Here is a 144179-nt window from a genome sequence, read left to right as displayed (position 1 = left end):
CCATCTCCTGAAGTAATGAAGCATTACTATAAGGTCATTGAGTTTCTGAAAACTAGAATTTCGCCGAAAAATGTTGATTGGCAACGTATAGATAGAAAGCCACAGGAAGGAAAGGAATAGGTTCATGTGTATCATGAAAGGTTGTTGAAAGCGTTCAAGCAATTCAGTGTAGTAGAAACGACTGAGAAAGAGAGCTTAAATCATTTGGTATTCAGATTTGTTGAGGGGTTGAATTCAGAAGTAAGCCAAATAACTAAGAACCTTTTTATTTGCTGGCAACCAAAACCAATTGATGAGGTATTGCAATATGATAAATATTGTAGTGATGAAATTGAGTTGAAACAGAATAAGCTGAAAGTAAAAGCCATGGTGATGCAAATTAAAGCTGCACAAACAGGATTGCAGGGAAATTTTCAACAGCTACCACAGGGAAATGGTTTGTTTCCAAGCCAAGGTCGAGGCAGAGGTGGAGGTGGTATGATGCTTCCAGTGGTTAATAAAAGTGTGGCTCTAAGCACAGTTGTGATGCAAGATGAGCAGCAAAGACGAAAGGTGTTATCTTGTCACATTTGATGATTAATTGGACATTGGAAAAGACAGTGCCCAATGTTAAATCAGGGAGGAATGGTGCAACAGACAAATGGACAAATGGTGTCAATTCATTTCAGAGCATGAGAGGACTTAGAATGGGAGGTCAAAATCAAAACCTTTAGAACATTGTGAATAATATGCAAGGTTTTCAGCCTTTGCAGCAAATGCAACAGATGCAAAATGTTCAACCTCAGGTACAACAGGTACAAATGCCACAAATACAACAGATGCAGCCACAGGTGCAGATGGTGCCTGTACAGCAAATACACATACCGAGGCAGGTTCAGATGATACAGAGCCCCATGGAGCAGCAACAAGTAATGCTTTTGCAAGTGGTTACGGATCAGAATAAGAGAAAAAGTGTAAAACCAGCAGAACAATTTCCTTCACACAGTGAGGATGAAATAAAAGCTGAATGGCCGTTGGATAGTTCAGATGAGAAGGAGTGTATGATGGCTGCATCATTAGATGTGGATCAGAGGGGTCCTTATGTGAAGGGTGAAGTACATGGTCATGAGGTTACTTTTCTGGTTGACACAGGAGCGACTTGCTCGAAAGTGAGGACAGTAGAGGTTCCAGACATACCAGTTTCAGAAAGAACAGTGCAGATAGTAGGAGTTGCAAATACAAATCTGGTTAATACTCTTACAGAACCAGTTCTTGTAAACATTGGAAGTTTTAGAGATTACTGTAGCTTTGTGGTTTGTGATTCCAGTCCAGTATCATTGTTGGGAAGAGACTTGCTGTGCAAATTAAATTGTTCGATTTGGTGTTCAGGGAAGAGAATTCAAATTGAGACAAACAGTGATGACGAAAGAGATGTGCTGGTTGATAAGGAGAAAAAGACAAACTCATGGGAATTTTCTTTGCTGAACATCGATGAACAGACAGATGAAAATAAACAGGCAAATGATGATTACGAGCCAGTAGACTTAATTCTTTTTTTCCCAGTTTTCGAAAAAAAAAAGATCAGCCGATTGATTTTCAGGAAAAGTTCAATCAAAAGTCTGGGATTTTTCAGGTAAAGACATTGGTTTGATAAAAGGGTTCAAGGTGGCAGTGAAAGAAAATGTAGTGTTTCCACAGACAGCACAATATCCGATGACAAACAAAATAATTGAAGGGATAAGACCTTTGATAGAACAATTCTTGGAACAGGAAGTTTTGAAAGAAGTGATGAGCAGTCTGTGTAACTCACCAAAATGGGTTTGAGAACGCCGAATGGGAAGATTCGTCTTGTTCAGGATTCGAGGAAAATAAATGACATCATGGTGAAATGTTGGCCAGTTGTGCCAAATCCAGCAGTGATAATGTTTCTGATTCCATGTGATGCAGAATGGTTCACAGTAATAGATTTGTGTCAAGCTTTCTTTTCAGTACCTCTACATGAGGACAGCAGGTATCTCTTTTGTTTCAAATTTCTGACCAGAGTTTATTGCTGGTGTAGAATTCCTCAGAGTTTTTCAGAATCACCATCGATTTTTAATCAGATTTTGAAGAAGAACCTGAAGTCATTGGTAATGCCATACCAATCGTCATTAGTCCAGTACATCGATGATTTGTTGATTGCAGCAAAGACAAAGGAAGGTTGTAGAGAGGATACGATTGCATTGCTGAAATTCCTAGGAGATAATGGTCACAAGGTGCCTCCTGCTAAGTTACAGTATTGTAGCAAGAGGTGAAATATTTGGGACATCTGATTGAGAAAGGGTCAAGGAGTATTTCAAGGGAAAGAGTAGCGGCAATAATGAAAATGAAAATACTGAGTTCACAGAAAGAGTTGAGGATGTTTCTAGGAATGGTAGGATATTGTCGTCAATGGATTCCAAATTTCTCAGCTATTTCAAAGCCACTGCAAAGACTAACACATAAGGATGTTTCAGATCCCATAATGATAGGTGAGGAATGCATGAGAGCATTTACTGAGATGAGAGAGATTTTGTGTCAAGCACCAGCCTTAGGTATGTCTGATTACACAAAACATTTTCTATTGTTTTGTCATGAGAGAGATGGATGTTCTTTGTCTGTCCTGACATAAACACATGGTGGTGTCATATGTCCAGTAGCATATTTTTCAGTTACTTTGGATAATGTGGCAGCAGCTTTACCGGGTTGCTTGCGAGCAGTTGCAGCCATTGAGCAGAGTATAACTGAAAGTAAAAATATTGTGATGGGTTATCGTCTGACAGTGATGGTACCTCATTCAATAGAAATTCTGTTGACCAGGTCAAAGACACAATACTTGACAAATGCAAGGTTAACAAGATACGAGATGGTGATTTTGGGAGCACCAAACGTGACAATAAAAAGGTGCATAGTGCTTAACCCGGCAACATTATTACCAAATGAAGGGGAAGATCTAACTAGAATAGACAGTGTTGAACATGATTGTTTGGAGGTGACAGAATTATGTACAAAACCAAGAGATAACATCAAATATACTTGTCTGGAAGACAATGATCAAATCCTTTTTGTCGATGGCTCCTGCTTAAGAGATAATAGAGGTGTCTTAAGATCAGAATATGCAGTGTGTACAGTCACTGATATTCTGGAAGCTTTGCGGCTTAAAGGAGTAATTTTGGCGCAAGTCGCAGAATTGGTGGCTCTTACTAGAGCATGCCTATTATCAGATCAGAAGAAAGTGACAATCTACACTGGTAGTCAATATGGATTTGGTATTGCACACGATTTTGGGCAAATCCGGTCACAAAGAGGTTTCCTGACTTCTTCAGGATCACCTGTGAGGAATGGGGAAAGAATCCATTATTTGTTACAAGCTGTACAAAAGCCTGAGAAAATTGCCGTGGTTAAATGCAGCGAACTCCAGAGAGGACAGGATTATGTAACATTGGGAAATGCTTATGCAGACCAGGTTTCAAAATTCTGTGCTCTGAATAGAATTTCATTCAAGGGAAATTGGGAATTATTGTCTGAAAATTATGAGATTTATGCAAATTTTACTATGTAGATAGTCGAAACATTAGATGAGTTAAAAGCAATTCAGAATAATGTGCCAGAAGAGGAACGTAGAGACTGGATAAGACATAGTTGCATTCAAAGAGAGGATTAAATCTGGGTAAAAGTAGAGGGGAAAGTAGTCTTGCCAAACAGTTTACTGACACAAATGGCTAGATACTATCATGATCAAATGCACATAGGGAGAGATGCAATGATCAGGAGTTTTAAACAGTTTTGGTACAACCCAAAATTCAGACAAGTGGTGGACCTAGTTTGCCATAGGTGTGTAATTTTCCAGCAAATGAATGTTGGCAAAGGAATAATTGTCAACATGGGACATATAGGTATGTCAGGAGGTCCATTCAGTAGAATGCAAATGGATTTCATTGAAATGCCTGCATGTGCTGTTTTGAAATACATGTGTGCATTTTCAGTCACTCATTTGAGGCATATCCAACAAGGAGAAAGTATAGTCTTACACTAGCTAAATTGCTTTTGAGAGAACTAATTCCATGTTTTGGTTTCCCGGTTTCGATTGAATCAGATAGGGGAACTCATTTCAATAATGAGGTGATAAAATTGCTTTTTTCTGTATTAAACATTCAGCAGATACTACATTGCAGTTATCGCCAAGAAGCTTCAGGTCTTGTGGAGCAAATGAAAGGAACATTAAAATCACGATTGGCAAAAGTATGCACATCAACAAATTTAAAATGGCCAGATGCTTTTCCATTAGTGCCAATGTCTATGAGAAGCACTCCAGATAAGAAAACTGGGTTGTCCCCACATGAGATTTTGATGGGAAGAGCAATGAGATTGCCAGCAATTCGTGCAAATGCACTTGTGAATATTACAGATGATATGGTGCTAGATTATTGCAAAAGCCTGGCTGATGTGGTTCGGTCTTTCTCCCATCAGGTGGAAGCTGAAATAGTACAACAATCACAAGGTCAAGGCCACAGTCTGAGAGTCGGTGATTTGGTGCTTATATGGAAGCACATACATAAGTCTAGCCTGGAGCCACGTTGAAAGAGACCTTATCAGAGTGTACTCACCACGACGACAGCTGTGAAGTGTGCTGGTTTGCCATATTGGGTGCAAGCAAGCCATACAAGAAAAGTGCATTATCCTTTAGAAAGAGAAGAAGAACTGTTGAAATTACCAACAGTTGAAAACATTGGGAACAAAGAGAACGAAAGTGAGCAGAATGTTGAAAATGACAGAGATGTGCCTACTAAAAGACGAGAAAGAGCAAACCAAGGAGGAAGTTGAACTGTCTGTAAGAGGAGTAGAAGAGTCAGTCCAAGAAGAGGAGGAGAAGCCTGATTTTGATCCAAATAGGGTGTCCTCGATTGAGAGTGAATCACAAGAGTCACCTGAAGAAAGATCTGCTCAGAGGAAGGTATCCTCAGAGGCAGGCATTTTGACATACCAAACTGAATAAAAGACAGACCCCATTGGGAAAGGAATTCAGAATTGTCCCGCCCAAGTGAATTATACTCTTCTTGAACCAGTGGCGGGAAAGTCAGAAGAGAAAGGTCCAAAGGAAAGACTCTATATTGAGAAGATTGTTAACAAGGAAGTCACTGAAAGGAGATAATTGGCCAGAGAAAAGTTCAAAAAGTGGGAGTGTTTATGTGATTCCACTGATACAGAAGGAAAAAGAATTGAATGAAGGAATACGTTCTAGTGGAGAAGAAGGTGAAAGTGGCAGATGGCCGAAAAGAAAAAGAGTTGCAAACAGAAGATCTGAAGGGCCAGAATGGGCATATTTAAATACAAATGAATATCAAGAAGAATTTTTGAACTACTGTTTTGACAGGGACATTGAAAATTTTACTTTGGTACATGAAGATTGCAAAGAAAAGAGTTGGGAAAATAAAAGTTGTACCATTGCACTGAAGAAAATGCTATAATATTTACTGTAATGAACAAATAAATAACTTGATATTACAAGCTGCTATACTGAAATTGACAAAGAGACTGTCCAGAGTGAATTAATGAAAAAAAAATAGGAGGGATTGTTTGTTTTGAATTTTTGATTTTAAATGTTGAGAAAATGTTTGCTTTTTTAGTTTTTTAGAATATAGAAAACATGAGTAATTCATATAACCAAAACAGTAGGATTAGTTGTTGTAAAGTGTTAGATATTGGATTGGTGGTGGTGAGTGTGTTAATATGTTTACTGTTGTTCGTAGGAGTGATTGTTTATAAAATAGATAGAGCCAACCAGGCTACAAGGATGGATAACTCCTTGGATATTACTGATACATCACTAACAAAGATACATTTAGAATATATGTCAAATACTTACATGAAGAGAAAGAGCTTTCTTTTAATGTTTTCTATCACTTGTTGCATGAGTATATTGAGGTGATGGATGCAAAGGATTGTTATGTGTGCACGCAGATTCCGACTTCAGTGGAAGAAGGAACTACGTATCACAGAATCCCTCTTACTTATGCTATAAATTGCAGTCTTTTGCTAACGCGTTTCTATAATCAAGGATATATTCAACATTTCTATTCAAACTATGATATGGTATTGTCATTTGTGCCTGTCATAGGTTATTTGAATAGAATAGCCAAAGAAAGTAACATAGTAATTATGAGAGATTTCTTTGAGCCTACTTTAACTTTTGGAACACCATTCGCACACCGGAACAACCTAACGTGTTTACTAACTCCTGTAGCAAATACATTTTTGGCTAACACAGAAGATAGAAGAAGGGAAGTAAAGATAAAAATAGTAAGGGAATTATAAGTAGAAAGCCTGGAATATATTATGCTAATACTGACATTACTAAACAAGGGAAACTAACTATAAATGCTGAACCTGTAGGTAAACTTTGTATATACAGACCTTGGAGCAAGAATGAGAGATTGTTCATAGGAAAGAGTGAGTGTAGACATGTCTTTATGTTTAAGAGTAAGTGGGATTTTATGATGAATAGACAGGATCCTCCAGTTCCCGGGATTTATTACATTGGTGGAAGAAATGAATGCTACCATCTTCCCAGAGGATGGTATGGAACATGTTATTTGGGAATAGTCTTTCCAAAAGTCTATCAATTGGAAGACTTGAATAAGATTCCTGAGACGATGACATTTCAAATGAGACACAAGCGAGAATCAATTTCTAGCATTGTGGGTGACATTTATTGGGCTATAATTCCTTCAGTGGGAGTGGTCTCAAATTTGATTAAAAAACAGAAGTTGTCTATGATAGTGGATAACATGTTGACAAGTTATTCTGGGGCTATCATTCTTCTAGATACTGAGCTGGCTGCTACGAGAGCTATGGCACTTCAGAATCGACTTGCATTAGACATTCTTTTAGCGAAAGAGGGCGGAGTTTGTAAATTACTTGGTTCTAATCACTGTTGTTCATTCATACATGACAACTCAGGTAAAGTTAAAGAACTAATAGAGAGGATTTAAAAGAACTAACAGAAACTACAGTTTGGGAGAAAGCTGGAAAAGGGATTAAAGCTGTGGGAAATTGGATTAGCAATTTGGGAAGAAATATCAGGCTGATAATAGAAAAATGGGTGTCCCTAATTGTGGTTTGTTTAATCGGAATTTGGGGAATATATAAAATGATAAAATGTTTTAGGAGAAGAAAATTGGAAGAGAATAGAAGACATTTTGAAATTCAAATGAATACATTTTACAGAGCAAATAAAGGAGAAAGAAAAATAATACGAGAATAAATTAAACAAAGTTTTAAAATTGGTAATAATGAATTATTTTATTATAGATTGATGTGATGACATAAATCAGAGGAGGGACTGTGAGAGTGAGAATTTTCTAATATGATTATTAATGATTTTAACGAACTAAACATATGATGCATTAACGTGTAAATCGAGTGGCCTTTGAAAATGATCACCATAATTAATTTTTCTGTTCCTAATTTAATTTTAATTTTAATTCTAATTAAATGATGTGTTATTTTCCATGATTCAATGCTTACATAAATAAAATGTATTTGGAGTTTAAGTAGATTTGTCCACAGCTACCGCTAGTGGGTTGCTGCATTATGTCTTACAAGGTCATGTTCTAACCGAACATTGCATATGTTGAATGTTCTATTGTTTGAGAATGTTACTAATACTTGGTTTTTCCTTGAGGATGAAAGTGAAGTCAAAACTGTAAAAGTTTCTTCCTGAGAAGAAGGGTTTGGGAGACGATGAAACAATGGAGCTACAGACAAGACGGAAAAGGAAGAGATATCTCTGAGGAAAATGTTCTAATTAATGTAGAATTGTCGTATTTTAGGTTATCAGTTTAGTTGTTGATTGGCTAAAGAGTAACCACCCCATAAACTGACCAATCATAAGCTTTTTAAAGTTTAGTCTAACAACCTAGGTAGGATTCTTTAGAGACACAGAGATTGAAGACAAGGGTCAGACGAGATTTAGAGCAGGAGGCTGATTAGTGTTCCTGCAGCAGTGTGGGTTTAACTGTTGTTAGGCCCAAATCTTCTGAAGACATATCTGATGGTGTCCCCTGGCTGAAACAGACTGCTTGTTGCTACTACTATTGCTCTGGGTAATGTATGCCTTTGTAATGTTCTATGTTTCTTTTTTGCTTTCAGGTACCAACTGCAACTTATGATTTGAATGCTGCATATTAATATTCTTTTTATCAACCCGAGTTAAAGACTTTTTCTAAATTTGTGTTACTAAATCCTTTTCACATGAAGCCCAACATGTTGATGCTAATTTGTGATTAGTGAGGGAATTAACTTGAAATGCTCATGACTTATATTGATATCTTTTGAGTGTTGTACTAATGTATACTGGTATTATTGATGAATGTGATTCTCTTGGAAATAATTTGTTTGGTTTTATTAATTAAATAGAGATACGTTTTAATCAACCGTTATTAATCCCTTATGCTTATCATTCGTGTTTGAGAGTTATTTTCGTGACATTAGCTTTTTTAATCTAGGGAAATACATTTTATAACTCTTCTTAATAAACTGGCGTGGTTATTGACTGAGGTTTAATATTGTTGATTGTGGTTGATATTCACGTTCCTCATTGATGACATTCCCCTCAAACCTATGTCGTTTTGATCCATCGTCCTCTAGAGAAGACTCCACTATCCTGTGTCAGCTATGGCTAGGATTCCGTGGCGCACTAGCACCATCCATTTGGTCAGTGCCAGAATGCCCAATGGGCCCTGGTAAAAGATAAATACGCACAATCTCTTGGTTCCTCTATTGTAGAAAAAATCTCTGAATATTTATACTTTTACTAGGAACAAGGAAAATGTTCTGTTTCAGTTTTAAAATATAGCTTGAGAAAGGCTTGCCCTTTTCAGAGCAGTGGGTGTGGACTTGGGAGAATGCAATCAGTTATTGCTTTGGAGGAGTCTTGTAAAACATATTAAGGCGATGTTAAGAGAAACAGCTGGTGTACCAGATAAATACAAATGTTATTGTAATTTTAAAATGTAAACCAAGTAAAAGAAGTGACACAGAAGGCTTTGACCATCCTGACTCACCAAGTGGTGCCTCTCCAGTCTTTGACCCTTCAAAGATATGCTAAAAGTGCCTATATAGCCAAACCGAAAACTTTAAACTTAAAACATTTTCTGCCAAAAAGTGCTCTAAGAAAAAAGAGGAAACCGGGATCTAACACTCGCCGATCCACGAAGGTGTATCACTGGTCAGCCTGACTTCACAGCAGCTCCTGCTACATTCTTCTCTGCAGCAGAAAATCCTGTTTAGTGGCTTCTTGCGGAAGGGGTGTTTGGTCTTGTGGAACCAGTGTCCTTTACATCTTGTAGCATCATCTCACTGGAGATTTTTCCCTTCCAAAAAAGATACCAATGCCGAACATAGATATCTTCACTGCCACATCATGTAGTGGCTCGCCAACGATAATGCCTCCTCCTTGGATACTGCTGGTTGCCTTGCCCCACTGAACTTTATCTTCTCAGACATTGTTCTTCAACGTTTTGTCTGAAAGTAACAGGAGACCGGACCCAATCCACTCCATGAATCAGAGCCGCACTCCATCACTGTCAGTCATAACTTTCAACTTTGCCCCGGGATCACACCACTAGATGTTTCCTGTTGGCACTTTAAACATTTTGATGCTATTTTACACATTAATCTTTAAATATTTATAGGTACAGTTTTACAGATTGTATTTGTGTCATTTTGGTGTCACATAATTTATTAAAATTATCTCTGTTTTTCTAAATTAGTGTGGGGTTTTTCTTTTCTTTTCTTTTTCACTTTATAACTGTTTAAGTGCTTTACAGATTGCCTTTCATTTAAACTTGACTGCTTTTTTGCCAAGGTACCAGAGGGTTAAGCACAGATTAATTTAGTGACTTTTTGCGGATCACACTAAGGATTGTGGCTGTTGCTTAAGTAGTGTTTCAACCCCTCTACAATCAACAACCCAAATTTCACATGTGCAGGGACATAAATCAAGATTCTTTCTATAGTATGTTTGAACTGATCAGAGTGGAAATGCTGATTTCCACATTTTAATACCCAAACGTTTGAAATCCCTCTTATTTCCCCATCCCTTGAATTACCAGGACTACTGGAAATGGAAATCCATGAAGGAGAAATACAGGAATTATGTTGAAGTACTTGTAATCAAGGCACAAGTCTACCTGAGCTGTAAGACACTGGTGGCAGATCCATCTATGGACCTGCGAATAAGCCAAGGTAAGAACACAGTACACTGTCACAAACCCGCAAGGTTGTAGAGTGATTGCAATCTGCTCAAATAAATAGAAGAATTTGTGACTTGTGGGCCCAGTAGTGCCTGAGGCGAATGAGTGATAGTGCTGAATCTGAGCCAGTGATTGCCGGTGGGGCCCACTGGCACTCATTTCTGGGGACCAGCACCCATTTTTCCATTTCAAAGATTTATCATGAGCAAGAGAGAAAAAAGCACAAGAAGGGGAAAGGAGGAGGAAGAGAACAATGAGAAACTGGTCACAAAAGGAAAAAAACTGGAACCTACAAGAGTGAAATAAAGGAATGGAGTGCCTGGTAGTAGTTTAAAGAGGCGTGAGATGGAATAAATCCTATGCAACCTTGGCATTAATCACACCAGCATTTAATATTGTTGGCTTCTGGCCTCTCAGCAGAGGTTTGGGCACTGGCAATAATTATTACAAGCTAAGCACTTATGATAGTTAATAGATGCTTAGAGAACAGAAGTTATGTACATGTGGTTAGGAGATGAAGATGCTCTCTGAATAAATATAAAACATAAGGGTAATTTGGGAAAGCCCAGCATTTAATTTCCTAATTGACTCCCTGGCATCTTTATAGACATAGGCATAGACATGACTGCTCTGATAATAGCAGTGGGTAAATAGTTTTATTTCCTACATATGTCTAGGATTAGGCTGTTGCTGTATTTCCATATTCTATCAATGTTATGAAGATATAACATAGGGTAATAACAAGTTTCATCTCCCAGTTTTTCAGGGATATATGAAGCAAAGGGAATCAGATATTTTTATATTTCTGATGAAAAGAATTGTGAGAGTATGTTTATTTTCATTAAAACACGAGTTACCCAGCAGAAGCAGCAGATTGTGCTGAAAATGATGATTTGTTTAGCAGGTAAGACAATTCATTATAAACTGTGCCATCAAGGTTTTATTTTTATTATGGGAATAGGGAACCCAATAAAATGATCTGGCCTCACTTAATAGCAAAGAGTCTGAATGATGCCCTTCTCAGATCCTGATTGCTAGATAGTTTATCAAGGATTAATGGATACAATATTGTGATGTTAAGTTATGCTCTTAGATGAAGTGAATTGTGGCTTGCTCCACTCTCATTTTCACTCCTCACAGAATTAATACTCCAGGCTTCAGATCATGTGGACCGTGGAAGTCAGAAACTTTGATCACCTTTTGAGTGTAGCTTTTGTTAATGCAATCTTTATTTGTAACAGGCCTCAACAGTCATGTTCTGGACCTACATGGTCATTGTTCACCAAACTCTTAACTATCCTGATGGGTCTGTTATACATAACTCTGAATAAATAAGTAAATGAAGACCTTGTAGATGATGTGGAAGCATATCGTCAGCTATCATGCTTGTGAGCATAGTTACATAATTTGTTTGGCAAGAGTATTGATGACTGCATCAATAGTAGATGAAAGCTGATGCTGCACTGTTCAAACCACACGTCAAATCAATTCCCTATACAAGAGTTAAGGGTATCCTGAATGTATTTTCTTTTACCGCTAAAAGACTTTCCAACTCTTTATGTTGCAACACAGAAAGAAGATTGCACTGCTGTTCTGCAAACAAAAGAATTGCAAGGGATGCTGTTGGCTTGTGATTCTTTCTATTTTGTTAAGGCGATAGTTCTTAGATAAGGTGTCCAAGTCACAGCCAGGTGCATTATTTGGATCTGTTCTAAAACGCAAAGAGCAGTCTGAAACATGTAGAGTCACAGATTCCTTTGGAAGGTCAGAATGAATTTAAAGATACGCTGCATGTCCTTGGAGTTTGCCATCACTTGGGATTGAGACAAATAAACTAAACTGAATGTAACACTTTATAAATTTATAGCTTGCAATGTTTCTCAAAGTAGAAATACATGGTTCAAGATTTTGGTACCTACAGAAGAGAAGGATCTTTCTCTTTGTATTGTTATTCTGATTCAGAGAAGGTTCAGAGTGCTTGATCTAAGTACTCAGGCTGACTTGCAAAAAAGCCAGAACTTTCAATGTTATTTTACATCCATCAATCAGTCCTTGGTCAATAGTCTAAGGGTCTGTGCCATTCTGCAAATCATTGGTCTGCTGATCAATTTGAAATAGATTTAAATTTAAACCACAGACTGTACTTCATAGGACCAATATACGCAATGAGTGAATTTTATACTTAGGGTGGGATTTAGAGGATATAAGATAAGTCGTACCCTTGTCTTTGTCAAAATATTATATTATTGAAGGAGTTTATTCTGTCAGGGTGAAGGAGTTCATTGCTCCGTCACACAGACAAAGTCCCTGTTAGACCTGGCAGCCTTTGGGTGGTCTCCTCCTAAACCTTTTGCCTGTTTGGTTCACATCTTTGCTAATGTCTTTTTGTTGGCCTTAGGCCTCTGAGCACTTTATCACTGCTGACCATGGCTAAGGTACATATGCTTTCTCCCCTAAACATGGTTTGATTGAGACACCCACAATTGTCATATTTAATTTACTTATAAGTCCCTAGTAAAGTGCAGTACATGTACCCAGGGACTGTAAATTCAATGCTGCTAGTTGGACTGCAGCACTGCTTGTGCCACCCAGCCACCCACTCAAGTAGACTTCAAACATGTCTCAGAGCCTGCATGTGCAGTGACACTGCCATGTGACTTAGCATTTGAAAACTCTTGCCAAGCCTTTAACCCCCCATTTAATACAAATAGGTCACTCCTAAGGTAGGCCCTAAGTAGCCCATAGGGCAAGTGCTATGTAACTAATTGACAGGACATATACTCTTAAGTTTCCTATGGCCTAGTAGTGAAATTTGTTTTTCACTTCTGTGAGGCGGAAGTCTCTCATACGTCAACATTGGTGATTCCTTAACACATTTGATGGAATAATAAATCCTCTTTAATGGTAAAGGCGGATTTATTGTTGCAATTTTGTACATGCCACTTTCAGAAACGTAAGGCCGGGACCATAACCCACGCTGTTTTTTTAGAACAACAGTAAACACTTTCCCCTGCAGACGAGCTAGATGTCATTTCGAATTGTCACTTACTGAATTACAGCATGTAATAGCAGATGTAACAATCAACAGATAAATTAAATAAATCAGCTCACCTGTTGAAAGAATAAGACAAACTTTCTGTGAGAATCATGAAGCTTCATGCATGGATCTATATTTAAACAGGAATAAAATAACTGTTAATGAAGAATTAATCTCCTTTATGGAGACATCTTGGAGTGCAGAGAGAGGATGTCGTTCCTGGATTGGGTTGGCACTGCTTTTTCTTTTTTTCCACACCCAGGATCAGGAGGCACTATCCTCCCACACACATTGAACAATGGAAGTACGGGTGTAATTTGGCTAGTGTTGGAGTACATTGCCATCTTGTACATATATATAAGGCACACAGCCAACATCAAGTCCATCAAATCATTGTTCATATCTTTATTCCTTTATTAGACCACAATTGTGCGTATCCTTGTTCTTGAAATCTTCAATTTCCAGTCAATTAGTATTCAGTCACTACCGGAGTTCGCCAACATCCATGCCAAAACGTGTTTCGTCAGGGGTGTACCCCCTGACTCCCTCAGGGCTGTAATCATACATATGTTTTGAATTATCCGTACAGTCCATATAAAACACAAAGTCAATCAGAAAATAGTAATTTTGTACATCCCTCATGCAAAGAGTAGGAAATAAACATTTTAGCAATTCATGCCAATCTTCCTAAAAAATAAGTGAAGTCTGTGTATTCCAAAAGTGCTAATTTAACACTCTATTAATAACAATACGTGTATAAAGATCATCATGCAATTACAATAAAGAGAACTGAAGTAGCAAACAGGCATTTTTAAATAGATAACTCAGTGCTTACTCTGTACTTACAAAAAGTTCACCATCTTTATATATCCAGAACCGATTTTACACCTAAATATTGCCTTATTGGTCTTTTAAAACGCAATTTGGTCCCCCAATGTGCAAGCATACAGAAGTATAAATTATAATAAGTGTTTACGGAATATTTAAAATGAGAAAATGAAAGAAGAAAGGAGAACCCTCCACCTCACAAAAAATACCTGCTGGATCTATATTTCTATCTCTCTTGGGTTTCTTATGCATCTCAATTGATGACTCCTAAAATGAAATCAGTGTAATTAAATAACACCATATACCTCTAAACACTAAGAAATGAGGGGTCAAGTGTGTAAAATATTAATAGCCCATCTTGATTCCACTTTTAGAGAGTAGCCATTTTCCGGCTTTTAGGCCTGTGTGCCTGCAGCCTGTCTCCAATACACATCTAGGCTGGCTGGCAACTGGACTTTGTGCATTCCTTTCAGACAGTCACACACAGAGGGAGCTTAGATGTGACTAATGAGCCATCAATTTCCTGATGGCACATCCTGAGGCAGGGCCAGTGGGAGGAGCTGACACTTATACCTGAATAGACAGTGTCCAGCTTCAACACAAAGGGCTGCATGACCACCTGTAGTAAGCCCGGAGCCAGGACAACAAAGGTCTTCTGTTCACTTCAAAGACGATTCTTTGAAGTCACCCACACTTCAAAGGCACAACTTGGTATAAATACATGAAGTCTGACCCTACCAAATCAGCACACTAATGGACCTATGAAGAATGCTGCCAGGAACTAGAAATGCTGTGCTGCTACAAGGGCTGCCACTCTGGACTGTTGCTCTGGAAAAACTGCTTTTCTGCTATGCGGCCCTGCTGCCCACTGCTCTCTTCCCTGCTTAGGAAGGACTAGACCCATCTCACTTGAACCCAGATTGACTCCATGGGTTTGCCGATTTGCCACCTGTTCTTGTGAAGTCTCTAGGACACAAAAGACTTCAACACATCATCAACTACAGCACCTGAACTTTGCTTGCTGCAAGTTTAGCCTGCTAAGGGGTGCGAGTCCAGTCCTGGGCTCTTGGAAGTGGGTATTAAGTGCTGCAATGGCCAGACCATGTGCATCAACGTTGTTGTGCTGATCAGAACCGATGCATCACCTGCTGCAAGATCAAAATGTACGCATCACCCATGTTGCAGGGACCGGACCGGCGCATCACACTCAGGAACTGTCATATCACCTCTGGAACCACCACTTCGAAACCAATGCATTCATGCCAATGCACAGAGAAGATTGGTGCATCACCCCTCCAGTATGGATTAATCTGGTGCATCGCATTTGGAACCACCGCACTCGGACCTCGTGCCTCGCTCAATTGAACCAATGCATTGCCGCAGTTGCATGGAGAAATCCTGTGGAACACCCCAACTGTGTTGGGACCATCAACGCATCTCATGCTTCAACAAGGATTATGGCACCTTTGCTTAGCAAACACTGGGTGGGTCCTGTAGCTGGCCTGTGCTCTGTCACGGGTTGCCTGAACTCTTGACTTTGTCGCAGTCCAGTGTGACTAGATATCCCAATATGTACTTATCGCTTCTAAGCACCATTTTTGCATTTATTCCTTTAAAAAACTCATATCTCGACTTCTACTGATTGGCTTTTTGTCATTTTGGTCTGTTTTTCTAACTTGGTGTGGAGTCTTTTTGTGGTGTTTTCAGTGTGTTGCATAAATACTTGACAGATTGCCTTTTAAGGTAAGCCTGTCTGCTCTGAACCAAGCTACCAGAGGGTGAGCACAGGTTAATTTATGGCATTTATCTGACTTACCCTGCCTAGGATTGCAGTTGGACAGGGTGCATACTTCTGCCACCCAGAAACCCAATTTGTAACTGTTCCCTTCGCCACATTTAGAAATGACCATCAAGCCAGAGGTCAGTTTTAAAGCACCGCCAGGAATCTCTCATGTGGAGGTTCCTGTCAATACTTATTTAAAGTTTGATTCCCATAGTGGGATTTTATTTTTAATAAAGAAATGTCTTCATCCCCCACCCACCATGGGAGTTCTGAGTTTGCCTTTCTTGCCAAAATAATGAGACAATGAAATAATATCTACCAAAGGACCTCATTGTTCTGAAAATGGCCAAAATTGCTAACACAATTTGATTACCTAAATGTAACCTAGGTGCATACATAACCGTATGCGTGAGGGCATAATAATGCTAAGGTTAGTTAAATTAATAGCTGTGGTATTTTGCCCTGATGAACGGGTATACCCCATTTTTAAGTTTTTCTAAATATGTTTAGAGTGATTGGGCGTGGCAAGTCCAAGGCAGAGACCCTTCATGATCAACCTGGTGATCAACTGCAAGTTTACAAGGGCATTTGCACTGAATTCCATTTTGTTTCTTCATCCGAAAACAAGTTATCCTATGGAGAAAAATATTTTCCAATAAAGAAATACAAATAAAAGTCATCAATTGAATTGCATTAATGAATTACATTTTTGCATTAAGTAAATACTCACTTTATTTCAATGAGAGTAAAAAACGTCAGAAATTGGACCACCTAAAGAAATCTGTGACTGTCACATATTTTAAAAACGATTTCTGTAATTCTTTGCAAATACGAAGAAAGTAGAAAATGTGGTCCAGAAGTAGGAATAACACAGGGAGTGCAAATTCATATGCTTCTGTGCACGTGTTTTGTCAACATGTCCAGCATGTGAGTTTTAAATAGGTGGAAAACACCTATGAATATTTATTGGATTTGTTTTCAAATCTGTTTACATACAGAGACACAACTCTGTCACATTACCAATAAAAAATGCACTGACTTATAAGCTCCAACTAATTCCCTAAAATTATCTTATTTTTTAGTAATGAATTTAGGGGGCCTCATTTACAAGAAACTGACGAATCATGACTGATGTGTCAGATTTCTTGCACCTGCCACACATCCCCTAATGACACCATGAATGCAATGTACTTACAATACAGCGTTCCATGGTGCTTGTTTTCACAGATGCGTCAGAAATTCTGATGTATCTATTGGCGTTAAAGTGACACATTGCTGGAGTTGCGCTGTTAAACTTACTCAACTCCAGCAATGAAAGGAGAGTCCCATTGGAAAACGCCCTGTGTCACTTTTTTGCCTGGTCTGAGCAGGCAGTAAAATTTTGTCGCAGTGTAGTCATAGAGTGACGCAGTGAAAAGATGTAAATTTCACTGCATCAGTTCTACATGACTTTTTCTGTGGGAATGCTTACCCTGCATACATTAAACTTGCTGCAGGTATAATGTAATGCAGGGCTTTACAAACTGACACACTGGGCCCTATGCGTCCGTTTGTAAATGTGGAGCTGTGTAGAGCACTGATTGCACCACTGCTGCATCAACAACAAAACGTTATGCAGCGGCAGCACTACGTGCTTGTAAATGAGGCCCTTAGGATGCTAACTTCAAAAATAAATAAACTCACTATCACCTATGAAAACATTAAAGATGAAGGTGTACAGCAGAGTGATGTAGCTCCCACAATCTGCAGAAGATACATATCTGGAATGCCCATAGTCAAGGGCAATAGTTGCCACCCACCCCGACTAGAGCATGAGAAACTTGTTTGACATGACCTTTAACAGTATCCCCCCAGCTCAACCACAGTTTTCAAATGCTTACTTTAGTATACTATAGGTACAGAAATAATACCAATGGAAGGAATGACTGTACGAGCTGCAGTAGACTGTTGATTATGAATTAATGAAATGTGTGATTACCACAGCTGTCTTGGTGCCGCACAGCAACTAGGGGGACACCTGGTTAAGCTTTTGTTTAACTGTAGGGCTGAAGGCAAATTGAGAATGGCAAATATAGACGACAGGTTGTTTCAAGGAGTAGGGTGGATAGGGCAAGCAACTCAGTGTTTGTTACCATGTGTAGCTTGGCTGAAAGAATAAAAAAAAAAAAAACACTATAACACAGCCAGCACTGGCCACGTCATAGCGTTTTTTTTCTATTTACTGTCAGGAAGGCAGGCAGGCGGTAAGTATTTCTGAGGAAGGGCATGCACCACAGAGGATGTAGATGCCTCCTGATCCACTGTGCTGCCAGTGATAAAAAAAAGATACATGAGGCATAATAGTGTTTTTTTGTTTTACTTTTAGCCATGCTGTACGACAGCAAAGCTGCTGTGCACCATGACCAAAATATTTAGCTTGCATAGGAGAGACCTTCTGGCTTTGCTACTACAAGTTTTATGTATTACTAAAAGCAATACCTTCTCCCCACATTCAGTAGAATTCAGAATCAACAATTTTACTCCTTTTGAGGTGGCATTTATCCGCTTATTACACACCAACAGTCTGTATAACTTTCTAACCAACTGCTACTCCGCCCCCAGCTCAGACACATCACATTCCCCATGGCTGGACGTCGATTCTCAGTTGAGCCAGCAATTTTAACGTCGAGTCTCGATTTAGAAAGCTCAGTGCCACATTTCTCCATGTTCTTCAGAACGGCCATAACCTTCCTTCCCAAGCTTCTGCTCCATCACCAGAGCTCCCTTCCATAGTGCCTTTATATTCTCCTTCAGTGCTATTTCGGATGGCTTGATGTTTCCACTTTTGTTTGAAGTCGTCATGAAAAGGAACGAAAGAGTGAGGCGGCCATTGCTACCTCTTAGTCAATTCAGTTTAATAAGGGAGTGATGTGCAGTCTCTGTCTCCCTTCTGTTAGTGGGACATGGAGCTTAAATAATCCCTTCTTTTCCTTCCACCTGTCAGCAACGTTATAGCGAGCAACACCAAAACCTGATGGGAAAAAATGCAAAACTTAACCGCAGTCACTATAAATTGTATTCCAGTTCATAACTGCTTTGCTCATTGTGTTACTACACAGTCACTAACCATATTGGAATCAGCCTTAGTAATGCTCCAATAGGAACAGTACGTCCTGACCTATTATGCCACGTTGCCTCTCAATGGGAACACAAACAACTACTGAAGAGTTTGCTTTGCTTGTTCTCATCAGTGAGATGCAGCTTTGAGTTCCAAAGTACAATTAGCAAATTAACCACATTTGGTTGCACCACTCACGCTATAGGCATCTCACAGAAAATAAGTGATGGTTGAATGCTTGAATTAATCTGGCAGTTACTTCGGGCTGCATATACACTATGTGGTACAGGGGACATGTAAATCAGTCATACTACTGCTCCGATAAGAACAGAACTGGCCAAACGGCGAATCTATGTCCACAGAGAATGGGAACACAGCAACCCAAACCAGTTTCAGCCTTTTTGGGCCTCGTCGGTATGGTGTAACATGAATCTTACGCACAGCGAGCACAGAATCTGAGTCAGGTGTACCTCTGTCACTGAGCAAATTAAGAATTGGGTAAAATGTATACCTAATCTTAGTAACTGGTACTCAGTTTGAGCTGCATTCCAAACCATATTTTAGTTCACATTGGGTGTAGGCAAGACTAGCCGCTGACCTTAAGTAAGCTCTTTCCAAGAGTAAGAATGGCTAGCACATTGGAACACATTTCACTGCTGCAAATCTGTAAAAAAACAGAAAACAAATCTGGTAAAACCAGAAAACAGACAAATATTCACATATCTGCACTCAATTTAAAATTAAATCACATTTATAGCACCCATACTTTATTTGTTTTAAAATCTAGCTCTCACTCTGTCCCTAGGTTGGACCCAGTCTCCTCAAAACCATATACAAAACCTCCATATTGGACGCAGTTCTCCAGCCGCGGCCTCCCGTTTGGAACATAATGTCACAAATAGCCCCCTTGAGTTCTAGTCATACGATAGGTGTGAACTATGTCCAGTGCTGTTGGTGAACCTACAAGCCCTTGACAAAACATCACAGATGGTAAAACTTAATGTGGCATACCAGAAATGGGTGGGTGAGCTTGTGTCAGCGCAAAATGATGGCCCACCCCTGCAAAATATAGTGAGGGACCCACAAGTCTACTGTGCATCAAAAATATTAATTCACCACGGCCTGAATCTGGACCTCCTGAAAGGTTGCCCCCAGTCCCTCCAATGGACTGGAACAAAACCTACTTATACCGATAATCAGTAAAGCTATAAGTGCCCATTTTATCTCTAAATGCAAGAAAAATGTTTAAAAACATGTGTTAGCTTTAGTTCAATTTCATAATTGATGCTATCTTCACTGTCTTTTGTTTATTTGCCACAAAATAGGAGTGGGCGATAAATTCTGCTCCACTGGCGAGTTGAAGGAATTTTAGCCACTTCATTTTCCACACGTTATTCAGAGTTCTGGCCAAATTCCACTAACCGCAGTGTGGTGGAGTTTTTTCTTGTTCACAGCTCACCAACGATAAGTTGGCAAGCACAAGTGAGAGTTGGCATCCCCTAGCATGATTTTCAGTTGCTATGAGGGCACCCGGCAAACATTTCTTACCGTGAATGGTCGCGGGTGCCTGCAACTGTTCATGATGAAAAAGTTTCTACTCGAGTAGAAAATCTACTTGAGCGGCAGCAAGTACAACTTGAGCAGCAGTGCCCTCTGTCATGCCATGTGGTGCAGTTGGTGCTGATTTTGAAAGGCAGAACAAGCTCCCAGAACCAGAAATCAACACAAGCAGTGTCATGTGCCGATTTCCGCCCTTTCACTGAACTTCACAGAACCTTGCAGCTGCACTGAATGTTGTAACTTCATGCTGTTCACCAGAGTGAAACTCAGCAACTTCCGCTCACCCCTACCACAAACTCCGACTGGCCAAGGAAGGAAGCTTGGGACTTTATTGTGGCATGAAATCCAGTCAGGTGGGATTTGACAGCCTCACTCCTTGTACCTTGAGGAATCTTGCAACCAGCTGAATGCTACAGAGCCTTGGAACTCAAATATTCCCGAATGCCTTCAAGCAAAGTATCAGAAAGTGAGTGCAATTTCATTTGCACCAGCTTGACATGGATGTTTTGGCAAAGTGAAGGCACTCCTATAAATATTTTATGGCTCTTAGGCTAGGGGAAGGGCCATTTTTAATCATATATCTAGCTGGGTGGTGTAGGCCTTTTGAAACAATAACATGAAGGGATTGTAGTGCATAACAGGAATCCTTCCAACACACCATCAGCAGCTGCTTTTCCTTGTTAAAAAGTGTGGAGAGTACTCCTAAGTTCAGAATGGAATAGATCAGTCATCAGTACGGGCCGGCAGGCCATCATCAACACCCTTAATTTAGACAACACTGTTATGAACATTCAACTGGTCAAGTTTAAGGACTTAGAGGTCAACAAAATAAGTAGGTAGAATGTGTCTCGTGGTTAGGCATTAGCCACAAGTTTCAGCGTATCAGCTTCTTAATGCATGGAGGCCAGCCCTGACCAGTAAAAAGACAAGAGTATTTTTGAGGTTCTTTTTGATGATGAGTATTCCATAATGGGATGCATAATGGAGAATGGTGGCTCTGGCACAAAGGAAGGTTAGAGGGCAGCGTCAAGGAGTGGAATGCACTGAATAAATCTAACATACCATATGAAAAGTAATGTGTAAAGAGCACTGATGTTTTTAGGTATTTATTGCTTTAAGGTATATTGAGCTTAATTATGGATTCGTTTTTAAAGGAAATAACCGGTTATTGTAAACTATTCTTATTGAAGCAAGTCTATTGCTCCCATGCACTTTGCATTTTGCACACCCCTGTTTTACTGAGGTAGCTTTTTAATGTAGCCTTGTTTTCCTTTTTAGCATAATGTAATTCTTTTGATCATTGAGTTGTTATACTAGGTGGTCCAACCACACTTGTTTTGCTGTAAAAGTAAATCATGCAATTAGCTATACAGCATTGCTAATAAGCTGAATTTAATGGAGTCTTTTTATATGAAAAATTAATGCACTGTTTATGCTGTTTTATTTTGTAATGGTTTTATGTAACCGACCAATAAATATATACATATATGTCTTTAGTGCTTTTTATCTTTTCAGTTCTAGACTTAGGGGGTCATTCTGACCTCGGCGGTCGGTGATAAAGCGGCGGCCAACCCGCCAACAGGCTGGCGGTTCAAAAAATGGAATTCTGACCCTGGCGGGAACCGCCAACAGAGCCCGCCACTTTAACACTCCGACTGCCACGGCAGGACAGACAAACAACTCGGCGGTCACCGCCAACAGGCAGGCGGCAGACAAAGTACCGCCCACCCTATCACAACTCACCAATCCGCCACCTTTTCCGGGGCGGGAGCCCCGCCGATAAAAACACGGCGGAAACAGACTACGAACGGGAAAACGCTCACCTCTATGCACTCCACGAGGACAGAGAACAGCATGGAGCCCGAATTACACATCCTACCCGCTCTCGTCTACCTGCTCATCTACCACGAGTACGAACTCCGGCGCAGACGACAACGGTGAGTACCGCACCTACGACACAGGGGAGGGGGGGAGGAGGAAGGGTTACGGGCACACACATACGCATCACACCCACCCCCCAACTATCTACACACCAATGCAGAGCACCAAGTCAAAGTGACCCCACCCATACCCCCCGGAATAACGAAAAGATATGATTAAAGTGAGAAACAACATTTATGTAAAAATTAGGTTCATTGAAGATATGGTAAAATAGGAAAATGAAGCAAAAAATGTCATATGTAAACATTGCGTGACCGAGAAACAGAGGCAGAAAGTCCCGCACAGTCACAGAAATTGCAAATGTCCGTGGGCCAAAGTGTATCAACACATGGGCAAAGCCCACACAGGAGACCTGAGTCCGTTGGAGAGAACACTGCAGAGGCATCAGATGACAAAACTACAGGCACCTCAGGGGGAAGGGAAGGGGGGGCACCACAGCCACATGAGTCCACGACACCAGATCCAAGAAGGGGCCACCATGCCCACTGTTCAATCCTGGGGAGTGCAAAGCCACAGTCTCTCAAGTCTCTACAGTGGGTGGCTTGCCCACTGTCATATCCTGGGGAGTGCAAAGCCACAGTCTCTCAAGTCTCTACAGTGGGTGGCTTGCCCACTGTACCATCCTGGGGAGTGCAAAGCCACAGTCCATCAAGTGGATAACAGTCTCCACAGGCAATGGGGGAGGCCGGGTGGCCCGAGTGCAGCGTGAACATTAGCACGACACAGAACCGGCACAGTCATTGGGCCAGCGGTGCTTGAGATGGCGGGGCCCAGCGGAGCGGTGCTTGACAGGAAGGGCCCAGCGGAGCGGTGCTTGAGACGGCGGGGCCCAGAGGAGCGGTGCTTGACAGGAAGGGCGGAGCGGTGCTTGAGACGGCGGGGCCCAGAGGAGCGGTGCTTGACAGGAAGGGCCCAGCGGAGCGGTGCTTGAGACGGCGGGGCCCAGCGGAGTGGTGCTTGACAGGAAGGGCCCAGCGGAGCGGTGCTTGAGACGGCGGGGCCCAGCGGAGCGGTGCTTGACAGGAAGGGCCCAGCGGAGCGGTGCTTGAGACGGCGGGGCCCAGCGGAGCGGTGCTTGACAGGAAGGGCCCAGCGGAGCGGGGCCTGTCTTGGCGGGGCCCTCTTCAGCGGTGCCTTCCTGCACGGCGGGGCCTTCCTCAGCGGTGCCTTTCTGGACGGCGGGGCCCTCTTCAGCGGTGCCTTCCTGCATGGCGGGGCCCTCCTCAGCGGTGCCTTTCTGGACGGCGGGGCCCTCTTCAGCGGTGCCTTCCTGCACGGCGGGGCCCTCTTCAGCGGTGCCTTTCTGGACGGCGGGGCCCTCTTCAGCGGTGCCTTTCTGGACGGCGGGGCCCTCTTCAGCGGTGCCTTCCTGCACGGCGGGGCCCTCTTCAGCGGTGCCTTTCTGGACGGCGGGGCCCTCTTCAGCGGTGCCTTCCTGCACGGCGGGGCCCTCTTCAGCGGTGCCTTTCTGGGCGGCGGGGCCCTCTTCAGCGGTGCCTTTCTGGACGGCGGGGCCCTCTTCAGCGGTGCCTTCCTGCACGGCGGGGCCCTCCTCAGCGGTGCCTTTCTGGACGGCGGGGCCCTCTTCAGCGGTGCCTTCCTGCACGGCGGAGCCCTCTTCAGCGGTGCCTTCCTGCACGGCGGGGCCCTCTTCAGCGGTGCCTTTCTGGACGGCGGGGCCCTCTTCAGCGGTGCCTTCCTGCACGGCGGGGCCCTCTTCAGCGGTGCCTTTCTGGACGGTGGGCCCTCTTCAGCGGTGCCTTCCTGCACGGCGGGGCCCTCTTCAGCGGTGCCTTTCTGGACGGCGGGGCACTCTACAGCTGTGCCTTCCTGCACGGCGGGGCCCTCTTCAGCTGTGCCTTTCTGGACGGCGGGGCCCTCTTCAGCGGTGCCTTTCTGGACGGCGGGGCCCTCTTCAGCGGTGCCTTCCTGCACGGCGGGGCCCTCTTCAGCGGTGCCTTTCTGGACGGCGGGGCCCTGTTCAGCGGTGCCTTTCTGGACGGCGGGGCCCTCTTCAGCGGTGCCTTCCTGCACGGCGGGGCCCTCTTCAGCGGTGATTGTCCTGTAATTCCAGGGAGTCAGACCTGGGCAGGACTCCCTGCTCAGTCGCCCTCCGACCGTGCAGTTGCTGGACCCTTCGGTGACGGTGTCGTGGGCCCTTGGGTGTCCTCCCTCACACCCGGGATGGGGCTTGTGGGGCCCTCCTGGTCCGCGCTCCTGCTGCCTGACTTCTCCGCCCTGCTGCCCTTGCCCTCCTTCGCTGTGGCTCTCGGGGCCTTGCCTCCCCTGGATGTTGTGGCAGGTGAAGTGTCCGAACCTCGGTCCTTGGGGGCAGCCGTGGCACTCCTCCTGCGGCGGGCCCTCACTTTCCGGGTCCTCTTTCCAGGGGGGGGCTGGCTGTCCCCTTGCTGCTGACCGATGTCTCACTGCTGGCAAAGGGGGGACTCCAAAATCCATGGACTACGCTGACATGTGAACCCGGGCTGGTGGTGGCTGAGGTGCTCTTGGGACTCTTAGCAGATGGAGGGGGTGGGTCAGGTGAGGGAAAGAGGTCAAGATTGGAGAGGTAAAACTTTTTAGGACCAAGGTAAACGGTAGGTGCAGTGGTTATGGGAGTGGAGGAAGAGGAGGTGGTTGTAGGAGAGTCAGGTGTGCTGTCCTTGGGTGAAGGTGCATGGTCTGCAGGCTGTCGTGAGGTGGTTGGCTGTTGGGTGGGTGGCTGCCTGCGTTTGTGTGTCTTGGAAGAGGGGGTGACAGACACAGTGGGAGAGGACACAGGGGACGTGTAAATGGCAGTGGGGGTGGTGACTGCAAGTGTGCGGACTGTACTGGAGGGTGTGCTGGTGGTGGAAGTACTGGGTGTTGGTGGTGTGCATGCAGGCGTGAGTGTAGACGTCACAGGGAGGGAGGAGGGAGACGAGGAGGTGGGGGACACAGAGGTGGTAGTGGCTGTTGGCATGTCTGCATCTGGGTGTTGCTTGGGTGAATGTTTGTGTGATCTGTGGTGCTTATGTCTGGAAGAGCTGCCCTTGGGTGTTGAGGTGTGTGCAGGCTGGTCTGATGGTGTGGATGGGATAGGCAGAGGAACAGGAGACAGAGACAGGCTGGAGGCAGTTAGAAGAGGGAGGCTGGAAACAGGGACAATGGCTGCCGTCAGTGCTGAGGCCAGAGAATTGAACGATCGTTGATGGGCAGACTGACCCGAATGAATGCCCTCCAGGTATGCATTGCTACGATGCACCTCCCTCTCTACCCCCTGGATGGCATTCTAAAGGGTAGTCTGCCCAACAATGATGGTCCTCAGGAGGTCAATGACCTCCTCACTGAGGGCAGCTGGGGTAACAGGGGCAGGGGCTGAGGTGCCTGGGGCGAAGGAGATGCCTGCCTTCTTGGGCGAGCGGGCACGGAGCGTAGGCTGAGGGGCTGGTGGGAGGGCGGAGCTGGTGCGCTGGGTGGCGGCTGTACCTGTAGAGGCGGGGGGCACGGATGTTGCCGCCACCGCTAGGGAGCTCCCATCCGAGGACGTGTCGGTGTCGCTGGTTTCACCACGGCTCCCCGTTGTGAAGCTCCCCTCGCCCTCCGTATCACTGGTGGCCTCAGTGTCTGTGCCATGGCCCACCGGATCCTTGTGAGTCGCAGCTCCCTCGTGCTCCGGTGCCAAGTCTCCTCCGCCTGATGATGCTGAAGCACACATGCACAAGAAGATAAAGAAAAAGGGTGGGGGGAGACATAATAAAAGGTTGAGTACATGCATTGTCAACACCGTTGGCGGAGAGGACAGACACAGGAGCCTCATGCACTAAGCCGCGCAATCGGGGTACACTACTGAGTACTTGTGACTGGGCCAACAGGTCTAGGGACAACAAACGCGCACATGGGTGATGCAGGACCATGGCTAGCTGTACCTGTCACCGTACAGAGGTGGGGGGTGGGGGCACAGGGACATGGCTAAAGGAGAGGAATACAATACAGAAAGCGCCCTGGCCTAATGTCACCCACAGCCCTCCTCCCCCACCCAGGCACCTCCACTGCGCGTTAAGATAGCTGAATGTGCTGGTACTCACCCCCTTGTGTCTGCTGTGATGTCGTCACGTGCCCATCCAAATCGGGGTAGGCCACCGCCAGGATCCGGGACATCAGGGGGGTCAGGGTACGACTGGCACCCCTCCTAGGTTGGGAGGCCATCCCCAGCAGTGACTCGGCGGTCTTCCTGGTCCCGCGGCGGATGTCCTCCCACCTCTTGCGGCAGTGGGTGCCCCGTCTGTTGTGGACCCCCAGGGTTCGGACTTCCTTGGCGATGGCACGCCAAATGTCGATCTTCTGATGGGCGCTGACCTATTTGACATGTACAGGGTGGAAATTGAAATATCATCAATTTTCCGCATGATAGATGCGATTGGCCCCCCCTCCCCAACCTTGCCATGTGGCACATGCTCTCATCTGTCGTGCCTTGCACTCGTCATTGTCCCCCCACCCCACCATCTTACATCCACCATACACAACCCAGGCATAGCCCATTCAACGTGCACACAGTGTACTTACCTCTTGGTCTGGAGGACCGTAGAGTCACGCATACTGGGGCAGGACCCCATCCGCAAGTTTCTCCAACTCTTCTGTAGTGAAGGCAGGGGCCCTTTCCCCAGTCGCAGCAGCCATTGTATCTCCCAGACCGAGGTCACAGCAGCACTTGCAGTATAGGTCCTCTCCTGTGGATGATCAGGTCTCGAGTGATTAACCAGATAGAAAATGGCGGTCACGCCCGCGGCGGCGCGTACCGCCGCGGTGCGTTCCGTGACCGCCGGCGCAGCTAGTCATTGGCTCGTGAAACCCATAGGGCTCGATGTTAACCAATGCGGCTTTGCGCCGCGGTCTTCGACCGCTTACCGCCACGGTGTGTCACACCAGCGCATTGACCTCACATCCCACTGTCACACTTCTCAGGTCAGGCAGCCGCCATAACAAGGGACCACAGGGCTTAATTACTACTGCGTCACACAGGCCTAGGCCTTGCATTGCCACTCATACAACCCATTCAATGCATTGAGAATCGTGTACTGTGCAAGCTGTAGTTACGTACCTGTGGGTTGCTTGACTCTGTGCTCCATGTTGTCCTTCCTAGGCACCGTCCGCTGGGACTTACGAGGAGAAGGATGAATCCTCCCGTGTACCGACCGCTGGTGGACCTGTCGACAATGGAGGAACGTCATATTATACTTCGCTACCGACTTGACCGAGCCATCATACATGAACTGTGTGCCCAGCTGGAGCCAGCACTGATGTCCCCCATCCGCCAACCCACAGGAATTCCCCCTCTGGTGCAGGTTCTGTCAGTCCTCCATTTTTTGGCAAGTGGGTCTTTTCAGACAACAGTGGCCATGTCATCAGGGATGTCTCAGCCTATGTTTTCTAAGATTTTGTCCAGAGTGTTGTCTGCCCTGACGAAATACATGCGGAGCTACATTATTTTCCCTGAGGAGGGTGATTTGGCCACTGTGAAGGCTGACTTCTATGCCCTTGCACATATCCCCAACATCATTGGTGCCATTGATGGGACCCATGTGGCCTTAGTACCCCCAAAAGACGATGAGCAGGTGTACAGAAACAGGAAAAGTTACCATTCGATGAATGTCCAGGTGGTCTGTTTGGCTGACCAGTACATCTCCCATGTAAATGCCATGTTCCCTGGGTCAGTGCATGACGCGTATGTCATGCGAAATAGCAGCATCCCCTATGTGATGGAACAGCTACAGAGACACCGTGTGTGGCTAATAGGTGACTCTGGTTACCCCAACCTGCCTTGGCTACTGACCCCAGTGAGGAATCCCCGGACTAGGGCAGAGGAACGGTACAATGAGGCCCATGGGCGATCTAGGAGGATCATAGAAAGGACCTTCGGCCTCCTGAAGGCCAGGTTTAGGTGCCTGCATATGACAGGGGGATCCCTAATGTACTCACCCAAGAAGGTGTGCCAGATCATCGTGGCCTGCTGTATGCTTCACAATCTTGCATTGCGACGCCAGGTGCCTTTTCTGCAGGAGGATGGTCCAGATGGTGGTGTTGTAGCAGCTGTGGAGCCTGTGGAGCGTGAAGAGGAGGAAGACGACGGGGACAACACGGACAACAGGGACACGGTCATACAACAGTATTTTCAGTAGCACCCAGGTAAGAAGCCCCCACGGCATTTTACATTTACTTCTGGCCTCCTGCATCTCTACTTTCTGTGTTTCCCCCCAGTTCCTTTCAACTGAATTGTGACTTTCCCTTGGCTTTTCAGAGCTGTATGACCCACTGCGTGACTTCTGGTTTGTTCGGCCATGGAGTAAAGCAAATTGACATTGGTATGTTGTCATCACAATGTAACTGTACATTTTTGAACCGTTATGTGTAATACATTTGTTAAGAATACAAGCAGACTCCTGAGTGTTTCAAGTGCAATGAGTGATTTATTTAAAGTGCTACATATAGGTCCATGATAGTAAAACGGTGATGGGTGGGGGTGGAGTGATGTCCATGGCAGAGTCCAGTTCTCGGTCGCACAGGTGCATTGTCCATATGCCTGTGGAAGGATGGAGCAGGGGCAGTTCAAGGTTGGACAGGGTGACGATGTGGGACAGTGGAATGACATCCGGGGGGATCTTAGGCTGGCGGGGGTCTTGGCATCCTACTCTGTCTTCCTTTGTGATCTCAGGCTCCTCTTGCGGGGTGGTTGATCTTCAGCAGGAGGTGGGGTTCTGGTGGCCCGTCGTTGTGTGGGGGCCTCCTGTCCACTAGCGCCGGCGGAGGTGGTAGGCTGTTCCTGGTCCGGGCTGGTGACAGGGGCCCTTTGGGGTGCCATATGGTCCCGCAATGTGGTGACTATTAGGTTCAGGGCCTGGACGATGTTCCTGAGCTCCTCTCTGTACCCCATGTACCGTTCCTCCTGCTGTGCCTGGATCTCCTGGAACCTGGCCATTACCGTTGCCATCGTCTCCTGGGAGCGGTGGTATGCTCCCATGATGGTGGTGAGGGCCTCTTGGAGAGTCGGTTCCCTGGGCCTGTCCTCCCCCCCCTGTCGCACTGCAGCCCTCCCAGTTGCCCTGTTTCCCCGGGCCTCTGTCCCCTGGACGGTGTGCCCACTACCACTGCCCCCAGGTCCCTGTTGTTGTTGGGGTGGTGGGTCAGCCTGGGTGCCCTGTAGTGGCGGACACACCGCTGATTGACCTGTCCTGGAGACAGAGCCATGGGCCCGCTGGGTGGGAGCGGTGCTGATATTCCCAGAGGGGGTTAGGTCTGCTGTGGGCTGTGTCTGTGTGTGGGGAACCGACTGTCCAGAGGTCCCCGATGGTCCGGGCTGGTCATCAGGTTCCAGGTCGACAGAGCTGCTGTCCTCACTGCGGGCCTGTTCTGGGGGTGGCATGGACATATCTGGACCCTCCTGGCCGGTGTGTTGGCGTTCGGGCCCTGCAGGGGTGAAAGAGTATGGTTATTGCTTCTGTGTGTTCCATGGTGTGCAATTTGTGGGTGCCCTTGTCCTCCAGTGCTGGCATTCCCTTGTGGCAGGAGTTGTGAGGGTGGTTTGTGGGGGGGATGGGTATGTGCAGTGGTCATGCATAGGTGATGGGTGTCCATGGTTTGTGTTGGCATTCAGGGTTTGGTTTTGGGTTGGGTGGGTTGTGCTGGTGAGACATTGGCAGGGAGGCTGTGTGCTGGGGGGTTGGGGGTGAGGGTGGGGGTGTGGGTTGGCATGCTGGTGGTTGGGGGGGGGAGTAGTTGAGACTAGACTTACCAGAGTCCATTCCTCCGCCTACTCCAGCGAGGCCCTGCAGGATGCAGGATGTTAAGGACCTCTTGCTCCCATGCTGTGAATTCGGGAGGGGTGGGTGGTGGTCTGCCGCCAGTCCTCTGCACAGCGATGTTGTGTCTGGAGACCATCGACCGGACCTTCCCCCGTAGGTCGTTCCAGCGCTTTCTGATGTCTTCACGGTTTCAGGGATGCTGTCCCACAGCGTTGACCCTGTCAACAATCCTCTGCCATAGCTCCGCCTTCCTGGCTATTGTGGTGTGTTGCACCTGTGTGCCGAAGAGCTGGGGCTCTACCCTTATGATTTCCTCCACCATGACCCGGAGTTCTTGGTCCGAAAACCTGGGGTGTCTTTGGGGTGCCATGGGGTGGTGTGGATGAGGTGTAAGGTGGTGTTTGCGGTGATGTGAGTGGTGGTGTGTGGTGATGTGTGCGTAGATGTGGTGTGGTTGATGATCTTGGGTTCCTGTGTGTGTTGGGGTTTTCGATTGCTGTGCTCGCTCGCTCTCTCTCTCTCGCCTTCTCTCTGATTTCCAACTAGTGGGGGTTTGTGGGTGATGTGGGTGTGTGTTTTATAGTTGCTTGGATGTGTGGGGGTGGTGTTTGTATGTGTATCAGGTGTGTGTATTTCAAATTGTCCAATGTGGCTGGGTTTTTGAGCTGGGTGTGTATTTTGACTGCGGCGGTGTGTACCGCCAATGGAATACCGCGGTTGAATGACCGCCGCGTGGATTTGTGGGTCGTAATGGCATGGGCGTGTTTGTGTTGGCGTGGCGATGGAGGTTTGGTCATCTCCAGTTTATCGCTGCCTGCTGATGAGGCGGCCTTCCGTGGATGTCGGGTTTTTGGCGGCTTGGCAGTTGTTGGTCAGAATGACCGTGGCGGGTTACCGCGGCCGCGGCGGTAGAATGGCGGTCTTCTGACCGGCGGTAAGAGCCTTTTACCGCTGAGGTCAGAATGACCCCCTTAGTCACAGTGGTTTGTGTGTTTAATATTGAGGTACAACAATAACTGGCTTTGTTCAGTAAAAATAGTGCAGGTGAGCATAAAATGTCAGGTTAATTCTTAATGCTATTACTTGGTTGTCATCACATTTTAGACTGTGATTTTTATCTTTTTTCATAACATCTGAAATTAACAGAGAGCCTCAATATAAAACAGATGCATCTTCAGTTGAATGCGTTATGGAAAAGAAGTGTCACCGAGAGCTCCTGCTCTGCAGCTACTCATGTGGCGCACATCTGCAGCATGTTTGCAATACACTTGCTTATTGTGTTAGTGGCTGCCAGGTTCAATTATATTTTTTTCTCATGTGAACTCTTCCTTTATACTCATGATCTTTAAATTGCTTCTGTATGTTCTTACGATTTGAATCAATAACATCTTTAGAATGTATTTTGTCTGAAGCTGCGAGAAAGTGAAGTAAAGTTCACCGCATCCTTTTCTGCCAAATTTATTCAAGCACCTATTGAAGCATTGAATGAACACGGATTTGTAAAAGCATCATTTATAACACAAACAATGAAAGAAGATGGAACGACATAATCTTAGCATTAATACAGAAACATATAATTGTCAATTGTGAAAGTATGATTCCCCAAGAAGTATTCATATGCAAAATATGTATTGTTTTCGGAAAAGTCAGGTCATGAATACATCGTAATAAAACATATAAAAGGCAGAGCATTTAGCATTGACAGATTATTTTTGTAATTTACTAGCTTGGTATCTTAATGCGCTTTTCAACAAGGCATGACACTAGATTGCAAACTTGGAAATCATTTTAATGAATTCTGCGTATATACTCATCTTTTAAATAAAATCTGAGGTTATGACTATGTTCTTTTGAAGCCGGATAAAGGTACTACAAAATGCACCGGTCGTCCAATCTCATTATTTTACTATATTGTATGGCTAAATAAACATTAAGGGCCATATTTATACTTTTTGACGCAAAACTGCGCTAATGCAGTTTTGCATCAAAAAAATTAGCGACGGCTAACGCCATTCTGAAGCGCCATGCGGGCGCCGTATTTATTCAATGACGTTAGCCGGCGTTAGCCGCCGGTGCTGCCTGGTGTGCGTGAAAAAAAACGACGTACACCAGGCAGCGCCGGCGTAGGGGGATATGGAGCTTGGGCGCCAAAAAATGGGGCAAGTCAGGCTGAGGCAAATTTTTCGCCTCAACCCGATTTGCGCCATTTTTTTCGACTCCCAACCCCCATTGAAATGACTCCTGTCTTAGCAAAGACAGGAGTCATGCCCCCTTGCCCAATGGCCAAGCCCAGGGGACTTATGTCCCCTGGGCATGGTCATTGGGCATAGTGGCATGTAGGGGGGCACAAATCAGGCCCCCCTATGCCACAAAAAAACTTTTTAAAAAAACTTACCTGAACTTACCTAAATGTCCCTGGGATGGGTCCCTCCAGCCTTGGGTGTCCTCCTGGGGTGGGCAAGGGTGGCAGGGGGTGTCCCTGGGGGCTTGGGAGGGCACCTCTGGGCTCCTTCCGAGCCCACAGGTCCCTTAACGCCTGCCCTGACCAGGCGCTAAAAAACGGTGCAAAAGCGGCTGGACGTCATTTTTTTTGACCCGCCCACTCCCGGGAGTGAATTTTGCCCGGGAGTGTAAATACGGTGCACATGCCTCGGAGTAAATTTTTTAGACGGGAATGCCTACCTTGCATATCATTAATGCAAAGTAGGTGTCCACGCTAAAAAATGACGCAAACTCCATGGACTTTGGCGCTAGACGCGTCTAACGCCAAAGTATAAATATGGAATTAGTTTTTTGACGCAATTCCGGCGCAAACAGAGTATAAATATGCCCCTAAATGACTGGCATATCAAATAGAAGATTTGGCCCATGGATCAGCTGAAAATAACATGTTTGCTTTGGTCAACACATGGTAGGATTATGAAGGGTATTTCGAGTTTCGTGGTGTATTTTGTCCACTAAACTGATGGATTCTGAAGGTTATTTAGAGGTTAGTTGTATATACTCTCCATCAAACCAAAGGTTTGCCCTTTCTATTTTGTGTCAGCTTAGACACACCACCCTACTGGGGTGGATATCCTGGTATAATGTTCTTCCTGTTCTGAAATACCTAGTAAAACTGGGGGCCCCCAACAACTATTTAGATATAAATGTCCCCCACATTCTGGGATCTCTCCGGATGTCAGAGCCATTAATGTTGTTTTAAAAAACAAACTCGAGCTTTAAGAATATGTTTTTGAAAAACAAAAATGTTTGCTGATTAGCAGCATGAAAAATGATGACTGCTCAGCAAACGTTCAGTGCATTCAGAGGAGCCACTGTGGCTCTTCTGAAGGCACCGAGATCTACACTAGACAGATGGGAACATTTAAATGTGGTAAATGGAAATTAGGCTTGTGTGAAATTTTCTTGACACCGGTGTAATCTGACACAATATCAGGTAATTAGCATTCCAGCTGTGACAGATAATGACAGCTATTGTGCAGGTACGCTATGTCACCTAAATTAGATTTTGTTCATGTAAAAAACCTATTGCAGAAACACTGGAACTGAGACAGAATGCCTTCCTGATATCTAGTGGCTGTCGATGTACCCAATCAAATGGCCCAGGTAACTTTTTCAAGCATGAGTTGATTTTTTATATTTATTTATTTATTTATTTATTTTTGTGTTTATCGAAACAGAATGACATATAAAATGAGGTTGCTCTACAGACAATATCAACTTCCTCTTGTTCTGGAAACTCCTCCTATTTCTTTGTTAAGCCCCTGGCCGTTTTATATTTGGTTTCTGGAGAAAAAGCTTTACTGACACTTTGTATGCTATCTCCGCTGCATCATTCACTCTTGCAATCTCTGCATTTTTCTGTGGAAAATCAAGTAAATTCAGTCCAACGCCTTGCAAAATATTTGATGTTTGATGGAGGGCAGACAAGACCATTTTTCCTTTTGTATGTTTTTTCCTCAGAGGATACAGGGCAGGTCCATTTGGAGATTAAGGGATAGTTCAAAAGTGTAATGGCAATGGGTCTTTTGGGATGAGGTGCTGGAGATATATTTTCATCTTATTACTTCTTACATTTTTCTTGCTAGTTTACTGATGTAGTATGGGTCTGTGGATGGGCCTATGCACATTTTGGTATATATGTGTGCAATCCTTTACCTGCAAATCTACTTGGGTTTGTTGGTGAGTTGATGGGGCTTCTACCAGGGCAAGTAACCATAGTCTCCCTGCTTTCCATGCCTTCTCCTTCCCTGCTCTGTTCTAATCTACCAGTTTCTGTGCCACATAGGTGGTCATCATGTCTTTGTTCTCCATGCCTACTGCCTTGTTAAGCCATGTTCTCATTCACTATTTTGTGAATACAGAGTGTGATTGGGCAGCCATTATATCTTTGTTCACCCGCCTTCTTCTTTCTACTTGCAATATGCTCAGACCAGTGTGTGTGCCTCATAGGTGACCATCTTGTCTCGGTTCTCTTTGCCTTCTGCCTTGCCAGTCCATCTGCTCATTAATCGTGTTGTGAACCCATTGTTTGTGTATGTTTGTCTGAGCATAATACTAATTTATTAACCTCTTAGCTGCTGGGCCTTTCCCCCCCCCCCAGTCCTGAGCCCTTTTTTGGTTATTTGGGGTAGTTCGTGCTTAGGCCTTCATAACTTTTTGTCCACATAAGCTATCCACGCCAAATTTGCGTCCTTTTTTCCAACATCCTAGGGATTCAAATGGTACCCAGAGTTTGTGGTTTCCCCTGGAGGAGACCAAGAAATGAGCCAAAATACAGTGAAAATTTCGTTTTTTTTAAAAAAAAATGAAAAAGGGCTGCTGAAGAAGGCTTGTGTTTTTTTCCCTGAAAATGGCATCAACAAAGAGTTTCTAGTGCTAAAATCACCATCTTCCCACCTTTCAGGAACGGGCAGACTTGAATCAGAAAACCACATTTTTCAACACAATTTTGGCATTTTACTGGGACATTCCCCATTTTTACTATTTTTGGTGCTTTCAACCTCCTTCCAGTTAGTGACAGGAATGGGTGTGAAACCAATGCTGGATCCCGGAAAGCTAAACATTTCTGAAAAGTAGATACAATTCTGAATTCAGCAAGGGGTCATTTGTGTAGATCCTACAAGGTTTTCCTACAGAAAATAACAGCTGAAATAAAACAATATTGAAAGTGAGCTGAAAAAAAAACAGTCATTTTTCTCCCCGTTTTACTCTGTAACTTTTTCCTGCAATGTCAGATTTTTTAAAGCAATACACCGTTACGTGTGCTGGACTCTTCCGGTTGCGAGGATATATAGGGCTTGTAGGTTCATCAAGATCCCTAGGTACCGAGAGCCAATAAATGAGGTGCACCTTGCAATGGGTTTTCATTCTATACCGGGTATACAGCAATTCATTTGCTGAAATATAAAGAGTGGAAAATAGGTATCAAGAAAACCTTTGTATTTCCAAAATGGGCATAAGATAAGGTGTTGAGAAGCAGTGGTTATTTGCACATCTCTGAATTCCGTGGTGCCCATACTAGCATGTGAATTACAGGACATTTCTCAAATAAACGTCTTTTTTACACACTGTCTTACATTTGGAAGGAAAAAATGTAGAGAAGGACAAGGGGCAATAACACTTGTTTTGCTATTCTGTGTTCCCTCAAGTCTCCCGATAAAAATGGTACCTCACTTGCGTGGGTAGGCCTAATGCTCGCGACAGGAAATGCAACAAGGACACATCACATTTTTACATTGAAATCTGACGTGTTTTTTGCAAAGTGCTTAGCTGTAGATTTTGGCCTCTAGCTCAGCCGTCACCTAGGGAAACCTATCAAACCTTGGCATTTTTGAAAACTAGACACCTAGGGGAATCCAAGATGGGGTGACTTGTGGGGCTCTGACCAGGTTCTGTTACCCAGAATCCTTTGTAAATCTCAAAATTTGGCTAAAAAAACACATTTCCCTCTCATTTCGGTGACAGAAAGTTCTGGAATCTGAGAGGAGCCACAAATTTCCTTCCACCCAGCGTTCCCCCAAGTCTCCCGATAAAATTGATACCTCACTTGTGTGGGTAGGCCTAGCGCCCACGACAGGAAATGCCCCAAAACACAATGTGGACACATCTTTTTTTTTGACAGAAAACTGAGGTGTTTTTTGCAGAGTGCCTACCTGTCAATTTTGGCCTCTAGCTCAGCCGGCACCTAGCAAAACCTACCAAACCTGTGCATTTTTCAAAACTAGACACCTAGGGGAATCCAAGATGGGGTGACTTGTGGGGCTCTGACCAGGTTCTGTTACCCAGAATCCTTTGCAAACCTCAAAATTTGGCTAAAATAAACACATTTTCCTCACATTTCGGTGACAGAAAGTTCTGAAATCTGAGAGGAACCACAAATTTCCTTCCACCCAGCGTTCCCCCAAGTCTCCCGATAAAATTGATACCTCACTTGTGTGGGTAGGCCTAGCGCCCGCAACAGGAAATGCCCCAAAACACAATGTGTACACATCCCATTTTTTTACAGAAAACAGAGGTGTTTTTTTGCAGAGTGCCTACCTGTAGATTTTGGCCTCTAGCTCAGCCGGCACCTAGGGAAACCTACCATACCTGTGCATTTTTCAAAAGTAGAGACCTAGGGGAATCCAAGATGGGGTGACTTGTGGGGCTCTGAACAGGTTCTGTTACCCAGAATCCTTTGCAAACCTCAAAATTTGGCTAAAAAAACACATTTTCATCACATTTCGGTGACAGAAAGTTCTGGAATCTGAGAGGAGCCACAAATTTCCTTCCACCCAGCGTTCCCCCAAGTCTCCCGATAAAATCGATACCTCACTTGTGTGGGTAGGCCTAGGGCCCGCAACAGGAAATGCCCCAAAACACAACGTGGACACATCCCATTTTTTGACAGAAAACAGAGGTGTTTTTTTGCAGAGTGCCTACCTGTAGATTTTGGCCTCTAGCTCAGCCGGCACCTAGGGAAACCTACCATACCTGTGCATTTTTCAAAAGTAGAGACCTAGGGGAATCCAAGATGGGGTGACTTGTGGGGCTCTGACCAGGTTCTGTTACCCAGAATCCTTTGCAAACCTCAAAATTTGGCTAAAAAAACAAATTTTCATCACATTTCGGTGACAGAAAGTTCTGGAATCTGAGAGGAGCCACAAATTTCCTTCCACCCAGCGTTCCCCCAAGTCTCACGATAAAATTGATACCTCACTTGTGTGGGTAGGCCTAGCGCCCGCAACAGGAAATGCCCCAAAACACAACGTGGACACATCCCATTTTTTGACACAAAACAGAGGTGTTTTTTGCAGAGTGCCTTCCTGTCAATTTTGGCCTCTAGCTCAGCCGGCACCTAGCGAAACCTACCAAACCTGTGCATTTTTTAAAACTAGAGACCTAGGGGAATCCAAGATGGGGTGACTTGTGGGATCTGACAAGGCTCTGTTACCCAGAATCCTTTGCAAACCTCAATATTTGGCTAATAAAACACATTTTCCTCACATTTCGGTGACAGAAAGTTCTGGAATCTGAGAGGAGCCACTAATTTCCTTTCAACCAGCGTTCCCCCAAGTCTCCCGATAAAAATGGTACCTCACTTGTGTGGGTAGGGCTGGTGCCCGCGACAGGAATAGATCACACAACGGTCAATGTTGGTTCTTACATGAGGCAGCTGTTGATCCTGGGGTGATCCATTCCTGACGCAGGCACTAAGTGTAGGCACTCAAGTGGGGTAGTGTTTTTATCAGGACAAGTGAGGAATCACTGGGTGATAGGAATTTTGTGGATCCCAGCATATTCCTGTAGTTTGTGTGACAGAAATGCGAGAAAAATAGAGTTTTTATTCAACATTTCAGCTTTGCAGGGTATTCTGGGTAAGAAAACTTTGGGGAATCCACACAAGTCACACCTCTGTGGACTCCCCTGAATGTCTAGTTTCCAGAAATGTTTGGGTTTAGTGTGTTTCTCTATATGGCCGCCGAAACCCAGGACCAAAAACACAGGTGCCTGCCGTACAAAACCAGTTTGTTTTGTGATAGATAATTTTGATGTCTCCACGATACGATTTGGGCTGTGGAATTTGGGGCTGAACTCAATTGGGGAGCTCCCAAGAGAGCACTCTCTCTCTCTGCTTGCCGCCGCATTCACCTGCTCTCTGGGTTGGGCTAACCCACTATTACCCTGTTGCACAGACTGTGTTTGCAAAGGGACAGCAGGACTGTTTCATCACCTCCCTCATAATTTACTGGAAGAGGAGTTATCGTATGGGACTCCTCCGACTGAAAAATCACTCCCAGAGTCTGCGCCATTGTCCTATCCCTCAGATGCTGTCTCAGTATCTGATGTCTCAGTCTCTGATCCTATGTCAGAGCTGTCCTCTATAACCAGAGTGACGGCAGCAGTCATCCATCTAGATGCCATCTCTGCTATTGGCTAAACTGTTGCTCTAAAACACTAGCCTACGTAGACGGTCACAAAATCGATGGTGTGTGTGAGATACGTGCAACAGTAGAGGCCACCTTACCTGCGCTTCTTCCCTCAATCAGCACGTTCTTTCAGACACTCAAAAAACACCTTGTCACATACCATTCATCACAGCCTTTAGCACCTCCTGCGCCCAGTCCAACAATCATTATTGGTGCGCCCACTCCCTCCTCCTCGGATTCCCTCATTACCACCCAGCAAAAGTGCCCTTCATCTCTCCACAGCCGCCCTCCACCCCGCACATACATTTCATTTGTATTATAGCGCAGGTAATGGCTGACTTTACTAATGTACTCAGCTATTTACATAAAATACAGATTTGCTCTTTGCAGTAGGCAAATAAACCTTCTGCGCTTCGTTCTGGCACTAAAACTGCCACTAGACAAAAGTCGGACCCTTTTGTAGCAGAAACATAATCACAATACTTACTTGACTTTTTTATTGCTGCCTAAAAGCTACAGTTGAAATGCGTCAGTTGAAGTATGTGCATTGCTTTGAAGACGCAAGCTGCAACTGCAAGACAACTGGTGGCACATATATATATATATATATATATATATATATACATATATATATATATATATATATATATATATATATATATATATATATATATATAAATATATATATATAGATCACTTTTATATGTGGGTCTGGTTTTCCTGGGGGCCGATCGCAGCCCCCAGGGAAACCACACATGTATTGACAAAAGTGATTTATATATATATATATATATATATATATATATATATATATTTATATATATATATATATATTTGCCACCAGTTGTCTTGCAGTTGCAGCTTGCGTCTTCAAAGCAATATATATATATATAGATCTATCTGTAGATATATCCATGTAGATAGATATATCTACATAGATATATCTATCTATATATATATATATATTTTTTTTTTTGTAGTTGTATGGTTTCCTTGGGGGCCAAAATGGCCCTCAGGGAAACCCTACAACAACTAAAAAAGATATTACCCTCACAGGGGGTCGCCCTGCCCACGGGCAACCCCCTGTCCATTTATTTTTATTTGTTTTAAAAAAAATAAAATTTAACCCCTGGGAGGGGGCGCTATCGCGAGCGATCGCGCCCCCCCAGGGGACACCTACGTTTTTTAAAAAAAATATATGCCCCCGGGGGGGGTGGGGCGGCCCGTTTTCCGAGGGGGCCGACCCCCCCAAGTGAAATCCCTGGTGTCTAGTGGTGTTTCCTAGCCCCCGATCGCAGCTGTACTGTGATCGGGGGCCAGGAAACACTTTCAGGAAGGCCTCGTAAAAAAGGGGAGAGTCTCCCCTTTCTTACGAGGCCTTCCCGAATGTGGGGAAGGCCGTTTGGGGCTGTTTTCCCCATTGGAGCAGGAAGCGGCCGCAAGGCCGCCTCCTGTTCCGATCGGGAAATAAACAAAGGGGTGGGTGGGGGGCGGGGGGAGACACGGAAAAGCTTCTGTGTCTCCCGGGGTATAAAAAAATAAATAATAATCCTCGGGTGCGACGCACCCGAGGATTTATTAACCCCCTCCCTGGTGTCGGCCACTGGTCGTGACCCGCACCAGGGAGGTAGTGCGGGCGTCTGCAAGTTGATTTTATATCCCTTTGAAAAGCCTAATGATGGGGACAATACTTGTTTTGTGGCCCTTTGGGAGCCCACAGACATTGTTCTCAATTTTTCCTTTTTTTATATATTTCATATTACTTTATTGGGTTTTTGGGCTGGTTGTAGTAATCCATGTTTTCCATAAGAGTGAATGTAATTTATTTGTGCCAGCCTTCCTCAGACTCCCAAATAGGTCGGGTGGGTCCTGATTTGACACAATGTTTTGTTTCCCATTAGTTTGTAGATTTTTTTTCCTCATTTTCTGCCACATGGATTGGGCTGCCTGGGCCATGATTTAATGATTTTTGCCAGCCTCCCACAGTGCCTAGTAGGGATCCCATGGGCCCTGATGCACTGTCAACTGTAAAGGCAGCTCAGACAATACAAGAAAAATCCGATGTGGACAATAGATTACAATTGATTATTCCTTGCAGTAGCCAACATTTTTAGATCCGAAAGTGATAGAAAAATATTGGAATTTATTTTGAATGATAATGAACTATGATACATCAATTTGGATAAATATTGAATTGTTTACACATGTAAAAGAAATTTGAGAAACACGTCAATAAAACAAGGCATAAGAAAATCTAGAGGTGCAAAGACCAGAATAGTCATATTCTTGGACCATTGTGTTAAAAGTGCTCCATTGTGAAAGGTCCAATTATTTGTCATTCAAGAACTGAAATGAAGCGTATCCAGAAACAAGTTCAAATTTTTGAGGTGATTAAACCTCTGAACAGACATAGAAATTGCACAGATAAATATTTTTAAAGAGAACGAATCAAAAACTGTCTGCTGTCTGCCAATTATATCACTCAATTTGTATGTGCACAATTCTTGATTCACCTATTTTTGCTTATTTGGAATCCATCCTATTTACACTGTGCCACAGCCTCACCAGTTCCTTCTCTGTGGATCCTACTCCATTGCCCCCAGCAGTCAAAATTCATTCCAACTCTAGTCAACAACATTGAACTATACATTCTAAAATTTGCCAGCTTTTCCAATTGGAGATCTCAATTTCCATTTTGACAATCTTCTTAGTGCAGATACTATTGCCATTAAATAATCTCTCTACAGTCTAAAAGTGTCTCACATTGTCTCGTATCCCATACATTAAGTAGATCACCTATTAGAATCCATTATTACTAACATATAAACCATTAAGGTGTTCAATCCTATTCCTTTTGTGTGGACTATTACACCACAATGGTCTCTGTCCTCCATGAATCTAAGTACAATAAATCGGGCAGTTTGCGCAAGCCAGTTTCCAGTAAATGCATCAAAATCAAGGACACTGATTTAACTAGTGCTCTTTAAGGGCCACATGTACAAAGATCAGGTTTTGCGAGTCGCAATTTGCGAGTCACAAAATCTGATGTACAACAGTGTCAATGACACGGTTTGCAATTCGCAATGGGGTCGCTAATTATATACTTCATGAATATTCATGAGGTATGTCACAATTTGCGACCCCATTGGGAATGGTGGTACTCACAGGGATGGTGGCCTGCTGGGGTCAGCAGACCACCATGTGTGTGATTGCTTTTAAATAAAGCAGTATTTTTTTTTTTTTTTTTTTTAAATGCAGCCCTTTTTCCGAAATGAATTTCGAAAACAAAAATGAAGTTTTCTTTTCATTTTTTCAGAGCAGGCAGTGGTCCATGGGACCACTTCCTGCTCTGAAAAAATGTTTTTGCATTGCTAACTGCGATTGTTTTGTGACCACATTCGCGGTCACAAAACAATCATACATTGGACTGCGACTTGCAATTAGGAAGGGAACGCCCCTTCCTAATTGCAACTCACAAACCCTTATTGCGATTAATAGATTACTGAATCGCAAAAATGGGTCTGTACATACCAAAAAGCTTTTTTGGTCGCAAACGCCCAGATTCTGCAAATAGGATCGTTTGCGACGAGAAAAAGGTTACGTACATGTGGCTCTTGGTCATATAACTCAAAACTTGTGACATAGCATCTGCTATAAAGCATTTAAATCACTCAACATATCACCCTTCTGCCCTAAGGTATTCAGGAGAGCTATGCAAAGCAAAAGGATAATGCAAATTGCTAGAACTATTGTAGCAGACATCTTATAATGGGAATTGCAAAAGAATTTCCAGAGCATCCCTGGAGCAGTATTGACACTTGCTTCCAGTCTCTTGTACTTTCTATTACACTAAAAAATCGATGCACCTGCCACCTCTATTTGCACCATCGTTGCCATTGCTAAACCTTTCTCCAACCTGACGTTTTTAGCAATACGTTTTTTCTATCCTGCCCTCGCAGAACCTCTGTTCAAGCCTCTTCTTTTTTCTTGAATATAATATCCACTATACATGCTGCCTTCCACCCAACTTTCTTTAGACTCCCCTTATCCAGAAACCTTTAGCTGATCCAACCATCTTCAGTATTTTCTGCCCCATTTCTTTGCTGCCCCTTTCTTCTAAAATCCTGGAAAAAACATTAACAAGCTAACTATCCGAAAACGAACTCCTGGATCAAAAGCAGAATGGATTTCTGCCAGTTCACAGCATTGAAACAGCTCTGTTATCCATCACTTTTGACCTAGGAATGCTTCATGATGAAAGCAGCGCTGCTGTCCTGGTCCTTCTTGATTTGTCAGAAGCATTCAATATGTTCTGTCAATCCATATCGTTATCTAATTTCTTCAATATTGGCATCTGTAGATTCACACTCAAGTGCCTTTGCTCCTTTCTAACTGCTACATATCAGAAAGTGTAACATCTTCCCTTATATTCTGTAACCAGTACCTAATTTGTGGGGCCCAACAGGGTTCTTCCCTTAGCCCCGCTTTACTCAACATTTACCTAACCCTCTGATTTCATTAGTGTGATCACTGGATCTTGACATCATGTCATATGCAGAAGACTTTCAAAAAATACTTTCCTAAATTGCTCTCATTTAAGTCACATCATCTAATCCAAAGTTCATCCTTTTAGCCATAGAAATGTAATAATAATTAATATTTTTAGTGGTGCTGCTATGTGTCCTCAGATCTAGCACACCCCAGTAGAAACTGTCAGGATGCCATATCTCATTTGGGATTCAGGCTAGCACCGTACCCTTCATGGGAATATCCTCCAGCTATGCAAACATTTTATGACAAAATTTGAACCATTAAGAAATAGGATACTGCAATATAAAAATAGCACAGAAAAATGTAAAATAACACATTAGATCATACTAGAGGTTAGAACAGACGTGGTGAAAGACACAGAAGCACCAACCCCGAACTCCAACCTAAAGTTTTCCACAAAAGTATGAAGAGTAGCCCATGTGGCTGCATTGCAGATCTCCTCCATACAAACCCTATTAAACACAGCTCAAGGCTCTAGTGGATCTCCGCTGAATCCTACACTCCAGCACCTGTCCGTGACACACAGAAGCCAACTGAATTGCCTGTTTGATCCACCGACTCAGCTTGGAGTTCGAGGGCTTCAGATCATTCCCCACGGGCCAAAGGTCACAAACTGACTGTCTACTTTCCTGAAACTCTCTGTCCATGGCAGGTAAATCAACAATGTCCTCTTAACATCCAAGAGGTGTAACAAAGCCTCTTCATCAAATGCAGGCTAAGGGGAAAAAAAGGGAGGACCACCTCCACTGACCTGTGGATAAAGGAAGAGACCTCAGGGAGGAAAGGAGGGTGAGCTCTCAAAATCACCTAATCCTCCAGAATTCTCAAAAAAGGGTTCAGATCATGAAATGGCACCCAGTTCACCAATCCTCCTAGCTGAAGAAATTGCCACCAAGAAGACAATTTTGAGGGTCAAGACTAGAGGTTCAGGTCTTTTAACACCAAAGGTAAGTCCCATGAAGGGGCTGTTGCTGTAGGCCTTGGTCTTTTCAATGATCAGGATCTTAACAGTCGAAATACCAGCTGCTCAAAATGAACAATCCGAAGAACAGTAAAGGCCAGAAGCACCACCCACTGTGATCTCAGAGTCATAAAGGTCAGAACTAAATCAAATCCATCAGACAAGAAGTCCAGAACCTTCACAGAATCTACTTTGTCTGGGTCAAGACCTTGTCCAACACACCATGTAAGAAAGTGTGCCCAATGAGGTAGAAGGCTGGCAAGACTGTTGAATCAAGTTCACCACCACTGAAGAACAGCCCATGGTCATCAGAACTACCCTCTCAATAACCAGACATGGAGGTGCAGAGTTTGAATAACTGTGACCAGGAGACCAGGACTCATCAGGGGGCACAGGTGACATGGAATCTCCCAATGTGGCTGAATAATCAACTCCAATAAAAGGGGCAACCAAGAGCACCAATGGCATGTTAGAACGACTAGAAGGGCCAGAGTCTTGTTCTGCCATTTTTGAAACACCCTGGGAATTATTGAGATTGGGGGAAATGCATAAGGCAGCTCCTTTGGCCAGGAGAAAAACATTGCACCCAATTTCCATGCCTCCCTGCAAGGAATAATTGTGCAAAAATGTGGCAGTTTGGCATTGGCTTTCGAGGCAAACAGGTCTATTTGTGGAGTCCCTAACCGCTTCTGCAGTAGACAAAACACCTCCATTGTCAAAGACAATGTGCTCATGGATGGGAATACCTGATTGAGTTTGTCTGCCACCCCGTTCTCCTTTCAGGTAAGTAGATTACAGTCAGAGATTTGAGTTCTATCTCTGCCTAACTGCAAATATCTGGACTAAGGCGATTGAGGGACAGAAACCTGTAACCCCCTGGTGATTCACATACCCCATGACCACATTGTTGTCCATCCGGACCTGCACATGATGACCCGTCACCTGAGGCTAAAAAGCCAGGAGACCCAACAGAACGCCCTTCAACTCTCTGTAATTGAAGGAACAAACCATCTCCCTTGTGCTGACAGGTCCCCCAGGGTGGCATCCAGAAACTCCAAAACAGGATGTGATGTGGGTCGACTTCCTCTTTATGCATTGGGAGGGAGAAGGGGAAGTCGGCCGTGTTGGAGGGATGGGAAACTAGTGTGCTACCTTTATTCACTTTGGAGTTTCTGTCCGGAAGCTCATGCTACTGGGGCAAGGAAGACAGACAAAGAGGTAATGTTAGTTTGGGAAATGCAGTGATTTACCCACGTCACGTTGAGGCACACATCTTGTTATGAAACCAGTAATTCTATATTCTCTTTAAAGTGTCATTGTGAGTTCATGTATACTGGAAAACCTACTCATAAAATCAAGGTTCAGAATTTCAGAGCACAAAAATAGTATCCACCATAATCTAAAAACATCCAGTGTAGCCATGCACTTGCATGAATTCAAACACAAAGTAAGAACGTAAGTCACTTAGGGTTTCACATTTTGGAAGCTGTTATACCCAATGTAGAGATTGACACAATTAAGATGTTGTTACACAGGGAAACTCATTGGATCAAACTGTTGAATACTTTACAACCTTTCATTTCAACAGGCAAGTTTCCTACGGTTTTCAACAGTATTATTTTCACAAATGGCTGTATGATTGATTATTCACTTAAAACATTTTTGATTATTGTTATTATGTAGCTTAATGTATTCATGTGGGATTCTCCTTGTATTTCTCTCTGTCTTTTCCTTTACCATTCTCTTTGACTGCTGCTGTAAAAAAGTACAGTTGTATTCCACAACACATTGACTTTGTCACCATTTATTAAAAGTGTTATCTTGGTTTTCGTTTTATAGGTTATAGTTTTTTTTTTATTGAAGTGTGCTGATTTTACAGAGGGTACTGTAGGTTTCTGTAGGTTTTTTTCTTTCTTAATAGGTTCCGTAGACACTTGGTTGTAAAGTGTTCGACTGAGTTGACAGATTTAGCAACCACATGGGTTTATGTCATTCATGGGGCGGAATATTCTCTGGGGTTGCTTTCATGGTTTACTTGTTTTGGATTCATTTATTTTAACACAGGTAACAATGGTGGTTAGGTTTAAGAATGTTATGTTTATTTGATAGTTTTTTAAATTCATGTTTAAAAGATTCTGCAAGAGGAGTAGCTAGCTTATAGGTTAACACTAGCGAGTAGCGCCTTGGACCTGAGAGTCAGTAAACTGCTGCTTAGGAAGAAGGGACACCAACACTGTCTTCACACTGAGGGGAGGCGACAACGTCCTTTGTAGAGTTGGCCACTGATCCATTGTCCTCGGCGACTCCTCAGTTCACCTCACACTGGTGGCCTCAGCACCTTCAGCCCCTCTGCCTCAATCCACATCCTGGGGCTGGGGTGAGAAGGGCCAAAAAGAAATGCTGCATACTGCACTGTCACTCCTCAAACAACCAGGGGCATCCTGCACTGCTACTCTGCATATGACACAACCCTCACACCTTTCCAGCATACTGAGAGACAGCCACCTACCCAGACCTAAACAAACACAACCTCCCCTTGACAACTCAGACCTACTCCAGCTTCAAATTCTGCTACACCCTCCTCCGATCTGCCCGCTACCCCCTCCTCCTATCCTCCAGTAGGGTTCTGCCAAATTCCCACCATCATCTCTGACCTCATTAAAACTCACACACACCATCACAGTGCACGCTCATCCCCTCGTAACTTGATACAAATCTCAACCACACTCCCGGATCAACCAAGTCAGAAAGACAACAGCTTCTCCCTGAACTGCATGCAGCACAATTGTTGATCCACAGTCAATCATTGTCTTGAGCTATCAGACTTGATCCTGACCCATAATCTTGACATCCTGATACTCAAAGGAACGTGGCTCAATGCCTCATCTAAACATGCTCTTGACCTTCTTATTCTTCCCAACTACTCAATTTTGTGGCACGACCTGATGGAGGTCTTCCACTCATTCACTGTAACTCTCTGAGATGCCGAACCATCACAACAACTCACTTTCAGTCTTTCGAAAAGTTTGTTGGTGTAACTGTCCATATCCACAACCTCCAACCTCAAACTGAATTAAATTTACCATTCATTGGCTCAAAGCAACACCTTCATCGAGGAAGGCCTAGATTTCTTCACCTCTCAACTTATCAGCTCTGACAACAATATCTTCCTTGGTGACTTCAGCATCCTCTGGGGAGACATCGGCATGGGCAATCGTTATGTGGATACTTTTACTTCCTTTTCATTGCCAACGATCTCCAACAACACTGCCATAAACCAAAATATCACAAAGGCACCATTGTGGATCTGATATTCACCAATTTCCCCTACTTGACGACATGTGACCCCATTCCAGTTGACTGGTCTGATCACATGCAGATCCTGTTCTCTCTAACCAGCTATTACAACAAAACCTATGGACAACCAAAGAAAGAGAACGTATGGTTTAGAGACATATCCAACCTTGAGACAGAAGCCTTGGCCAACATGGCCTTTCCCATCTTAATTGTGATCACATCTCATCTTGACATCAACGAGGCCACCGACAAGTTCAACACCTGAGTGGAATTCCTTATAGATATATCTGCACCACAGAAGTGCAAACTATCCAGACCAAACCCCACAAGACCCTGGTTCTCTAAAGAGCTTTATGAAGAACAAAAGCTCATCAGAAAATATGAGACAGGATGGAGAAAAGCACTATCCTTCCAGAATATGACTAAGCTCCGCAAAGTGAGAAAACAATTCAAAGACCAAATCCTCTGAGCCAAATCCTCCCATATCAGAGCTCTCATGAATTCTGCAAAGAACAGACCAAAGCTATAACTTCGGTGTCTTAGCCATCAGTGGCCCGTTGCAATGCCTTAAAAGATTTCTTTTATAAAAAAGTTAGCATCAACAACTCTCTTGAAATGGTTGAGTTTCTACTATGCAATGCAATGCAAGCATGGTCATCTTTCTCTCCAATCACTGAGCAGGACCTACTACGAACTATCCCTAAAACCATCATCAGGATGCTATTCCAGGATCTATTAGAAAATCTCTTGCCACACATCTACTCCTCATATGGACCACCTTGGTCAATTCCTCTCTCAATCAGGACCTCTTCCCTGAATGACTAAAAATGGTCCAAATCACTCCGCTCTTAAAAAAATATCTCTTGATCCAGAGAACCTGAACAACTACCACCCAATCTTCACACTCCCATTTTTAGGCAAAGCCTCCAAAAGCTGTGTTTTGTCCCAACTAGCCTCACACATCCAATCAAACACCCTCCTAAACACTCATCAATCAGGTTTCCGCCAGGGTCACAGTACTGAAACTGTGATCCTCTAAATAGTCGATAATTCCCTTAGAATAATCTACTCCTGCCTCCTGAATTTATCTACCGCATTCGACACTGTCAACCATCATGACCTTCTTTGTATTCTTGAACTATGCATTGGATGTAGAGTAACAGTCCTCAACTGGTTTTCCTCTTACCTATCCAAACGTTCCCAAATTGTGAAAATGGGCAACTCATTCTAGAGACGAGTCAGCGTATACCAAGGTGTACCCAAAGGTTCGATAGCCTCACCAACCCTCTTCAACCTCTACCGAGAACCACTATGTGTGATTTTCTGAAACTATAAGGTTCTCTTCCACTTCTACACAGACGATACCCAAATATACGTGAAAATGTCATCCCAAGAGGACTATGCCCTGCTTTCAAATACACTCTGAAAGATTCAAAGCTCGATGTCCAACCACCATTTAAAACTCAACCTAACTAAAACGGAATTACTTTTGATCTCACCTCAGAAAGAAAAAACACCTGTGCATGAATAGATGACCAACTTTCCCACCTTTGTACGCTGCCCCACCATGTCACAAGTGCCAGATCACTCTGCATCACCTTGGACAATCGTCTTAATCTTCACAACCACAGAACAGCCGTGGCCAACAGCTCTCAACACCAACTTAGGCAGCTTTGGGGCATCAAACAAATGATTCCAGAACAGGACCTAAAACAGTGGTGCAGTCTCTCTTTCTCTCTAGACTAGACTGTAGAATTGCCCTTCTCTCAGGCATCCCCAGAGTTCACCTGGGCCCACTGCAAACAACACTCCATGCTGCAGCAAGCTTCATCTTAGATCTCAAGAAATTTGACCACATTTCTCCTGCCCTGCAAACCCTCCAATGGCTCCCCATTGAAGAACTGTCCCAATTCAAAATCACTTGCATCAGCCACAGAGAGCTGCACTCCTCCTCACCCTTCAATCTAAATGAGAAACTGAAAAGCTCCAGAGCAAGTAGGCATTCTTGAAACGCCCACACCCTGATCCTGGACTCCCCCACATTCAGGGGAGAACAATACATGAATCAATCCTTTCCTGGCAGGGCCACTAGAATCTGGAATACTCTGCCTCCCTCACTATGTCTAACCACCTGCCTAGTAACATTCAAAAAGGTCCTCAAGCTCCTCCTATTTGACAGACATCTTGGTTATTTTACCCTCGACCAGACTTATTTACTTTCTCCAATGTCCCCTGATCTGCATTTGTTTAATGGCTCATGTCCTCTGCTATTGTTGTAACTGTCTCTTGTGGCAACTCCTGTATACATACACTGATGTAAATGTCTCAGTTTGACTACTGTTTATGTAATCTGCTGTAACTCTGTATTGTGTGTGTTGTATTCTGATGCCTTCGGGCCACGTCAGCACTATATACAGTTGCAAACATTAAAAAAATAAAAATAAACATAAGATAACCCTTCGCGTTTTGTGACGGAAACATACAAAAACGGGCTTACACATGGTGTTAGTAATATGGTGTTGGTCCAATAGCATTGTGTTCGAATTTTGAGATCAAGATACGACCTTTCATAATATAAATTTATTTATTGGTTCACACTTTTAATTATGTCACGCTATTTATGAGATAACTTTGAATGGTTGGAGCTCTTGGATTTTTCATCCCTCTTGGTGACAGTTCACTCACTAGGAGCAGTTGCTTGCACATGACTTTCACAACCAGTTACATTATTTTATTTCACCATCTTCATTTACCTCACATGTGGTTTCTTGTGTTTATGAGCAGGCTGAATTGGATGTGTTTCACTTGTTTCTTAAGTGAAGGTTTATTTTAGTTTCACCTTCATCAATGGATGAATACACCTGTTATTCTGATCTTGTTTAGTTTGACTGCATACCAGTGTTTTTTTTTTTTTGCATGATGTTATAGAGTACATGCGTGTAGCATGTTTATTTAGGGATTATGAGGTCCATTATATTTTGGAACCCTTTTTAATGTTCGGATAGAAGATCTACGGAATCATCTGTGTTAGCCTCATTTTAGGAGAGATAGTATTATTCTATTCCAACTGCAAATTAGTTTTCATTTGTAATTTGTAAAAAATATTTTTATTGACATTTTGGCATATAACAACTGTGTGTCACAGGTGCATACAAAACATGTAAAAAAAGTTCCCACCCATTCCCCCCTCTTCATCCCACCCTTCACTTTACCACATCATTAGATTGGTTGATATTTAGGGTGCCAACAAAAGAGTCAGACATCAAGCTCTGCTATAACTCCACAGTATCCTAGAAACATGCTCTTGTACAATAGGCAGTTCAGATCACTGGGCTCCAACATACCAAGACAGACCACCCTGCAGCAGGAGTGCTCTAGTTGTTCAGTGCCTCAACAACCTGGTTTCTGCCCACCATTTTTCAACCATGGGGGCCTAGTATCAGGGAGCTCCAGCAAATCAGCAAGCATAACAGCCCATGCTTGAAAGTCATCTGCCAGTTTTGTATCCCTCCTACATCGTTCCATGTGGCTCTCCTCAGCCACTCCCCATTCAGCCACATCTTTCACTCATATACGCTGGTAGGGGGGGACAGGACTGGCCAGTGAATTACGATTCACCAAGACCAACCCCAACACCAGGAACTTCCGACTCAATGTTTTTTTTTGGAACTGGAATTAAGCCAAATAAACATTGTTTAATGTCCCTAGGCACCGTCCATCCTGTCACCAAATGTAAGCGATCTTCTTTTGTCTGCCAGAAAATATCCAAAACCCAAGGGGGAATATTTACAAGAAAGAGGCACATCAGTCCCGATGGGATCACTTTTCTTGTGTCCCACTGCGCCCCCTAATGACACCATGTTAGCGCCATATTTACAATAAGGTGCACCATGGCATCCGTTATCATAACAGCGTCAACATTTATGGTGCTGCTGTGGCGCTTTGCTTCACTAGCGCCCAAAGGTTTGGCGTTAGTGCAGCAAAGCACAGGGAGGCCCATAGGCCAAAACAGGAGTATCACTTTAACACCTGCCTTGGGAGGCATTAAAAATGACAAAAAAAATGGTGCAGTGAAAACTTGTAAATTTAATTGTGCCATTTTTTAAGGCCTCCCTGCGTGGGAACGCCCCCTTGCACACATTAAGTCTGGCTCAGGCATAATGTGGTGCAAGGGGTTACAAAGTGCCGCAATGCATGCATTGCACCACTTTGTAAATATGGCAAAGGGGAATGGTCTACTTAGCACCACCTTAGCAAAAGAAAATGGTGCTAAGGCAACGCTAAAAAGTGCTAAGGATTTTTAAATCTGCCTCTAGATTCTCAGATCATATGTAGGAAATCTGCAACTTCCACTAGAAATCTAGGACAGGCAAAAGTATGTCCTTGGTAAATTATATGCAGAGTAACTGGGTTTAAGTATACCTGATGTGTAACATTGTATTGAATGAGCTTGAATCTTGCATTGGCAGTGGATTTTTGTACAGCTGAATGCACTCCCTCCCACCCCTTATCAGTTCTTTGGTCACCCAGTATGTTTTGCCACTTCTCTTGCACACAAAATGGGCTATTTGGAATGTCCTCGCTGAACTCCCGGTATAGGAAGGAGAATAAACATCTGCCTCCTGCCAAATATAGCATAGTGACCAAAGTACTAGACTCTAGTGGGACCTCAGGAAAAGAGGGCCATATACCCCAAGCAGTGGCAGCCATTTTTGTGAACTGCAAGAAATACCCCTTACACAGATGAAACTCTCTACTGCCTCTTGTAGTGTGATAAATTTGTAATTTGGGTACAGAAGCCAAAATGTGTTACAACCACCCATCCACTATTTATCCATCACCATCAATCGCACTATTTGGAGGAAGGACTTCAGGGACCAAATCAGTAGGTCTGGGGCATATGGTGCACGCCTGATCACTCTACGACTGCCCACTCCCATGCCCTACACACTTGACCAATCACATAAGGAACAGAAGTCAGTACTCTCCCCCTAGCGTCAAGAGTTCAGGAAGGAGGATTGCGCCAAGTAAAATGCAAAGGAGACGCTTCTCCTAATTCTCCTCTTAGTCAAACCAGTGCACTGAATTTTGTAACTGGGCTGCCAAATAATAGAGTTCCAAATCTGGCAGTTCTAATTCTCCACAATTCCAGGGTCGCTTTAGTGCGGCCAGTCTTACCCATTCCTGCCGAAGCCCAGAGCAATTTAACTAGGAGTCTGTCAATCTCCAGAAAAAACTGTCTAGGGATATCAAAGAGTGCACATTGGAACACGTACAGACATTATGACAACACCACGATCTTGAAAAGTGCCACCATGCCCATTAATGACAGGTGTAGAATATTCCAGAATTGAACTGATAGCCATAGGTCATCCAGGATACACACTATATTCAGAGTTACAAAACTCTCTGCATGCCTAGCTAATCTAATACCAAGATATCGTGTACTGGCGATCTTCCACTAATGGGGCCCGTTTCGGGAGCCTACTGAGCAGTGTCTAACCAAGCAGTCCAACTGGGAACAGCTTAGACTTAGCCAGGTTAACACAAAGCCCCGACATCTCCCCCAAACTCCTCCAGCAAACCTAATAATATAGAGACAGAGGACTGTGATTGATAAAAGTAGATTGATTGAAACAACGCATCATCTGCATATAGTGAGACCACACATAGGGTGCCACTGACAGGCACGTCCCAACCTCGCGTCACCGAACGTAGCCTGCATGCCAATGCCTCTATCTCCAGCCTGAACCATAATGGGGATAATGGGCAACCCTGTCTAGTCTTGCACTGAATGCGAAATTGGACAGACACCATCCTACCAAACTGCACCCTAGCTACAGGTTCATGATAAAGCAGCTGTACTCATTTAATGAACACCTCTTCTATTCCGAGTTTGCATAAGACCTGCCATAGGTATTCCCACCCAAGCAAATCAAATGCTAGCTCTGTGTCAAGCAGTGCCTAAGCACATGGTTCCTCCCATATATCCAGCATATGCTGAACGAGGAACAGCCTATGCAAATTACACTGGGTGTTCCTTCGAGGGATGACACCGCATTGGTCTTCATGGTAATTAACCTAGCTGCCAGGAGTTTGCTGAGAATCTTTGCATCAACGCCGATCATGGATAATGGACGTAAGAGGAAACCTCTTTGCCTGGCTTAGGAACTAAAACTATGACTAACAACTCTCATTGAATCCAGAAGTTTCCCCCTTTTGCAGGTCCTCCGGTTATACTGACAGTAAACATTCAGGCCCTCATTTCGACCTTGGCGGTCATTTTTAAAGACCGCTGAGGGACCGCCATGCTGAAGACAGCCAGTGCATGCGGTTTTCCGCGCAGCGTATTATGACTGCTGGCAGCCCTCTGTCCTTTTTCGGACGGAGAGCCACCAGCAGCCATACTGGCGGTCGGCGGGGAAGTGGAGGCTGCCCCATCATCAGAGCACCGCCCACCGAATCACGTCCCATGATTCAGTGTGTCGGTGTTCTGGTGACAGGGTGCTGGTGGCGGAGCAGCCCCCAGGGATCCCGTCCCCCCCGGACAAGGTAAGTTGATCGTCCGTTAGGGGAGGGGGATGTGTTGTGTGTTGTGTGCATGCCTGGGGGTGTGAGTATGTAGAGGTGTGTGAGTGCATGTATGCATATGGGGGGGGGTGTTGTGTGTATGGGAAATGTGTGCTGGTCGGTCTGTGTGCAGGTCTGTTTGTATGTGTGTGGGTATGTGTTGTTGTAGTGTATGTGTGAGTCTAGGGGTGTGTGTATGTGCATGTTGGGGGTGGGGCTGGGGAGGGGGGGGTGTATGTGCATGATGGGGTGGGGATGGGGGTCCTGCCACCTTTGAGGGGCGGCAGGGTGGTGGGTTGTGTGGGGGAGGACTCGGGGGTGAGGAAGGGGGGTGGGGAGACCCCTATCAGTACCAGGGAAGGAATTCCCTGGCACTGATAGTGCCTACCGCCATGGATTTCGTGGTGGTTCCAAACCACCCAAAATCCATGGCGGTATGCAGGGTCCTGATACCGCGGGCAGTCTGGTGACAGCCGCGGGGCTGGAGACCGAAGTCTCCAGCCCAGCGGTCGTCACCACCCTGGCGGTTGGAGTGGAGAAGTGGCAGATGACCATGGCGGTAACCTCCATGGTCATAATTCCATTTTCTTTCCGCCGGCCTTCTTGGCGGTATTGCCGCCACTTCTCCCCTGTCCGCCAGGGTTGTAATGAGAGCCTCAATGTTTTGGTAAAATGCGGATGGTAGGCCATCTCCCCATGGAGCTTTGATGTATGAAAAGTACAGATCGGAGCCACAATTTCTTCCTTACTGATACTGTGGAGAGTGCTACTGAGATTCTAAGGGTCAGACAATAAGACTTCATAAAGGTGCAGGGTTAATTTCACAAACTCTGCATATATGACAGGAAATTTGCACTGGACATGAGGTCATTCAATAAGTCAATGAATTTTGTTATGGTTCTGTATAGTGAAGCCTTTATTTTATCATTTTGACCAAACACTAAAAAGGGCAGACACATGTTTTGCTATGTAGTCACTTCATCATGGTCACTTATATTGTTACTCATGAAATAAGGAACATAACTGGTTGTGAAAGTAAATGGATACAGTCAAATGAAACAAGAAGAAAGAAGAGAATGAAAAATATAAAAAATGATCCAATTAATCAATTTCGAAATTGATCAGATTTCATCAGAGTTAACTCACTATCTAAGACCATGTTTCTGCTCAAACCAGGTACCTGAAAAAAATATACACATGGAGTACACAAGTGAAGAAACAGAACCATAGAATTGACTTAGAATAAAATGAACTAATCCAGAAAAGAGAGAAGAGGAACTACGAATCCGTGACCGGTATGAGATAGTGTGAAAAGGGGACACCCAGAAGAAGTAAATACAACAACCCAGCATTTGTTACAGAAAGGAAAAATCAGAATACTAAAAAGTTGAATTTCCCCTTGATAAATTTGAAATTGAACAATGTGACAGTGCTCAATTAGTCAAAGAGTCATGAACCTTCAATGGTGAACCCAAAGAATTAGAGGGGCATCATTGTTAAAGAAAAGTACTGAGAGTAGCAATATCAGACTAATCAATCAAACGGCATGCAACGCACAATGGACAGAGAAGACGCAGTTGCACATACACCTTTTGTAAATGGGTTGCGAAGACCTCAACTATTCCCTGCTGCTTTGTCACAATCCAACCCAGGAAGTCTTTACCCCCACCACCTGCTTCTCTCAGGTTTCATTACTGATCAATCTAGCCAACCTCCTCCTGTCACCCTCTACAAAAATGCCCTTATTGTCTATAGTGTGTAGGAACTTTTCCATCCTATCAGATGTGTCTAAAAGCTCCCTCTTTGTATCCCTCCATTCACCCACCTTTTGTGGGGATCTCTCAGTCTCCTCCTCCAACTTCTTCTGTTTTTTCTCATGCACATCTAGTATGTGCATAAGTTGCATGTTCACTCCGTAGGTGACCTTCATACATTCCCCCCTCAGAACCACCTCCAGGGCATCCCATTCAGTTGTACAAGTATTAGCACTCTCCTTCATTTGTACTTTTATGATTGCAGGCCATATGTTGCCTTGTGTAAAGATTACCCTCAGTGCAATAGACCTAAGATGTTTATGGTAACATGCCAATGATAAAAGCTAGAAGCCTTATTGGTTGACTGTGAAATGTTTTGTCAGATTCCTTTAGGTTTGATCAGTTGATAATGAAAAGTTAGGACAAAGCAAAAAGGCCTCACTTACATATTTAGAAAAGCATGTGTTAAAAGCAGTAGTCTTTTAAGTGCAGATTGCTATTACCCTGTGCTAATGCTTGTAGATAGGGCTTTTGTTGTATGGAATCTTACAGATTACTTTAGTAGGCAAGGGTTTTGGTGTTGGTGATTCACCTCAACAAGTAATGGGAATAGACAAGTTGCATTGTGGTAATCCTTTTTAAGCTCTATTAGTAAGGTTTTTGTATTGGTTTAACAATTGTATTTAACACATACTTGTAATTGTATTACTGTATACCTTATGGTTGCCATTTGAGAAGGTGTATAAACCAACACAGTCAGTCTGAGTTGATAAGGTGGCAAGCTGATAAAGGTTATAGGCCTGATTATTATAATGAAAAGTTATTATAAAGGCAATAGCTCTGATATATTGTGAAAAACATAGGTTAAAACAAAACGGCATCTAAGGGTAGATGTGAATATTCTGAATTAAAGCATGTAGACAGGTATTTAGGGCCAGATGTATCAAACCATGTTTCATTCGCAAACGGTGCGAATCGCAGAATTTGGCGGTTTGCGAATGCAAAAACTTGGTCTGCGATGCATGAAAGGCATTCGCAGGCCAAAAACAAGGAATCGCAAAAATTGCGATTTTTTTGAGAAGCGACATGGTTTTGCGTGTCGCATCTTGCTTCTCGCACTATGTGACATGAAATACCGAATCGCAATTAGCATCTCGCAAAACCATGTCGCAATTCGATGCATCAAAAATTAGCTAATTACGAATTTTCCCAGAATGACCTTTTGCACATGCAAATTACCATGGAGTGAAACCAGGTGGTAGCATGGTGCAACCCATATAAAGAGGCCCAGAATGCCTCAGACTCTTTTCCACAATGGCTGCACTCTACGTCATGGCAAGAAGAATGAGGATCTTGGCAGGCTTGAGTAGAGGGAGGAGGAGACAGGAGCGAATTTTCAGAATGCGCATTACCCTTTTTGACCAGACTGAGGAGGAGATATATAATAAGTACAGGTTGAACTCAGCCATGATACTTGACCTGATAGCTGAGCTACAACCCATACTGCAGCGCACAACACATAGGACAAATAGCATACCCACCCATGTGCAGGTATTATGCTCTCTCCACCTACTTGCCTCAGGGAGCTATCAAGGGGTCACGGCAGCAGCTGGAGGAGTTTCACAGAGTGCCCTCTCTAGATTTTTCAATGCATTTATCAACGCCATGCTTAGTAGGATTCACCAGTACATCAGATTCCCCCACACCCACAGGAAATACAGCAGACAAAAATTGTTTTCTCACAGATAGCATAGTTCCCCCACGTCCTAGGTGCCATAGATGGGACACATGTTGCAATCTGTCCACCATCAGCCACAGAGTATGTGTACCGCAATCGTAAATACCAACATTCCATTAATATACAGGTGATATGCAATGCCTCCTACATCATAACTGATCTCGTGGCCAGGTACCCAGGGAGCACACATGATTCGTACATCTTTCGCCACAGCGGGATTCACACAAGACTGCTAGCTGGCGAGTTTGGTGAAGGATATCTACTAGGTATTGTCCCTCCGTACACTGGTGCATTGATGGCATTGTGACGTCAGATGGCTCACTTACTCATTATACCCTCTGTTCCTTCCAGGAGACAGTGCCTACGCAGTGCGCACCTACATGATGACGCCCTACCTCAATCCTACAACGCCAGCAGAACGGAGATACAATTCAGCACACAGGGCAACCCGCAATGTGGTGGAGCGCACCTTTGGCCTGCTGAAGAGTCGCTTCCGGTGCATCCACAAAAGTGGAGGGGCACTACAGTACAGCCCGGACACGACCTGTAGAATAGTGGCCACATGTGCGATCCTGCACAATATAGCTACCACCAAGGGCATACCTGTGGAAAGATCTGATCCAGAATCAGATGAGGATGATGATCCCATACTCCCCCACATCCAGTAGACAGGACCAGTGGAGCAGAGGGCAGGCAAAGGTGTGCTGACATCACGCACAACCATTTCAGATGTAAGTAATAACAACACAACTTCACTGACATGTGTTCTGGTAGTTAGTACCTTTATTACCTTAACGTCAGGTCAACATAAGTGTCACTAGCAAAAAAAAATGATTATACGACGGAACACCGAATTAAAAACAACTACTAACCTTAACAACGAGGTCGGAACACCGACCTCGTCCTTACTACAAATGATTTTACCACGAATGCCTTAACAACAATATTTCGTTGTAAAGGCATTCCTGATAAAACCATTACTAATAGGCACCATTCACCCTACATCCCTCACCCCACCCCCCCAACCCCACCCCAAAACCTAAAACCCCCAGACCCCCCACCCCCTTCCCCAAAACCAAAAACGCCCCACCCCCCCAACCCCACCCCAAAACCTAAAACCCCCTGGCCCCCCACCCCTCCCCAAAACCAAAAATGCCCCACCCCCCCAACCCCACCCCAAAACCTAAAACCCCCTGACCCCCCACCCCCTCCCCAAAACCAAAAACGCCTGATCCCCCAACCCCACCCCAAAACCTAAAACCCCCTGACACCCCACCCCCTCCCAAAAACCAAAAATGACCATCCCCCCAACCCCACCCCAAAACCTAAAACCCCCTGACCCCCCATCCCCTCCCCAAAACCAAAAACGCCCCATCCCCCCAAACCCACCCCAAAACCTAAAACCCCCTGACCCCCCACCCCCTCCCCAAAACCAAAAATGCCCCATCCCCCCAACCCCACCCCAAAACCTAAAACCCCCTGACCCCCCACCCCCTCCCCAAAACCTAAATCCACTACTTACCTTAGTCAACCCCTTGTCACCTGCGTCGGCCTCCTTCGCCAACTCCCTTCTTTGTACCTTAACCACGGATGTTCGTTGTTCAGAAAAACGTAGTTAAGGCACAAAAAAACGAAGTCGTGGTTAAAGAAAGCGTTGTTTCGCTTTCGTTAACCACGACTTTCGTCATAAAAAAGTCGTAAAAAAGGATGTTTCCCCAAAAAAGTAAACACATGTGTCATAAAATAACCATTAACAGTGTCTCACTATTGTATCATAGTTCACTGTAAAACAAAATATGCAGACAGTCTCCTGTGGCCATCAAAGTCACTTTTTACAGCCATGCAAGCCACTAGAGTGCGCAGCGGTCTCGCCGGCACCTCTGGTATCTGCCTCAGTGGCAGTGCTGTGCCTGGCACTGCGACACCTAGGATCTGTCGTGGGCACTGCAGGGCTGCTGAGGCTAGATGAGTCCTCAGTCTCCCCTAGTCCAAGTTCACTGGGTGTAGCAGAGCGGATACCCAGCATAGTGTCCAGAGCATTCGTTATCTGGACCAGTCCCTGGGCTACATCCCGACTGCTGTGCGCTGCCTCCACCGGTGCGGCCACAGCACGCCGCGATATGAGGGCCGTAGATGTTGCAAGGCGATTGACAGATCTACAGAATCCACTAAACATCCCCATAAATCGCCTCTCATGCCTGTGGTGGCTGACCCTCTCATGCCTTATCTCTGTGCAGAGTTCCTTCACTGCATTGGTCAGCTCCCTGGTGTTCTCAGCAGCTGTGATCTGTCCCTCATGCAGCTTGGAAATTTTGAATTAATGCACTCCAACTGCCGATGCAGCCCCCCCCCCCATGTCGGCATTGTGTGCCTGCATCTGCCTATGTATTGCCCTGATCTTCTTATTTTGCAGGCACTGCAGTTTAAGCATAGAGGATTCCAGGCCACCGAAGAATAATGGGCCCTCTCCTGCTTCCACATGCTGTGTGCCTGCATACTGAGGCCTCCTGCGGGGTGTTGAATGATGCTGGGGCAGGGACTCCTGCATTACGGTGGATCTGCCGCCTGGGGATGGTGTGGCCTTCATGACGCATGTCATCTGAGTCCTGGCTCAATTCTGGGAGAGGTACAGCCCTTGCTCTGATAGGCGCAATATTTACTGACTCACTGGTTTTGGAGTCTGATGGAGGCTGTGGTTCAGCATCCACCACAACTGCACATGCTGATGCTGCTGGGCCTGGGCCATCTGCAATGACAATGTGTAGCATGTCATTTATGTATGTATCACCAACGGTTACACAATGGTGATAAATGTACAGTTACATCACATCACTATGTAGTGGGTGTTGTGTTCTTCTGGGTGTCGCTCTACTTAATTACATTCTATGTGCTACTTTCAGCTTTGGGTTGTGGACTACCACTCCCATAAGGCACTGTTGTGCCGCTTCTAAGATGTGGAATGGACTACTTATCACAATGCTTTGCACTAATTGCTAATTACTGAGGGGCTTTTGTACATACACATATGGGGTTACATTTCAATATTGCACTTACCTTTACTGGTGCTTGGTGTGCCGGATGTGTCTATGTCAGTGACCCCACTGACAGCTTCTGGGAGGAGTATCGACTCCACCAGGTCTTTCGTGGGGGTGGAGGGTGTCTGGGTGGATGGTCCGCCTCCTGTGCTCCTTGCCTCCTGTAGTCTTCTGGCCACCCTCTCCTTGGCAGGGGAACGCAGGTCGTACCACCTCTTTCCAATCTCCTCCACTGAACGCTGCGCAACCCCGACAGCGCAGATTTTGGTTTGTATGTCCGCCCAGAGTTTGCGCTTCTCACTCTCTGGGACCTGGAGTGTGCTCTTCCCGAACAGCCGGTCATGGCTCCTCACCACCTCCTCAGTGAGCACCTCCAGTTACTGCTCACTGAACTTCAGTTTTCTCTTCCTCTCTCCCTTCTCCTTTCCATTTGCAGAGTTGTCCATGCTGATGTGAAGTCCTGCCTTGCTCACAGACTTGCTCCCTGTGGCTGGGCTGTGTCGCTCTCACTGCTCCTTTGGGTGTGGCACCTCCAACTGCCTGGGATGACTCACTCCATGCTTGTGATGTCATCAGGCCCTGCCAGGTGTGCGTTCTCGCAATTTGCGATTTTCGAATACCGAATCGCCTATTTTTTGTAATTCGGTATTTGGGCCTCGCAAATTGCATTAGCGAATTTTAAGAAATCGCTAATTCCGAATCGCAATTATGTTACATTGCATGTTGCGACTCAGAAATAGCGATTTCTTAAAAATCGCTATTTGCGATTCGCACAGGGGTTTGTTCATACATCTGGCCCTTAGTTAGGTGAGATGTCACAGACTATCTTTGTAGGGAATCATTGGGTATATGTTACTGCCTCTGACAAATCCTAGAGGGAGATGATTCACACTGTATACATTTGTGCTAAAATATATTTTAGCTTTCTGCCAGGATTTTATAATAATAATATAATTATATAATATATACATTAATTGTAATAATAATACAATTATATAATATATACATAATTATCAATGTATCTATCATATAATTATATTATTATTATTACAATTTTCTGGCAGAAAGCTAACATATATTTTAGCACAAATGTTTACAGTGTGAATCATCTCCCTCTAGGACATGCGTGTGCCTCAGTGAATGGGCTGATTACCCAGTCTTTTACTTTAGAACAGTTACTTTTTATGGGTCCCCATTCATTTCTTTGCTTCTTCTCTTTTTATTTTAATGTTTCTTAAGAGGCAATACAGCTCTCCAGACAGCACTAATGGATCATTTGTTTGAGGTTTATTTTATTTGCAGTGTGCCACATCCCACGAGGACACTTTTACTTAACCAGGAGACCATAATAGAATTTTGTTGTTCATAGAGTATAATTGTTTTAGCATTCAAAGATGGCCAACACATTGGTTCTAAATGTGGTGGCCAAGAGTGACCTTTAAAACTGTGATAGACTAGTCAGCATACCTTGGCAAAATTCACATCTGCTTCCATGTTTAATTTTGTTACTGCAAGCATTTACCTGTTGTGTTTATACAGCAACATGTTTTCTTTTTTCTGCTTGTATTCTTTAATATATCTTTCATAAATTGTTGAATTTCTAGTTTTATTGTGGTTGTGTGTCAGTGGATAAGTTCAAGAATGAGTCAGTGGATGATGAAGGAATTCATAAGTGCAGAGAAGAGTGACAGGGTGCACATAGACCACTTATTGAGTGCTTAAACCCAACATCATGACAGAAACAGCACTTAAATTCAGAAACCAGAACTATTGGCATTGCCAGTGTTTGTTTATGTTGTAATGGTTCTTTGAGCAGTAAAAGTCAATAAATGATGATGTGCCACAAAGTGGAGGAGATGATGTTCCCTAAGCCATGGTAATGGTCTATGACAAAAGTGTCTAACAGAGTGACTTGCCTTAATGTTTACACCTTTCAAGATTTTTACCAGGCAAGTCATCAAGGAAAATTGAACCATGAATCCAGCCACCCCATTCTTGCACTTGTTGTAAGCCAATATGTAGAAGGTGAAAGAAACATTTACCAATGTTAATTAAGAAGCAGCTGTTTTGGCCAACACATTAATCATTCTGATGGATACAAATACCAAGCTGAAACAAGCAGCAATGGGTACTAAAAAGTACATTGATGCCACTATCCTGGATGCTCAGAACAAACATGGTCTAAATACTTTAATTCCTTTTTTAGCATTGGATGTCTCCATTTATTAGAAACAGATTGTCAGGTGAACAGTTCAATAGGAAGATTAAAAAATAAATCTATGTGTAGCACAACACAAAACATCAAATACATATCTTGTATGAATAATATTTGCTGTGTCAAGAAATGTAATAAACAAACATGGACCAGTATTCAATGACAAAGAACACAAATCCAACCTTAGAGTCAACTACAGCATTGACTTTTCTAAGCAAAATGGCCACTAAAGGCCTCATTTCAACCCTGGCAGTCTGAAAACCTCCAGGGCTGTGGTGGTGGTCTCACCACCGACAGGACGGCGGTGAAGTCTGACACCTTACGAATGTGGCGGTTTGGCAGATGCCAAAACCCCAAATCCCTGCTGGTACCGCCAGGGCGTTAGGACAGCCAGGCCGGAGGACAGCACCTCCGGGCCAGCTGTCCACTGAGGACCACCGGTGGTTTCAGGAGTCACCTGTCCACCAGGGTTTCTGTGGGGGTAGCACTTCCACAAAAACCCTGCTTGAAACTCCCCCCCATTCCAAGACAGCACCCCCCCTCCTCCCATCCCCATTCCAAGACAGCACTCCCATCCCCAACCCCCCTTCCAAGACAGCACTCCCTCCCCACGTACCCGTACACGCACACACACAAACCCACATGCACCCAGCATACATGCATTCACCAACACGCATACCTACACACATTCACCAACATGCATTCATACATGCATTCACCAACATGCATACCTACACACATTCACTCGCACCAGACATGCATTCATACAAACATGCCAACACGCACTCACTTTAACAATCACACAGGCATACAAAATTACATTCACACATGCATTCCTAATTTCATCTACTTATCCACTGACTTTAAACCTTTCTTCAGTCATGAAATGTATTGTGCTGTAATATATTTCCTCCATCAGGATCTCTCATACTTGACACCTTACTTGTGGTGTATCAATGCACAACTATTACAGAAAGAAGGTAAGCAAATTGACAAATCACCCATGCCCACCCCTTTCAATTCCCATGAGATAACATGGTGCTGGAAAGCATGCTCAATAGTAGGCTAAGATTAGACAGAGTCGGAAGAACTTAGATTCTGAAGTAACCTCCTACTGACTTATTCCCAGGTGGATTTAATAATAATAATACATACAGACATACATACATAAATACATACATGCATACTGCGAACGCGAACTAGCCAAAGGTTGCACTTGAGTTTGTCCAAGGCAGGAGTGCCATCCAAGTCCAGATTTGTCTTACTAGCTCCCATCTAAGGATTTCACATCAACTGCAATGCAGACTGACTAGTTGCCCAGCAAAATTACCCCACTTCACCCTTGGACCGAGAAGCACACACAAAGGCACCCCCATCAATCGCACCACAACTGGAGCATCCTTTGAGCATCTTTTGCCAGCATCCCTCAGCATCAGGACCACTCCTTTGTTGTCTATGGTGGTTGTCCTCTAAACTGTAGATTTTGCTTTGAAAATGCTCTGGTGGTCAGGTATCTGTCCAAAGTGTTCAGTCTGGCCCCTAGACCTCTGAATTGACCTGCCAGAATTGGTTGAGCAACCCATGCCGGAGTGTCCGAACTAACTGTTTCAAACTTTACAAAAGTTTTTGTTGAGGAATGCTTGTTTGCGGTTGCATTTAAAAGTGTTAATATTGTCTCAAATCTGTATCTCCGGTAGCTTCTGGTGGATTTGTTCTTCAAAGACTCTAAAAATTCATAAAATGTAATCTATTTTTATATAATTATGTCTTCTTTCTTTCATGTGTGGTGGCTTTCTTATTTTGTTGCTTGGTGCTGTTAAATGTTTTACACATAGTTAATTTGCTAAGCCTTACTGCTCACAACCACAGCTGGTAAACAAACCTGACTTGACCCTAGACAGTATTTGTGAGTGTACTGCATAAGACCCCACAGCCATATGATATAGTACACCCAAATCCTCACAAATGCATTTCACAAATTACATGCAGAGGTTTACTCCTCTGCATGTTCTTTCTTATTCTGTGGGGAAATGTCTCCCCCTGACTGTGGAGTCTCCACACATGTACGAGTATGTTTTAATAGTGAATGTGAGAGGAATAGGAGGAAGTGGCACGCAAATGTGGAATTCCTACAAATAAAGAGTGGAGTAAGAAGGGGTTAATGGAGAGTTGGGAAGGGTTATAGGAAGAGAGATGCATCCACCCATGAAGAAGTAAGCCTGCAGTTACGCACAAACTGCACTTTTCTAAAGGACCCAAAGCAGTTGTAAATGAACTCCAGCTCAAAATTGGATTAAGTCAAGCACCACACATGGCCCCTTATATGTACTAAAAGACACTCCCATAGAATATAATGGAGGTAGAAAATTAAACCATAACCCCATATGAACTAATATTAAAATAAATTGATTTGTTTTACATTTTTAAAAATATAAATAATTTTATTGCATAGTTAAAGATATATAGATAATTAAGATCAATATTATTTAGAAACCAGTTAAAACAGTTATTGTAAGACGTTAAAATATCTAATCTTTGATACTAATAAAAATGTATATACATTATACTAGTAATTTGTAATGAATTAAAAAGGTATACTATAAGTGGAATTTTGTACTTATAATAAATCTAATTTTAAATGATATATATATATATACATATATATAATGTAATTCATCTAATACATTTAATTATTATTATTTTTTTTAAATTAACATAACTGTGCTGTATAATATTTTACACATATTTAAAATGAATATACGTTTATATCAATATTAACTATTTCTAAATATTTTATTTACCTTCTCTTAATGTAACATTAAATTTAACTTCAGTATTTTTTTTAAAACAAATATTAAACTTATGTTAAAAAAATCTTAAATTAGACTATTAGTATCTCTTAGTACATAATAAAATATTATATAATTTACACCTCAGGAAGGACATTTTTTTTTACATTTAGAAACAAATTGTAATGTAATTATTTCAATAATCAATTACTTAACTGCATTCAACGTAAAAGTGCAGTAGGATGAAAAAAAAGTGTAAAAAAATACTTCATGAGCTGACACTTTTAACAAGACACCATAAACGTGTTTAAAAAAGAACCGACTGTAAAGTTATACCGACAGAGAGAAATGTAGTACATTAATAATTTCTGAAGTCCAATTTACTTTACTTTTCATACAACATAATTACTTGAACTTATTCAGCGTCATCATATTGGATAACTATATGCACATTATAATAAATCCCATGCTTCATTAAACCATCCTATCCCATCATTAGCCTTGATGCCCTACTAAACCTTAAAAATTATATTCATCCTTCCCTACCTTCATACATTTTCTAGGGTGAGCAGCACATTCCACTTTGATAGCAGAGTTTGTGAAGTTTTGCCCACTCTGCGTTCCACTTGGAGCACAGAATTCAGCAAAAAACCCACCCACCGCCATGTGGTGGAGTTTACTGCCCAGCACCCACCAATATCCACTCAGTACCCTTCTCCTGCTTCCCCCATTTCTGCCTCTACTGCCCACCGTGCTCAGTGAGCTCGGGTGGGGCTGGAAGGTCAAGTGGACTGTATGTCTCCTCTATATGACTCAGAGGGTGGCAAGGCTTCTGGAACCCACTAGTGCACTGCACCGGTGAAGTATGAGCGAAACACTAACATAAGTGTGCGGGGCGGAGCTCCAGCAGGGTGCACTTGTACCCAGTGCGAGAGGTCTGGTATGGGCAGCCACACCGCCGTAGGATCTGACACTAAGTAAATCACAGTAAACATAGTAAGCACAGGGACACTGCATCACCCCAGGCGCACAGTGAGTGTCATCTTCCTCTCTTAATAGTGTGAATGGAAATAAGCCACGTGGTTGGAGCATCAGCTCTGTGAATGAACTGCTGCAGAGATGGCTGTGAAAAATTCTGAGCACTTGGTTTTGCTTGCAGCTGCTCGCTGTGGGGCTGCCTCGACACACTGCTGAGGTGCTGTTCTGCTAGCGGGCCCTGGAGTTAGTTGATAGAGCATGGCCAAAAGTCAGGAGCTTTCGCGGATGACTAGGCACTGGTGTGGCTTGGCTGCTGTTGTTTGTTGTTCCTACTGTCAGAATAATCCTTTTTTCCCCTTCGGCTATGACTGTTTTTTACTTTTTACACTGCCTGCAGTCACAGGCAAAGTAATGTCTGAGAGTGCCGCCTGAATTGCTAGTGGTTTACGTTGCACTGCACATTGTAAAAGCACATGATTATGGGATCTAAGAAGCAATGGAGTCCCGGGGGTTACCAGCACCGGGTCCATGTGCCCCATGCTATAAACAAGCAACTTGTTGCTCCTTCAATCCCTTCATATAAAAACCCACTTTTGTGATCACGTTTGGCTTGAAGTCAAATGCTTAGCAGTGACAGGCTTGGCACCTTTCCTCTCTTTCAACAGTTCTTCAGTTGTATCAGCAAAAGTGTACACAGAAATGGCACAACGCAGCCATACTGATCACTGTCTGACACTCTAATGCACCAATGTAAAAGTAGAGATATTAACATGCTAGTTTAGGAATTCCCCTGTAATATTTGCCTATCACAACACACTTACTGAACTAAGTAGCATGGATAGTGGAACACCATAGCTGATTCTTTCACGCCTTCTGATTGAAACAGATCGCACCACTGCCTCATTTTTATAAAAACATGGATAAAGTGATAACCTCGTCCTCTGGCCCCAGGCCATCACCCGCAAATTAAAGTGGCACCGGCGTTACTTAGACAGCACTAACCAATATGCTTCTAATTCTTGGGAGAGTTCTGTGTTGCACCTTTGGAACTAAAATTGATTTGGGTTGAGAGACACTGAGAACACCTCGGTGCTTCTTTGTCGGCATTGGCGACGTTACAGGGAGAAAACTGGTTCTTCAGTTGCCAGCTACCGATTGGTGTAATGGTGTAAAAGATCGAAAGCAAGTTGCAATTAGACTGCAGCTGAAGCGATGGCCAGAGTGTGCATTCTGAATGGCTGATTACTTTATGTGCGATTTGCTCGCAGGGACGGGCCTGGAAGCAGCTTGCTGTATCTATCGGTTGTGGATTTTTTGCCTGGCTACCAGGCCTGCACTTGCTGAGCACTACTCTGGTTGCAAGAGGCTGAGAGGTGGGTGGAGTTTAATAGAGCGGAACACCAGTCAGCAGTGAGCTGCAAGCAGAGCAGTATTAAAATGGACCACCAGTGGCCGCGCAGTTCACCGCTTGGAAATGGAAAGTAACAAGGGTAAAGGCAATGATGATTACACTACCACAGTGAGCCATTTTAAACAATATGACCTTTGGTGGATTAGTTTTTGCTTTGTGTGAAGTTCTACAGCATGCTGGACTGGAATTCTGCCGCATGCAGAACTCCATGGAATCTTCCAGAGTTTTTAGGTAACTCAGTAAAATTCTGCAGTGTAAAACTCTGCAAGTTCCGCCCACCCCTAACCATTTTCACTATCATCTAAAATAAACTATCTACAAAGACACCAAACTCACGACTCTTAAAGATGGTGATGTGGAAGCAACAGAGATGTCAAGGATTAGATTCACACCATGAGGATCCTCCCTCCTTTCTTCTAACTTCCTGTCCATCAACATAAGCTTAAGCATACCTGGCTCTCATGCAGCAGGATGGCAAGCTATGTAACCTCGCTATCACCTATCAAAATGTCTTTAAATCGCCATGCCTGGCATGAAATGACTTAATGCCCACATCTCAAACCCATCCTGACATGACCCACTAGTCTCTCAGTACCAGGACTCCCTACCCAACACATTCTAAAGTTATCTTTTTTATTTATGTGTACCGAACATCATATGTATACCTATTCATATCAGTCAGTGATGGTTGCCATCGTGTATATATAGATAGGCCCATGTTTCCACAGGAAATGTATTTGTTGGTGTGCTAGTAATTTTGGTGCTGTTTCTCGAATGTTCACAAAACATTAAAAAAGGTATTTTCTTCATCAACTGCTTCGAGGAAAGTATTGGGGGGCTCTCTCAAGAGGGAAAGGAGAAAAATGGGTCACAAAGTGCATTTTGTGTATGCAATTCCATATAGGAAGCTTAGGTACAGCCACAGCAAAAAAGGAAATAACACCAAATATAACAGAAAGCTAGATCTTTACCTAGAAAGTATGCATTCAGTTATTAAGTGTAAAATCTGTTCAGTAATTTTTGAGAGATTACGGTTAAAAAGATTAAAAATGTATGAACATTTCACGCTATGGTAGTACCACAGACTGGCAGGGCAGAAGATAACAATTTGACTGCCTGCTGTCAATATCAACAAAGATGTTTGGCAGCCATTTTAGTCCCCGTGCTTTGAAAAAAAAGGAAAAACAAGACACAGGACAGATAGGGTTACCCTGGCCCACTAGGCCTTGTAGAAGTGAGGGGAAGGGGTACCAGAGGGAACCCCAGTGCCAAAAATGTATTTCTTACATTCAACCAGTATATTACTTTTTCAAAAAAGGAAAGGTCATCTCCTTTTAATTTATAAACCTTCCAGGGTTGACCAACGTCTCAGGGGTTGGCACATTGTTTTAAATGGAAATATTATTACTATAAAAGGATAGGGGCATGAACACCATATCTCATATATCCACCATGATTAGTGTCCCCTTTTCCTGTGGACAAGTTCAAAAGGCTACCTACCAAATTTGAAACATACTGGGGGTGTATGATATGGTGTTCTTTGGATTGCATAATTAGCACATTTCGTAGATTTTTGTTGCTTTGTCTTGGCTGTGCAGATACATAATAAACCTTTAACTAAACGTTTTCAGTGAAAATATAGCTTGTATATAGTTTTGTAGACACCTGAAAATTGTTTTATTAAATTTTGTGTCAAGGAAGGATCTCTTTGAGACCCCCCACACCAACTTTAGCGGTAGGGTCAGAATATCCCTAACTTTGCCACTTATATCCTTTTTTCATTTTTTACAGTAATGGCACGGGCAACAATTTTCTCTGTGTCGCCTGAATGAACTAGCATTTTTCCATGCTCCCACTCAAGTACGACCGTGTTGTATTTATTGCTCAGTAGAGTGCTGGCAGGATATGTTCATACTCTCCCAAACAGAAACTAGCAGTGTCTGGTAGGATGCAGTCCCCAGGACACTGCTTGGATCAGGACCTGGGGAGTGGGATCTCAAGGGCCAATATAGGTCTTGGGGGCCCAATGCCCCTTCACCTGTAAAAATATGTACCCAAGGGAAAAGTTCCCAGGGCCTCATAGAGGCTTGGGGAAAGGAATGTGTGGCCCCTCCTTAAATTTAAAAAAGACCCAGGGGAAGGGATCCAGAGGGCCTCAGAGCTCAAGGAGGGAGGCATATTCCACCTCCACTAATTATAACCAACCATCATGGAGGTTTCGGAAAGGGGGACAAATGCTCCCACCCCACCAACATGATTTTGCTGCCACCCTTTGGGACCCGTTTTTACATTTTACTGCAGCTCTACAGAGACTGTGCACAATCATGGAAAAATTTAAATAATGTTTTTTGGCCTGGTTCCCTGAGGGACCACACAGAGTGGGACCTCGTTGGCCTCCAAATGTCCCCCGTGGGATTATGGCAACCAGAAAAGTGTTTTATATTAAATATTGTGCCCAGGGAGGTTCTGTCTGGTAAGCATCCCTCTAAACGGTCCTAGGTGGCAGAGTATCCTTTGCCCTCCCCCCATATATAATATCTTTTTTAAACTCTTTTTCAGAGCAATGTCTTGGAGACATGATATGGATGCCACCAGCAGCCAATCAACTCTCAGATTTAAGATTTGTTGGTGTTGGAAATGGCCCCTTTTGCAGGGTCATCCCCTATCTTTTTGCCTCCTGCCTTCTATTTTTTCTGACCTGCTGCTGTTGGCTTTTGAACTCTGAGCACTTTACCACTGCTAACCAGTGCTAAAGTGCATATGCTCTCTGTGTAAATTGTATGTAATTGGTATATCCATGATTGGCATATTTGATTTACTAGTAAGTCCCTAGTAAAGTGCACTACTGGTGCCAGGGCCTGTAAATCAAATGCTACTAGTGGATCTGCAGCACTGGTTGTGCCACCCACATAAGTAGCTCTGTAATCATGTCTCAGACCTGCCACTGCAGTGTCTGTGTGTGCAGTTTTAACTGTAAATTCGACTTGGCAAGTGTACCCACTTGCCAGGCCTAAACCTTCCCTTTTCTTACATGTCAGGCACCCCTAAGGTATGCCCTAAGGAGCCCCAAGCGCAGGGTGCAGTGTATGGTTAAGGTAGGACATATAGGGGGTCATTACCACCCTGGGGGTATAAGGTGCTTACCGCCGCGCAGAAGACCGCCAATACAGCGCGGCGGCGGCGGTAGACCGCCACAGCCATTATGACACATATCACGGAATCCGCCGAAATTCAGACACCCACACAATAGCGCCACACCAAAGGTCAGCAATAAACTGGCGGAAACACATCCTCCACCTCCACGCCAACAGAAACACGCCCATGCTATTACGACCCACGAATCCAAGCGGCGGTCTTTCAACCGCGGTATTCCATTGGCGTTACACACCGCCGCGCTCAAAATACACACACATCTCCAAAACACCGCCACATTGGACATTTTGAAATACACACACCTGAGACACATTCACACACCACTCCCACACACCCAACACAATATAAAACACACACCCATATCACCCACAAACCCCTACAACCAGAAATTCTGAGAGAAGGCGAGAGAGAGAGCACAGAATAGACAACCCCATCACACAGAGGCACACAACACCATCACCCACACAACATCCAAGCACAAAACACCACATACCAATACACTCACCACACTCATCACCACATACACCACCCCACACATCACACACACCACCCCATGTCACGCCAAAGACACCTCCGCTTCTCCGAGGAGGAGCTCAGGGTCATGGTGGAGGAAATCCTACGGGTAGAGCCACAGCTATTTGGCTCACAGGTACAGCACACATCAATTGCAAGGAAGATGGAGCTATGGCAAAGAATAGTGGACAGGGTCAACGCAGTGGGACAGCACCCAAGAAATAGGGAGGACATCAGGAAGAGGTGGAACGTCCTATGGGGGAAGGTGCGTTCAACGGTATCCAGGCACCACATCGCGGTACAGCGGACTGGCGGCGGATCCCCACCTCCTGCCCCTCAACTAACAACATGGGAGGAGCAAGTCTTGACCATCTTGCATCCCGAGGGCCTCGGAGGAGTCTTCGGAGGAACGGACACTGGTAAGTCAAATCTTAACTATCACATCCCCCACCCTACCTACATGCTATCACACACCCCCACCCTCACACCCTCCCCTATCACCCAAACTCCTCACTAATGTACTAATAACACCAACTACACATCCCAACCCCAAGACCTGCATGACACAACTAACCATGGACACTCATCACTAAAGCATGCCCACTGCACATACCCAGAACACCCCCCCAACCATCAGCACACAACCCCACAGACAGGAATGCCTGCACTGGGGTTCACGCACACCCAACCATTGCACACCATTACACACACACATGCATTAATCATGTACTTATACCCCCGCAGGAACCCGAAGGAACTTCACCACACCAGAGGGTCCAGACAACACCACTCCACCCCCAGAAGAGGCCCACAGTGACAAGAGCAGCTCTGCCCTACTGGATCTTGAGGACCAGCCCGGACCATCGTGGGCCTCAGGACAGTCGGTTCCCCTCACACAGGCACAGCCCAACACTGACCTTCCACCCTCTGGTAACACCAGTACAGCACCCACCCAGCGGGCCCAAACCTCCCTACCCAGGACAGGTCAATCAGAGGTGTGTCCACCACAACAGGGCACCCAGGCTAACCCACCACCCCAACAACAACAGGGACCTGGGGGCAGTGGTAGTGGGCACACGGTCCAGGGGACAGAGGCACAGGAACACAGGGGAACTGGGAGGGCTGCTGTGCGACAGGGGGAGGCAAAGGGAACCAACTCTCCACGAGGCCCTCTCCTCCATCATGGGAGCATACCACCACTCCCAGGAGACAATGGCCATGGTCCTGGACAAGTTGCAGGAGACCCTGCGTCTGCAGGAGGAGCAGTATTTGGGGTTCAGGGAGGAGCTAAGGACCATCGGCTCCGCCCTGGGCACCATCGTAGGGGTGCTGACGGACATTCAAAAGACCTTGAGGGACACCGTGGCACTCCAAGGGGCCCCTGACACTAGCCATGACGATGAACTGCCTACCACCTCCGCTGGCGCTAGTGGACAGGACGCCCCACCACAGGACCACCACACCGGCACCCCACCCCCTGCACATGAACAACCACCACACAAGCGGGCCCTGAGATCCAGGAACAGGACAGAGCAAGATGGCAAGACCCCGCCAGGAAATAAGACCAGCCTGATTGTCCCCCCACTGTCCTACTTTGTTACCCTGTCCAAATCGGAACTGCCCCAGCTCCACTTCCAATGGGCAGATGTGCAATGTACCTGTGAGACTAATAGACTGGACTCTGCCATGGACATTCGTCCACCATCACCCGTCACCATTTTACAACCCCCCTTCATTTTTAGCACTTAAATAAACACCCTTGAAACACTAAAAAAAACTGGAGTCAGTCTATGATTTGTATTTTTCTATTATCAATTACAGTGTCATAATGGGTTACCCATTGGTTGGCTAACATACCAATGTCACACATCACAAGCCCTTCAAGGATGCAAGCAGTTGACACTCGGGGTTACCACATTTGTGAAACTGAAAAGAAAGGGGACAACTCAGTTAACAAATAGTGTGTGAAATGTCGGTACAGGATAGAGGCAGACGTGTGAAAGTTAATGTAATGTTACACCGGAAAATGTACTCACCTGAGTTTCACTGGAAATATTGCTGTATGACTGACTCCCTGTTGTCGTTTTCTTCTTCCTCAGCTTCATCCTCATCACTGTCCACAGGCTCCACAGACTCCACAGGCTAAACAGACTCCACAGCTGCAACAACACCGTCATCTGGATCATCCTTCTGCAGAAAAGGCACCTGGCGTCGCAATGCTAAATTATGGAGCATGGAGCAGGCGATGATGATGTCGCACACCTTCTTCGGTGAGTAGAATAGGGACCCACCTGTCATATGGAGGCACCTGAACCTGGCCTTAAGAAGGCCGAAGGTGCGTTCGATAGCCCTCCTATTCCGCCCATGGGCATCATTGTAGCGTTCCTCTGCCCTGGTCCTGGGATTCCTCACTGGGGTCAATAGCCAGGAAATGTTGGGGTAACCAGAGTCCCCCAATAGCCATACACGGTGCCTCTGGAGTTGACCCATCATATCAGGGATGCTGCTATTGCGCAGGATGTAGGCGTCATGCACAGAGCCAGGGAACATAGCATTTACCTGCGAGATGTACTGGTCTGCCAAACAGACCATCTGGACATTCATCGAATGATAACTCTTCCGGTTCCTGTACACCTGTTCACTCCTGCGGGGGGGACCAGAGCTACATGGGTCCCATCAATGGCACCTATGACGTTCAGGATATGTCCAAGGGCATAGAAGTCACCTTTCACTGTAGGCAAATCCTCCACCTCAGGAAAAATGATGTATCTCCTTACGTGTTTCAGCAGGGCAGACAACACTCTGGACAACACGTTGGAAAACATAGGCTGGGACATCCCTGATGCCATGGCCACTGTTGTCTGAAAAGACCCACTTGCAAGGAAATGGAGCACTGAGAGCACCTGCACGTCAGGGGGGATTCCAGTCGGATGGCGGATTGGTGACATCAGGTCTGGCTCCAACTGGGTACATAGTTCCTGGATTGTGGCACGGTCAAACCTGTAGGTGACGATTAAATGTCTCTCTTCCATTGTCAACAGGTCCACCAACGGTCGGTACACCGGAGGATTCCACCATCTTCTCACATGTCCCAGCTGACGGTGCCTACGAAGGACAACAGCGAATAACCAGTCAATATTCCTCCAGGTATGTACCCACAGTCACACACAAGACTACACCAGACAATGAACCCTTCCTGTATGTGTGTTGAGTGTAGGCCTCGGTATGTGTGACGCAGTTGAAAAAGAATCCATGTGGGCCCCTGAAATGGCGGCTGCCTGACCTCTAAACTGGGACAATGGGATTGTGGGGTAACAGCGCTGGCGTTGCACACCATCGCGGTAGGCGGTCGTAGACCGCGGCACACTGCTGCATTGGTTAACATTGGACCCTATGGGTCCCAGGAGCCAATGAACAGGTGCGCTGGCGGTGATGATGCGCATCGCCGCGGACGTCACCGCCGCGGACGTCACCGCCATTTTCTATCTGTTAAATCACTAGATACCTGACCTTCGACAGGAGAGGACCTACACTGCTAGTGCTGCTGTAACCTCGGTCTGGAAGCGACGATGGCTGCTGCGTCTGGGGAAAGGGCCCCTGCCTTCACTGCACAGGAGTTGGAGAAACTTGTGGATGGGGTCCTCCCCCAGTACATGCTACTCTGCGGTCCTCCAGACCAACAGGTTAGTACACAGGGAGCACGTTGTATGGGCTAGGCCTGGGTGGACAGGACTGGGGGGCAGAGTGAAGGGGGCAGAGTTCATACTACAGTAAAGAATGGGAATAAATGGGCCACATGGTCAGAGTAGGGAGGGGGCCACTCACATTGATGGTGCAGTTGGTAATGACTGTTCCTCTTCCCTTGTGCATGTCATGTAGGTCAGCGCCCACCAGAAGAGGGACATTTGGCGTGCCATCGCCAAGGAGGTCCGGACCCTGTGGGCCCACCAGAGACGGGGCACCCACTGCCGGAAGAGATGGGAGGACATTCGCCGCTGCAGCAAGAAGACGGCGGAGGCTCAGCTGGGGATGGCCTCCCAATGTGGGAGGGGTGCCCGTCGCACCATGACCCCCCTGATGTTCCGGATCCTGGCGGTGGCCTACCCGGAGTTGGATGGGCGCTTGAGGACATCACAGCAGACACAAGGGGGTGAGTACAACCTCATTCTGCGGACTTTGCGTGCAGCGGCGGTGTCTGGGTGGGGGAGGTGGGCTGTGGGTGTCCCTAGGCCAGGGCGGATTCGGTAGGCAAGGCCCCTCCGTAATGTAGGCCATGTGGCACTCTACCCCACCTCAGAAGAGTGCCAAGTCGAGGTATAGTTGCCCCTGTGTCATCCATGTGCGCAGATGTCCACCATTGCCATGTAGGCCATATCCCAGAAATTGCATGTGCAGAGGCCAGGAGCACGGCGAAATTCATGGGGCAGCTGCGTCTGTCTTGTCCGCCAACGGTAGCAGTATGCCATGCACTAAAACTCTCTTACTTCTGTCTCCCCCCCTTTTTCTGCTCTCCCTGTCCTTTTGTACATCAGCATCATCAGGCGGAGGTACAGTGGCACCGGAGCACGAGGGAGCTGCATCCCACATGGCCATGGAGGGCCACACCACAGACTCTGAATGCACCAGTGGGATGGAGGGCGAGGGGAGCTTCACGTCGGCCACCGGATCAGCAACCAGCGACACGGACTCGTCCGACGATGGGAGCTCCCTTGTGGTGGCAGCATCATCTGTGCCCCCAACTTCTACAGGTACAGCCGCCACCTCCCCTACCTGCACCGCCCTCCCAGCAGCCCCTCAGCGTTCGCCCCGTGCCCGCTCACCCAGGAGGGTGGGCATCACCTTCGCCCCAGGCACCTCAGGCCCTGCCCCAGTCACCCCTGCTGCCCTCAGTGAGGAGGCCATTGACCTCCTCAGGTCACTCACTGTTGGGCAGTCTACCATTGTGAATGCCATCCAGGGTGTAGAACGAGAGTTGCAACACGGTAATGCATTTCTGGAGGGCATTCATTCTGGTCAGGCTGTCCTTCAGCGAACCCTGCAATCTCTGGCCTCAGCACTGATGGCAGCCATTGTCCCTGTGTCTAGCCTCCCCCCTCCAACTTCCTCCACCCAGACCCAATCCCCTGTACCTCAGCCCATCCCAAGCACACCAACAGACCAGCATGCACAAGTCAACACACACAAGTAGCTCAAGCAAACATAGGCACCACACACACCACAGGCACTCACACAAGCATCACACACATACGGATACAGCAACATCCACTGTCTCCACTGTGTCCCCCTCCTCTTCTTCTCCCTCCTCCCTCCCAGTCTCGTCTATACACACACACACCTGCATGCACCACATCTACAGGCACTAGGACTCGCACCAGGACACCCAGCACCACAAGCCGCTCACATGCACTCACCACCCCTACTGCCATTTACACATCTCCTGTGTCCTCTCCCAGTGTGTCTGTAACGCCCCCTCCCAAAGTACCCAAACGCCGGCAATCACTCACCCAACATCCATCCACCTCACGACAGCCTCCAGTACCTGCACCTGCACCCAAAACACCTAAAGTGACACCTCCTACAACCACACTCCTTTTCCTCCACTCCCAGACCCCCTCCAGCTACCCATCCCAGTGTCCGTCAGAAACTGTCCCTCTGTCAAATTGACCTTTTTGACCCCCCTCTCCAATTCATCAGTCCAGTCGTAGCGCCTCAGCCAAACAGCCTCCAGTACCAGTGGTGCGTGTTCCAGGTTTTTGGAGTGCACCGTCCACCAGGGCAGGCAGTAGGACCCTGAGCCAAGGCACTGGCAGCCCACCCCCTGTAAAGGCTCCAAAATTGGAGAGTGGACGACGGGACCGTGTCAAGACTCCTGGTGGGACAACAAGTGAAATGGGATCGAAGGCGATTGGTGAGTCAGCTGTAACTCCAAAAAAGGTGGGGAAGGTCCAGAGGAAGTATGCCCAGCCTGTTGTGAGTGTCACGGCGGAGAAGTGCGCCATCTTTTCCGGCGGTCCAGACACAACCGCCAGCACCGTCGTCAGAGTCACAGCCCAGGAGGGCACAAGTATCGTCACTGGTCCAGAGACCACCGCCAGAGTCAAAGCCCAGGAGGGCACAAGTATCGTCACTGGTCCAGAGACCACCGCCAAAGTCACAGCCCAGGAGGGGACAGGATGCCACAGCCCCGCTGGCCAATGATGGAACGTCATGCCACACACCAATGTCCAGTGTGAAGATCGTCATGCCACCCACCAATGCCCAGTGTGAAGATCGTCATGCCACACACCAATGTCAGTATCAGGACCGCCATGGCAAAACACCGCTGAACAGGGCAAAGACCGCCATGGTAAAGCACCGCTGAACAGGGCAAAGACCGCCATGTCAAAGCACCGCCGAACAGTCATGAACCTCAATGGCAAAGCACCGCTGAACAGGGCAAAGACCGCCATGGCAAAACACCGCTGAACAGGGCAAAGACCGCCATGGTAAAGCACCGCTGAACAGTCATGAACCTCAATGTCAAAGCACCGCTGAACAGCGCAAAGACCGCCATGGCAAAGCACCGCTGAACAGTCATGAACCTCAATGGCAAAGCACCGCTGAACAGGGCAAAGACCGCTATGGCAAAGCACCGCTGAACAGTCATGAACCTCAATGGCAAAGCACCGCTGAACAGGGCAAAGACCTCCATGGCTAAACACCTCTGAACAGGGCAAAGACCGCCATGGTAAAGCACCGCTGAACAGTCATGAACCTCAATGGCAAAGCACCGCTGAACAGGGCAAAGACCGCCATGGCAAAACCATGCTGAACAGGGCAAAGACCGCCATGGTAAAGCACAGCTGAACAGTCATGAACCTCAATGTCAAAGCACCGCTGAACAGGGCAAAGACCGCCATGGCAAAGCACTGCTGAACAGTCATGAACCTCAATGGCAAAGCACCGCTGAACAGGGCAAAGACCGCCATGGCAAAGCACCGCTGAACAGTCATGAACCTTAATGGCAAAGCACCGCTGAACAGGGCAAAGACCGCCATGGCAAAGCACCGCTGAACAGGGCAAAGACCGCCATGGCAAAGCACCGCTGAACAGGGCAAAGACCGCCATGTCAAAGCACCACTGAACAGGGCAAAGACCGCCATGGCAAAGCACCGCTGAACAGTCCTGAACCGCAATGGCAAAGCACCGCTGAACAGGGCAAAGACCGCCATGGCAAAGCACCGCTGAACAGTCATGAACCTCAATGGCAAAGCACCGCTTAACAGGGCATGCACCGTGTAGGAATGAATGGACCGCCACATCAGGCAGCCTTATCCCATGTGCAGCTGGGACAGTGACAGGACAGGAACTTTCACGGGGAGACGCATCCAGTCTGGGCACCAGTCCCCCTCCAGAACAAGTGGAGTCCTGCATCTACTTGAGAGACTGTGGCTCTGCACTCCCCAGGATGGCACAGTGGGCAAACCACCCACTGTAGAGACTTGAGAGACTGTGGCTTTGCACTCCCCAGGATACATCAATGGGCATGGAGCCCCGTCGTGGATCTGGCTTCGCATTCATCTGGCTGAGGTACCCCCCTTCCCTTCCCCCTGAGGTGCCTGTTTTATTTCTATCTGATGCCCCGGCAGTGTTCTCTCCGATTTTGGTCAGGTATCTATTGTGGGCCTCGCCCATGCATTTTTGGACTGTTGGTGCACGGACATTGTTGTGTACAGATCTGCACTACTTCTTGTATTGTATATATAGATTATGAGTGATTTAGACATATGTATCTGTATATTTTTGTATGACATGTATATTGGCACATTACAATGTTTGACCGAAATTCGCTTTGTCTTTGGATTCTTCCGGGGGGATTGTGGGTTGTTAATGTGATATTTTTGACTGCATTGGTGTGTATGTTGTAATATGCGAGGGTGGGGGTGTTTGGTGGGAGTCCCCCTAACTTTTGCATCCCCCCTCCCCCGTGTCGTAGGTGCAGTACTCACCGGTATCTTCTGCGCCTACTTCGCTGTTGGTCGTAAAGGAGCAGAAAGACAAGGGCAGGTAGTATTTGGAGTTCGGGGTCCATGGAGTCGTCATTCCTCGTGGGATATGTTAAGGTGAGCGTTTTCCCATAGCACAAGCTGTTTCCGCCGTGTTTTTATCCACGGTGAATCCGCCCCGGAAAAGGTGGCGGATTGGCGGGTTGTAACAGTGTGGGCGGTACATTGTCTCCCGCCTGTCTGTTGGCGGTGACCGCCGCACTGCTTGTCTGTACTGCCATGGCAGGCGGTGTGTTAAAGTGGCTGTCTTTGTTGGCGGTTTCCGCCAGGGTCATAATTTCCTTTTTTTTGTCCGTCGGCCTGTTTGCGGTATTACCGCACCTTTTACACCGTCCGCCAGGGTCGTAATGACCCCCATAGTAATGTGTTTTATATGTCCTGCTAACGCGTCCCTCTATGTTAATTTATACACATTAGGACTCGTTTTAGGCCGATGAATCTTTTGACCCAGTGGTGAGACACCGTAGAACGAGATAACTAATCAATATGTCAAGCAATATGTCATTGATGTTATCAACATATATCACCACAATACATTTCACTTTAGACATTGGTTAAACTACCGACGCAACCATGACCTTTCAGTCATGAATAACCACACCTTTATTGGAGTTTTGTGAATTTTATTCCCTATTAATTATAATCTAATAGCCAGAGTATTAATCTCAAAACCATGAGCAAAGAGCATAGTCGCGATATGGCAACTGTGATATAATTTTGACAACGCAAAGATCAAAACATGAGACACTGATATATGAGGCACACAGGTCAGAATACATAGCACATTATATACACGTTAGTTCAGCATAGCACAATGTCAGTCACATCTGTTGGCGTCAGTCAAAGTGAATACCTAATCTAACCACTAATTGGCATCAGCATGTTGGACTTCATGCAAAACAATTTAGAACACCAATTTGGAAAACATCTAACTAGGGTCTCTAACCAAAAATACAGCAGTTGGTACCTAGAAAGGAAAAGCATTTAGACAAATTACGATAGCAATTGTCATAGTTACCCTCCTCGGAATGAGTCAGCATACAGGATCAGTCTTCGTCTTCAGGACATCAGTTAGCGCGCCAACAGTCTATTTCATCTAAGAACAGGGGACACTTCCCTCATAAGGAGGGAAAGTGTAATGGGGCAGTCTATGGGTGAGGATGGTTTTGTCTAAGTCTCAAATCACCAAATAGAGTGACAGAGTTTCTGGATACAATCGATATCATTCCCTACCTAATGCTCCTGAGTCTCCTGTGTCATGAGTTTTTATCCCTTTTTCATAATACATTCCCCCAAAATTCTATTGGATAGTCACTATACCCCACTATCTTCAACCTATCAAATTATACATTAAGTCATTTCATGATAAATTATAACATTTTGATTGGTCTTCATAATTGACGTCTTCGTAGGTGGCACATCCGGGGTTACTTCATTTTCTAGTCAAAAGTTCCTTTGTCCATGGTTGAGTGTCCTTGGAAGTTTCCATTTTTGTTGCAAATCGTATAAATCTTATACTAAAACATCTAGCAAGCGGATGGGAATATAACTATTATTGTTACATGAAGCGGAGAAAAGAACAAATGCTGGGTCATGGCCTTTTGCAAGTCCGCACACTGAAGAAACAGAAAAATATGCTTTAATATGAGAGCTACACAACTAAGTTTTCAACTCACGCTAACTTAAGACTCATGGATTTCTAATAAATGTAATCCTTGTAGATGTTAACATATTCAATTAATCATAATGCAAGCAATTATTTCTTATAATCAACATTAGCATATGTGCATAATAGCAGCTTCACACTTATAATTGCGTTAAGAATACATCCAAGCGAATAATATTTTGTGGTTGTTTTTATATGCAGCATTGTTAGGTATAAGCATTTCACGTCTAATATGTAATATTTAAACTATGCTCTCTCAGTCCCTCCTCTGATGACGCTCGTCATCACACAAATTTCTCTTTGATCTTCATTTTTCACCTTGCGCATAATACGCATTTCAACATCTTGCCCTTTATGTGAGCTTTCCCATATCTCATTGAACATTTTCTCTCTCTCACTTTCTTCATTTCTTCTGGCTCTTTTGGTCCAATTTCTTTTTACCTTGTCATTAATTTTACATGCCCCCCATAATCCTAATAGACAAATCAAAATAATCAGTAAACCCATGAGAATTTTTGCAAGTACCCCATTCCAAATGTTGGTAAACCAGCTTCCGACTCGGGCAATTCCCTTTCCAAATTTCTCCCAAACACGAGGTTCTTTCAGATCTTTCAAATCTGTACTATCTCTAGTAAGGTTAGTAAGCATGCTTCTAATTTTCTTACTGTTATCCGGGATAAATGAGCAACAATGACGCTCATTAAGCATTTTGCAGACTCCTCCACTCTTTGCTAAAAGAATGTCTAAAGCAAGCCGATTTTGAAGAGTCATAGCTCTTTCTGCAGCAAGTTCAGTATCCATCAGGAGGATAACTCCTGTAAAATTTGTCAACATGTTATCCACTATAGTAGACAATTTTTGAATTTTCATGGAATTCAAGATAACCCCTATTGATGGGATTATAGCTCCAAATATATCACCAATGACAGCTGCCACTGATTCTCGCTTTTGTCTAGGATGTTGTAATTCAGAAGTTTTAGGTATTTGTTTTAAGTCATCAATCTGGTAAACATGTCCCATACCATCCCGTAGGGAGACGGTAATAAGCATTTAGCCCACAGATGTAATAGATTCCAGGAATTGCTGGATCTTGTCCATTCAGCATAAAGGTCCACTTGCTCTGAAACAAAAACACATGTCTGCATTCACTCGTTCCCCAAACAAATTATCCTGTTCAGATTTGGCCTATATATACAAAGCCTACCTACATGTAATGCATCTATAGCTAATTTGCCTTGTGTTTTGATTGCAGTGGAAGCATAATCATTTGCATATGTACGTTTTTCTAATCCTTTTTCTAATCTTCCTTTCAGTGCTTTGAGTCTATCATCTGTGTGATCTAAAAAGCTTTTCTCTACAGGTGATAATAAGCAAGTCAAATTATTGCGATGTGCATAGGCAGTTCCAAATGTAAGTGTTGGCTCAAAGAATCCTCTAACTATCTTTATATCGTGCTCTTTATCTAATTTATTTAAGAACTCAATCACAGGCACAAAGGAAAATACAACATCCAAATTTGAATAAAAGTATTGCACATGCTCTTGATTATAGAATCTTGTTAGTAGCAAGCTGCAACTAATTCCATAAGTAAGAGGGAGGCTATGATAAGTAATCCCCTCCTGCACAGATGAAGGAATTTTAGTACATACATAACAATCTTTCGCATCCATAGTTTCCACATATTCATTTAGTAAGCAATAGAAGACGTTAGTAGAAAGTTCCCCTCATGCATATGTCTTGCATCCTGCTCAAATCTCTCCCATGGTGTTAGTTTAGAAGTAGTTTCAGGTTTTGAAGTAGCGTTAATAGTTTCTTTCTCTATCCATGGCATTCCTACAATCACTCCCACAATTATCACTGCACACACAACACCTATTATAAGACCTAACCAACCACACACCTTACTTCCCTTGCTACTATTTCTATTGTAAGCCATGTTTGTATAGAATCAGAATAGCAGATCAACAATCAACTCGAGGATGAACCCTTTTTTTTTTCTTTTTTCTTTTTTTTCTGCGTATATTATAGCGTCTTCACTCACTCCAGGACCCTTTTCGTCAATTCAGGTTAGCAGCTTGTCGTAATCAGGTTTCTTTAAAAGTCAAATCAGGTTTTAGTGTCACTTCCGGTAGTTTCTAAGTCTCTTTTTCTTTCTAGTTTTCCATTTAGCCAAAAAGATTTTCTTGAACGTATTCAGGTGACGTAGTATTGGCCTGGTACTTCTCGATCAAAACAAAATGCTAGGAACTCTTGTTGCCATTCAGAGGTTGTAGCATATGCCCATTCGGGACCTGTATATCTTCTGTTTGCAATTCATTTTCTTTTTAATCTTCGTTCACCTTGTTGTTCTCCCTCACTCAGATCATCTGCTTGTGAGGTATCACTCTCTTCTATTATGGTGTCATCCGATACCTCCCTTATCTTAGGATGCGACTTGTCTGGCCAATTATCTCCTCTATGTGTCTTGGTTCGATGTTTTTCTTCAGGACGTTGGACAGCACCCTCCTCTTGTGATATGGTGTTTTCTCTTGACGGACCTGCAACTGGTTGGGGAAACTCTGACACGTTTGTGTTTACAGTTTCTCCTTCTCTTTCTTCTTCCAGTTCTAAGTTGGGTTCGGGCTCTAACCCGTATTCGTCTACTTCTGGGAGAACCTCTCCTTGGCTTAGTTCTCCTGCTGCCTCTACTGAGGTAGGCACTCTGTCACCTCTCTCGAACTCATTGACTGTTTGAGGGACAAGGCTGTTCTCAGTGAGCCCTACAGTAGTCTCAGTCCCTTCGTGACTGTTCTCTGACCCTGAGACCTCTCCTTCCAAAGTTACTGTGCCGGAAACTTCAAGTTCCTCTTCAACAGGACACGTTACCTTTTTTGTGTGACTGGCATGTATCCAGTTGGGAACCCCGGCACACTTCACAGCAGTAGTAGTCCTCAATATTACTTGATATGGCCCTTTCCAACGTGGTTCTAGACATGATTTTCTTACGAGCTTCTTGATAACCACCCAATCACCGGCTTGTAGAGAGTGGCCTGGATCGCCAATCGGCGGCAACTTGTTAGCTTCCACCTGGTGAGAAAAAGAGCGAATCACGTCAGCCAAACCTTTGCAGTAATCCAACACCATATCATCTGTAATATTCACTAGTGCACTTGCAGGTACTGCTGGTAATCTCATAGCTCTGCCCATGAGGATTTCATGTGGGGACAGTCCTGTTTTCTTGTCTGGTGTGTTTCTCATTGACATCAGCACTAGAGGTAAGGCATCTGGCCACTTCATATTAGTTGCTGCGCACATTTTTGCCACTCGTGATTTCAAAGTACCATTCATCTGCTCTACTAGTCCTGATGCTTCAGGGCGATAGCTACAATGCAGCTTTTGTTCAATGTTGAGTGCGGCACACAGGAGTTTAATCACCTCATTGTCGAAGTGTCCCCCCTATCTGATTCTATAGAAACCGGAAACCCGAATCTGGGTATCAGTTCCCTGAGTAGTAGTTTTGCAACTGTAAGACTGTCATTCCTACGTGTGGGATATGCCTCAATACAATGACTGAAAACACACACAATCACCAACACGTACTTCAATCCTCCACTAACAGGCATTTCAATAAAATCCAATTGCATTTTGTTGAATGGACCTCCAGCTCTCCCAATGTGGCTCAAAGTTACCACAGTTCCTTTTCCGGCGTTCATCTGTTGACAGATGACGCACCTGTGGCAAGTGATTTCCGCGGCATGTCTGAATTTTGGGTTAAACCAATCAATTTTAAAGGACCTGATCATGGCATTCCTTCCCAGATGTGCCTGCCCATGATAGAGCCGGGCAAACTGTGACAAAAGGCTATTTGGCAAGACCAACTTTCCCTCGTCTGAAACCCATTGATCATCAGCTCTTTGTACACATTGCATTCTTTGCCAGGAGCATTTTTCTTCCTTACTAGCACGACCTTGTAATGTTTTCAGTTCGTCTAAGGTATCAACCACTCGTAATGCTAGATTTAGGCGGTCATTCTGACCATGGCAGTCGGTGATAAAGCGACGGCCAACCCGCCAACAGGCAGGCGGTCAAAAAAATGGAATTCTGACCCTGGCGGGAACCGCCAACACAGCCCGCCACTTTAACACTCCGACCGCCACGGCAGGACAGACAAACAGCGCGGCGGTCACCGCCAACAGGCAGGCGGCAGACAATGTACCGCCCACCCTATCACAACTCACCAATCCGCCACCTTTTCCGGGGCGGGAGCCCCGCCGATAAAAACACGGCGGAAACAGACTACGAACGGAAAAACGCTCACTTCTATACACTCCACGAGGACGGAGGTCAGCATGGAACCCGAATTAAACATCCTACCAGCTATTGTCTACCTGCTCATCTACCACGAGTACAAACGCCGGCGCAGACGACAAAGGTGAGTACTGCACCTACGACACAGGGGAGGGGGGAGGAGAAAAGGTTACGGGCACACACATACGCGACACACCCACCCCCCCCCCCAAATCCCTACACACCAATGCAGAGCAACAAGTCAGAGTGACACCCCCCAAACCCACCTGGATAATGCAAAGACAAAATAAAATGATCTTTAAAATATATGTATAATATAGCTCCATTGAAGTCATGGGAAATATGCAAAATGAAAGATACAAAATAAGGAATGAACATAGTAAAAAATATATACATAGGCAATAAGTCCTGCCCATTCTGTCAAAGTTCCATAGTCCGTGGGCCAATGTGCACAAACACTGGGGCAAAGCCCACACAGGAGACCGGATACCATTGGAGAGAACACTGCTGGGGCATCAGATGATATAACTACAGGCACCTCAGGGGGAAGGGAAGGGGGGGCACCTCAGCCACATGAGTCCACGACGCCAGATCCACGAGGGGCCTCCATGCCCACTGTGCCATCCTGGGGAGTGCAAAGCCACAGTCTCACAAGTCTCTACAGTGGGTGGATTGCCCACTGGACCATCCTGGGGAGTGCAAAGCCACAGTCCATCAGATGGATTACCGACTCCACTGTTAATGGAGGAGGCATAGTGCCCAGAGTGCTTCGTGAAGCCCTGCTCGACACAGAACCGGCACTGTCAATGGGCCAGCGGTGCTTGAGACGGCGGTGGCCAGCGGAGCGGTGCTTGACAGGAAGGGCCCAGCGGAGCGGTGCTTGAGACGGCGGTGGCCAGCGGAGCGGTGCTTGACAGGAAGGGCCCAGCGGAGCGGTGCTTGAGACGGCGGTGGCCAGCGGAGCGGTGCTTGATAGGAAGGGCCCAGCGGAGCGGTGCTTGACAGGAAGGGTCCAGCGGAGCGGTGCTTGACAGGAAGGGCCCAGCGGAGCGGTGCTTGACAGGAAGGGCCCAGCGGAGCAGTGCTTGACAGGAAGGGCCCAGCGGTGCTTGAGACGGCGGAAGCCAGCGGAGCGGTGCTTGACAGGAAGGGCCCAGCGGAGCGGTGCTTGAGACGGCGGTGGCTAGCGGAGCGGTGCTTGACAGGAAGGGCCCAGCGGAGCGGTGCTTGACAGGAAGGGCCCAGCGGAGCAGTGCTTGAGACGGCGGTGGGCAGCGGAGCGGTTCTTCTCAGGGCGGGCCCCTGTTCAGCAGTGCTTCTCACGGCGGGCCCCTGTTCAGCAGTTCTTCTCATGGCGGGCCCCTGTTCCGCGGTTCTTCTCACGGCGGGCCCCTGTTCAGCGGTTCTTCTCACGGCGGGCCCCTGTTCAGCGGTTCTTCTCACGGCGGGCCCCTGTTCAGCGGTGCTTCTCACGGCGGGCCCATGTTCAGCGGTTCTTCTCACGGCGGGCCCCTGTCCAGCCGTTCTTCTCACGGCGGGCCCATGTTCAGCGGTTCTTCTCACGGCGGGCCCCTGTTCAGCGGTTCTTCTCACAGCGGGCCCCTGTTCAGCGGTTCTTCTCACGGCGGGCCCCTGTTCAGCGGTGCTTCTCACGGCGGGCCATGTTCAGCGGTTCTTCTCACGGCGGGCCCCTGTTCAGCGGTTCTTCTCACGGCGGGCCCATGTTCAGCGGTTCTCCTCAGGGCGGGCCCATGTTCAGCGGTTCTTCTCACGGTGGGCCCCTGTTCAGCGGTTCTTCTCACGGTGGGCCCCTGTTCAGCGTTTCTTCTCACAGCGGGCCCCTGTTCAGCGGTTCTTCTCACGGCGGGCCCCTGTTCAGCGGTGCTTCTCACGGCGGGCCCCTGTTCAGCGGTTCTTCTCACGGCGGGCCCCTGTTCAGCGGTGCTTGTCCTGTGTTTCTAGGGAGCCAGACCTGGCCAAGACTTCACGCTCACTCGCCATCCGCCGTTGCGGTCGCGGGGCCCTCCTGTGATGGAGTCCTGGGCCCGTGGGTGTCGTCCGTCACAACCGGAATGGGGCTGGTGGGGCCCTCCTGGGCAGCTCGCCTGCTGCCTGACTTCTCCGCACTGCTACCCTTGCCCTCCTTCGCTGAAGCTCTGTGGCCCTTGCCTCCCTTTGATGATGTGGCAGGTGACGGGGCAAGGCTACTGTCCTTGGTGGCAGCCGTCTCAGGCTTGTTTAGCCGGCCCTTATTTTTTCTTGTCCTCTTCCCAGGGGGTGGGCTGGCTGTCCCCTTGCTGCTGGCCGATGTTCCTGCCCTAGGAGCTGGTGGACTCCAATAGCCCTGCACTATGGTCATAGTAGAGGCAGGGCTGGTGGTGGCTGAGGTGCTTATTTTACTCTTACCAGATGGAGGGGGTGGGTCAGTGGTTGGAACGAGGTCAAGGTTGGAAAGGAAAAGCACTTTGGAAGGACAGGGACGGGTAGGTGTAGTGGGTATGGGAGTGGAGGAAGAGGATGTGGTTGTAGGAGAGTCAAGTGTGCTGCCTTTGGGTGCAGGTGCTTGTGACGGAGGCTGTTGTGAGGTGGATGGCTGTTGGGTGGGTGACTGCCTGCGTTTGTGTGGTTTGGAAGAGGGGGTGACAGACACACTGGGAGAGGACACAGGGGACGTGTAAATGGCAGTGGGGGTGGTGACTGCACGTGTGCGGACTATACTGGTGGGTGTGCTGGTGATGGACGTACTGGCTGATGGGGGTGTGCATGCAGGTGTGAGTGGAGACGTCACAGGGAGGGAGGACGGAGACGAGGAGGTGGGGGACACAGAGGAGGTAGTGACTGTTGGCATGTCTGCATCTGGATGTTGCTTGGGTGAATGCTTGTGGGATCTGTGGTGCTTATGTCTGGATGAGCTGCCCTTGGGTGTTGAGGTGTGTGCAGGCTAGTCTGTAGGTGTGGATGGGATAGGCAGAGGAACAGGGGACTGGGACTGGGTGGAGGGAGTTGACCCGAATGAATGCCCTCCAGGTATGCATTGCTCCGATGCACCTCCCTTTCTACACCATGGATGGCATTCAAAAGGGTAGACTGCCCAACAATGAGCGTCCTGAGGAGGTCAATGACCTCCTCACTGAGGGCAGCAGGGGTAACTGGGGCAGGGCCTGAGGTGCCTGGGGCGAAGGAGATGCCCGCCTTCCTGGGCGAGCGGGCACGGAGCGAAGGCTAAGGGGCTGCTGGGAGGGCGGGGCTGGTGCGCTGGGTGGCGGCTGTACCTGTTGTGGCGGTGGGCACGGATGTTGCCGCCACCGCAAGGGAGCTCCCTTCCGAGGACGTGTCTGTGTCGCTGACGTCTGCACGGGTCCCCGTTGTGGAGCTCCCCTCACCCTCTGTCTCACTGATGTACTCGGAGTCTGTTGCATGGCCCTCCGGGGCCATGTGAGATGCAGCTCCCTTGTGCGCCGATGCCACTTCTCCTCCGCCTGATGATGCTAATGCACACATGAACAGGAAGACAAAGAAAATGGGGGGGGGGAGAAATGAAGACAGGTTGAGTGCATGCATTGGCAACACCGTTGGCGGAGAGGACAGACACAGAAGCCCCCTGCACTAGGCCGCGCAATCGGGGTACACTACTCAGTTATTGTGACTAGGCCTACAGGTCTATGGACGACAAATGCACACATGGGGGAGGCCGGACCATGGATAGCTGTACTTGGCACCCTACAGAGGTGGGGGGACAGGGCCATGCCTAACGGAAGGGCCTAGCCTACAGAATGCGCCCTGGCCTAGAGATAGCCACACCCCTCCTCCCCCACCCAGACACCTTCACTGTGCGCACAGATAGCAGAATGTGCTGATACTCACCCCCTTGTGTCTGCTGTGATGTCCTCACGCGCCCATCCAAATCGGGGTAGGCCACCGCCAGGATCCGGGACATCAGGGGGGTCAATTGGCGGCTGGCACCCCTCCTACGTTGGGAGGCCATCCCCAGCAGAGACTCGGCGGTCTTTCTGGTCCCGCGGCGGATGCCCTCCCACCTCTTTCGGCAGTGGGTGCCCCGTCTGTTGTGGACCCCCAGGGCCCGGACGTCCTTGGCGATGGCACGCCAAATGTCGATCTTCTGAAGGGCGCTGACCTACGTGACATGTACAGGGTGGGAAAGGAAATCTCATTACTTTTCTGCCTGGTCAATGTGAGTGGCCCCCCCCTCCCCAACCTTGCCATGTGGCACATGCTCTCATCTTTCATGCGTTGCACTCCTCATTCGCTCCCCACCATCTTACATCCACCCCACTCAACACAGGCATAGCCCATTCAACGTGCACCCTGTGTACTAACCTGTTGGTCTGGAGGACCGTAGAGTAGCGCATACTGGGGGAGGACCCCATCAACAAGTTTCTCCAATTCATCAGAAGTGAAGGCAGGGGCCCTTTCCCCAGTCGCAGCAGCCATTGTATCTTCCAGACCGAGGTCAAAGCAGCACTTACAGTATAGGTCCTCTCCTGTGGATGATCAGGTCTCGAGTGATTAATCAGATAGAAAATGGCGGTCACGCCCGCGGCGGTGCGTACCGCCGCGGGCGTACCGCGACCACCAGCGCACATCGTCATTGGCTACTGAAACCCATAGGGTTCAATGTTAACCAATGCGGCTTAGCACCGCGGTCTTCGACCGCCTACCGCCACGGTGTGCCACGCCAGCGCATTGACCTCACATCCCACTGTCACACTTCACAGGTCAGGCAGCCGCCATTTCAAGGGCCCACATGGCATAATTTTTACTGCGTCACACAGGCCTAGGCCTTGCATTGCCACTCATACAAGCCTTTCAATGCATAGCGATTCGTGTACTGTGCAAGCTGTGTGAACGAACCTGTGGGTTGCTTGACTCTGTGCTCCATGTTGTCCTTCCTAGGCACCGTCCGCTGGGACTTGCGAGGAGAAGGATGAATCCTCCCGTGTACCGACCGCTGGTGGACCTGTCGACAATGGAAGAACGACATATCATACTTACATACCGGCTTGACAGAGCAACTATACATGAACTGTGTGCCCAGCTGGAGCCAGACCTGATGTCCCCCATCCGCCACCCCACAGGGATTCCCCCTCTGGTGCAGGTTCTGTCAGTACTCCATTTTTTAGCAAGTGGGTCTTTTCAGACAACAGTGGCCATGTCATCTGGGATGTCTCAGCCTATGTTTTCAAAGGTTTTGTCCAGAGTGTTGTCTGCCCTGATGAAATACATGCGGAGCTACATTATTTTCCCTGAGGTTGGCGATTTGGCTACAGTGAAGGGTGATTTCTATGCCCTTGGACATATCCCCAACATCATTGGTGCCATTGATGGGACCCATGTGGCCTTGGTTCCCCCCAAAGACAGTGAGCAGGTGTACAGAAACAGAAAAAGTTATCATTCGATGAATGTCCAGGTGGTCTGTTTGGCTGACCAGTACATCTCCCATGTAAATGCCAAGTTCCCTGGGTCAGTGCATGATGCGTATGTCATGCGAAATAGCAGCATCCCTTATGTGATGGAACAGCTACAGAGACACCGTGTGTGGCTAATTGGTGACTCTGGTTACCCCAACCTGTCGTGGCTACTGACCCCAGTGAGGAATCCCCGGACCAGGGCAGAGGAACGGTACAATGAGGCCCATGGGCGGACTAGGAGGATCATAGAAAGGACCTTCGGGGTCCTGAAGGCCAGGTTTAGGTGCCTGCATATGACAGGGGGATCCCTAATGTACTCACCAAAGAAGGTGTGCCATATCATCGTGGCCTGCTGTATGCTTCACAATCTTGCTTTGCGACGCCAGGTGCCTTTTCTGCAGGAGGATGGTCCAGATGGTGGTGTTGTAGCAGCTGTGGAGCCTGTGGAGAGTGAAGAGGAGGAAGACGACGGGGACGACACGGACCACAGGGATACAAGTCATACAACAATATTTTCAGTAGCACACAGGTAAGAATCACCCACGCCATATTACATTTACTTAAGGCCTCATGCATCTCTACTGTCTGTGTTTCCCCCCAGTTCCTGTTCACTGATTTGTGACTTTCCCTTCCCTTTTCAGAGCTGTATGACCCACTGCGTGACTTCTGCTTTGTTTGCCTTTGGACTAAGGCTTATTGAAATTGGTATGTTGTCATCACAAAGTAACTGGACATTATTGCACCGTTATGTGTAATACATTTGTTAAGAATACAAGCAGACTCCTGTTATTTTAAGTGCAATAGGTGATTTATTTTAAGTGCTACATATAGGTACATGATTGTAAAACGGTGATGGGTGGGGGTGGAGTAATGTCCATGGCAGAGTCCAGTTCTCAGACGCACAGGTGCATTGTCCAGATGCCTGTGGACGGATGGAGCAGGGGCAGTTAAAGGTTGGACAGGGTGACAATGTGGGACAGTGGGATGACATCAGGGGGTATCTTATGCTGGCGGGGGTCTTGCAATCCTACTCTGTCTTCTTGTGAGATCTCAGGTTCCGCTTGCGGGGTGGTTCTTCTTCTGCAGGAGGTGGGGTTCTGGTGGTCTGTCGTTGTGTGGGGGCCTCCTGTCCACTAGCGCCGGCGGAGGTGGTAGGCTGTTCCTGGCCTGGGCCAGTGACAGGGGCCCTTTGGGGTGCCACATGGTCCCGCAATGTGGTGACTATCTGGTTAAGGGCCAGGACGATGGTCCCCATTGCGGAACCGATGTTCCTCAGTTCCTCTCTGAACCCCATGTACCGTTCCTCCTGCTGTGCCTGGATCTCCTGGAACCTGGCCAGTACCGTCGCCATTGTCTCCTGGGAGTGGTGGTAAGCTCCCATGATGGTGGAGAGGGCCTCTTGGAGAGTCGGTTCCCTGGGCCTGTCCCCCCCCTGTCGCACAGCAGCCCTCCCAGTTCCCCTGTGTTCCTTGGCCTCTGTCCCCTGGACGGTGTGCCCACTACCACTGCCCCCAGGTCCCTGTTGTTGTTTGGGTGGTGGGTCAACCTGGGTGCCCTGTAGTGGTGGACACACCGCTGATTGACGTGTCCTGGAGACAGAGGCATGGGCCCGCTGGGTGGGAGCTGTGCTGGTGTTCACAGAGGGGGTTGGGTCTGGTGTAGCCTGTGGCTGTCTGTGGGGAACCGACTGTCCAGAGGTCCCCGATGGTCCGGGCTGGTCATCTGGGTCCAGGGAGACAGAGCTGCTGTCATCGCTGGGGGCCTCTTCTGGGGGTGGGATGGACATCTCTGTACCCTCCGTGGTGGTGTGGTGGCGTTCGGGTCCTGCAGGGGTATGAAGGTATGGTTATTGCTTCTGTGTGTGGCATTTCGTGTGATGGGTGGGTGTCCGTGTACCCAAGTGCAGGCATTCCCTTGTGGGGGCTTTTGTGAGGATGGCTGGTGGGGGTGATGTGTGTGTGCAGTGGGCATGCTTTCGTGATGGGTGTCCATGCTTTGTGGTCGCATGCAGGGCTTGGTGTTGGGATGGGTGGGTTGTGATGGTGAGCCATTTGCAAGGAGTTGGTGTGATGGGGGTGGGGGTGGGGGTATGATTTGGCATGCAGGTGGGGTGGGGGGAATGAAGTAGTGAAGATTTGACTTACCAGAGTCCATTCCTCCGCCTACTCCTGCGAGGCCCTCAGGATGCAGGATGTGCAAGACTTCCTCCTCCCATGCTGTGAATTCTGGGGGAGTAGGTGGGGGTCCGCTGCCAGTCTTCTGCACTGCAATGTTGTGCCTTGATACCATGGAACGTAGGTCGTTCCAGCGCTTCCTTATGTCCTCCCGATTGCGTGGATGCTGTCCCACCGCGTTGACCCTGTCCCCTATCCTTTGCCATAGCTCCATCTTCCTGGCTATTGTGGTATGCTGCACCTGTGCCCCGAAGAGCTGGGGCTCTACACGGACTATTTCCTCCACCATGACCCTGAGTTCTGCGTCACTGAACCTGGGGTGACTTTGGGGTGCCATGGGGTGGTGTGGATGAGGTGTAGGGTGGCGTTTGTGGTGATGAGTGTGGTGCGTGTAGTGGTGTGTGGTGTTTGGTGCGTGGATTCTGTGTGGGTGATGGTGTTGTGTGCCTCTGTGTTGTGGGTTTGTCTATTCTGTGCTCTCTCTCTAGCCTTTGTCAATAATTTCGGGTCGTAGGGGTTTGTGGGTGATGTGGGTGTGTGTTTTATGTTGTGTTGGGTGTGTGGGAGTGGTGTTAGTATGTGTATCAGGTGTGTGTGTTTCAAAATGACCAATGTGGCTGAGTTTTCTATGTGTGTGTGTATTTTGAGCGCGGCGGTGTGTACCGCCAATGGAATACCGCGTTTGAAAGACTGCTGCGTGGATTCGTGTGTCATGATAGTGTGGGCGTATTTCTGTTGGCGTGACGGTGGAAGTTTGGTCATCGCCATCTTTTCGCTGACCTTTGGTATGGCGGACTTTTGTGGATGTCGGGTTTTTGGAGGTTTACAAGTTGCGGGTCAGAATGCGGGTCAGAATGACTGTGGCGGTTTACCGCGGCCGCGGCGGTGTTATGGCGGGCATCTGACCGGCGGTAAGCACCTTTTACCGCCGAGGTCAGAATGACCGCCTTAAACTTGTGTCGTTTTCAGTTTGTGGTAACAATTCCCATTGCTCTTTAAACGATATACAGTTTAGTGCACAAAATCTTGCGACTTGATCTGCATAGCCGTTTCCCATAGACACAAAATCCTGTGATCCGGTGTGAGCACTGCACTTCACCACAGCAATTTCGAGAGGTAACTGAATCGCGTGTAACAAATCTCTTATCTGTTTACCGTTTTTTCCTGCCTGTGCAGCTCTTATCTGCATCACCATCACCTTTTCTTTTAACTTTTTCTGCTTCAACTCGATCTCATCACTACAGTATTTTGCATACTGCAATACCTCATCAATCGGTTTAGCTTGCCAACAAATCAAATGATTCTTAATCATTTGGCTAACCTCTGGTCTCAACCCTTCGATGAATCTAAACACAAGGTGATTCATGTCCTTCGGTTCGATAGTCTCAGTACCACTGTAATGTTTGAACGCTTTTAACAATCTCTCATAATAAGCATGTATTGACTCCTTAACCTCTTGAGAGGTCCGGTCGATTTTCTGCCAATCGGTCACCTTCGGCGACACCTTTTGTTTCAGGAACTCAATTACTTTATGATAATATTTCATCATCTCTTCTGAAGGTGCTCCAGTCACCTTATCTCTTGCCGGCTCCTTCGTCGGACAATCTACCCCTCTCTTGCACTCGAGCCACAAATCAGGCGGAACAATGATCTCAAACAAAGTATTCAAGTCCTCCCAGATACACTTTGCAAGTTTCACAAACCTGTCCGTTTGTTGATACCACTCAATCGGTTTCTCTCTTAATCTAGGATAATCGTTCGTAAAAGACAAAATATCTCCTCTAGCCCCTTCTTGGGGCTTCAACACCGTAGGTCTGTTCCAATGTACCCGGAACAGGTACTAACGGTGGTCCCGCTACCGGGTTATACCCTGGTATCAGCTGTGGTGGTGGTTGAGACATTAATTTTGGAGTCGATTCAATCTGTATTAGCTTTGGCTTTGTGTATATCGGGTCTGGCGGCACTATCAAGTTTGTAGTAGTCTCAAGCACTGGAACATCAGGGTAGATTCTCTTTATCTGCAGTGGAGGCTGCAACTGTATCGGCAAGTCTGGTGCAGTGGGTACACTGACACCATTCTGTATCAAAGCTGTATCGCTAGTCTGTACTGTATCAGTAACTCCCTTTTCCTGCATCTGGTTCCCAGGATCCAAGCTAGTACTTGGAGTACTGTCGCTCACCGCATATGGTGGCGGACGATTATGTAACAATCTATCCATCAATTCCTCATCATCTGAATCATCTTCCTCTTCCCAGGATCTTTTATTTTCTTTAGTTTTGCCTGAATCCTTGTCGGTTTTACAGGAGGCTTTCTTTCCCTGCATCTCTTCTCCCTGTGTTATTGCTGGGAACAACTTCAACCCGTCTACAATTCCCCGTCTCCACATTTTGCTCTCATTGTCCCATCTAGCCTCTGCATAGGATTTCTCTGCCCTTCTCAGTCTTCTCTGAAACCTTTCTTGTCTATGTTTAAGAGCCATTAAGTCCCAGATCGCCAAAGCCTCGTATTGTGCCGGTCTCGGAGGTGGTTTCTGCGTACTTAACATCCACCTCAAATCTTCTAGTACCTTTGGATTAAATGTCCCATGTTCTGGGAACGCTAGACACCCCTCTTTCTCTGTTAATTTGCGCCACTGTTTCATCCATAAACAAGGTGCATCACCCTTTTCTTCCATAACCGTATAAGCTGGTGTACCCTCAGGTGGTGTAGGTTCCCCATCGGTTGCGACAATGTATACATCTCCCTTTAGAGCGCTCTTGAATGCTTTGACAAAATTCATTTTTGCGATTTTCTTGTTTCGTATTTAATCAGAAATGGCTTAGTTCCCAAGATACTCTTCACCCACCCTTTCTCAACCTATTGCCTCTCACGGACAGCAGCCAATCCGTGCGCGACCCCTCTCGACATCTGACCTATCTCAGCGCGGCACCACTGACGTCACACTCACACACACTGCAGTTGACAAAGTCTTGCGGCTTGTCTGCTCCTCACTGACCCCTACAACTCACACAAATTAATGCAAATCATTGCGAGCACCTTAAAATGACAACACATATCTGTCGGTTTACTACAGGAAGGGTAACACATTCGCTTCAGAACTTTACAGAGATTTCACTTGAAGCCTCAGCCGCTACTCTCTCCTTATTAGTTCCTGCATACGCAAGCAGAATTTGGCCCGCAAATTCTACTCTCGACTTGTCAATGACTCCTTCTAATGCACTTTAGAATTTGTCAAATCTCCATCGAAGGTTTCATACACCCATTAACTCAAACTCGACTTGTCAACCACGTCTGATTGACCTAATAAACCGCACAGATTACAACATAGACCACATTTATATTCATACTCCGGAGTCTTAGACCTCAACAGGTCCGTACACAACAACCAACCACGTGGATAATTTTGAGCAACAAGCGCTACATTCACATGAAGTACTCCGACTTCCCTACTCTCATACTGTGGAGTACGCCCACTCCTGCTAAACAACACTTAATTTGGCCTAAATACACCCAAATTTTCACAACCACCTGCAAGATGCATAAGCTTAGGCAAGCGCAAAGACCCTAACCATGCACACTATTTCCCATATTTATACTTTTTGACGCAAAACTGCGCTAATGCAGTTTTGCGTCAAAAAAATTAGCGCCGGCTAACGCCATTCTGAAGCGCCATGCGGGCGCCGTATTTATTCAAAGACGTTAGCCGGCGTTAGCCGCCGGCGCCGTCTGGTGTGCGTTAAAAAAAACAACGTACACCAGGCAGCGCCGGCGTAGGGGGATATGGGGCTTGGGCGTCAAGAAATGGGGCAAGTCAGGTTGAGGCAATTTTTTCGCCTCAACCCGATTTGCGCAATTTTTTTTCACTCCCAACCCCCATAGAAATGACTTCTGTCTTAGCAAAGACAGGAGTCATGCCCCCTTGCCCAATGGCCATGCCCAGGGGACTTCTGTCCCCTGGGCATGGTCATTGGGCATAGCGGCATGTAGGGGGGCACAAATCAGGCCCCCCTATGCCACAATTTTTTTTTTTAAAAAACACTTACCTGAACTTACCTTAATGTCCCTGGGATGGGTCCCTCCAGCCTTGGGTGTCCTCCTGGGGTGGGCAAGGGTGACAGGGGGGGTCCCTGGGGGCATGGGAGGGCACCTCTGGGCTCCTTCAGAGCCCACAGGTCCCTTAACGCCTGCCTTTTGCAGGCGCTAAAAAACGGCGCAAAAGCGGCCGTACGTCATTTTTTTGACCCGCCCACTCCCGGGCGTGAATTTTGCCCGGGAGTATAAATCCGACGCACATGCCTCGGAGTCGATTTTTTAGACGGGAATGTAATTTAGACTTGCATATAATTATGTATGTACTTGCATGTAATTTAGACTTGCATATAATTAACGCAAAGTAGGTGTCCACACTAAAAAAGGACGCTAACTCCATGGACTTTGGCGCTAGACGCGTCTAACGCCAAAGTATAAATATGGAGTTAGTTTTGCGTCGGAATTGCGTCAAAAAAAACGACGCCATTCCGGCGCAAACGGAGTATAAATATGCCCCTATGTTCGCCGAGAACATTCCCTACTCATTTAGGCAGGCTCCGAGATCCCAGGAAAGCCATGACGAACTTAGAAACCCATTATACCTCCGAATTGCATTATCACAGAAAAATAAATTAAACAATGAATCTCCGTCCTAGGGCCCCCAAGGGCCAAACCGTCGCTCTGCTACCAGAACTGCTAACGCGTCCCTCTATGTTAATTTATACACATTCGGACTCGTTTTAGGCCGATTAATCTTTTGACCCAGTGGTGAGACACCGTAGAACGAGATAACTAATCAATATGTCAAGCAATATGTCAATGATGTTATCAACATATATCACCACAATACATTTCACTTTAGACATTGGTTAAACTACCGACGCAACCATGACCTTTCAGTCATGAATAACCACACCTTTATTGGAGTTTTGTGAATTTTATTCCCTATTAATTATAATCTAATAGCCAGAGTATTAATCTCAAAACCATGAGCAAAGAGCATAGTCGCGATATGGCAACTGTGATATAATTTTGACAACGCAAAGATCACAAACATGAGACACTGATATATAAGGCACACAGGTCAGAATACATAGCACATTATATACATCTTAGTTCAGCATAGCACAATGTCAGTCACGTCTGTTGGCGTCAGTCAAAGTGAATACCTAATCTAACCACTAATTGGCATCAGCATGTTGAACTTCATGCAAAACAATTTAGAACACCAATTTGGAAAACATCTAACTAGGGTCTCTAACCAAAAATACAGCAGTTGGTACCTAGAAAGGAAAAGCATTTAGACAAATTACGATAGCAATTGTCATAGTTACCCTCCTCGGAATGAGTCAGCATACAGGATCAGTCTTCGTCTTCAGGACATCAGTTAGAGCGCCAACAGTCTATTTCATCTAAGAACAGGGGACACTTCCCTCATAAGGAGGGAACGTGTAATGGGGCAGTCTATGGGTGAGGATGGTTTTGTCTAACTCTCAAATCACCAAATAGAGTGACAGAGTTTCTGGATACAATCAATATCATTCCCTACCTAATGCTCCTGAGTCTCCTGTGTCATGAGTTTTTATCCCTTTTTCATAATACATTCCCCCAAAATTCTATTGGATAGTCACTATACCCCACTATCTTCAACCTATCAAAATATACATTAAGTAATGCTTTTTTCATTTCATGATAAATTATAACATTTTGATTGGTCTTCATAATTGACGTCTTCGTAGGTGGCACATCCGGGGTTACTTCATTTTCTAGCACGTTCTTCAGGTCAAAAGTTCCTTTGTCCATGGTCGAGTGTCCTTGGAAGTTTCCATTTTTGTTGCAAATCGTATAAATCGTATACTAAAACATCTAGCAAGCGGATGGGAATATAACTATTATTGTTACATGAAGCGGAGAAAAGAACAAATGCTGGGTCATGGCCTTTTGCAAGTCCGCACACTGAAGAAACAGAAAAATATGCTTTAATATGAGAGCTACACGACTAAGTTTTCAACTCACGCTAACTTAAGACTCATGGATTTCTAATAAACTTAATCCTTGTAGATGTTAACATATTCAATTAATCATAATCCCAGCAATTATTTCTTATAATCAACATTAGCATATGTGCATAATAGCAGCTTCGCACTTATAATTGCGTTAAGAATACATCCAAGCGAATAATATTTTGTGGTCGTTTTTATATGCAGCATTGTTAGGTATAAGCATTTGACGTCTAATATGTAACATTTAAACTACGCTCTCTCAGTCCTAACAGTTGAAATATCGCTAAATTCGTTTTTCACTGTTGCAAGGCCTGTCCCTCTCATAGGTTAACATGGGGGCTATCTTTAAATCTGATTAAAGTGTAGATTCCCTTTGGGAGCGGATGGACATGTAGAGTTTGGGGTCTCTGAGCTCACAATTTAAAAATACATCTTTTAGTAAAGTTGATTTTAAGATTGTGCGTTTGAAAATGCCACTTTTAAAAGTGAGCATTTTCTAGCTTATACCATTTCTGTGACTCTGCCTGTTTGTGGATTCCCTGTCTGGGTCTTTTTGACAGTTGGGCTGGTTGCACCTCACACTAGACAGTGACACAAAAGGAGCTGGGGTGTAGTCTGCATTTCCTGATGAGCCATCTGTGCTATGAGGGAGGGGAGGAGTGGTCATTTACACCTGAAAGGGCTGTGCCTGTCCTAACACAATGACGTCTCCAACCCCCTGGTGAGTGTCTGGGGCCTGGCCTGGGAAAGGCAGGATTTCACATTCAAAAGAGACTTCACTTTGAAGTAGGCCTACTTCAAAGGGGTAACTGGGTATAAGAACGGACACCATAAGAAGGGCACCCAAAACCACAGACTTTATATCATTTCTGAACATCAAGAGGAACCTCTGCCTGGAGAAAAGCTGAAGAGCTGAGGAGAAGTGCTGCCCTGCCTGTGACTGTGCTTTGTGGAGCTATCCTGCAGTTGCTACTTCTGCCAGAGTAAGAGGGCAAAGACTGGACTTTGTGTGCCTTCCATCTTGTGAAGAAATCTCCAAGGGCTTGATTTAGAGCTTGCCTCCTGTTGTTTGAAGTCTCAGCGACAGCAAAGACTTCTCTCTGTCAGCACCTGGCGTCTCTGGAGAGACTCGTGCTCTGACAAGTGTTGCCCTATCGAGTCCAGGGGCCCTTGAAAGGAAAGCTGGTGGAAATTGACTTCGGACGTCTTCGGACCGCCGCAGCCGCTGAATCCAGTAACGCTGCCTGCACCCGACGCCGTGATCTTCGCCGGAATCGGATGACCTTCGCAGGCCCAATGGCACTGCAGCCCCGCTGAAGTCCGTGACTCCGTGGAAGTTGCCGCACCACATTGTGACCGACGCCGCTCGAAGTGCGCGGTTTTCAACGTTTCATACAGACGCCGCGATCCCCGACTTCGCGCATCGACTTCTTTTCACTCTTCACCAAAGGTACTGTACTTGGGGGTCTACGCGACTCCGTGTCCGGCGCCTCTGGTGTCGGTTTGTTGGGAACGACTCTGTCACGATGCCGTGTTAACACCTCATCGAAACAGTTTGTGTTTCCAAGCGCTATTTTTGAGTTTAATCTTTAAAAATTCATAACTTGACTTGTGTATGTCGTATTTTTGTCGTTTTGGTCTTGTTTTGTTTTATTTCCTATTTTTCTAAACTGGTGTTGGTTTATTTTGTAGTGTTTCCTTCAAGTTACTGTGTGTGTTGGTACAAATACTTTACGCCTAGCACTCTGAAGTTAAGCCTACTTCTCTGCCAAGCTACCAAGGGGGTAAGCAGGGGTTAGCTGAGGGTGATTCTCTTTTACCCTGACTAGAGTGAGGGTCCTTGCTTGAACAGGGGATAACCTGACTGTCAACCAAAGACCCCATTTCTTTTTTAAAGTCTTTTTCAGAGCAATGTCTTGGAGACATGATATGGATGCCACCAGCAGCCAATCAATTCTTATCTTTACGATTTGTTGGCAACATGGATCCTCTGCAGCATGAAATATACAAAGGCCCGTATTTATACTCCGTTTGCGCCGAATTAGCGTCGTTTTTTTCGACGCAAATTCGGCGCAAAACTAACGCCATATTTATACTTTTGCGTTAGACGCGTCTAGCGCCAAAGTATGGGCAAATAGCGTCATTTTTTGGCGTGAACGCCTTCCTTGCGTTAATGAGATGCAAGGAAGGCGTTCCCGTCTTAAAAAATGACGGCGACGCAAATGCGTGGTATTTATACTCCCGGGCAAAAATCACGCCCGGGAGTGGGCGGGTCAAAAAACCCCGCATTTGCGCCACTTTTTAACGCCTGGGTCAGGGCAGGCGTTAAGAGGCCTGTGGGCTCAAAATGAGCCCAGAGGTGCCCTCCCCTGCCCCCAGGCCCCCCCCCTGCCACCCTTGCCCACCCCAGGAGGACCCCCAAGGATGGAGGGACCCATCCCAGTGAAGTACAGGTAAGTTCAGGTAAGTACAATTTTTAATTTTTTTTAATTTTTTTTGGTGGCATAGGGGGGCCTTATTTGTGCCCCCCTACATGCCACTATGCCCAATGACCATGCCCAGGGGACACAAGTCCCCTGGGCATGGCCATTGGGCAAGGGGGCATGACTCCTGTCTTTACTAAGACAGGAGTCATGTAAATGGCGTCTGGGCGTCGCAAAAAAATGGCGCAAATCGGGTTGAGGCGATTTTTTTGCCTCAACCTGACTTGCCCCATTTTAAGACGCCCTAACGCCATTTTCCCCCTACGCCGGCGCTGCCTGGTCTACGTGTTTTTTTTCCACGCACACCAGGCAGCGCCGGTCCGCTTGCGCCGGCTAACGCCATTCCATAAATACGGCGCCCGCATGGCGCTTCAGAATGGCGTTAGACGGCGCTAAATTTTTTGACGCTAAACTGCGTTAGCGCAGTTTAGCGTCAAAAAGTATAAATATGGGCCAAAGTTCCATATTTATGGGTGATTAGCGTAGAACAGTGCCACAAGTCCTTTTCCGCTTACTTTGTGTGCTGCAGAAAGAGCGAGGAGCAATAAACATATTTATCCTAACTACACCACCCTTGGGGAGTCGTAAGGTTTTGGAGCTGCCCCAGGTTTACGTCATTAAGTAAATCTGGGATATTGTCAAAATCTATTTGGTGTTGCATAGGAAAACCCTCTACAACACCCATGGAATGACTCCCCCTCCCTCCAGCGCAGAGTAAAGCAATGCAACTATTTGAGCTGCTTTGCCTTATTCCATATTTATGAGGCCATGAAAAGTCATGCAAAGTGGCTTTGTATGGCCTCATAGATATGGTTGGGAGTCTTGCGCCACCGGAGAGTAAAAAAAAGTGACACTCCAGCAGCGCAAGCCTCTCACAAACATTCCTCCAAAGTTTCTAAACCTTCAATTTTTCAAAAACACCAAATCACAAAAAGCTGACGTTATGGACCAAGGTCTAGCTCTCTGCCAAATTTGATGTAATTCAGTTCAGCAGTTTCCACAGTATTGCTGATCAATTTTCACATCCAAAATGAATGGGGAAACGTATTTTGGACCTTTTTCACAGCCTGTGCTTAACAGATCATGAAAACCTTTCTAGGATGGAGCTGAGATAGTTTTGTAAAGATTCATTAAATAATGCCTAAGTTATTAACAAACAAAAAATGATTTTCCTGTGGAACCAAACTATACACGGCTGATGACCCCTTAACAATAGCAAAACAGGTCCTGGGATGCTTGTGTTCCATTTCAGGGAGAATCTGGCATGGCAGTTTGGACTGGACAGCTCCCATAGCAGCAATATCAAGGCTTATTTGCATATTGCTGGGTCAAACTTAGGTGGCATGGTGTTCAAAATAACAATGAATTGGGATGCAGCCCTGATAAATTACCAGTAACTGAGATTAATTCAAGCATTCGATCCATGACTTTTTGTATGCTTCACTATGTCACCGTAAGTGGGATAGGCATGCCTAAACATGGGTCCCGTGCACACTGTGTAATTGGAATCAAGTTTTACAGAGCTGATGACCTCAAAACAATGGGGAAAATGGCTCTGTATAGCTTGTGTTCTGGTTCAGAGAGGTAATATAAGAGGGACAGGGGGAAATTATGTGATCAGTGTACACTCTCCCACAATAATATGAATTATCAACAAGGTGGCATGGTGTGCAAAATAAAAACAAACCTCTCCAAACCTTATGCGTAGTTCAGTTCAGCAGTTTCCACAGTATTGCTGATCAATTTTCACATCCAAAATGAATTGGGAAACGTATTTTGGACCTTTTTCACAGCCTGTGCTTAACAGATCATGAAAACCTTTCTAGGATGGAGCTGAGTTAGTTTTGTAAAGATTCATTAAATAATGCCTAAGTTATTAACAAACAAAAAATGATTTTCCTGTGGAACCAAACTATACACGGCTGATGACCCCTTAACAATGGCAAAACAGGTCCTGGGATGCTTGTGTTCCATTTCAGGGAGAATCTGGCATGGCAGTTTGGACTGGACAGCTCCCATAGTAGCAATATCAAGGCTTATTTGCATATTGCTGGGTCCAAACTGAGGTGGCATGGTGTTCAAAATAACAATGAATTGGGATGCAGCCCTGATAAATTACCAGTAACTGAGATTAATTCAAGCATTCGATCCATGACTTTTTGTATGCTTCACTATGTCACCGTAAGTGGGATAGGCATGCCTAGACATGGGTCCCGTGCACACTGTGTAATTGGAATCAAGTTTTACAGAGCTGATGACCTCAAAACAAAGGGGAAAACGGCTCTGTATAGCTTGTGTGCTGGTTTAGAGAGGTAATATAAGAGGGACAGGGGGAAATTATGTGATCAGTGTACACTCACCCACAGTAATATGAATTATCAACAAGGTGGCATGGTGTGCAAAATAAAAACAAGTTGGCATGAGGCCCTGAGTAATTACCCATGGTTGAGATTAATTCAAGCATTCCATCTCTCACTTTTTAATATTTTTTTTTTAAGATTAGTAAGTCACCTTAAGTGGGACTGACATGCCCAGGCGTGAGCTCTGTGCAAATTCTGTTACTTGAATCAAACTATACCCAGCTGATAAGAACATAAAAAAGGGCTAAAATGGTTCTGGATTTCTTGTGTTATGGTTCAGGGAGGACCCGGCTTGGCAGTTCAGGCTGGACTGTAGCAGGGTCAAGAATGATTCTCATATAGCCGGGTCCAAATTGAGGTGGCATGTGTGCAAAATAATACTGGATTGGCATGCAGCCCTAAGTAATCGCCAGTGGCTGAGATTAATTCAGTCATTCTTCCCTTTACTTTATGTATACTTTGGTTTTTCTCTGATCTAACCTTCTGTATATGTCATGCATTTAACAGTTTATTTGCAAATTGTATTAAATAGATTGGAAAATGTGCTGCAATCAGGCTTTGATGCATCATATCTTAAAACATCTGTATACAATTTGCTCCTTCAAAACTAGATCTCTCGGACAACAACGCAAAATCACAACAAACAAAACCATTATTTAAGGAAGTGAGCCTTCATTTGGTCTGTTAAAGTAACTTCCCTACTTAGCACATGATTATATTTAATTAAACCTTCCTACCAGAGATTTTCTATATTCCATATTTTCCTGACTCTGCTCAACAGGACTTTCTCTTAATAAAGTTTCGAGTGTTACTGTAATTTCTTCAGACCTTTCTCCTTGTAAAAAGTCTTTCATGGGCAGACAATTTTTTTTAGCTCAGTGTTGGATTCACAGAAAGCAGCCTCATATTTTTAAATTCTGTCTCCATTCATTTTAAGTGTCTTACAATGACCATTTATCATTCAGTGATCAATATGCAAGTTAAAATTACACATTTCAAAAGTGTGCACTAGTATTAAAAATCTGACAGCTGAAAAATCATTCTGTTTTGCCCTCAATGATTATAGCATATAAAAACCTTGTGATGAGGCCCTCATTTTCAGTTTGACAGGAAAAGATGACAGTAATTTCTTGCCTAGTAATACTGATATCAAGGGCTCCACATATTCCACATGCAAATGCAAGTAGGATATATTACCTGAAATATTGGAATTAAGGCCCATATTTATACTTTTTGACGCTAAACTGCGCTAACGCAGTTTAGCGTCAAAAAATTTAGCGCCGTCTAACGCCATTCTGAAGCGCCATGCGGGCGCCGTATTTATGGAATGGCGTTAGCCGGCGCAAGCAGACCGGCGCTGCCTGGTGTGCGTGGAAAAAAACCACGTAGACCAGGCAGCGCCGGCGTTGGGAAAAAATGACGTTAGGGCGTCTTAAAATGGGGCAAGTCAGGTTGAGGCATAAGAATCGCCTCAACCCGATTTGCGCCATTTTTTTACGACGCCCAGACGCCATTTCATGACTCCTGTCTTAGTAAAGACAGGAGTCATGCCCCCTTGCCCAATGGCCATGCCCAGGGGACTTGTGTCCCCTGGGCATGGTCATTGGGCATAGTGGCATGTAGGGGGGCACAAATAAGGCCCCCCTATGCCACCCAAAAAAAATTAAAAAATATAAAAAATTATACTTACCTGAACTTACCTGAATGTCCCTGGGGTGGGTCCCTCCATCCTTGGGTGTCCTCCTGGGGTGGGCAGGGGTGGCAGGGGGGGTCCCTGGGGGCAGGGGAGGGCACCTGTGGGCTCATTTTGAGCCCACAGGCCCCTTAACGCCTACCCTGACCCAGGCGTTAAATAGTGGCGCAAATGCGGGGTTTTTTGACCCGCCAACTCCCGGGCTTGATTTTTGCCCGGGAGTATAAATACGACGCATTTGCGTCGCCGTCATTTTTTTAGACGGGAACGCCTTCCTTGCATCTCATTAACGCAAGGAAGGCGTTCACGCCAAAAAATGACGCTATTTGCCCATACTTTGGCGCTAGACGCGTCTAACGCCAAAGTATAAATATGGCGTTAGTTTTGCGCCGAATTTGCGTTGAAAAAAACGACGCTAATTCGGCGCAAACGGAGTATAAATACGGGCCTAAATGTTGTAAAAGTATTTTAAATGTTTGCATTATTTCAAATTATTGCTGGTGATGCAGAACATTCTGTGTCTGGTGCTTAATGAAGTTGAAGCTTATCTTTGCCATGCTCAAAATTACGCTGTGATGTAACAGTGATAAGCTGGTTCTTCATGAAGTTGAACGCTATTTAGCCTTATGTTTTCATAGTAACACAACATGAATCGTAATCCTTTCATATTAATCATATGTTTTCAGTGTGATTTAAACACTGAATTGCGTTCATCGCAATGCTAGCACAGTACAATGATTAACCAATGAATATCTGCAGAAACTAATTCACTGGGAATGTATTCTTATTATTGTTGCCTGTGTAAATGTCTATGAGTCGAGTGAGCAAGCATCTTGGGAAATCTAATCAAGATGAAACACGCATGATCTCTACTGAACATCAAGGAACATCTACGTAGGTTTAATTTAGGTGATGAGGGTCTAATCCGGGGTCACAGTAAGTTAGTTGTAGACAGTATAGAAGGTTCAAGGCTCTTATTTAATTACAGATAATCCATATCATTTTCAAAAATTCCTAGAGAGAGGACGAGCCATCAAAAGCGGGAAAGGGGATCCCAACAGGTATATCTAGCTGCACATCATAGTTTAACAGTTATTTGACTGATGTGTAATTTATCATAGGAAAGACCGGCTCTTCAAGAACCATTACTAGACATGTTGTTAAGAAAAATATATATTCACATGTATGTACCTATAGATATGATACTTTAGTTCCAGTTCTCTCCTTCATTATCTGAATACCAGTAAGACTTCCCTGCTGACATCTCTGACTCCTATGCCTGCTGTGCAAACAAACTTCTCCAAACCACGTTGTTAAGTGCAGATCGGTCTCAAACTTTAAGTTCAGCCAGTCAGCAACCCAGCCCCCTTTTTCTTACAGTCCACTTGTTGTCTTTTCACTTGCTCTGCATACACTGTGATATGTATAATGTTACTCTGTGGTGTTGAAGTTTTGTATATGCAGCATTACTTTTTGTATATGCTTGCCCATGTTTGGACTGTGTCCGCTTCTGGGGTTTTGCTGTCACAGCACTTGTTAACATATATAACTGCCTGACTTATATGCTTCAGGGCAGAAGATGCCAGCTTGTAAGATGTAACACTGGGGAGTGCGTCTGCCTTCTGCCTTTGCCTGCCAATAAACCTTGGTACCTCAAGAAACATTTCATCTGTTCCGGAGCCTTGTCTGGTGTTTGTTTTTTCTTTGTGTCACTCTGAGGAGGGCTGAATAGAAGTTTCCCTAACATCTGGATCCAGCCCTGTGACTCCAGTGTCTCTCCCCTTCTCTCATCAGTCCCCTTTCCCCCGGGACGTTGCAGTGACGATCATGTGTATTTAAGTGGGAGGCACGCAAAGTTTAGGTGAAATTGTGAACAAGCAGCTTGGTCAACATTGTGTCTCCGTGGGACAAACAGGTTAGTGCTTGTTAGAGGGTCCTGCACTGCAGCTGAAAAACATGGAGCTCCAAAACAGGAGTGCCTTAAAAACATATAGGCTCTCCTGGGGCAATTAGTTTAATGACCCAGGAGACTTACTGCTTTTTTAATGTTGCTAGGGGGCTGCTGTACTACTTGCTGTCCCCTTAATATTAAAATAAAATGCTTGGTTGTGAATATTCCCCTTCTACGGGCACCCCCAGAATAATAAACTGTAAGTAACAAGCTCTTGCAAGGCATTATGGGGTGCTTCATGCCAAAGCAGAGAATACTAAATGAGTGGCTCTGGTTACTCATTTATTTTTATGTATATATTTTTTTCAGGTGCCCCAGTGCCCACCTGGAAAACCCCCATCTTTCATTTTTGTTCGGAGCCAGGAGAGAACCCCATGACCCCCCTGGACCCTGCCTCCTACCTACAAGCTGCCAACAGCACATTTTGAAAGAAATCTATAAATAACCACCAAAGGTCCCCACATTATTTTTTATGCTGGGGCTGATGGGAGACACAAGGCCCTGTGCCCCCTGCTGGTTCCCATGGCATGAGCCAGCCTCCTTATTTAATGGTGGGTGCCCTGTTGTCCATCCGGGGTATCCACAATCATTCCCACATTGAGGGCTGAAGAGGGAGTCCAAAGGAAGCTGTAGCCCCTTCCGGCTCCCTGAAAATGCCATATTGAGTGCTGTGTTATGTAGCAGGCAGCCTTTATGTAGATTTCGTGGACCTCAAATCTGCCTTTGACCTAGTACCTCGCAACAAACTGTGGGTCACTCTCTCTCGGATGGGAATCCCGGAACACATCCTTGCCATTTTGATACGACTCCACGAGGACAACTACGCACAAGTCAGGTGGGGCAACAAGGGCCAACTTACCGATAGAATCCACGTCTCTAGGGGTGTGCGGCAAGGTTGCGTACTTGCCCCGACCCTCTTTTCCCTGTACATCAACGAAATTGTCCCCTCCCTCCTCAGACTGCAGGCTGACGCACCTTCACTTGGCACACAAAAAATCCCAGTCTTACTCTTTGCCGATGACACTCTTTTGATATCTAAGACCCCTAGTGGTCTAAGGAAACTCCTTGCGTGCTTCGAGCATTTCTGTTCATCCCAGGGACTCGAAATCAACGCAACGAAAACCAAACTAATGACCCTTAATCCCCACAGATCCTTCAAAGGGAAATTTACTTTAGAGGGCTCCTCAATCGAGAAGGTGGGCATTTTCAGCTACCTGGGCATAACACTCACTGACAACATGTCCTGGAAGCCACACATAGGAAAACAAGCCCTTAAATTAAGACAAACAACTGGGGCTCTACTAAAAAATTTCCACCTCTCACACACAAAACCAATTCGCCCAGCATTACAGTTATACGAAGCCCAGGCAGTTTCCTCAGCGCTCTACGGGGCTGAACTTTGGGGTTATACCAAAACCCAAGACCTAACCATCGCTGAAAACAACTTCTTAAGAAACCTTGTGTCCCTTCCGCTAAGCACCCCACTGTTCCCTCTTTTCAAGGACCTCGGCATCAAACGCATTGGTCACAAAGCCCGCCTGCGACCTCTGCTGTACTGGCGGCGTCTCTGGACCACTCCGGAACTTGACATCTTCACCGAAGCTCTACAGGTCATCCTAAAAGCCGACCACCTGCACAGAATCCCCTGGCTACGATCCATCAAGGATTTACTTCACTCTATCGGGCTCGATGATCTCTGGAACTCACCAGCCACGTCAGTCTTTCCCTCGAAAAGCGAACTAAAGAAACTTTACTGGCAAATGGCCAACAACGAAGACACTCGGGCTGCACTCCACACTACATTATCTTGTGACTTTGCCAACCTAAAAGAGTCATGCAAGTACGAATCTTTTTGGGACCTAATCACGGTCCCAAGGGAAAGGAAACTGTACTTCCAGCTCCGCATTGGAACACTCCCATTAAGACTTTTCACCAGCAGCTGGTCACACAACGAATCCACCGCATGCCCTGCTTGCAAAGCCCCCGTCGAGAATCTCCCTCACCTCCTTTTTGCATGCCCCGCGTATACTGCCCCCCGTAGGAAATGGCTGGCCCGGGCATGCAGACTACTGGGAGCACGCTGCTGTGCGCTAGCTCTGCGAATCCTTAGATCAGACACCAGGCCAACGCTAGTGATCGCTATCGCCAAATTCCTCGGAGCTAGTTGGCTTATTAGAGGGAAAACTCTCCTGGACAAAGACTCCAAATAAGACTGTCCCAACATCCTGCACAGTGCATTTCATTTCATTTCATCTAATTTTATTCCATTTTATTCTATCTCATTTTTATTCCATTTTAATTTTTATTTATGTTTTACTCCCTTTTATCACCATATTTACCTGCAATTTTATTTTATTACGTGCATTTACTTGTATTTATTACTGCTCGCGCTTTTTTGGCTCTTGTAGCCGCAATAAAGCTTCTTTGAATTGAATTGAGTGCTGGAAGGAGCTAGGTCCATTGCTTTTACCCCTGCTTGGGGAGGAGCGACATATTTCACCTGCATTTGCCTGAGTTTGATCAAAGTTATGTTTCCTGCCCCGGAGAGCATGGACAGGGTATGCCCACACTCTCACGGGCAGGGAACAACGGTGTACCAGGGATGGGGTCTTTTGGACACTGACATCTTGAGCAGCAGGCATGGGGTCCCCGGGGGCCTATGTCCCCCCAGAGTTTTAAAGTAAAGACAGGAACCCACCATCTTTTTTTAAAAAAATCCATTCTGTTGATCCTTCTCCCCTGGGGGTTGGGTCCTACTGGCCTAGGAGGACATGGTATCATCACTTTGCCCCCATATGATTTTTGAACTTTTCTACAAAATGTTTTAAACTTAATTTTTCATAAATAGCTGAATGGAATTACACCAAATCACAAAAAGCATACTCTCTGGATCAAGATCCAGATTTCTTGACAAATTTGGTACAATTGCATTCAGCAGTTTCATGTTATTGCTGTTTAAATTTCCTTCTGAAAAATGAATGCAGAAAATAAATTTTGGATCTCCTCCATTTTCTCGGCCCCCACTTGATTGATCACCCTGAAATTTTCAAGGAAGGAGCTGAAGTGGATGAGGCGTTACATATAATTGCAGTTTAGTCAGACCAATTTTAATCTTGTGTTTGGTGGGTGACATTTATTTTGTCTGTTCAACTGCAGCAATATGTATGTAAATATCTTTGATTACATTCAATCTAAAAGGGGCTGGGCAGCCTTATGAGTATATGAGTTCTAAAACTACGTACAACATTCTTTAGTCTTTACACTAGCTTCCAACAGAGTAAGTAGCTTATTATAATCCCTTAGGTGAGTAAATCCCAAAGTTCACATTCCTAAACATGCTGACTAGTCATTTCAGAATTTAACCACAACCTGAAATCTGCTGCTGGGTAAAATTGTAGCAGCAGCTTTCACCCTGAAATATTACTCCACTGTGCCATGTACATTCCAAGCCAACCCAGAGGCTGTGAACAATCTGCACTTAGCACCTACAACATCCTTTCCACTACCATCAATGCATGCACTTCATTGATCATCTAACACTATTTACTAACATCATTGATGAACTCACTCGTGCTTTAGGCTGGAGTTGGGTAATTGCATTCTCTGTCATTGCAGTGCTTACAGCAAACAACATGTACCTAAAATCAATCTGACTTATTTTCTTTTCCAGAGCTTCCATCTGATACCAGATGTCAAGATAATATGAATACATCACATATCCATTGTACTTTTAAAAGAAAAAGAAGAGAAGAGTGCTTGTGCATGTTTTGTATTTGGTTTTTAACATAACCATTTTCACAACCATTCATACATTTCTTTGGCTCGCCTGCTGCAAGAGTCAATGAAAAAAAAAAGTCTAACTGTGAACTCTTCCCCCCCCCCCTCAAAATCCCCCTTTTTCCCTTCCCGCCCACACAAGCAAATTTTTTTTCCCTCTTTTTGGTTGGCTTTTCTTTTTCTTTACTTTACAGGCCGCTGGGAACTACAACTCCCAGCGGCCACGGGAATACTGCGATGTTCTTTCACGCTCCGGTGCGCAGCCGGAGGCTCTTTCCTCGGGCTGCCTCGGAAGCACTACAGTGATGAGTCAGCTGTGCCGGCTCCGACACGGAAGCTCTGCTTCCAGCCCCCAGGTCCGCCCGACGACGAGACCATGGGCTGCGGCAGTGATTACTCACACCTGGCCGCACTACCGACGCGGTTTACTGCAATATAAGCCCGTCTCCCCTTGACCGTTCTATTCAAGCGGTCCAAGGAGAGGACGGCATAGGCGCACAGCGAGCGCCCCCTTTGATGCAGTGAGTGATTGAACTACGCCATGGACACACAGATAAGATTCTTCTGCTCTTCCTTTTTGGGCACCTTATCTAATGCGCTATAGATATATGTCTTTCCCCTAAAATTACCTTACTTGGTTTTTACTTGTTTTTACTTTCTGTAGCCTGTTGTCTTTTCACCAACCTCCTCTATTGGATAATATAGGCTCCCAGCTGGACCAGCTGGACCTCTCCTCTGTGTATTTTCTTCTTCACACTGAGCCCACTCTCTATATAATTGTGTCTCCACTTCTATGCCCCCCCTTCATCTGTTCTTTTCTTAAACCTTAGTGTCTGACAATAAGGGGACACTCCCCCTCCTGGAAACCAGAGGCCAATAGCCTCTAGGGATAGGGTAAGAATTTTTCCGCTTACCCTTAGTAGTAGTATTATCTATGATGTTCCATGTGCATGCTTATTTGCCCTCATTGAGTGTATTTGTTCTATGCATGAGCATTTTTCTTGTCACGTGTGTTGTTGGTTTGCTGTGTAGTGCTGTGTTACACTGTTGCCTTCATTGTCTATCTGTTTTATACCCTACAGGCCACCTCAAGGTATTCCCTTGGTAAGGTAGGCCGTTTTCTTTACTTTTTAGACCTGTTACCAACCAGACAGTGTTTTCTTATACTCCTACCTTGGGTCTTAGGGATCCGTTGCCCTGATGAATGCCCCAAGACCTTCCTAGGCTCACCACAGAGGGCAGAAACATGTCAGCTATCACTCTTTAGATAGGCGACCCTGTGATTCCTTGCTCTCACAGAGGTGTCCCAATCTACGCTTTTAACCACACCAAACAGACCCTATCATTAAATTCCACACAGGTATCTGTTTAGGTGTTTTTATTCCCTAGATTAGCTGGATCCCGATCCATCCAGATGTAGAATTGATTTACACACTCCCTCCTGTTCTTTTAACAGTGAGGTTGAGTCCGCCCAGGTGGCACTGTCCTACCTGGGTGGGGCTAGGTGGTAAAATGATGAAGCATGACACTATATAGTGTGTGAGACCATTTAGTCCGTAAAGGAAATTCCCCCCTTTTCCTCTTTTTCCATTACTCCCCCATCTCACACTGGCCCCCTTCCTCTAACAGAGGTCCACGAGGAACCAAGGGCACAATTGGTACCCTTGTTGTCTATCTCGCGAAGCATAAAGAAGAACCCCGTACTCCATTTGTGAGTTTTTGGTTATATAGGGAACTGAGTACGGTTGTGTTCCCCCTAAATTTTCCAATTCTCCCGCATACTCTCCCCATGTGTATTGATAACAGTGAAGGAAGTCTTACCAATCCCTGAACCTTCATTAGACAGGAAACCAAGTGGTATTTGACTGTGTTGCACTTTGTGGTGTATAAATGCATTGCAACCATATTTATACCATATTACAGCAGTGAAAAAGAAGATGCTGTTCATATAAGGCATACAGTGCTGTTGGAACAGTGCTGAATGCAAACATTATAGTGAACCTTTAAAACCCATATTACATTTTTCCTCCACTCTTCCACCCACCCCTGTTACTCCCTGGTTCTCCTCCATCTACCTTTATATACATTTTCTGACTTCTCTCTGAAGTAAACAGTGGTATATGATTCTACAGACAGAACTATTTCCTGGAATTGGACCCAAATTTGGTTTACTCTTCTGCTCTGAATATCATCTATTTTTCAAAGAGAGAGGAACAAATCTTATTCTGAACACTACTTGTGGCATATGTTTAGAACTGTCTCATACTATCATTTTTCAGTCTTTGCTCTACCTGCCAGGGATTCTCTCCAATCTCCTTTAGCGTGCGTCTATTGGAAAAGGGAGAACAACCATTTATCTTAAGTGGTGTTGGAGGCAGGGTTTCTTCACGGAGTTGAAAATCACAATGGAAAAAGATACAAAAAAACTTTACAGTGCTTTTTAAATTGTCCTTACGCATGCCCTATTTTAAATGGTGGGAAATCAACATGCAGGCACGTCATGCATTGAAGCGCTAGAAGATTGGTACGAGTTTCACAGATTTTGTTTGGAGTACTCTTTGAATACTTTGTAAATCCACCCTGAGAAAGTTATACCTGTGTGGATGTAATCATAATGGAGCTCTTTTCCACCTTTTTCATTGTTAGCTCTGTGAATCAGATCCCAGTGATATATCGTACACCGGAGTGGTGGACATTCTGCTCGGCCTATCTTTCGGTTTAGAAAGGTAAACCTTGGGTTGGTGTGCTGAAATGATCACTATTGTGCCATTATCGTGAACGTTTTCATATATGTTGAATTTTATTTCATATTTCACCTCTGCCGTCAATAAACTCTACTTATTCAGAGAATTAGCTCAAATGTACTATTGAAAGGCACTATGCTTCCACCTAGGCAAATTATAATTCAGTTGTGAAATGTGGAATAGGCATTTTTTAAACGTGCCAGTGTTACCAAGAGAAGTCACCATTGGGTGGAAAGTTTGTTGGAGTTTTTTTTACCTTTCATGTTACTGCTGCAATATTCTTTAGAAATAACCTCTAAAATATTATTTTATGTTTCAATACCATCAATAAAATTTCTAAACCATGACGCACAACTGATTTTCAGCGTTCATGCTAGCCAAGCAGGAAGGTTTGAAGCAATGTAAAATACAACTAGTATATTGTTACCTCTTGGGAGGCGATATCAAAGGTCATGCAGCAGACGATTGAATTCCATTTGTTTTAGGATTCAATAGTCTTGGCAAGTTCAGGAAGTTTCCATTCAAGCTGACTTGTGAATATGATCAAAGATAAACAAGGTCAGGGAATTTGAAACCCATGAGGAAAAAAATGAAGCTTAAGTAGGGGCTATCAGGAAGAAGATTTCAAGATATTTTTTACTCTGGTGCTTTGAAATGTTTAGAATATTACGCACCTCTTCCATGGAAAATCCCCATGAGGCTGGCATACATAAACAGATCTATATTAATCAGGCTAAATACTCTTTAGGGCCGAATACCCGCTTTCCACTTGACCTTCTGACCCAGATTGAGTTCCAGATACGTTTTTGTTCATCTGAAAGAGACCAATTTCAGTTGTGTCTGAAAAAAGCTGATTCACAGAGATAAAGTTAGATGTGTAGATTTATTTCCGTGCAGTTATTTTCCTTCACCTAGGTCTAAATTTACAATTTATTGCTCCCCACTGATACAGGTCCCAATTGAGAAACAGTGGTGACTAAATGCAGACTGCACTTTGTAGTACATTTACCTGTATTATAATAGTGCTGCTCAAGTAAGACAAAATGCTAGACATAAACATACATGCATATCTTATTTATGTATAGTTCTCCCCCTTATCCCAGTTGTGGAGTTTTAGTTGTACATTTAGGGGGAACATGCTCGACTGTCTGGAAAATGAGGAATACAATTCACGCATAGTTATTGCTAAATGAGGGAACTGGCAGGCAAGTTAGGGCTTAGTATGGGAGTCTGGGTTTAGGGAGGGACATGAAAACACAAACCCACACACACAAAAGAGTAAAACTTTGCTATTCACAAAAAAGCTATTTTAAATTCTAGTTTATTGACCCGTTAAATTAAAATCATTACAGCATCTCCCATATCCTTGCAGACCCCCGCCCCACTCAATAACAATAACAATAACCCTCTTCACACAAACTATAAATAATTATTAGCACATTCCCTTTGTAACACCAGTTCAAATAATTCAGATATTGCCAAAATATTTTCCGGTCTCATATTAGAATCAGGGGTGGCTCCTCCGCAATTGCGAAGGAATGTCATCCCTCTGGCTCAGAGCAAGAAGCTGAAACTAAAACAATATTTGATTATTGTTTTGTATTTCAGCTGCTGGCTCTCAGCCAGCATGTGCAGGGAGGGGTGGGGCCATGGAAGAGGGAAGGAGGAGTGGAGTGAGTGCACCCAAGTGCGCATGTCAGTTTGAGCGGACGTCTTAGGCCTTCCAAACTGATATGCACACCTAGGTTTCTCTGACCCAGCTGTGTTGCACAGCCAGGTTGGAGAAACAGCACAGACTCCAGTGCAGTGTCTGAGCGGCAGTCCTGGTGCTGCTCTCATGCTATAAATACCATGGGGAGCCTGTGCTGGTGTCCCAGGGACTACTGAGACATCAACACCATCGGGAGAGCAGCGAGGTGGATGGCGGCAGAGAGGTAAGTCTTTTTAAATATATTTTGTATTTTATTGTTCCCCACCCCATCCCCCTCTGCCCCCGTTGAGATTTGTGGTGGCTGCTACTGATTGGAGTACTTGAATCCTGTTTCACAAACCTACTTTAAAAACATATACCAGCATATAAAACTCATAGTTAAAACTGTGCGCCCTAGAAACAGGTTAACCACTCAAAGCATCTGTTTTTACAGCACTGCCAATAATATAGCTTTTAATTAAAATTTTACACTTTGCCTTATTGTGCACGAGCTCCCCTAAAAAAATTTAAAAAAATACCCAACTTAAAACTGCAGATACTAGTAATCGTACACTTGACAATGCCTAATTCCCATTATGGCACATAGCCTATCCTAATCCTAAAAAGGTGAAGTGCTTTACCAATTTGTAGTTGAAGATGCACACTTCCCATTATGCAGTCATACAGCGCATCCCCAAACTCATTCTGTAAGACCTTGTTATCCTTTAGATACAAGATTGCACAATTTTCATTATTGCACACAGCCCGTCCTAATAAAGTTATCTGAATAAGCACATTACAAATCACAATTTATAATCCTAAATTATCTTTAGATAAAAAATTACACGATTCCCATTATTGTCCCAAACTATCCCGCTAAAGCACCTGACACGACAGATAATAAAATCCCTGGTTAACCCCACCTGCTAGAAATGAATGCTGCAAGAATAGTAAACTAATATCAACATTTCTCATATCATCTTATTCATGTTTTCCCCTTCATAGTATAGGTCTGGGATAGCTGCCTATTGCTGTAGGTCTGCCACCACTTTCATATATCATAGGAAGCGGTCGGAGAGCTGACACGATTCATTTGTTAGGCAGCAAAGATCTAATCAAAGATCATGATCTAATGTTGAGGGTGTGAAACTGCCTCAAGTGTTTTAGGCTTTCACAGAAGCAAAAGTAGCATACTGAAACAAATGTTATGTGGTCAATACAGGAGCCAGATGCAGAATGGGCATCCTTTTTTATTAAGTCCATCAAAATGTTGAATGTGGAAAACTTTGTCAGCACAAACATTTCAAATAAGGTAACAGCAAAATTGTTAATGAGGAATGAAAAAGTACTACTGGTGGACCAAGACCTTTGGAACCTAAGGAACAAGGCGCAAGGTAGTTGGGTGACTGATCTTCGTTTCCGTGTTTCCTTCCAGATTATCTAAGTTACCCTCTTACCAGCAAGGCAAAAATTAATCTCACGAGGCTGGCATGTGGTCTGATACCCTTAAGGTGTTACTGGTGTAGTCGTTGAAATGGAGCTATTTGTAAGTAATGTAGACTAAGCAGTCGTTTTGGAGGAATCATTGCTGCACATTAATTGCTTCTGTGAAAGCCTAAGACACTTGAGGTAGTATTGGTTACAACCAATGTTTCACACCCTGAACATTAAATCATTATATTTTATTAGATTAGATTCGAAGCAATTCAAGTGCAGCAATGATTCCTCAAAAAATCTTCATTTATTTCGAATTTGCTAGAAGAATTAAAAACAAAAAAGGCGTGGGCTATTGACCTTGTATTTCCATAAGCCCCAAATTCGGCCAGACCCTGGGGGCATTGTTTTAAAATGGGGGGGCCTCCGGGCCCCCCTACAGCCCCGGGGACCACCAACTCCCTGTGGCTATCATTTAAATATATGTGGGGCTGCTCAGCACTCCCCACTGCCCCAGGGATAACACCACCCGGGTCTCTAATTTAAATTAATCTATGCAGGAGGGCTGTGTGCCCTCCCCCACAGCCCAGGGGACCACCACCTCCCCAGGGCTATCATTTACATCTATGAGGGGTTGAGGTTACGTGACCCCCTGCAGCCCGGGAAAAAACACCTCCTCGAGTCAAACATAAATACCATGCAGGGGGCTGCCCACCTTCAGAGACCACCCCCTCCCTGGGGCAACCATAAATATCATGCAGGGCCGTGTGCCCCCTCCCCCCGCAGCCCCGGGGATCACGACCTTCACAGGGCAACGTGCATAAAACAGAAAGGGGGTCCATTGCGGAACCCACTACAGCCCATTGGACCATCTCCTGCCCTCCCAGGGCTATGCACATTGGATTGTTTGGTCATCCGGCTATAAACTGGAACAACACTAAAATAATCACATTTACTTCATGCTGTTTCAAACAGGAAAATGTATTCACATATAATTTCCTTCTAGCAGTCATTGATTCATAGTAGAGAAAGATAAATCCCCCAATAATTTAAAAAACGACTTCCCTATAAACAACATGCATAAAAGGAATTTGAGCAAATAATAGTCTGTAAAAAACCTGGGAGAAGCATTCAGAAATGTAAATAGTTAATGCCTAGTTCTTCACCATTTTTCCTCTAACACATTAAACGGTAAAGGAGAAAAAGAAGAATACAGAGGAACGAGCCAAAAACGTAGCTTGCAAAGCAACCAAAAAAAAAGTAATCATCCATTAAAGTTAAACTTCTAAAGCCTGATGATGATGCAAGACAGTGAAAACGGGAGATAAAGATATAAAAATAGTACTAAGTTAAAAAAGACAGCTAAAAACAAGAACATGCAGTGGACATAATATTTTGAAATTCAATTGAAGAAATTAGAAAAAATGAAGCCTTGATACCTAAACTGAAATCAAATACAGGGGGTCATTACAACATTGGCGGTAAAAGCCGCTTACCGCCGTGCAGAAGACCGCCAACACACCGCCGCAGCTGCGGAATTCCGCCACAGCTATTATGACCCACATCTCGAAATCCGACAAAATTCAGACACCCACACAAGTCCGCCACACCAAAGGTCAGTGATAAACTGGCGAAAACAAATCCTCCACCGTCACGCCAACAGAAATACGCTCACGCTATCACGAACCATGAATCCACGCGGCGGTCTTTCAACCGCCGTATTCCATTGGTGGTACACACCGCCGCGCTCAAAATACACACACTTCTACAAAACACCGCCACATTGGACAATTTGAAATACACACACCTGATACACATACACACACCACTCCCACACACCCAATACAATATAAAACACACACCCACATCACCCACAAACCCCTACAACCAAAATCCCAAAAGAAGGCCAGAGAGAGACACCACCATCCACAAACTAGCAGCCACAGGCACTCAACACCATCACCCACACAACTTCCACGCACAAAACACCACACACCACTACATATCACCACACTTATCACCACACACACCACCCCACACATCACCTACACCTCCCCATGGCACGGCAAAGGCACCCCAGGTTTTCGGAGGAGGAGCTCAGGGTCATGGTGGAGGAAATCGTCCGGGTAGAGCCACAGCTATTTGGAGCACAGGTGCAGCACACCTCAATTGCAAGGAAGATGGAGCTATGGAGAAGAATAGTCGACAGGGTCAACGCAGTGGGACAACACCCAAGAAATCGGGACGACATCAGGAAGAGGTGGAATGACCTACGGGGGAAGGTACGTTCCATGGTCTCAAGACACCACCAGGCGGTTCAGCGGACCCCCACCTCCTCACCCACAACTAACAACATGGGAGGAGCAGGTCTTGCTGATTCTGCATCCTGAGGGCCTCGCAGGAGTCGGTGGAAGAATGGACTCCGGTAAGTCAAACCTTTAACTACCATATCCCCCACCCTACCTGCATGCTATCACATACCCCCACCCCTATCACTCCAACTCCTCACAAATGTACCAATATCACAAACCACACATCCCAACACCAAGCCTTGCATGCAACAACAACGCATGGACACCCATCACAAAAGCATGCCCACTGCACATACCCAAACACCCCCCTAAACCAGCATCACACAAGCCCCCACACAGGAATGCAAACACTTGGGTCCACGGTCACCCACCCATTGCACACCATGACACACACAGTTGCAATAATCATGCTTTTACACCCCTGCAGGACCACTGCCCAACGTCACCGAACAGGAGGGTCCAGACATCTCCACCCCACCCACAGAAGAGGCCCACAGTGATGACAGCAGCTCTGTCCAACTGGATCTAGATGACCAGCCCAGACCATCGTGGGCCTCGGGACTGGCGGTTCCCCTCACACAGGCACAGGCCACCACAGACCTACCCCCCTCTGGTAACAGCAGCACAGCACCCACCCAGCGGGCCCATACCTCCGTCCCCAGGACACGTCAATCAGCTGTGTGTCCACCACTATAGGGAACCCAGGATAACCCACCACCCCAACAACAACAGGGACCTGGGGGCAGTGGTAGTGGGCACACGGTCTAGGGGACGGAGGCCCAGGAACACAGGGGAACTGGGAGGGCTGCTGTGTGATAGGGGGTGGACAGGCCAAGGGAACACACTCTCCACGAGGCCCTCTCCTCCATCATGTGAGCATACCACCACTCCCAGGAGACGATGGCAACGGTCCTGGCCAAGTTTCAGGAGACCCAGCGCATGCAGGAGGAACAGGATTTGGGGTTCAGGGAGGAACTCAGAACCATCAACTCCGCCCTGGGCACCATCGTAGGGGTGCTGAAGGAAATACTCAACACCAGGAGGGACACTGTGGCACTACAAGGGGCCCCTGACACTAGCATGGACGATGAACTGCCCACCACCTCCGCCGGCGCTAGTGGACAGGAGGCACTGCCACAGGACCACCACACCAGCACCCCACCCCCTGCAGATGGAGAACCACCCCGCAAGCGGTCCCTGAGATCCAGGAACAAGACAGAGCACGATGCCAAGACCCCCGCCAAGAAATGAGACCACCCTGATTGTCAACCCACTGTCCCACTTTGTCACTCTGTCCATATTGGAACTGCCCCAGCTCGACTTCCTATGCCCAAATGGGCAATGCACCTATGAGACAAATAGACTGGACTCTGCCATGGACACTCCTCCACCATCACCCCTCACCATTTAACTTCCCCCTCCAATATTTTGTATGTAAATAAACACACCTAAAGCACCAAAAGATCTGGAGTCTGTCCGTGATTTTGAAATAGTGTATTTGCAATGACAGTGACAAAATTTCCAGGAATTAGTAATGTCAACATAACTATGTCACACAGCTCTAGTCCATGAGGAATCTAAGCAGATGACACACGTTGGGACCCACACCTGTGAAACCGTAAGGGAAAGTGACAACTCAGTGACCATACACTGGGTGAAATCTACAGACAGGATAGAGGTAGAAGTATAAAAGTACTTGTAGCAGGCAGGAATGTATTCTCACCTGTGTTTCACTGGAAATATTGCTGGATGACTGAGTCCCTGTTGTCAATGTCTTCTTCCTCTGCTTCCTCCTCATCACTGTCCACAGGCTCCACAGCTGCCTCAACACCGCCATCTGGACCACCCTCCTGCAGAAAAGGCACCTGTTGTCGCAAAGCCAAGTTATGAAGCATACAGCAGGCCACGATGATCTGGCACACCTTCTTTGGTGAGTAGAATAGGGATCCACCTGTCATATGGAGGCACCTAAACCTGGCCTTCAGGAAGCCGAAGGTGCGTTCGATCACCCTCCTAGTCTGTCCATGGGCCTCATTGTAGCGTTCCTCTGCCCTGGTCCTGGGATTCCTCACTGGGGTTAGTAGCCATGACAGGTTGGGGTAACCAGAGTCACCTAATAACCACACCCGGTGCCTCTGTAGTTGACCCATCACATAAGGGATGCTGCTATTCCGCATGATGTAGGCGTCATGCACTGAGCCAGGGAACATGGCATTCACATGGGAGATGTACTGGTCGGCCAAACATACCATCTGTACATTCATCAAATGATAACTCTTCCGGTTCCTGTACAACTGTTCACTCTTGTGGGGGCGGAGCAAAGCCACATGGGTCCCATCAATGGCACCTATTATGTTGGGGATATGTCCAAGGGCATAGAAGTCACCTTTCACTGTAGGCAAGTCCTCCACCTGAGGGAACACAATGTATCTGCGCATATGTTTCAGCAGGGCAGACAACACTCTGGACAATACGTTGGAAAACATAGGCTGGGACATCCCTGATGCCATGGCCACAGTTGTTTGAAAAGACCCACTTGCAAGGAAATGGAGCACTGACAGCACCTGCACTTGAGGGGGGATTCCTGTGGGATGGCGGTTTGCTGACATCAGGCCTGGCTCCAACTGGGTACACAGTTCCTGGATTGTGGCATGGTCAAACCTGTAGGTGATGATTACATTTCTTTCCTCCATTGTCGACAGGTCCACCAGCGGTCGGTACATCGGAGGATTCCACCATCTCCTCACATGTCCCGGTGGACAGTGCCTATGAAGGACAACAGCGACCACAGAGTCAAACAACTCAGAGGTATGTACCCACAGTCTACACAGAACATGATTCATACACAAAATCTGGCCTATATGTGTGTTGAGAGTAGGCCTAGGTATGTGTGACGCAGTTGGTAATTAGGCCATGTGGGCCCCTGAAATGGCGGCTGCCTGACCTCTAAAGCGGGACAATGGGATGTGAGGTAACTGCGCTGGCGTTGTACACCGTTGCGGCAGGCAGTCGAAGACCGCGGCGCAATGCTGCATTGGTTAACATTGGACCCTATGGGTCCCAGGAGCCAATGACGATGTACGCCGGCGGTGATGGTACGCACCGCCGCGGATGTGACCGGCATTTTCTATCTGTTGAATCACTCAATACCTGATCTTCGACAGGAGAGGACCTACACTGCAAGTGCTGCTGTGACCTCGGTCTGGAAGAGACAATGGCTTGTGCGTCTGGGGAAAGGGCCCTGCCTTCACATCGGAGGAGTTGGAGAAGCTAGTCGACGGGGTCCTACCGCAGTACACGCTACTCTACGGTCCTCCAGACCAACAGGTAAGTACACAGGGAGCATGTTGTATGGGCTATGCCTTTGTGGAGAGGGCTGGTTGTAAGAAGGAAGGGGGCAGAGTCCTGCGTGCATGAAGGACGGTGGGTGCATGTGCCACATGGCAAGGGTGGGGATGGGGGCCACTCACTTTGACGGTGCAGTTGGTAATGACTCCTCTTCTTCCCCTGTACATTTCATGTAGGTCAGCGCCCACCAGAAGAAGGATATTTGGCGTGCCATCGCCAAGGGCATCCGGACCCTGGGGGTCCACCACAGACAGAGCACCCACTGCCGGAATAGATGGGAGGACATTCGCCGCTGGAGCAAGAAGATGGTGGAGGCTTAGCTGGGGATGGCCTCCCAACGTGGGAGGGGTGCCCATCGAAACATGACCCCCCTGATGTTCCGGATCCTGGCGGTGGCCTACGCTGAGTTGGATGGGCGCTTGAGGGCATCACAGCAGACACAAGGGGGTGAGTACACTTTCATTCAGCTGACTTTGTGTGTAGTGGAGGTGTCTGGGTGGGGGAGGAGGGCTGTGAGTTTCCCTAGGCCAGGGCGAGTTCCGTAGGCTAGGCCCCTTCCTAAGGCATGGCCCTGTTGCCCCCCACACCACCTCTGTAGAGTGCCAAGTACAGCTATTCATGCCCCTGTGTCATCTATGTGTGCATATGTCGTCCATAGCCTTGTAGGCTATTTCCCAGGAATTGCACTGTAGAGCCCAACAGCGCAACATAGTGCAGGGGACTGCTGTGTCTGTCTTGCCCGCCAACGTTAGCGGTAAGCCATGCACTCAACCTGTCTTTCTTCTGTTCCCCCCCCCTTTTTTTGCTGTCTCCCTGTTCTTGTGTGCATTAGCATCATCAGGCGGTGGAGCAGTGGCACCGGAGCACGAGGGGGCTGCATCCCACATGGGCTTGGAGGCCCACACTACGGACTCGGAATACACCAGTTGGACGGAGGGCGAGGGGAGCACCACAGCGGTCACAGGATCTGCAGCCAGCGACACGGACTCGACCTCCGATGGGAGCTCCCTTGTGGTGGCGGCAACATCTGTGCCCCCCACTTCAAAAGGTACAGCCACCATCCCCCCCTACCAGCACTGCCCTCCCAGCAGCCAACCAGCCTTCGCCCCGTGCCCGCTCACCCAGGAGGGTGGGCATCTCCTTCGCCCCAGGCACCTCAGGCCCTGCCCCTGTCACCTCCGCTGCCCTCAGTGAGGAGGCCATTGACCTCCTCAGGTCCCTCACTGTTGGGCAGTCTACCATTTGGAATGCAATACAGGGTGTGGAAAGGGAGTTGCAACACACAAATGCATTCCTGGTGGGCATTTATTCTGGTCAGGCTGCCTGCCCTTCATCGAACCGTTCAAACTCTGGCCTCAGCACTGATGGCAGCCATTGTCCTTGTGTCTAGCCTCCCCCCTCCAACTTCCTCCACCCAGACCCAATCCCCTGTACCTCTGCCTATCCCAAGCACACCATTAGACCAGCCTGCACACACCTCACCACACAAGGGAAGCTCAGGCAAACATAAGCACCACACATCCCACAGGCACTCACGCAAGCATCACACACATACAGACACACCAACATCCACTGCCTCCACTGTGTCCTGCTCCTCGTCGTCTCCCTCCTCCCTCCCAGTCTCGTCTGCACTCACACCTGCATGCACTACCACTACAGCCACTATGTCCCGCAGCCACACACCGACCCAACAGCCATCCACCTCACGACAGCCTCCAGCGCATGCACCTGCACCCAAATCCACAAAACTTACACCTCCTACAACCACCACCTCTTCCTCCACTCCCAAACCCCCTCCAGCTACCCATCCCTGTGTCTCCAAACAACTTTTCATGTCCACCCTTAACCTATTTCCCACCACCCTGTCCAACTCATAGGTCCTGTACTAGCACCTCAGCCACAAAATCACCGGGACCAGTGGTGCCTGTTGTGACAGGTATGTGGAGTGCACCGGCCACCAGGCCAGCCAGTGTATCACGGAGCCAGAGCACAGCCATTCCCCCCCCCTGTGAAGCACCAGAAGTTGGCCAGTGCCCGGCGGGAGAGGGGGAAGACTCCAGCCACCCAAGCTGCTCACAGGGGTCCCGGGGGGAGTGTGGACTCAGCTGTGACTCCTCTCAAGGTGGGGAAGGGGCAGAAGAAAGCCGCAAAGTCTGGGAGGAGCAGCACGGCGGAGAAGACCGCCATCATCCCCGCTGGCCAGGAGGCCACCGCCAGCCCCATCGTCGCTGCCCAGGAGGCCACTGCCAGTCCCCTCGTCGCTGTCCAGGAGGACCCCGCCAGCCACAGCCCAGTTGCCCAGGAGGGCACCGCCAGCCACAGCCCAGCTGCCCAGGAGGGCCCCGCCAGCCACAGCCCAGCTGCCCAGGAGGACCCCACCAGCCACAGCCCAGCTGCCCAGGAGGGCCCCGCCAGCCACAGCCCAGCTGCCCAGGAGGGCCCGCCAGCCACAGCCCAGCTGTCCAGGAGGACCCCGCCATCCACAGCCCAGCTGCCCAGGAGGGCCCCGCCAGCCATAGCCCAGCTGCCCAGGAGGACCCCGCCAGCCACAGCCCAGCTGGGCAATGAAGGACCGCCAGCCCCAGCCCAGCTGGGCAATGAAGGACCGCCAAGTCAAGCACCGCTGAACAGGGCAAGCACCGCTGAACAGGGCAAGGACCGCCAAGTCAAGCACCGCTGAACAGGGCAAGCACCGCTGAACAGGGCAAGGACCGCTGAACAGGGCAAGGACCGCCAAGTCAAGCACCGCTGAACAGGGCAAGCACCGCTGAACAGGGCAAGGGCCGCCAAGTGAAGCACCGCTGGACAGGGCAAGCACCGCTGAACAGGGCAAGGACCGCCATGTCAAGCACCGCTGAACAGGGCAAGCACCGCTGAACAGGGCAAGGACCGCCAAGTCAAGCACCGCTGAACAGGGCACGCACTGCTGAACAGGGCACGGACCGCCAAGTCAAGCACCGCTGAACAGGGCAAGCACCGCTGAACAGGGCAAGGACCACCAAGTCAAGCACCGCTGAACAGGGCAAGCACCGCTGAACAGGGCAAGGACTGCCAAGTCAAGCACCGCTGAACAGGGCAAGCACCGCTGAACAGGGCAAGGACAGCCAAGTCAAGCACCGCTGAACAGGGCAAGGACCGCCAAGTCAAGCACCGCTGAACAGGGCAAGCACCGCTGAATAGGGCAAGGACAGCCAAGTCAAGCACCGCTGAACAGGGCAAGCACCGCTGAACAGGGCAAGGACCGACAACTCAAGCACCGCTAGCCCATGAGCGGCAGGGTCAGTGACGCAACAGGGACTGTCATGAGGTGAGTGATGCACTCTGGGCACCAGTTCCCCTCCAGAACCAGTGGAGACATGCATCCACTCCGTCAGTCCTGCACAGGATGAAGCACTCTGGGCACCAGTCCCCCTCCAGAACCAGTGGAGATATGCATCCACTCCGTCTGACCTGCACAGGATGAAGCACTCTGGGCACCAGTCCCCCTCCAGAACCAGTGGAGACATGCATCCACTTCGTCTGTCCTTGGCAGGATGAAGCACTCTGGGCACCAGTCCCCCTCCAGAACCTGTGGAGACATGCATCCACTCCGTCTGTCCTGCACAGGATGAAGCACTCTGGGCACCAGTCCCCCTCCAGAACCAGTGGAGATATGCATCCACTCCGTCTGTCCTGCACAGGATGAAGCACTCTGGGCACCAGTCCCCCTCCAGAACCAGTGGAGACTGTTATCCACTTGAGAGACTGTGGCTTTGCACTCCCCAGGATAAAGCAGTGGGCAAACCACCCAATGGAGAGACTTGAGAGACTGTGGCTTTGCACTCCCCAGGATAAAGCAGTGGGCAAACCACCCACTAGAGAGACTTGAGAGACTGTGGCTTTGCACTCCCCAGGATGGTACAGTGGGCAAACCACCCACTGTCGTAGGTGCAGTACTCACTGTGGTCTTCGCCGCCGGCGTTGGTGCTCCTGGTACATGAGCAGGAAGACTAGCGCAGGAAGAATATGGAGTTCCGGCTCCATGGTGCCCTCCTTCCTCGTGGAGTGTGTAGAGGTGAGCGTTTTCCCTTCGAAATGCCTGTTTTCGCTGTGTTTTTATCTGCGGTGAATCCGCCCCGGAAAAAGTGGCGGATTGGCCTGTCATAATAGTGTGGGCGGTACATTGTCTTCCGCCTGCCTGTTGGCGGTGACCGCCAAGCTGTTTGTCTGTACCGCCGTGGCGGTCGGAGTGTTAAAGTGGCTGTCTTTGTTGGCGGTTGCCGCCAGAGTCGTAATTCCAAATTTTTTACCGCCGGCCTGTTGGCGGTCTTACCGCCGCTTTAACACCGTCCGCCAGGGTTGTAATGACCACCACAGTGTTTAATTCTTTATTTACTTTTTTTTCTTGAGTCAACAAGAGTGAAAACTGGAGGGTTCATTATCTTGAAATATAATGACCATATCTTAGGCTATATTGAATAATTCTTTAAATATTGGTGACACGGAAAGTTGAAGTAGCTACTAGAGGCTTGAGGAAGTACACCAAAGACTTTGCTGAATTCTAATGCCTGAAGGAGACAAAGGGCCTGATTACAACTTTGGAGGACGGTGTTAATCCGTCCCAAATGTGACGGATATACCACCTACCGTATTACGAGTTCCATAGGATATAATGGACTCGTAATACTGTAGGTGGTATATCCGTCACATTTGGGACGGATTAACACCGTCCTCCAAAGTTGTAATCAGGCCCAAAGTCCTTTTATATTATGAATGATTTGGAGACATACGATTTCCTGTAATGCACCCGGTTTTACCGGTAAAACAAAGTTTAAGCTATCTTAAAGGAGCCATTTGCTGGGCCCTGTGGAGCGATGTTAATTCAATGGAAAAATTATATTTTTTTCTAATTAAAATTCTTGATAATTGTATTTTACAGCAGTTACTGTGTTCATAATTAGTAAGGTGTTATTCGGTCTTCTTATTTGTTGTGTTTTTGTCCATTTTTATTATTATTTTTCTGAACAACCCCGAAGAAGCGGTTGTTTGCAAAACACATGGTGGCTGTTATTAATTACTCTGTATAAAGAATCATGGTTGTCATGTATTATTTTTTATGAAGGACCATGTCAAATTACAAATGTATCTATGACAATGAAAAGATGTTTTTCAAATTAAACATTCATCTGTGAATGAAAACAAATTTCACATGGACGTTTTACTGTCTCCCAGGTAAATAGTTATATCTTGCTGTTTATTACATGAAGTTTTGTCACTGGAAGCTAACCAGTGATCTTAGAGCTTAGCAATGGGTGAGATTTATGTTACCTATGGAATATAATTTATGAAAAATATTATGTTTAGCTTAATAAACGAATAACTTAAAAAGATGACAAAAATACATTTTACTACTGTTTGTAGATTACATTTTCAGAGAAGAAGGTGGCATACTAGGCAAAATCACGCTATTACTTACATCCTAGCAGCAATAAACAGCCAACTACAGTACAACATAAAATAAAAATGAATAAGTGTGTCAATGAGAGGTACCACAAAAAGCATCAACTCCTATATCAGCCATTCCTTTCTTGCGGACAGTGTCCTCAGTTTCCTTCTCACTTCATAAACACTACACCAAGTTCAATCATTTTTCTTTTATGTCTAGTTTCATCTATTTTCTTACTTCATTTAATAATTACAGTGTAACATCACACATCCGTGTATTACCATTTAGTTTTCCCCATCGCCCCACAGCTTCATTCCTAATCTATGTAACATTTATATCTCATGATTGTTAACGACAACAATCAGGACATGCTGCTTCCTAAAATCTCCTATATGCCCATCTCTTGGCATCACATAGGCAACAACGGAGAGCCAAATGTCATTGGGGCATGTTGGTGGGTTCACTTCCTTCAGGTAGTCTTCTTCCTATTCATGACATTCACATAACTGAAGCAACCATTACTTGACTGTGGGCATGTCTGAATTGCTCCAGCACCTGGCAACACTAAACAGTGCCACAGACATGGTGAGTAATCGCTGTGATGCTTTTGGGCTCCCTTGGGCATCTGTTCTACCAGTACAGCTGTGTCTCCAGTAACTATTACTCCAACCATAACTACAGCCATCTCGACCAATCCTTCCCCGAGTGCCCACACCTCCTGAAATTCCAAGCATGAATCATGAAGTCCACCCTTCTCAGCAATATCTGGTGACTTTTCCTGGCACAGCTGGGAATACCAACAGGGGTATAACACATTTGATGCAGCTTATTACTTTAGTTAAATGAGATCGTTTTGGTCTGCCTACATGTGAGCAGCAACTGGCCATCCTTATGCACTAACCACTGCATTGCATCTAGTAATGCTCATTCTCCCCTCACCCGAAATCAGCACCTTTTTGGAAATAATAGATACAAGAGCCCCTTCTTTTTCATAGTGATTTGCTTCTCTACTATTACAAATGGAATAGGTTGCGCTGGAAGGCCTAGTATATTTGCAGTGAATTTATGCTTAATCCTGTATTTCCGAAATATATCCAACAATTGTCTATAACAAAGGCACTCATTTTGTGTGTATTTAGGGGCCAATTTACTCATTTTCACTCAATGCAGCACAGTACAGCGACCATCTCAGATATTGTTGTATCTCTCCACTCCTGCACTGGCACCATGTAGACTGCCTTGTTCCTTGCACACACCATTGCACCATAGTGCAAGTGCGTGTACGTGACATCAGTCATAGATTCTGTCCCAGAAGGGTACTGCTCCAATACAGAATACTATGCTTATGCATCATTTAAAAAATTTCAAGCACATATAAAACGTTTGGCAAGAGAAAACCTTTATCCAGATTATGCTGTCTCCAGGAGTCCTACATTTTTCATAAAAAGCTCTGTCTACCTTTCTTAGTAGATAGGACTTTACATACAAAAACATGAATGGTTGCATTGAATAAACGCCCACGTACCACCAAAGTACACTGCCTTGATGCAAAGTGGTGCAAAGCATAGCATTTAATTTATTTACTTCAGAATAACTTTCGAGACAACATAATTTTTGAAAGTAAGTCCCAATTCAACACTTTGCAGTGATATGCACCATAATCTCTGAATACCAGCAGCCTGGTGTACTAAAGTAGGGAAATGAGGCAAACATGCCACATTATCTCACATCTTGTAAGCCAACTTCAGCCAAGGCCAGCAAAAACATACTGCTATTATTTATTTGTTTTCAAGAAGCTTGCACCTTGCCCAGTACACCTCCAATCATTTGGCTAAAAAATGGCAGAGTATTCTCAGGCTGCACTTGTAATCTCTGACCCACTAAGATACACATTGAGCCTGTACCATGAGGACTGGCTCATAAGGTTTTACTAATGTATGTGAGCCTGTTGTGGACTGACCTCCTGCCCAAACCAACCTAGTAGAAATCCTTTTCAGCTGGTGAAAGAAAAGCTACCAAGGTGCCAACAGCAATATGTCTTGTCCTGTTTTTCCAGATCTGAAATTACGGGGTCAAGAAATACCAAGGCTGGTTTCACTGGGCTCCAACCTGCAAGTGGAAAAACTGTGGCTCAGAGAGGTGCAGGAGCTGTGGGCAGATGTGCAGCCCTCCCCCGGTCTGGCCCCTCCCACACTAAAAGGAGGCAGACAAGGCTCTCCCAAGAGAGGCGAAAGCCACCCTAACTGCCCAGTGCCTTCTGACCTGCCCAGGACTCCCTCCACAGCTATTTTACCACCTACTCAGAAGTCATTGTTACTTTTATTTCAAGACATTGTTCCTGCTAAGTCTGGGCAAGATGTACTAAGAATGTATGTGCAAAAAGCTGTTGAAAATTGCACATTGACTTTTTGCAAATTAATTCTGATTTTGCGAACTGATCTATGTATTAATAGATTTGTTCATAAAATTCCTGTTCGAACTGGGTCTCAGTTGTCCAATACCAGCGGCTGGGAGATGGTGCGTCAGCATAGGTGGTCTGGCATGATGGCCTCTTGATGAATCTGTGACTATAGAGAACATCATCCACTTCCAGACCAGGGATCTGGTATCCCCTAAACATTAGGGTGCAAAATACTTATATCCAGGTAGGATTCACCTGGGTGCTTGGATTCAACAGGTTTTGTGCTATTGGCAAATAGGCAAGTCCATTAAGGATTCATGGCCCTGGTGAATGCCCGAGACCAGTTAGGGTGACCATAGGGACAGAAACATGTTGGATTAGGGAGATGATTTGAGCCATTGTTCTCATTGACCATCTCAGTGAAGTTTTTAGATATATCTGGGATCCCAACATTTAAGATGACACTCCTGGATACCCCAAGGTATTTTTAATGTATCTGTATCCCATCACTTGTCCAAACAAACTTTAAGAACTCCCTCCTTCTTTCCAACCCACCAGGAGGTTGATACTGCTCTGGTGGCATTGCCCTACGAGGGTTGGGAGAGGTTGCAGATGATGAAGCATGACACGAACAATGTGTGAGGCTTTCTCTCTCAAAAGGAATGGCTTTCCCGCATGACCTGACAAGGATTACTGTGATGTCCAGATAGGGCTCTGACTTGTATCTCCAAATAGGGGAAGAGGTTTCTGGGGCAGATTTACATGCAGATTTCACCACCATAGCATCTTTTCATTCACACTAAGGCGGCCCTAAGGTGGCCTTTCCCCGCGCCAGATTTACAAAGTGGTACAATGCGCGCATTGTAACATTTTGCATTCCCTTGGACCACATTGTGACCTCGCCAAGCATTCCAACGCAGGGGGGCCTGAAAAATGAGATAGGGAAATTTACTAGATTTCATTGTGTCATTTTTTCAGTCATTTTTAATGCCTGATCAAGGCAGGCATTAAAATGACGCACCCATTAAAATCAGTGAGCCTCCCTGTGCTCGGCTGCACAATTGTCAACATTTCCGACGCTTGTGCAGCAAAGTGCCACGACAGTGTCACAAATTCTGACGCTGTTGTGGTAACAATGGCCATGGTGCACCGCATTGTAAATACGGGGCAACCATGGTGTTGTTAGGTGGGACAAGGGTGACACAAGAGAAGTAGCGCATCGGGACTGATGCACCACTTTCTCATAAATATGCGCCTTCGCTTCTCTTGTGCCCGTACCTTTTTCGTGTCCAAGTATCTACTTTAGGAAGGACTTGTGGTGGCACTTACCTCCCTCCATCCAATTTGTGTGATTTAAGTCGCAATTGTACTAGCTCTTTAATCTTATTGAGGTGGGATGTAAAATGTAACTTACTACAAATTAAAGCCAGTAGACCAACATGGCTGTGATTACAGGTAGAGCTGTACTTTTGACAATTTAACAAAAGACAAAAAGACAATGAACACGGAAAGGTGAAACCAATCTAAATGATAAATTTATAACATAAGCTTAAACTTGAATTACTTTTCAATTTGAAACAATTTCCCTGTAGATCATTTCCTCGAAGACAAGCGCCAAAGTAACACATTTATTTGCTGCTTGTTCACGCAGCATCAACAATATGTAAAACACATCCATCACATGTCACATACTAGGAGGCACCACTGTCAAATATTACTGTTATGAGAAATGAGGAATGGTGCATGCATGTTCTTGTGTGAAATAGCAGTAAAAAATATATAGTAATAAACATACCTCTGTTTTAAATGACTAGGGACATCAGGGGACCGACTCACAGATAATTTGCTGTGATTTACACCTCAAGTATTGCAGGCTTATGCTTAAATTCCAGGAGTAAACTGGGAATACTTCTGGCTGACCACTGGGATTCATCAGGGAGCAGAGAGTGCCACAAGATTGTCATACACACTTGTGGAAAAATCTTTGGGACTACGGTCCCCATAGGAAAGGTGTTGGTGGGAATTTCTATTGGTATCCTCTCTGTGGCGTTTTGGGCGTTTTCTTTCGTGCATGCCACCTCGGTCTCATGGCAGCACAATTTTACGTGTTATATCCTTTGCCTGTCCCCTCGTCATTCCTCTTCATGATGAAGTATACTGGGCCAGAATTAGACAGTTGTTGTTGTGAGTAGGCGTGACCTACGTTTGTTCTACTCCTGACTTCCATTTGGCTTACTTTGGGAATTTACCATCAAGCCAAGAGTACTCCCAGAGTCACCGCAACATATTTGTACATCGGGTCCAAAGAAGTAAGGTTACCTCATCTATTTTAGTATTTAAACCTGCAACATAATTAGCTGACATTTTAATAAATGAATGTTAGACCTGACAGCCTTAAGGTGGTCACCCCTAACTTTTTGCCTGCCTCCCTCCACTTTTTGGACACTGTTTTTGCTGGCTTTTAGACTCTGCGCACTTTATCACTGCTAACCAGTGCTAAAGTGCATATGCTCTCTCCCTTTAAACATGATAACCTTGGATCATACCTGATTGGACTATTTAATTTACTTATAAGTCCCTAGTAATGTGCACTATATGTTCCTAGGGCCTGTAGATTAAATGCTACTAGTGGGCCTGCAGCACTGGTTGTGACACCCACTTAAGTAGCCCCTTTACCTTGTCTCAGGCCTGTCATTGCAAGGCCTGTGTGTGCAGTTTTACTGTCACCTCAACTTGGCATTTAAAAGTACTTGCCAAGCCTAAACCTCCTCTTTCTCCACACATAAGTCACCTCTCATGTGTGCCCCAGGTAACCCCTAGAGCAGAGTGCTGTGTGGGTGAAAGGCAGTACATGTACCTGTGTAGTTTACATGTCCTGGTAGTGTAAATCTCCTAAATTTGTTTTTGCACTACTGTGAGGCCTGCTCCCTTCATAGGCTAACATTGGGGCTGCCCTCATACAGTATTGAAGTGGTAGCTGCTGATTTGAAAAGAGTAGGAAGGTAATATTTAGTATAGCCAGAATGGTAATACCAAATCCTGCTGACTGGTGAAATTGGATTTAATATTACTATTCTAGAAATGCCACTTTTAGAAAGTGACCATTTATTTGCACTTAAATCTTTCTGTGCCTTACAATCCCCGTCTGGCTGGGCTTGGTTGACAGCTCCTTGTGCATTCACTCAGACACACCCCAAACACAGGGTACTCAGCCTCACTTGCATACATCTGCATTTTGAATGGGTCTTCCTGGGCTCAGAGGATGGAGGGCCTGTTCTCACACAAAGGACTGCCACACCCCCTACTTGGACCCTGGCAGACGACAGGATTGAACTGAAAGGGGACCTGGTGCACTTCTTAGCCACTCTCTGAAGTCACCCCCACTTCAAAGGCGCATTTGGGTATAAAACAGGGCCTCTGCCCTACCTCATCAGACACTTGCTGGAGAAGTAACCTGAACCAGAACCTGCAACCTGCCAAGAAGAACTGCCTGGCTGCCTAAAGGACTCACCTGACTGCTTTCTACAAAGGACTGCTGCCTTTCTGTTGCCCTGCTGCCTTGCTGAACTCTTGTCTGGCTGTAAAAGTGCTCTCCAAGGGCTTGGATAGAGCTTGCCTCCTGTTCCCTGAAGTCTCAGGACCAAAAAGACTTCTCTTTTTCATTTGGACTCTTCGTGCGCTGAAAATTTCGACGTACAGCTTGCTCCGCGGTGAGAAAATCGCCGCACACCGACGCTGATCGACGCGACACCTTTGGGGCGACCGGAACTTCGACACATGGCATCGCAAGGACAACGCCGCCCGACTTCCAGAGGGGAAATCAACGCGACGCCTGCCGTGAGAACGAGAATTCCACGCACAGCCTCCCAGAACGACGCGCAGCCGGAAAACAAGCCGAAGAATCCACCCACAGACCCCGGGACATCTGGTAATCCCACGACCCACAGAAAGAGACTGTCCGCTCGCCGGAAAACGACGCACGACTTCCCCGCGTGAAAAATAACGACGCAAGTCCGTGTATGCGGGGAGAAATCGATGCACACACCATTTTTCCACAAATCTCTTCTTCTGCGGCCCTTTGCGGAGATTTTCCACTTTAAACCAGGTACTTTGTGCTTGAAAGAGACTTTGGGGGTGATTTTAACCTTGGCGGACGGCGGAGGCCGTCCGCCAAGGTACCGCCGTGAAATGACCGCACCGCGGTCAAAAGACCGCGGCGGCCATTTAAACATTTCCTCTGGGCCGGCGGGCGCTCTCCAAAAGAGCGCCCGCCGGCCCAGAGGAAATGCCCCTGCAACGAGGACGCCGGCTCAGAATTGAGCCGGCGTAGTTGCAGGGGTGCGACGGGTGCAGTTGCACCCGTCGCGTATTTCAGTGTCTGCAAGGCAGACACTGAAATACTTTGCGGGGCCCTCTTACGGGGGCCCCTGCCGTGCCCATGCTATGGGCACGGCAGGGGCCCCCAGGGGCCCCGCGGCACCCCCTACCGCCATCCTGTTCGTGGCGGGTTTCCCGCCATGAACAGGATGGCGGTAGGGGCTGTCAGAATCCTCATGGCGGCGGAGCGCGCTCCGCCGCCATGAAGGATTCCCCCGAGCAGCGCTAAGTCGGCGGGAGCCCGCCGACTTGCCGCTTCTGACCGCGGCTGAACCGCTGCGGTCAGAATGCTCGTGGGAGCACCGCCAGCCTGTTGGCGGTGCTCCCGTGGTCGGTGGCCCTGGCGGCCACTGGCCGCCAGGGTCAGAATGACCCCCTTTGTTTGCTTTTTAAAGACTGAAGACACTTTATATCACTTTTCAGTGCTATCTCTACAATTTCACATTGCATCTTTATTCGTTTTGACCTACAAATATCCTGATAACTATTATATATTTTTCTAAACACTGTGTGGTGTATTATTGTGGTGCTATATTCTGTTATTGTATGATTTATTGCACAAATACTTTACACATTGCCTTCTAAGTTAAGCCTGACTGCTCGTGCCAAGGTACCAGAGGGTGGGCAGAGGATAATTTTGGATTGTGTGTGACTTACCCTGACTAAAGTGACGGTTCTTGCTTGGACAGAGGGTAACCTGACTTCCAACCAAAAACCCCATTTCTAACAATGAACATTATGCGCTGCCCGTGATATGAACAAATCGACTGAAACATCAGAGAAAAAATACTAACGAGGTGCCCATTGGCTTCCATTTTAGAAAAAAGGATGCGCTCATCAAGCCTGTAAAATCTAGTCAGGGGCTTAGAATGATCAAAAAACCTGCAAATAACCTCTGGTACTAATACTGCAACAACAACTACTACTTCTACTTTTACTACTATAACTGCTACATTACCACTACTACAACCTATGCTTCTGCACACTACTTCTAGATCCCTACTTCAACACTACTACTATTACATTACCACCACTACTACTACTATCACCACTACAACTACTACACTACTACTACCCATGCTATTGCAGACTACTACTAGATCCCTACTTCAACACCCCTACTATTACATTACCACCACTCCTAATACTACTACTGCGACTACTACTACAATGACTGCCACACTACTAATAAAACTACACTACCACTATTACTTGAACTGCTACTACTTCTGTACTACTACTATTACTTCTCCCGAGCCCAACATTGTTTATAATTGGGAGCATTGTTAAAAACACGTCATCGTAATAATCAAATAGTTCTGAACAAAATAATGCTGTGCTATTAACTACGTGTCTGCTTTACTAAATGATACTGTGAAGTAAAATTAAATGAAGTCCACTGTTTTCTAAACGCACACCCCAAACAGCTGTCTTTGTATAAAGAAGTAGCTTTGTATCTTCTGTTTCTGAAAAACCCAGAAGTAACTGTAGTTAGTGTGCCTCGTAGGGATGGAGGTAATGATATGTACTTTAGAAATCGGACCCTACAGAAAATGCTCACTTCAACCCCCTAAAGTAATTGCAAGTCAGTGGATATATCAGGATTGTTTTTAGAAAACGTTTGATTTTGTTTCAAGATATGAAATCTCTGTATTTACGTTGATTACAATGTGGAAATAAGTTGTCCAGATCAGAACACAAGAAATGAGTGTTCCTATACTGCCACCGTGTGGTGTTGGGGAACTATGACCACGGTTTTGCATTCATGCTTTTAAAAAAACCAGGAACTTGCTTGAAAATTGCATAGGAATAAATCGTCGTGCTAAATTGGTAATAAACTTTCAGCCTAATATTGATTAAAAAAATTAAAAGTATGAACATAAATTAATCGGCTAGAAATTGCATTTCACAACTAAGGCGTGACGTCCCACTCCAGTGACGTGGAATGTGTATAACTGAAATCAAAGTTTAGATGCCTGCTATTGAAAAGCTCGCACAAGGTCATAGCCACTGGGTGTAGCTCTGCCCCCACATCACCACATGGAACCGTAGATGAGAGAAGCCGAGTGTAATCATAAGCATTAGCTCACTGGACTTAATCGACAGCTGATCCCTATATCATGTAATTGTAATAATATATTGCTTACTACCACTGAGAAAGCGTTGAAGTGCTTTACAGAAAGTAGCACGCTACTCCTCAACCCAAGATTAGCAGTTAATCCAGTGGTTATTGCAATTAGTCTTGTGTTCTCAAGAAAAATGAAATGCATTTACTCTAGTTACTCTGTGATAGATTATAAATTACCCATGACTGCCAATTTTCCCCAAGTCCATGCATGTTGTGCTGCTACACCCCAGGTATTTTTTCCTTTGAATTCTGGGTTTGGTGGTCCTGTTTTTTAATAGAATAAACAAGACTACAAGTCACAGAGTTCAAACTAAAAAACGGACTGGAGCAGTACATCACGCATAGATCAGGAACACTTGGCAGGGCGGAATACCAATTAGATGTGTTGAATAGTGGGGGCAATGTGATTTCATGTGAAAGAGTGGTGATATAGGCTGTTGGCAATTAGGTAATGTTAGGTCACAGGGATGACGATTAAAGAGAAGAGATTTTGATCTACAAAATAAGGTGTGAATTAACCACAGATTTACAATAAGAGATGAAGGAAGACAGGCATTAGACTGAGAGGAAGCTATAGTCATAAATAGAAGGCATGCAGAGAATGGAAGATAAGAAGAGGGTCATCCTGAAAAATAGAAAGGAGAAGAATCAAGACGGAGTAAATCAGGATTTATTTTTCATGCAGGAGATTAGAGGGACAAGTCTTTCTGAGATAGCAAGCAATCAGAAGATGTAAGCTCTAAAAAGAAAAACATTACACATAGTGCGCCATATCCGGGGCAGGCATATTAAGGCCCATAATTATACTTTGTGACACAAACCAGCTGGTTTGCATCAAAACATTTATAGCCGGCTAACGCCATTCCAACACACCAGGCGGGCGCCTTATTTATGGATTGACGTTAGCTGGCGCTGCGGCCTGGTTAGAGTAAAATAAATGACTCTAACCGGGCAACGCAGGTGTGGGGCAGAATGGGGGTTGTGCGTCAAAAAATGGTGCTAGTCAGGTTAGCGTAAACAAATCATGGCTCTAACCTGACTTGCCCCTTTTTTTGACGGACAACCCCCACTGAAATTACTCCTGACTTAGGAAAGACAGGAGTCATGCCCCTCTGCCCAATGGCCATGCCCAGGGGACTCTGTCCCCTGGGCATGGTCATTGGGCACAGTGGCATGTAGGGGGGCCCAAGTTAGGCCCCCCTATGCCACTTCAAAAATAATAAAAAAATACTTACCTGTACCTACCTGGGATGGGTCCCCCCATCCATGGGTGTCCTCCAGGGGTGGGCGAGGGTGGCAGGGGGTGTCCCTGGGGGCAGAGAAGGGCACATGTTGACTGCTTCCATGGTCTCCCACCATGGAAATGAGCCCACAGGTCCCTTAACGCCTGCCCTCACCCAGGTGTTTAAAAATGGCGCAAATCAGGCTGGGTGACATTTTTTAAGGCTCACCCCTCCTGTGCGTCAAAATGATGCGGGAGTATAAATAAGGCGCACGTGCCTTAAAGTCATTTTTTTTACTGGAACGCCTACCTTGCATGTCATTAACGCAAGGTGGTTTCACGCATTCAGAAAAGGACGCACACTGCTGAATTTTGATGTTCGTGGGGTCGTGCATCAAAGTATAAATATGGAGTTAGGTTTGCGCCGAATTTGCGGTAAAAAGTTTGACACAAATGCAGCGCAAACAGAGTATACCTATGCCCCTAAATGTGTCATTCCAAGTGCACACATCATTTAAAAACAGGGTCAGATTTACAAACCTTTTACACTGGGTTTGTGTCACAAAAGTGACACAAACCTGTGCAAAATGTTTTTGTTGGATTTATTTACTTTCTAGTGAACAAATTGTTATTGCACTGGAAAGTTGCCTAAAATTGCCTAAAACTAACACAAAGCAGCACATAGCACAGCTTTGCATTACTCTGCGTCAGAGGGGTGTTACATGTATTGTGAAAGATTTTTTTTTAAGTGAAGTTTTGGTGGGCAAGTTATTTTTGCAAATTAGTAATTTTAATGATGCATATGACTGCAACTAATTAACTAATGATTTTGCATTTCAAACAATATATTTATTTCATTTAAAGCATGATAAGTAATGTATTGTAGTTAGGCAATATTTCAATGTGAGACACCATTTAAATTAATTAGATGCGATTTCTTCTCATCTTGCTCCTGCTAATTCCCCCTCCCAGTCAGCAGGCTGCTGTTAGTTTTCTCTCCCCACTGTTTCCGCGGCACACAGAGTGCAATGACTTACATGTATTGCAGTAAGAGAAGGCATGTTTTGCGATTGAAACATTCTATTGTGTTCCTGATTAATCATTTAAAAAGATTTCTGCTGGAAGTTCCAAAGTAAGTGTGAAAGTGAACATGATTCCATGGGGTACTCTTTAAAATGTTTCGTATTAGGTTGTACATCTCATGCTGCGAAACCAAGTGGAAGATTTATCTTACCTTAGGAAAGGCCCTTAAAACTAACCCGTTTCTTATTTGTGAAATTGTGTTTGATTTTTCAATATGATCTAATCACAATGGTACCATGCTGAATTAACAGTTTTCTGAATTATTATGCATAAAACTTCGCTAAAAACCCTGGTTTTAAGGGATCAAGAACAACTTCTTTGTTTACTCCAGAAACTGTCCACGTTTTTTGAGATGTCTTTCTCACTAAAATACTGTTATTATTTTTCATGAGTCTGTCACTCAGGGCCTCATGTACCACAAACTGGTACATCGATTATGATGTGCCAGTTTGCTTGCACCACCCTGCGCCTGTTAACACCATGGTAGTGCTGTATTGCAAAAGAGCACACCATGGGCCGTATTTATACTTTTTGACGCAAAACTGCGCTAACGCAGTTTTGCGTCAAAAAGTTTTGCGCCGGCTAACGCCATTCTGAAGCGCCATGCGGGCGCCGTATTTATTGAATGGCGTTAGCCGGCGCAAGCAGACCGGCGCTGCCTGGTGTGCGCGAGAAAAACTACGTACACCAGGCAGCGCCGGCGTAGGGGGAAAATGGCGCATGGGCGTCTTAAAATGGGGCAAGTCAGGTTACGTCGAAAAAATCATCGTAACCCGACTTGCGCCATTTATTTTCGACGCCCATCCCCCATCAACATGACTCCTATCATTGTAAAGATAGGAGTCATGCCCCCTTGCCCAATGGCCATGCCCAGGGGACTTCTGTCCCCTGGGCATGGTCATTGGGCATAGTGGCATGTAGGGGGGCACAAATCAGGCCCCCCTATGCCACAAAAAAAAAAAAAAAAATACTTACCTGAACTTACCTTAATGTCCATGGGATGGGTCCCTCCGTCCTTGGGTGTCCTCCTGGGGTGGGCAAGGGTGGCAGGGGGGGTCCCTGGGGGCAGGGGAGGGCACTCTGGGCTCATTTTGAGCCCACGTGTCCCTTAACGCCATCCCTGACCCAGGCGTTAAAAAGCGGCGCAAAAGCGCCGTTTTTGGCCACGCCCACTCCCGGGCGTCATTTTTGCCCGGGAGTATAAATACCACGTAAAGGCCTGGGAGTCATTTTTTAAGACGGGAACGCCTCCCTTGCATATCATTAACGCAAGGAAGGGGTTCACGCTAAAAAATGACGCACACTCCGGGCACTTTGGCGCCCGAAGCGTCTAACGCCAGAGTATAAATATGGCGTTAGTTGGCGTTAGTTCTGCGTCGAATTTGCGTCGAAAAAAACGACGCAAATTCGGCGCAAACGGAGTATAAATACGGGCCCATGTCTGTCGTTAGCACAGTTGCGTCAGAATTTCTGATGCAGTTGTGGTGCTTTGCTGGACTAGAGTCACAAATTTTTACGCTAGTCCAGCAATACTAAGAGGGCCCCATTGAAAACAGCACAGTATCACTTTAACACCTGCCCTGAGCAAGCATTAAAAAACAATGCTTGAATGACGAAGTGAAATCCAGCAGATTTCACTGGGCCATTCCTGCGGGCCTCCTAGTGGTAGAACACCTCACTTGCATACATTCTACCTGCCACAGGTATAATGTGGCATAAGGGTTTACAAATTGGTGCAATAGTCCCATTGTGCCAGTTCGTAAATATGGCATGGGGTGGGGGACTGTTCCGCTGACACTATGGTGTTGCAAAATCCTCGTAAATGAGGCCATTTGAGTTTAGGGGGACTATTATTTAATGACCAGGGTTCCATTAAGATTTATTATTTTATATTTCTGTGTTCTAAGTCTTCATGGCATAATTATGCATTCCTCCGTAATGGTTTATTAACGACTATGTATTAAATGTTTTAAACTTAGCTTTGATATAGAATCCCGTTTTTAAGTGGTCCTACTTTCTAATTATTAAACTATTGATGGGGAGGGTAGTCTCTTACCGCTATATCAATGAGAACACTCATGGATCTGAACTGCCTAAGGTACTACCACCCATGCCTTTTGACACAAAACCCTATCTACTAATAAGAGTAGACTGGGTTCTGCACAAAAACATAATGCCACTTTGAAGGTGCTAAAAGGAGAAATACTTTTATTTCACCTTTCTTTTCTTTCTTTGCATGTATGCTGCACTGTACTGCACACATACAAAGTAGGAAAAGTTTTACAAAGTATATAAGCATAGTATTTTCTACTGAAGGGGTACCATTCCACCACAAAACCGTTGCTAGACTCATGCAGACATCCTTGAACTATGCCGCAGAGGTGTGTGCATGTGCAGGGCCAGCTTTAGGGCAGTGCGAACGGTGTGGCCGCACCAGGTGCTGGCCTGTATTGGGGGGGCTGACCTTAGTGGGGCACTGGGTTTAGCAATAACTTACGAAACATGAGATTTAAAAGCACCTGCTGAAAAGTTCCTTGTGCGTCCAGCCTTCACAAAGCAATTAAAATGTTGATATCTCTTGTGATTAATGTTCCTGCTAGGGAGAGAGAAGGGAGTTTTGTCTAGCGGCATCTTAAGGTTAATATGCCTGCTGCAAAGAGCAGAACTGTATTTTATGTGGATAGCTGAGTGGATTAGTAAAGCCAGCCTTTACAAGTGCTTTAAAACAAACTAATGTATGTGAAGGGTGTGGGGGGGGGGCTTTGGAGAGATGAGGGGCATATTTGCCAGGTGGCAGTGAGGAAATCCGAGGAGCTGGTCATGGGGTGGGGGGTGCCAAAAAAAAGACAGTTGAACAGGGTGTCACCAGCGCTAAGGCTGCCCTGTGTGTGTGTGTTGCTCAGCAGCCTGTTTGTGTGCCTATGCTAGGGAGAAGGGAGGAGAGTGCCATATCAATGTAAATGTAGTGCTTTCAGCTGCTCTCCCTGCCATGCTGCACAGTGCAACAACTTGGGTACTGCACTACGTTGTGTGACAGGGACGTAAATCTGGCCCCAAGATCCTTAGCATTGTGTGTGCTAAGCCTAGGCCACCACTTTTAAACATAGTCTGGAGTATTCCATCCTTGGTACAGGATCTGTGCATTGCGCAAGGGGGCGTGGCACCAAAAAAGAAAAGATATTTAAAAATCTTCCCTCACTATTCTGTAATTAAAGGTTTTTTTCACTCACTCATAATAAATGTATTATTTGTCAGTGGTTAAAAGTGTCTCACGAATCCGCTTCCAGATTTATACCCTGTTTTCTCACCTCATCTCATCCAAGTGTATGTTGTGTGTGTTTGTGTATGTAGCCATGGTAATATACGCATTGTATGTATAAGCGAAGCAGAGTGATGGAGACCTGTGGGTTCAATTTTTACAGCTCCTGGACTGTTCCTGTGCACAAGAGGGGAGATATTGTTTTACCAGACATTAGAAGTGTACAAGGATAGATGCAGGAGGGAGGAGATCTAGAGAGTGTAGTGAGCACAAAGAAGGCAAGGCTCCTATTGAGATTACACTAGATCCTTTTGCTGAGAGGATCTCCTGTCTGGTCTCCCTGTAGCACTTGATGGATGGTGGGGTTGAAGTGGGCTACAGTCTCTGTTGTTAAGAATGAAAAGAGTCTTTTAGGTAAGATCACTTTTGTCTTCTCTATGGTCACTGTGTGTGTGGCTGTTCATAGCCAAATGCAGATAGTTCCCACCTCTTTGGCCTTTGCTGCGGGTGCTCCAGGTTAGAAACCACTGTCACACAAAGACTGTGTCTGCACAAAAGGTGGAGGGACTATTGAAAATGGAAGCCTCCCCACAGCAATTCTCCTATGTCCAAAACTTTGAAAAAAAATCACACTTCCCAGTTATCAGAGAGGGTTTAGGTAAAAACTTTGGGAGAGATTGTGTTGCACTCCAGCTACAAGACCAAAGACTGCTGCTGACCCCATCAGTTATGTGCATTCAACTTTTAGCATTGATCACAGCACCTGTAATTTACTTACAGGACAAACTTGAGGCACTAGTCTCATTCAAGACTTAGATGGGAATTTAATTTGGAACATGAATGGGAGAAAACAATATCCACAAATGTGCACAAAGTTGTGGTATGCCCCAGGCTCGGGTCTGGACTGAAGGGATCCAACAGGGGAGCCATCACTCCAATCTGATTGCCCAGGACAATTTTTCAAAAGTCAAACATGAGCTCCAGTTGTAAAAAATAATTTAATATTAGTAAACAGACACAAACTAGGTCAAGTTAAACCAAAACCTGAGAAAGTGTGGGGTAGAATGGGCATATGCCATTCATATATAATAGTGGGATTAGGTTCTTTCTGCAACTGCTGCTCGTCAGATTTGTGTTTGAAAACTGCTAATTGTTCAACTCACTGATAATGCATAAAACAGTGATATGTAACCCTGTATAGGAAA

Source organism: Pleurodeles waltl, chromosome 11 (assembly GCF_031143425.1).
Source record: "Pleurodeles waltl isolate 20211129_DDA chromosome 11, aPleWal1.hap1.20221129, whole genome shotgun sequence".
NCBI lineage: Eukaryota > Metazoa > Chordata > Amphibia > Caudata > Salamandridae > Pleurodeles > Pleurodeles waltl.
Note: the sequence above shows the minus strand (reverse complement) of the source record.